Source organism: Monodon monoceros, unplaced genomic scaffold (genome assembly GCF_005190385.1).
Source record: "Monodon monoceros isolate NGI ecotype Baffin Bay Population unplaced genomic scaffold, NGI_Narwhal_1 Super_Scaffold_10, whole genome shotgun sequence".
Taxonomy (NCBI): Eukaryota; Metazoa; Chordata; class Mammalia; order Artiodactyla; family Monodontidae; genus Monodon; species Monodon monoceros.
The window spans coordinates 3,974,609-4,098,192 of NW_021703766.1; the positions used below are offsets into that span (position 1 = coordinate 3,974,609).

Genomic DNA, 123,584 nt, shown 5'->3' on the forward strand with positions numbered 1-123,584 from the left:
TGGGTGGATGGATGGATAGATGGATGGATGGGTGGGTGGATGGGAGGGTGGATGGATGGATGGATGGATGGATGGATGGATGGATGGATGGATGGGTGGATGGATGGGTGGGTGGGTGGGTGGATGGACAGGTGGATGGATGGGTGGGTGGGTGGATGGATGGATGGATGGATGGATGGATAGATGGATGGATGCGTGGATGGATGGGTGGGTGGGTGGGTGGATGGATGGGTGGGTGGGTGGGTGGATGGATGGATGGATGGATGGATGGATGGGTGGATGGTGGATGATGGATGGATGGACAGAGGGATGATGGATGGATGGTCGGATGAACGGATGGGTGGGTAGATGGATGGGTAGATGGGTGGATGGAAGATGATGGAGGATGGAGGGATGGGTGGGTGGCTGTCTTCAGGCTGCAGGCTGGGGAATCCTGCAAGTTATGGAAGGAGGTGGGGAACTAGTCCCTTCTACTCTCCAGTTTCCTGGAACTGACCTGGGGGATTCCTCCTTTTGTCCCCACCTGACTCCAACACAATGAGAGGCAGGCACAGGTGGCCCTTCACAGCACCCTGTACTTATTTAAGCAAAAAAGGGACTTGTTACAAGAACACTGTGGTTCCCACAGAATATCAAGGAGGGCTGGAGGACCAGGCAGGAGGGTTCTGCAGCCAGAAATGACACCCAAAACCACTCCACAGAATGGTCTGGTGGGACCTACCTGTGGGTGGCTGCCATACAGCCCGCTGGGGAGGGAGTCCAGACTCTCGTGTTATCCCATGCCTAGGGTTGCCAGATGAAACAGAGGTGAGCCAGTCCACTTTGAACTGCACAAAAACAATAGTATTTTAGTAAGGGTATGTTCCATACAATATTTTAATATTATTATTATTATTCTACTTTGTCTAAATCTGGCACCCCTGCCTGCTATCCCTGAAGTCCCACTGGTCCCCTGAGAAAAGTCTCTGGACACCACCTTCCTTGCACCAGGGGCTCCCAATTGGAAGTTATAGAAACACGTCCCATGCATGCACCCTAGCTGCAAGGGATTCTGGGAAAGCAAGTGTCTCCAAGTTTCTACAGCACGAGGTGGGCTCAGCCTCCTGGGGTTGGGGAGCCCCTCAGACCACGGCCAGCAGCTGGGTTTAGGCTTCTGCTCTCCTATTATCTGCAGAGGCTGGGCAGGGTGAAGAACCAGATTCTCCCCAAATCTGTTGTGTGGTCCATGAGATGTGGCTTTTGAGATCCGAGCATCCTTTTCCTCAACCTATTTTCTCCACCAGAGAGTTTCACGTATCTATTTAGATACAGTCTCCACCAAAAGGAAGTAGGGCTCCTTGGAGAAATGACTGATTCCAAGACTAGGGGAAGGAAAGAACAAGGCGAGCCAGGAGCACCTTGTGCCAGGAAGCTGAGCCACAACTGATGGGCTGTGTGAAAAGGACACGAGCCAGTTGGAAGGGGTTCCCACCGCTCAAATCTGGGATGATTTGAGCATCAAAAAAAAACCAACAACATTGTAATGCACTGCATAAAATAAGAATTATTCAGTCCACAACAATATATGCCTGTGTGTATATATATTGTATATAACATGTATATTCCAAGTAATACACTTGGAATATACGTTTATAAAATACAATGTGTGTGTGAATAAATAAACGAATACGGGAGAAGGGAAACCTCTTCCTTAGAGGAAAGTGCCAACCGATAAATGTGGAAGGTGTAGCATAATTAGAGCAGTTACCATTTGACAGCCGTCATAAAATACTTGTTTCAGGGAAGAGGCATCACTAGAGGGTAAAACCGGTGAGTGAAGGTTTTCTGGGGATAGGATATTTACATAGCTCCAATATATCTCTCTGCAAGATCATTATCTATTACCAAACAATATAGGAACTTCACAGCGGAAAAATCTGGCAGGCACCACCTTAATCAAGATCTCAAAACTGACATCAGAGCCCACAGCAAATAGACACATGCCCTTGGTATGAGGCACTGAGAAGTTTACAATGTCACTTCTGTGAGATTCCTTCCAAAAACGTGTCATCTGAATCTCATAAGGAAGAAACACAAGACAAACTTGATTTGAGGAACGTTCCACGAAACATCTGGTCAGTAATCTCTTTAAAAATGTCAACATCATAAAAGAAGAACGTAAGTGAGGAGTTGTCCAGATTCAAGGACACGAAAACTGAACGTGATTCATTAGCTGAGAGTTTCTTTTGCGATAACGGACATTCCTGGGACAATCGGCAAAATCTGAATAAGGTCCGTAGATTAGATCCCATAATGCATCCATGTCAACTTCCCTGATGCAGACAATTATACCAGGTGTTGTAAGAAAACATCTCCTTCCTCAGAAGACAGTGTCCTTGCTCTTAGGAAATACTGAAGCATTTAGAGATAAAGTGGGTCTCATGTCTGCAACTCCCTCGTAAATAGAAAAGAAAAAAGGCAAAGAAGATGATCACGGAAATGCAGTAAGTGTTCACATCTGGGGAAGCTGCATGAAGGGCAGAGGGGAATTCTTTGGAGTATTTGTGTGGCTTTTCTGCAAGCCTGAAATGACATTTAAAAAAAAATTTAAAAAACCTGTCTAGTAAATCAAAAGCTAAATAAAATGTACCTCTTTGTTCCTCCTGTTCTGCTGTGGTCTCCCTTCCCTGAGAACAGCAGGGGCTGCTGCCTGAAGGCCCAGGGCAGGGTTTTAGATGGAAAAAAAATGCCAGGAACGCACAACATATCTGTTAAGATAATGGTATCCAACTAACGTGTATACAGCATTTATTATGTACCAGGCTTCCAAATGCTTTAAAAAAACTGTACTAACTTCTTGGAATCTCGTAACAACCATACAAAGTTGCTGCTATTACAGCACTATTCACAATAGCCAAGACACGGAAACAACCTAAACGTAAACAGATGAATGGATACAGGTGCGGTACATGTACACAATGGAATACTACTCAGCCATAAAAAAACATAAGGCCATTTGCGGCAACACGGGTGGACCTAGACGTTATCATATAAGTGAAGTCAGACAGAGAGAGACAAATACCATATGATATCACTTATATGCGGAATCTAAAATATGACCCAAACGAACTGATCTACGAAACAGAAACAGACTCACAGACATAGACGACAGACTCGTGGTTGCCGAGGGGGAGGGGGAGGGGGAGTGGGGGAGGGATGGAGTGGGAGTTTGGGATTAGCAGATGCAAACCGTTATATAGAGAATGCAGAAACAACAAGGTCCTACTGTAGAGCACAGGGAAATATATTCCATATCCTATGATAAACCATAATGGAAAAGAAGATGAAAATATATATATATGTGTGTAACTGAGTCACTTTGCTGTACAGCAGACGTTAACACAACATTGTAAATCAACTAGACTTCAATAAAATAAATTTTAAAAAAAACAAAGTAGCTGCTATTACTGCTCCCATTTTATATATGAGGACACTGATGCACAGAGAGGTTGAGTAACCCGTCCAAGGTTTCACAGAGTATAAGTAGTAGAGCTGGGATTTGAACCCAGGCCCACTGGCTCTAGATTCTTTCCCCACCCCTCAAAAGTGTCATATTGGGGAGATTTAAAGGTTCAAACTATGAGGGGCTGAAAAGGGAAAATGGGACAGGGCACAGACTAGAGACTGGAGCCACATCACTCACTAATTCCCAGAGTGCTGCCCCAACAGTGAACTACAGAGGGGATGAGGCAAAGACCCCAAAGAGTGAATGGTGGCAAATCCAAGTGTCCAGGGAGATAAGCTATCATGTGGACAACCAACTACCACTGCTCAGCCTGCAGGACTGGTGTCTACCTGTTAGATTGGGTTGAACAGTATCCCTCCCAAATTCATGCCTCCCTGGAACCTCAGAACGTGACCTTGTTTTGAATTGGGACCTTTGCAGATGTAGTTAGTTAAGGATCTTGAAATGGCCATGTAAGCTGGGGCAGAGTGATTGGAGCGATGCGGTCATAAGCCAAGGGATGCCTGGGGCCCCCAGAAGCTGGAAGAGGCAGGAGGGACACTCCCCTGAAATCTTCAGAGAGAGCATGGCCCTGCCCACACCTTGATTTCAGACTTCTGGCTTCCAGAACTGTGAGAGAATACATTTCTGTTGTTTAAGTCACGGGACCTGTGGTCACCTGTTACAGCAGCTCTAAGAAACTACACCTGTGGAAGTTCCCAAGTGAGCTGCACCTTGACTACCCAAGGTCCCTTCTCCCATTCTTCTCCATAGGACCCGCTTTACAGTTGGATTTGCAACGTGCTCAGGAAAAAATATGCATCTCTCCCAACTTCCTTGCAGCTAGGAATGGCCGTGGGACCCAATTCTGACCAACAAGTTGTCAGTGGAAATTTACCGGCTGCGACCTCTGGGAAAGCTATGCTTCCGTTGTTTTTCTGGGTGAGTTAGACTTGGGTTCTACTCTCCCAGCGATGGCAGAGTAGCTACAATCAGACCAACCATTCTATACGTGGCAACCATAAACTCCAGACACAATATAAAATACAAGTCTCTGATGGTTATTGGGAGAAGCAAAGGCAGGCAGAAACTGCATGGGAGTCAACACTTGGAGGAAGGGGACTGCGCTGTGTGAGTCTCCAGTGGTTTTCAACTTTTTGCCTGAACACAGCCCTAGTCAGCATCCTATAGGAGTGGCTAAACGTCTAAAAGAAGCCTCAAATCTTGAAGAACCAGGGGATGCAGCAGCTGGAACGTGAGAAGGAAACCTCCAGAAAGGAGAGAGTTGTAGAAGAGGAATGCCAAATTCTGGGTACAAGCTCTGCCCAAGTCTCTGGCTGACCCCTGAACCATGCATGCACACAGCAGACCCCCAGCAGCTCAGCAAAGGCCAACAGAACCCAGAGTGATTTCAGTTACAGGCCACTGCAGTGGAGAAGTGTTGGAGTCCAGACAAGTTAATTCCCTGCTCAAACAAAATGTTAACAATCTAGAATCTCCAGGATGCCTTACTGACAATGTCCAAGATACCATCTAAAATTACTAGACATACAAAGAAATAAACAAACCAAAAAATGTGTCCATCCTCAAGAGAAGAGGTCAGCACACTATGGCCCAAGGGACGGCCGTCTGCTTTTTCTTTCTTTTTTTTTTTTTTTTTTGGTTTACTTTTAAAAATGAAGTTTTACTGGAACACAGTCATGTTCATCCACTTACATATCGCCTATGGCTGCTCTCAGACTACAACCACAAAGTTAAATCGTGACAGAGATGCTACTGCTCACAACCCTAAAATATTTATCAATTGGATCTTTTAAGAAAAAGTATGCCAACCCCCCTGTTCAAGAGAAAAGACAGTGAATGGTGACTGGTCCAGATACACAGATTAGCTGATCTACATCTATGTTGAAGTCATAAAGAAAAATATATTCGAAATAAATGAAAAAATGAGAAATTTCACCAAGAATTAGAAAATTAGGAAAAGAACCAACTGGACATTCTAGAATTGAAAAATACAATATCTGTAATAAAAGGGGGCAAAATCAGCTGCCATATGGCTTCTGCCCTTTGAAATGTCTCTTCCTTTCCGGAATGTCTATGACTTGCTGGAGGTGAACCAGTCATCTTTCTTTTTTTTTTAATTAACTGATTTATTTATTTATTTTTGGCTGCGTTGGGTCTTTGTTGATGCGCGTGGGCTTTCTCTAGTAGTGGCAAGCGGGGGCTACTCTTTGTTGCATGCGTGGCCGCCTCATTGCGGTGGCTTCTCTTGTTGCAGAACACAGGCTCTAGGTGCACCGGCTTCAGGAGTTGTGGCACGCAGGCTCCGTAGTTGTGGCTCATGGGCTTAGTTGCTCTGTGGCATGTGGGATCTTCCTGGGCCAGGGCTAGAACCTGTGTCCCCTGCATTGGCAGGCAGATTCTTAACCACTGCACCACCAGAGAAGTCCAAAGCAGTCATCTTTCAACCACAAGGACACATGCCATGTGCTGTGGCTGGCAGAGCAGTAAGTGGGAAGGAAATGGGAATTTCTCACAGCATCCTCACCCTCCTACCTTCCACTGTGGTTGGGTCTCTGTTACATGCAGCCCAACACATTCCTAGCTGACATTTTGACAAAGAAAATCTAATTAGGATTTGAATTATTACATTTGACAAGTATATTGAATTAGCAAGTTGTTGATGGAGACGTGTGCTTATTAGATGAGACAGCATGTGTCTGGTGCCCATTCAGTCCTGGCACATAGTGGCACTTGGCACAGGTGAGTTCCTTTGCCATCTTCCTGGGTCAGGTAGGGGCGGGGGCAGTGGGCCTGGGCTAGTGACAGCAGGATGGAGAGGAAATATCCTTGGGACCACAGTCATGTTTGGTGTAAGAAGGTGAGAGCAGGTGAGCTGGGAGCCTGCTGCCTGATGAGCCAGCCCATCCCCGTCCAGCGTGGTGGCAGCCAGGTCCCACAGGGAGGCCTTCTGCCCACCTCGGAGGCAGGCCAGGCACTGACAGAAGAATTGGTTTAATGGTCTGTCTCCCTGGTCCTTGGGTGAAGGCTGCTACCAGTTTAGTTGGCCAAGATGAAAGAGTCAAAGGAATGCCATGAGGTTTTCAACACCTGGGCCTTTGGCAACAAATTAATTTTTTTAAGGGGCTAAAAGACTTTTTAAGGCCCAGTGGTCGTCTAGGACAGGTTTTGGTTTGGTGTGAAAAACTGGAAGGAAAATGGATAAAACAAACAAACAAAATCGAACCCAGTAAGATATAACGGCTTCAGGACCACCTACAAAGTTGTAGGGTTTTTGTTTTTCCTTTATAGAATGAAGGGGCCATGGTTGGAGGAGCCAGGATTCCATAGCTCATGTCACCCCTTCCGTGGGTCCCCAGGGCCCTCTGGGCAGGGCGGAGGAGGGAAAGGCAGGTCTCTGCTGGAGCCAGAATCCGGAAAGAGGATTTAAAGTAGATCTAGTCTGAGGATCTTCCAGCTTCTGCTTGTATTCTTCCAAGGATGAGAAGCTCACTCCCTCTTCACAAGGGCCATTTCATCTTTGGAAGTGGCCCTTTGAATCTTCTTTTTTGTATTTGGTAGAAATCTGTCTCCCTGTGGCACGTAGCCACTGGCACTAGTTCCGTGCTGCAAAGCAATGCAGTGATCAAATGTGGCAGCTGTGTGTGCCCACCAGGGGCTGAGCACGTCTCAAGTTCGACCTCATTTAATCCGCATAACCACCCCTTGGAGTAGACACTGTTATTATTTCCCTTTAACGGAGGAGGCCACTGATGCTCAGAGAGGTTGAGCGACTTGCCCGGCATCACACAGCTGGTGAAGAGCTGATGTGGGAGTCAAACTCCAGCATGTCTGCGACCTAGCTCTTAACTCTTACACCGCATGACCCCTTCATGGCCCCCGGTCAGCCTCTCTTTACTCTAAACCTTCCTGTTCTATCCCAATTCCTCGTGATAAACCTAGGAATGGGCACATGACCCATCAGTGATGAAAGGGATTTAGAAACAAGTCTGCTGGGGGATCCCGGGAAAGATCTTCTTCCCTGAGAAAAGAGAGAATGCTGTGAGGAGGACCCACCCCCTCATCCCTTCGTCCCGTCTCAGACTCAGTGTGGGGACAGTTTGCGGCTGGTGGCCGTCCTGACCACAGAGGATGGGGTGAGGTTTGCTGACCAGCTGTCCCGACATCTCTGAGCTGCTGTCCCCGAATCATCTCTCTCCTGACTTCTCACGTAAGATATCCGAACGTTTTTCCGAGCAATGATTCTGCAATTGAACCAGCAGCAGAATCCCCCTGAGGGCTTGTTAACTCCCAGAGGTCTGACTCACTGGGTTTAGGCTGGGGCCTGAGAATCTGTCTTTCTGACAAGTCCTGGGGCTGTTAGATGGGGTCTGTGTTATCTGCAGCCCCAAAGCATGCCAACCAGTACGCAGAGTTGCCATTATTAGTCAAGCACCTTTCAGCCTACAGCTCCCCTGTAACCTCTGCACTGCGGTGAGGATGCTTTGAGAAATTCCCATTTCCGAGATGAGCAGCCTGAGGTCCAAAGAGGCAAGAGTGACTTGTCTGAGGTCCCTCGATTGGTAAGAGGTGGAGCTACCCAGGGACTCCCAAGTCCGTGCTCTGTCCCTGTGTCACCTTGTGCCGGCGCCCCCTCTGTCGGGGGTTCCCAAGCAGCGTCGTGGTGCTGGCATTCAGCCTGCTTACAGCACTCCTGCAGACTTCGCTGTGTCTCAGACGGATTCTGCAAGAAGGGAGGGCCAGCTCCCTCCTCGGCTGCCAGTACATCGTTTGTATGTTGGAGGTTTCGGCCCAGAAGCTTGGGGCCCAGGATTGTGGCATCCTGGAAGGTCAGAAGAACTTCCAGAAACAGGAGAAAGAGGCACACCAAGGAAGGCTGCAGATTCTGCGGGAGGAAAGTGGGAGGAAGGCTCCCAATGCCCTGGGGTTCCTGTCAGTGGGGTTGGGGAGGGCATTTCTACGGCCTTGACAAAACGCATCTGTCAGAAACCAGTATTTCCCAAACATCAGTCACTATTACCCCATCTTCGTGGGTTCTGCGGCCCACCTGCACACCTGCTTATGTGATATTTTAAAATCAACATTTAAAAAGCCTTAGATATACTTAGTAAAAAGGAAAGATGGGAGGGCTTTCCTGGTGGCGCAGTGGTTGAGAGTCCACCTGCCGATGCAGGGGACGCGGGTTCGTGCCCCGGTCTGGGAAGATCCCACATGCCGCGGAGCGGCTGGGCCCGTGAGCCATGGCCGCTGAGCCTGCGCGTCCGGAGCCTGTGCTCCACAGCGGGAGAGGCCACAACAGGGAGAGGCCCGCGTACCGAAAAAAAAAAAAAAAAAAAAAAAAAAAAAAAAAAAGGAAGGCTGGGAATCCCATGGTAGTGTAGCGGTCAGGACTCTGAGCTTCCACTGCAGGGGGCACGGGTTTGATCCCTAGTTGGGGAACTAAGATCCCGCATGCCACATGCGCAGCCAAAGAATTTAAAAAACTTAAAAAAAACAAGGAAAGCTAACCCCGCCATCAATGAAAATGAGAAGCACTTGTTATAAATAGAAGGCCCATGAAAGCAAAGGCGGAGGGTGGATGGCGGGAAGAAAGTCGGCCAGGAGCTCCCAAAGTTGCTCGTAGGTGACAGCGTTTGGAACACGGGGACACACAACTCAACTGGACACAAAGGGGCTGATGCCTGGGAAGATGGTGACTGTTAAGGACTGAATTGGGTTCCCCCCTCCCCAAATGCATACGTTGGAAGCCTTAACGCCTGACATGACCGTATTTGGAGATGGAGCCTTTTAAGGAGATAATTAAAGTTAAATGGAGTCTACAGGATAAGGTCCTGGTCCTATAGGACCCGTGTCCTTATAAGACGAGGAAGAGACACCAGGGATGCTCGAACAAAGAAGAGGACACAGTGAGAAGGTGGCCATCTGCAAGCCAAGGAGAGAGGCCTCAGGAGAAAGCAGCCCTGCGGCCCCTTGATCTTGGACTGCCAGCCTCTGGGAGTGTGGGGAAATAAACCTCTGTGGTGTGAGGTCCCCCGCCTGCGGTGCTTTGTCACGGCAGCCCAAGCTGACTAGGACAGTGCTGGAATGAGGCTAAGCCTGTCATACTCACCACGCAGAGTGTGATTTGGAGGTCAGCAGTCTCAGCGCCACCGGGAGCCCGTGGAAACTGCAGCCCCTCAGGCCCCAGGCCAGACCTGCCGGACCCGGAACCTGCGTTTCGACAAGCCCCGTCCCCCACCCCACGTGATTCACGCATATCTCAGGTGAAAATACTGCAACAATTAGCATCTGGACGCCCCGGGCGGGCGCCACGTTCCTGGGAGGAGCGGTGTAGAAAAAAGTAACGAGCCTGCAAGGAGGTTTTCATCGTTTTATTCTACAGACTGTTGAGATGTGTCCGTAAGAGATACGTCCCAGAGGCGTTTTAGAAATCAAACCAGTTTTATTGAAACGACAGCAACGTGGTCCCTGTTCATGCGAAGCACACACAACATTTACAATAAACTTTTGTACATAGGAAGTAGTAAAATACATCATTTTTCATAGAAAAAAGCACACACGTAAGCTGCGGGCTGAGTGAGCCTACAGACAGTATGAAAAATCAGAACACGATGGGGAACAAATCAGAAGGACACCAAAATTTTTCATTTGGGGGGGCCCAGTAACACCGTTGGCAGGAGTTATCATGTTTTTATGGGTTTAGTGCTGAGGGCATGATGGCCCTTTAAACGCGCTAAATTAGAAGGGGGTCCCTGATTACAAGGTCTTATACTTTGTAGCACTGTGTCCATTTCCGGAAGATAAACGGTTCCAGTTTCACAATGTTTGTGAAGGTGAAAAAGACAGCAAGGTCTGGTTCTGGGCGAGGAGTTTCCAGCCCATTAGACGGCCGGTTAATGAGGCATTCAGGAACTCGGGAATTTTATTTCAAAATGAGAGCAGTCCACTCACATTGGACGTTTCAGATTCTCCCTCCAGCAGGATGCTTCAAAAGCAAACCTACTGAAATTCCCCGGGACCGTCACTGATTCTAAAAACCCAAGCTTGCAGTCTGGACGTGGCCACAGACATAAAGGCCTGGTGACAAGCGAAAGCCCGACAGCATAATACCTAGCATCCGGAGGGTTCCAAGGACTCAGATCTTTGGCAGGAACTAGACGCGGTATCTGACAGTCTGACCAAATTCTTCCGCACTGACATTTGGAGTCGAACAGTCATACTTACGAATTATAACAAGCCCACAATGCACGAAGCAAAAACACAGTCCGCTCATCTCAGCTCTGTCAAGCTAAGAGTTTCATTACTTTTACAAACTCCTTCGGGGTGAGAGTGGGGGGAAGCTATCTACCTTCTGTTTCTTCACTAATTAGGGTTGCCCTGAAACAACACACCAACTTGGTTCCCCAGGTGGAGTTCCTTGTCCAGACTATGTTAGGTTTTGTTTGTTTGTTTGTTCATTTTAAACTTTCTGCTAGTTCTTCTGCCTTTGAAATATTCTGATGGAGACTGAAATCAACTTTGAAGTCAGCATTCACGAAAGTGATCTACTGGCCAGCCTGGTGGAGGAGGGTGGAATTTTACCTTCTGCAAAGAAATGCTATTTACAAAAGGGTATTTTATTTCACTGTGGGTTTGGGGTCTAGGCTGCTGAAGAAGTTTTGTACAGCGACGGCAGCCAGAGAGCACCGCACTCCTCGGAGCCTCAGGAACATTTGGCAAGAACTATTTCACAAAAATAGGAAGAGAAATCCTTCCAGTGTGTTACCATCTCCTGTTGTTATGCCGCAGGACGGTTTCATAACTGCAGGCTGTCCCTCTTCCCAGAGCTGCTAACCTCGGCGAGGAATGTATTGAGGAATGAAGCCATTCCTCTCATGGCTAAAAAAATAGGTCATCCGACGGACGGGAAATCAATTCAGTGCCGTTTTTAAAGGCAGCAACAAAACAGCCCTACTTTGGCTGTTCTTAGACATCTCAGCGGAACCCACAGAGATAAGGAGTTGGAAAGAAAGAAGTGGGCTTCAAACAGAATTGTTTGCCAAGCAAAGACCCTGGCGGGAGACACAAAAACCAGTCTGGGCAGGGCGTGACCCACAGCAGGGAGGGGAACAAGAAAGGGTCCTGGTTCATTAGTCCTCAGTGAGACCAAAGGTCACGGCAGCAAATAGATGGGCCACATGGACGAAGGGAAGGACGAAGACAAGACACATCTCTGGAGTTACAGCTGAACTCGAAGGAAACCAGCACTGCTGTGTATAGAACCAGCCTGCACAGAGCAGGACGGGAAGAGGACAGGTGCCAGGGCAGAGTCCCCTTGTTCCGGCCCATTTGTCTGACCAGCAAACATGAAACCCATTTTTCTCCATTGGTAGGGACGGCCTGTGTTTTTTAACGTTTTAAATAGCTACCTTCTACTCCATCCCTGAAACTCCCCCCTGAGCGTTCTCAGTACGCCCCTTCCCACACCCCTGAATGCCTCGCAGCGTCAGCTCCACACCCTTTGGAATCCTCTCTGCATCCACAAAAGAACACCTCCCAGGGGGAGACCCCCGGGCCTCAGCAGGATGGTCACCGGCTGTCTGCTCAGGACCCCAAGGATGCTCCCCTGTGTGGAGCTGAGACCAAGGCTCGGCGGATGGGACACAACTTCAATCAAAGGAAGTTTCCTGACTCTCCATATCCCCGGCCCACCCCCCAAATGACAAAATAAAAATAAAAAGCAAACCCCCGAAGCCCTCTTGAAGACGCCCCCTTCTCCCCGACCCTGCAAGCTCACTGCCTGACGGCAAAGATCCGGAAGGCCTTTCCGTCTCGAGGGGTCCTCAAGCTGAAAAAGAAGGGAGAGCACATGTTACCGAAAGATCTGCAGGGATGGAGCGGGAACAGGGGGGGATCTGGGTGTCCCCAAGTCCCTGCGGTGGAAGAAACATGGCCGAGGGACAGTTCGCGAAGCCGTTGGGAGCAGAGCATGCCCCAGCCAGGAGGAGCTGGCAAAGCCCTTTGCCTCTGCAGACGCGCCTGGGTCTCAACTGAGGTCAGGGTTGCTAACTTGGAATTTGCTGGCTCCCGTCTGCCTGAACTGAACCCAGCCTCCAAGACTTCTGCCTGGTTTTTGGTACCACCTGTCAACCCAGAGAGTGGCCACCTGCTTGCCCGATGAATAGGACGGCATTATAACAATAATGCACGTGCTCCTGTTACTAGAATGGGCGCACCGATCCGACCGGGCTCAGATATTGTGCAAAGGATTTTCTATACGCCTTTACCTCCTTCCGATGAAGAGCGATTACTGTCCCTATTTTGCAGGCAAAGGAGAAATTAAGTTTCTGCAAGGTCACACAGCCAGTAAAAACCACCCTCTCAAGATAGGAGCTAAATCCTTTAGCTAACTGAACGCCTTTAAAAACCACAAACTTCATTAAGATATAACATGCCATGAAATTCACACTTCTGAAGCGTACAATTCAATGATTTTTAGTGATTTGGGGGGGTGGGGCTTGTGCAATCATCTCCACAATCCAGTTGTGGAGTGACCCCGGCTGCCCTGCTCGTTTCTCGAAAGCTCAGATTCCAGGGCCCTCCTCAGGCCTCTGGGCTACAGGATTTCCCTGGATCCTCTGCCCAAATGACTAGTCTGGGAGAATCACCCGGAGCTATGAGGCACTCAGCTGTTCGACTGTGGTGGGTAAGCCACACTGGGGACCACTGCCAGGCTTTGTGATGCTGACTCACTACCAGCAATTCTACAGACGGGGCAGTGGGTGCCTCCATGCACAGGGCCCCCCGACAACCCAGGGACAAGGGGCCACTCAGGCTGTCGTCCAGGCAGGTACCCTAAGGTTCCTGGAGGTCCTGCCCAGTCCTACCAAGCATTCCCATTGAACAACCAGCCCACCCGGAAGGCACGAGCAGGCCCCGCTGAACCGGGTGTGAATTTCTCAACACAGCACACAGCTGGCCGACTAGGTATCATGTGACACCAGCTGTGGTCCCTTCCACTGCTTCAGGCAAGGGGGGGGGGGTTCCTATTGTTCAAGCTTCAAACATTTACTGAGCTCTAGTTCTCCTAGGAAAGTGGCCAGTTGTGTGCGTCTCATGAAAAACAAGTGTGATCGGATAAATTATAAAATAATCTCCTTTTCTAAATCTTGCCCTCTGACTCTTTTTAGCCTAGATTGTAGCTCCCACAGGTATACGAAAAGGAATGTAAATTGGCACAGCATTTCTGGACAATTTTCACAAGAGGTACTGGATGAATTTTCTAAAAGATATTGAACAATTTTCATAATGGGCATTAAAACTCCTACAAGCACTTCTGAACAAAGAGCTGAACTCAGCGTCTTGTCTGTCATTCAACCAGTGTTTACTGAAGACCTACTATGTACAGGCATCAAGTTGGGTGTCAGGGACACAGGGTTAACCAGACCGATGGGATTCTTGCCTTCATGGAGCTTATACAGTCTGGGGGGTGGGAGATCAGCAGCTAAATATGTGTGAGAAATACAATAATTTCAGACAGTGGTGGGTGCTGGGAGGAAAACAGCACAGGGAGACGGGATCAGATTAGATCGGGGAGGAGGGCTACTGGAGACCCAACAGCAGGAAGACGCTTCCTCGGGCAGGTGGCATTTGAATGTCGGTCTGAACGACATGCGCGGGCCCAGCCATGGGAGGTATAGGAGCTGGGAGGGTCTGGGGTTGGATACCGGCAGGTGCAAAGGCCCTGAGGCGAGATCTTGGTATCCAGGAACAGAGAGAAGGCTAGTGACAGGCACTGCTGTGACGAGGAGGGTGATGCACCAGGAGGGTGGAGAAGCGGGAGGGGTGGTGGTAGGTGTGGACTGCCCGGTAAGGGGCGAGGCTTTTATTCTCAGCCCTAGGGGGCAGGGTACCAACAGGAGACAGGTACACCGTGCATCCCAGAAAGAGGTCGATTTGGTAGCTGTGGCTATGCTGATAAAAGGAAGTTACCTAAGAAAAGTGTGGGGAAAGCACATGGGCTTGTGCAAAGATGTTCTTTGCTGTGTTGTTTACAAGAGCAAAAGAGAAAAAGGAAACAACCCAGATGTCAGTCAGCTGGGTAAAGAAACGATGGTCTGGCCACACAACGGAATAGCGTGGAGCCACAGGAATGACGACGTGGCTATGTCAGGCATTGGAAATGTCGGAAAGACACTCACAACCTGTTGCCGATTGAAAAAAAAAAAAAAATGAACCGAACGATGCAGAGAGTCTGATCCCTTTTTCTTTGTAGAAACAAAAACAAAAAAACAAAACAAACACATAAGAAATAAGCTGTTAGTGTGTAAACAGGAAAATTCTGGAAGGGAACATACCACAATGTTTACAGTGGGTGTTTCTGGCTATGGGGTTTTCCATGATAGTAATTTCTTTTCTCTCTCTCTTTTTTTTTTAATTTAAAAAAATGTTTTGGCCACACCGCGTGGCACGCGGGATCTTAGTTCCCCAACCGGGGATCGAACCCACGCCCCCTGCAGTGGAAGCGTGGAGTCTTAACCACTGGACCGCCAGGGAAGTCCCATGATAGTAATTTCTTAATATTATTTTCGCTATTTCTTGAAGTTTCTCTAATCTTATTATGAAAAGTAGGGGGGGAAAAAGGAAAGAAGGAAGGGAGAAGGAGAGAAAGGAAGAGAAAGAAAGAGAGAGAGAGGAAGAGAGAGGGAGGGAGAGAGGAATGGAGGAAGGAAGGGCGGGATGGATGGAAGGGAGGGAAAACCAGCACAAAAATCCCCTCGCAGAACTGGGAGAGAACCTCAGCTGGACTGAGAAGCTTCTGGGGCATCCCCTTGGGCTGACTTAGTGCCCAAGGGTCGCTGACCTATTGGATGAGCTGGGATGGGTGCTCTGGGAAAGGTCGAGTGTCTGCAGCCTCGGGCGATGTCACCAGCCCAGCTCCGGTGAGTGATTCCAGGCTTCTGACGGCCACTCACCCTGCCCTCGGCTCCAGTGTTCAGCTCTTTGTGCCAGCGGCTGTACCCAGCACACACACCACCATACCCCAGACGCCGCCTCCATCCTTTATGTAATCTTACCCCGTCCGTGCCTCACAGCCCCGCACGAGATCTCTAGGGTTCCTCCCACTTACAGACAGGGAACCAAGGCTCTGAGAGGGGATGTGATTTGCCCCAAATCCAACACCTGTTCCAGGTACAGCCGGGAGGTGGATGCAGGTCTGTCGATGCTCTGGGACCCTTTCCTAACCCTTATCCTAAATGGGTGGGCTGTGGCCACGCCATCCCTGAGGACCACACTGGCCAAGCCCGCATGGCAGTGGGGGGACTCAGAGGCTGGGAGCCCCTCGGAGGCGGGAGGTCGCAGGTCCTCCTGGAGCCGCAAGCATAAGGCTGCGTCCTGGAGGCTCACTCCTGCCGGTGAAAATTACTCAGGCAGGAATTGATCGGCGTGCGGCAGCACGCAACACAGACTGGATTAAAGAGAGAGGACAGCCAGCCATCTGTCCTGGGAGGGACGGAGGGGTCGTCCACCAGTTGGCCGCTGACCCCATGGAGTCATGGAACCCAGCGATAAAAGGATGGCTGAGTACTGCTCTTCTTTTAAATGTGCAATATCTTGTTTATTATTAATATCACTTATATGTGTACACGTACGTATTTATATTTATATATGTGTGTGTGTTATACATATATATACAATTTTTCTTTTGAAGATTCTAACCCTACTCTCCCACAGTCGCACCCTCTACTGATCTTCCACGAAAAATCAAGAGTCAGACACAGTTTCAGATCCTATCTGTCGGACCTTGGGGTGGTCAACCTATTTCTCTGAGTCTCAGTTCCCACATATGTAAACAGGGTCCATAAAAGTACCCCCTCCTCAGGGACCCTGTAGGAAGTGAATGAGCTTATCTAGGGAAAGCATCTGAGTCAGTGCTTCGCATTTAGCAGGCGCTCAAAGCCATGGGCCATGGATACCGTCACGCTGCTAGGTTTAAGCCTCATTCTCCCATCAGGAGTTACGGTGGGTACATGCACGGTGATGAACAAGTTATCCACACGAAAGCCCAATCCCCAAGGAATCATCAAACCTCTTCATCTTATTTCATGAACTATGAAATTTTTTTTTGGGAAAAAAATTTCAGAGCAGGGTGTATACACAATCTCCATTTTCATTTTTATGTGTGTTGCCCGGGGAAAAAAAGGCCTGGAAGAGCTATAAGTAAGCAGTTAACAGAGGTTAATGCGGTGCCTGCGGGAACTCTTTTTTTCTAATCCCTAGACATATTATTTAAATAATACGTATGTATTTCTTTTCTAATAAATATTTTTAGGGTTACAAACAAGTATACCTTAGGACTGTAAGGCTCACCCCAACCCCTTCTGGGAAGGGCCTGTGCCCCAAGGTCAACGACTTGTCTGCAGTGAGTAGTCACATGTGCTGGTTACAAGCATGGGTGCTGGAGCAGGCGTTCTGGGTTCAAGTCCTACTCGCTGGCTGAGTGACCTTGGGCAAGTCGCTTTACCTCTCTGTGCCTCCCTTTCCTTACTGATAAACTGTGGTCCCTGCCTCATGGGGCTGTTGGGAGGACGAGATGAGCTAATGTGTGTACAGATCTTAAGAGCGCTGGGAAGCGGGTACAGGGAGGGAGGGGGACGGCAGAGGAAACCAGCTCAGCCTTGGTCCAGCTGGCCTGGGGGAGAGTGCTAAGCTCATTCGATCTGGAAGTAACAGCTCAATGGTTTCTGCTTCCCAGAGTTTCCGGACATGTCGAGAGATTTTCAGACGTCCAACGTTTGAGACTCGCAGAGCTCACAGTGGCTACCGAGTGCCTGAAATGCAGCTCGCCCAAACTGAGACGTGCTCTGTGTGCAAATCACCCGGTAGGTCTCCCAGCTCTTATGAATAAAGGAGAGCACAAGTTTCTCATCAATACTTATTCTATTCATACGTATTGAGGATAATATTTTTGATACACTGGATTAAATGAAATAATACTCTAAATTCTCCCTTCTGTTTCTTTTTACTGTGATTACTAGAAACTTCAAAATCCCATATGTGACTCACGGTACGCGCCTGGGACATGCCGCAGTAAACAGAGGCCCCTGAGGATGAAGATTTTTGTCTCTTCCGTCCCTGCCATGGCTCCAGCCCCGAGGACAGTGTCCAGCACACAGGAGCTGCCCCATAAATGCTAGTTCAGTGAGGCTACTATTTGGATAAAGGTCCATCCACATACATACCATCAACCTCTGTAAATAGGTTATATCTGTTAAAACCAAGTAACCAAGGAGGTTATCTGTCATTGTGTGGTATATTTCCCAATCTCATTGTAAAATCTGTCTTAAAAAATGGTCCTGGGGGCTTCCCTGGTGGCGCAGTGGTTCAGAGTCCGCCTGCCGATGCAGGGGACGCGGGTTCGTGCCCCGGTCCGGGAGGATCCCACATGCCGCGGAGCGGCTGGGCCCGTAAGCCATGGCCGCTGAGCCTGCGCGTCCGGAGCCTGTGCTCCGCAGTGGGAGAGGCCACAGCAGTGAGAGCCCCGCGTACCGCAAAGAAAAAAAAAAAAAAAAGTGGTCCTGGTCTCAGAAAAAATCCTGAACTGATATCCATCCAGATGTCCAGCTTCTTTCCGAGAACATCTGGACAAAGCCTGGCCCCAACATCTGAAGCTCTTCCACACCCCTCTTCCTTCCCTTCCTTCATGCTCACGTGCGGGAGAGAGAAAGTGCCTGTCCTCTTACATTATCCCAATTCTGCATGGTCATCTTTCAAAACTTTCAGGAAATCCTCTTCTAAAAACAGACAATTGCTAAACCAAAGCCACTCTGAAGCAGAAACAACTTTTGGCCCGTGTCCTGAGAATTCTGTATAGGAGGTTTTGTTTGTTTGATGGATTGAAGGATTCCCTAAATTTAGAACGCAGCTTGCTGCAAACGGGCTGCTATATGTCCAGTGTCCACATCTCCCTTGGGACTGCTGTGACCACTCCACGGTCCCAGCAGACACTGGGGACAGAGCCACCCTCCGGCCCCAGGCTGGGTTCCCAGAGTTCCTAATGGGAACAGGCTCTGGGGAAATTTCTCAGCCCTCGTCTCTACGCAGAGGGCCACCGAGGTCCCATCTAAACAAGGGGAGGATGGGGCATGGCCCTGCCTGGGGCATCCAGATATCTCTGCAGGAGCCACGTCACCAGGGAGGCACCTCCAGATAGTAAGGTGGGGCCCCGCTTGGTGTACTCGGCTCCCTGGTACCTCCCTCCACAGCCATGATGCCTGTGCCCTGCTACAGATGATGTTGTTATTTCTGCATGGTCTGTGCCCCAACTAGATGATAAGCCCCACCAGGGCAGAGGTCCCAGTGCCTGGGACATCGTAAGGGCTCACCACGCATATGCCACCTGATGGGTGAGTGCAGGTGGAAAGGATGGATGCCAGGGCGAGAAAACAATTCCTGTAGGATGCTTTTGTCCTTGTCCAGAAGATAATCCACGCGGGCTATTTCCTACAACCGAGTTACCTGCCCCTACGTGAAAAGAACCATAGCGTCTTGAGGTTTGCAACAGGCCTTAGAGGTTATGTCATAGCAACGAGGCCAGCGGATCCATCAGACACTTACTCAGAGCCACTGGGTGAGTGCTTTGCACACACTGTCTCATTTAATCCTCACAGTAGCCACTGACAGAGGGGGAACCAAGGCGTGGGGAGACTGCCTGCCCAAGGACACCCAGCTGGTGAGCAGTGCGGCGGGGTCGCAAACGCCATCAGACCCTGTGTGCCCTCCTGGCCTGGCCTCTTCCCTCTGTACGTGCAGGGCGGACTCTCTCATGCTGGTGCCCACGGATCCCAGCACCGGTCCAGGCCACCCTGAATACGTAGTAAATCAATGACTCTGCATCACAAACTATCAGAATCATGGACGGTGCCGACTGTGTGCCAGGGACGTGGTCACCCTGGCATCACCCTCACAGTAGCGGCTCTCGCCCTCCAGTGGGCATCAGGACCCCCAGAGGGCAGGTCCACGCAGCCTGCCCAGCCCGTTCCCCGAGGGTGTGTCTGAGGTGGGCCGTAGGACATGCTTTTCTGGCAAAGCCCCCATTGATCTCGATGCGGCTGGTCTGGGGAGCCACTTGGAGACCCACTGTTTTACCACCACCCCAGGGGGCAGGTGCTATCATTTTCCCCTCTAAAGCTTGGGAAACTCACCCAGACATCACCACAGATTTCAGCACGCAGGACCTACTCAGGGGGAAAGGGTTCGAGAAGGAAGGGAAGCAGAATCTCCACTCGCTAAAACTTCTCTGAATAGTGCGGCGGGCATCAGCCACCTCGGGGCCTGGGAAAGGCTGCCTGGAAGAAGATACAGTCGGCCTTCCGTATCCGCAGGCTCTGCAGCCGTGCACCCACGATTCAGTCATCCGCGGCTGCGGAGTCCGTGGGTGTAGACGGCCTCCTGTACTCTGACACTGTATGTAAGGACCTGGGCATCCGCAGACTGGGGTATCTTTGGGGGAACCAAGGCCCCGCGGACACCAAAGGGCCACTATGCTTATAATGACGGTGCAATTTGGGCGGGTCCTTTGGGCAGAGAGAACTACAGGTGGCGGGGGAGTTAACAGTGGGGAAGAAGATACTCTGGGGGAGCCACTCTCAGTCCTAACCCTCCCCAGACACCCACCTGTGTCGCAGCCCTGGGATGGGGGTGGCGGCTGCTGAGGTCTTTTCTCTCTAAGGTGGGGAGAGAAAACAAAGCCCAGCCTACCAGCTTCTCACCAAGACGGTTTCTCCTAAAGGGGCACAAAGAGCTCAGGAGATTGGTGTCCTGGCATTTCTTTCCAGCCTGGCCAGGGAATTCCACCTAACCAGCTGCTTCATTTCCCTGCCATTAAATCAATGGAATTTCCCTTCGTTACGCTTTTCCCAAACACAGGTTGCAAACTTTGAAGGAGAAAATGCAGAAGCTCTTAACTCTAGCTCAGAACCCTGGGATTCTGCGTCACTTGATTCTGCAGGGTCTTCCCATACCTGGGAAGCACCATCCTGGGGCCCAAAGCGCCCCAGGGGGCTGGGAGGGTGGGGACGGCCGAGAAGTTCCCTGGAGCCGTGAAAGCCCAGGCTTCAAGGGACCCGACATATTTTGTATTCTTGATTTTACATTCCTTTTCTAAAGCGCTCCCTCAAATATAAAATCTTCAGCATTCCCCTCTGGTATGGGCTGAATTGTGGCCCCCCCCAAGTTTATCTGGGACTTCAAAGAGGTGATTAAATTAAAATGCGGTCATTAGCGTGGGCCCCAATCCAACGTGACTGGTGTCCTGGCAAGAAGAGCTAGGTGGGGTACTTCCCTGGTGGCGCAGTGGTTAAGAATCCGCCTGCCGATGCAGGGGACACGGGTTCGGGACCCGGTCCGGGAAGATCCCACGTGCCGCGGAGCAACTAAGCCCGTGCATCACAGCTACTGAGCCTGCGCTCTAGAGCCCACGTGCCACAACTACTAAAGCCCACACACCTAGAGCCTGTGTTCCGCAACAAGATAAGCCATAGCAAGGAAGAGTAGCCCCCGCTTGCCGCAACTAGAGAAAGCCTGCGCACAGCAACGAAGACCCAACGCAGCCATGAATAAATAAATAAATAAATAAATAAATTTTTTTTAAAAAAAGCAGAGCTAGGCAACTTTTCCATCAAGGCTCCCAAGAGCCCCCTAAAGTGGAGACTATGGTTATACCCATGTCACAGGCGAGGAAATGGCGGCCCCGGCACCCTGCTCAAGGTCACAAAGCTGGTAAGAAGCAGGGCCTAGGTCTGCCGCACTGCAGACTCGGCTCTTATTTATGTAACGAGATGCAACTACATCCTTACGTAGCTGTTGGTAACCGCTGTGCGGCTACAACTGGATCCCACTGTTGTGTTGGGGATGTGGGCGGGGAGACGCACACACACATATAGAAAAAGGACCCTTTTTTGGGACACGCACCAAAAATCTCAGCAACTCTCCCAGGTGACAGGTAACAGATGGTTGTTTTCCTTTGGGCTTATCTGATGCCTCTAAATTGTCTACAAAACATGTGCTGGTCATAGAGAAAAGATCTTATTGTGGAAAAAAAAAAAAAAGGAAGAGAAAAGAGAAGGACAGGCTTATCCTGGGCATTCTGATATTTTAAAGGGCACTGTCTTTGGCCCTCCTCCAACGCCCCTCACTGGCCTTGGGTGTCAAGGATCCGAGGACGCAGCCGCCCTACCTTTCAGACTGAACTCCATTCCTGAGAGAGCCCACGTAGATCTTCTTTTTATCCACGGGCATCACGTCCACGTAACCCCCGCTCTTGTTTCTGATGACTCCTGCGTGCACGGCGGTCTTACAGATGCTTGAAGTCTGAAAGCCCAGGAAGAGCTGTGATCAGTGTCAAGGGCAGGTGCTCGGGTGAAGAAGCCCTGCTGGGGTCAACCGTTACTTGGCCTCCTGGCTGGTGGCCAAGGAACCCCTAGGAAGTAACCGCGCCTAGGAAGTAACCATGGCTACCTTGATTCCTCAGTGGTCTCTCCAGGGAGACCTGGCCTCATCCATCCATTCATTCATTTGTTCATCTTATCAACAAATATTTTCTGAGCACCTACTATGTGCCGGGCACTGTACTGGATATAGGAGGATTCAGCGGGGAACAAAAAAAAGACTCTGCCTTCATGGAGTCAAGGGAGACGGACAAACAAGGGATCCAGGCTATGAAGAAAACAAAACCAGATCACGAGATAAAATGACTGGTGGAGGGAGCTCTTTTAGAACGGTTAACAAGGAAAGACTGCTCTTGACGTGACATTTGAGCTCAGATCAGAGTGACAACACGGGAACCAGCCACAGCCATGGGAATATCTCTGGGCAGAGCGTCCCAGGCAGAGGGAGCAGCTCGTGCAAAGGCCCTGGGGTGGGAATGAACTTGTCATGTCCAAAGTACAGAAGGAGGGGCAGGGTGGCTGGAATACAGCGAGTCCAGCAGAATGTGGCAGGAGAGGGAGAGAGGTGAGAAGGGGCCAGTCACGTGGGTGTGTGAGGGCCACAGGGTGGGGTCTGGGTTCATTCCAGGTGCCAAATGAGCCCCTGGGTGTCAAGCAAGGGTAGGATGTGTTGTTTTCTAAAGTCATCAAATCATCTAATTCCTGGGTAACAAAATTGTCGAGTTAAACTTTCATTAGGGTCTTAACTTATCCAATAGAAAAATGGTCCTCAGATTGGACTGTCTGAGAGTAACTAATCAACATTTCCCAAAGTTGGGGAAATTCATTCGGGGGGGGATGGCTGGTGCCCGCTAAAGATGCAGGCTCCTGGGCCTCCCCCTGACCTACTGACTCAGAACCTCCTCAGGTGAGGGCCAGGTGATCCTGACACACACTCAAGGTTAAGAACCAGGTAGGTAGCACCCTCCTGCCTCTTCCACGGCCATTGCATCTGGCCTGTGCTGGAACCTAACACTGGCCTTGGCAGTGACTCCCCACCCTCACTGCGGCTCAGAGCCACCTGCAGCATCCTTATGTGAACATGATGCCCAAGTCCCCACCCTTCCCATCCCTCCCACCCCCAGATTCAATTGCTCTGGGGTGAAGCCCGAGACTGAGTACTTTAAACACTTGCTGGGTGATTGTCAGGTGCAGCCGGGGCTGCAGACATGAGTGGAGCTAATCCATCTGTGGGGTGAACAGCCTCCTTCATGGTAAGTGGAGCTATCGTCGACCCTGAGCTTATTAAATACCAGCCTGGGCTGCCTTTTGTTTGTCATCTCATTTAATCTTCCAATGACATGGGTGACTACTGTCATTCCCACTTTACAGGCCAGAAAGCACAGGCTCGGCGAGATTAGATGACGTTGCCAACGCCCTGCAGACAGTTCAGGGTTTGGCAGTGATTCCAAATGAGGTCTGGCGGACAGCAAAGTCTGTGCTTCTATGGTCGGCAGAATAAAGGCCCCCCAAATGCCCATCCTCGTCCCTGGAACCTGTGGATATGTGACCTGACATGGCACAAGGACTTTACATGCAATGGGAGAGGATCCTGGATTACCCAGGTGGGCCCAGTGGAATCTCAGGGGTCCTTACAAGAGGGAGGTGGGAGGGTCAGAGGCAGAGAGAAGCAGCATGAGAAAGACCCAACAGCCTTTCAGACTGTCAGCTCCTGCCACGTCCCTTCCAAATCCAGGTTATTCCAGACAAGTTACTGGTTTTGCAGAAGAAGGAAAAAATGCTCACAGCAGAAGGCCCCGCCCTACCTGCTCCCTGGGAAGTTAATACTGCTGTTAAAAGGTGGAGAGTCTAAAGGCACCCTCATGCTAAAGACGGGAGAACTGGATTTCTTGGTTTCCACCACTAATCGACTTGAGTAACTGAAGGCCAGTTTTTCTAACCCCGCACAAACATGTCTTGTCTTCAGTAAATAAATTAAATGGGTGAGGGCAGGGTTCCTTAGCCTGAAGTGGGCTCTGGGGTGGGGGTGGGGCGGTCTGTGAGGCCCTGAGGCTACAGGCATAACTCTGTGGACCTACAGGGTCAGCAAGAACTTTCGAGGTTTTAGCACCGAGCCCAGGAAACCCCGCATCTCAGGCAAGCTGGGATGGTTGGTCAACCCTGTCGGCACAAGGAAGCCTTTTTATCCCCCTGGAGGAAGGATCCACAGCTTTTCAGTTCTCAGAAGGGTTTGTGCCCCCAGAAGATTAAGAAGCAATAAATCTGCCGCCATCTAAAAGAGAGGCAGGGAGACCTTGGAAATGAAATGATCATTGTAGAATCCTTCGAAGTTCGCCGTGAGTGGGGCTGAGCTGTGGAAGCGAGTGTGGGTGGGGCTTCCCAGCGGCAGGCAGAGCTGGGATTTTTTTCTGTCTCCCTCAGTATTGCTCACCCTCTGAGTTACCAGCCCCAGGGCCTGCCTGGGGAGGCACATCCTCTGATGGTAGCTGCCAGGAGGTGGGCGCTTTGGTGTTGTGGCCTCTGTGACAGTCCTTTGCCCCGTCCCCGGAGGATTTCTGGGCACCAGGGGCACAGAAGTTTCCCATGATAACATCCAGCCGTGGGAATGGAAACCACACACGCACAGCCTGATCCTTCCTGCACGGGCCCAGCGATCACTGCACGCGTCTTCCACCGCTGATGCTGGACAAACCCTTTCCTCCCCTTGCCCCCTACCTCTTCCCACCCCTCTCCTCTCCCTGCTTCTTCCGCAGAGGTACAAGTTATCTGCTTTCTCTCCTCAGGACCCAAGGCAACACCGATATCTGAATACTTATTAACAACCACTATCAACAAAGATCTGGTCTCAGCAACAGTGTCCCCACCACTTGTTGGCTGTGTGGTCTTGGATGACCTATTTTAACCTCCGGAGCCTCTATTTTCTTAGTATAAAGTGAGGATCAGGGGCTTCCCTGGTGGCACAGTGGTTAAGAATCCGCCTGCCAGTGCAGGGGACATGGGTTCGAGCCCTGGTCCGGGAAGATCCCACATGCCGCGGAGCAACTAAGCCCGTGCGCCACAACTACTGAAGCCCGCGCGCCTAGAGCCCGTGCTCCGCCACAAGGGAAGCCACACGCAGTGAGAAGCCCGCGCACCGCAACGAAGAGTAGCCCCCGCTCGCCACAACTAGAGAAAAAGCCCGCGTGCAGCAACGAAGACCCAACGCAGCCAAAAATAAAATGAATGAATGAATGAATGAATGAAGTGAGGATCGTACTGGTAACCCTCTTGAGCATTCATCAGGGTGGGCCCAGTTCTAGGTGTTTCACATGATTGATATGGTCATCTCCCAATAACCTGCAAGGTAGGTGCTTATTATTATTATTGTCATTATTCCCTCTTAACAGGGGTTAGATGACTTGCCCCACATCACTGGGCTAGCAAACAGCAGAGCTGCGACTGCTACCCAGACCAGCAAGCTGCATAGTACTCTTGGGTCAGTACTCAGGGGTCAGGAAGAACCTAAGAGGGCCTATCGAGACGATTAAGTAAGATCAAGGGCTAAATGCAGGCTTGCACACAGTAAGTGCTCAATAGATGTTAGTTAATAAGACAAATATCGCCAAAATCATCACCCTCACCCTCACCATTATCGAAAATTCTCAGGGGACTGTCCTCTCTAACCCAGTGGTCCTCAACGCGTAGTCCCAGACCAGCAACATCAGTGTCACCTGGGAACTCGTTGGAAATGCAGATTCTCCGGCTCTACCTCAGACCCCGTGAGTCGGAAACACGTGGGGTGGGACCCGGAACCGTTTGAACAGCCCTCTGGGGGATTCTGATGTATGCACGAGTGTGAGAATTTATCCAGCCACCGAGGGAGATAGGACAGATAAGAAAACTCAGGTTCAGAGCAGGGAAGAAGGCTTGTCCACCGTCCCGCGACTGGTAAATGTCACAGCTGGGGCTTCAGTCTGCATCTTCTGACCCAGACTTCGTTCGTAGGCTACACCCTGCTGCTTCTCCTGCCTGCAGCTCACCACAAAGTACAGGCTCTGCCAGCTAATGCACTCCGGGGGAGCAGGCAGGAACTGCAGGCACTGTTAGGCCCTTCGAAGGTCTGGAGACAACTCTCCCAAAACAAATCTCTCAGCGAAACAGACATTTTCCAAAAGGCATCATCATTTCCCAGAATACAGAGTGACCTAGAAACCAAGGCCAGAAAAGAACCTCTGAAATGGAGATAGCTTTCTCTTTCTCCCTTTCTTGCTTCCTTCTTTTATTCTCTGAAGAGCTGTTTAAGCACTGACTACTGTAGTATTTTTGCTGATTTATTGTTTCAACAAACACGAATAGAACAATTATTGGGTGCCAAGCCCTGTCATGAGCACAGTGCTTCCAAAAGCTCAAAACCCTAGTGAAGAAGTAAGAGACTGTATACAGGTTTTCACCAACAGCCCTGTTCACACCTGTGTATTTATGAGCGTGGGTGCATTCAAACAAGGCAGATCCTAAGGCAAGATACACCCTCATTTGCATCTCGCCTTTGCCATGTACTCGCTGGGTGATTTGGGGCAGGTTATTCTGAGCCTCACTTACCTTGTCTGTAAGATGGGGATAACAATACCTAGAGATGGTGTTTTTTAATAGCCTAAAATACAGTAAAAAGTAGCCTTGTAATATTACTAAATTTTCATCAAGTTCTTGTATTTCTAAATTTGTTTTCTTTTTCTCTTTTCTTTTTCTTCTTTTTTTCTTTATACGTTTAGCTGCTACACTGTTTGGAGCATACAGATTTGATTTTCATATCTTCATGAATTGTACCTTTCGTGCCACTGCATAACGAACTGTCTTGTCCCATTCGGTATGTTTAACTTTAAATTCCACTTCCTCCGATAGCAATATTGCCGCTCCTGCTTTATCTGTTTCTTTGTATTTGGCTGGAATCATTTTGCTCATCCCTTTACACTTCAAGCACTTGAAAACCGAAGACGCTGTCTTTCAGTAGCAGATTTGGGTTCAAACATTTACTATAACAACTGATATACATTATTTTACTCCTTCATTAAACTTTTAGAACTCAATTTTGAATTAGCAGCTTTCAAGGAGAAAAAAAAAGACTCATTTAATCGGGAAAGAAAAAAAGATGGGGGTGGGGGGCAGGTAGCCACGAAGGTTGCTTTGACTTGGCAGAGCTCAGTGACCTCACATTTACAGGACTCCAGAATAAATGAAGGCAGATGGGGGCGAAGGTGATGGTCGTGGGTGAGGGAGAATGGGAAAAATGAAGGCTGAGTAAAAATGTCAGCTGGGGATGAGCGATGCTGATCTCATCATGGACTTTTAAACCTAGAAGATTTCCTGGACTAGAAAATCCCAGCTCTGGCTCATTCTACGGAGAGATAAGCAACTTGGCAAGAAGATCAAATAGTCTGTTGGGCAGAACTATGACCACAGTCACATCTTCTGGATCACCATGTCCCTAAAGCCTGGACCACCGGAGGGAGCAGACTACTTTTTGTAGGCCTCACTTCAGAAAAATCAGCCTATGCAAACTAAATTATTATATATGGGACGGATCAACAACAAGGTCCCACGGTGTAGCACAGGGAACTATATTCAATATCCTGTGAGAAACCATCATGGAAAAGAAGATGAAACTACATACGCGTAACTGAGTCACTCTGCTATACGGTAGAAATTAACATAACACTGTAAATCAACTATACTTCAATAAAATTTTTAAAAAAGGAAAAGAAAAAGAAAAATCAGGCTAAAGCTTCCTTGCTAAAGTTCGGAGGGAAAAATGGAAGAACAGACTCCAATATAATAAGAGTGGTTATTAACAAGCAGTAAATTGGAGGTAGTCTGTATTTTCTTCCATGTGCTTTTAGCTCTGTGTGTACACAGCCACAAAGAAATGCAGTGAGTGCAGTGGATGAGCAGCTTATAAATGCCTCAGGAGAGCCAGAAGGGTTATTAAATATCTGGGGGAATGAAGTGTGTGATGCATGGGAGCCTTCACATGAAAAACGCATGTCAGTAGAGAAGCAGAATTCAGTTCACCAAACCCTGAAGCCCTCTGTGTAAGAGGAGGTACACCTGTGTCCGTATTCATGAGCACACATCGCTGGAAGTTCAAATATTTCTGTAAATGGAGAAACTAGGGCAATGGTAGCAAAAATGAGTGATCTAAACTTAGCTAGAGGCACAGGGATGGGATCTCAAGTTTCTGATGTCCAGACCTTGGAATGTGGTTTCTGTGGGGTAGCAGCTGAAAAGGCCAGAATACTCACGTCTGCATAGATGTTGGTTCCAAGCACGGGAGCCCAGTAGGATGGCTCATCTTTGCAGTGCGCCGGACAATGTACTCTGGAAAACAAGAAGCATTTAGGTGATGGTTATAATCAGCAGAAAACAAAATTTCTTGAGAAAAGCAGCTGGCCCTCTTTATTTGAACATCAAGATGTAAGTACTTGGGTGAAAGGCAACTACCACACGGTTTACTCTTTAAGAAAAAAATATGCCTCTCCTACCCTAGCAGTGATAAAGATATTCTTCCTTAAAAGTGCATATAGAATTTTAAAACCCCATATGGGGAGGCATAAATTGGGAGACTGGGATTGACATATATACACTACTATATATAAAATAGATAACTAATAAGGACCTACTGTATAGCACAGGGAACTCTACTCAATACTCTGTGATGGCCTATATGGAATAGAATCTAAAAAAGAGTGGAGATAGATACGTGTAACTGGTTCACTTTGCTGTACACCTGAAACTAACACAACACTGTAAATCAACTAGACTCCAATAAAAATTATTTTTAAATAAATAAATGAAAATTTTAAAAGCTGTAACTAAAATGAAAGGAATTAAAGGTTTTTGGGTCATTTGCTGGTTGATTACTTGATTAAAATTGCTGGTATACTCAGTGTACCTTAGTAACGCATGCTTTCTGCTTCTTTTTTCTGACCAGTCGCTTATTAATAAAATGGAATATCTTTATGGAAAAAAAAAAAGCCACACAACAAGACATGTAGAAACAGCAAGGTGAAAGGAAATAAAAATCTAAGAGAGGGGAGTATGGGATTGTAAGGGGCTGTTCCTCCCATTCTTGGATGTTGGCTGGTTCATACTGTTGCTACATTATGGAGATTACAATCAATAGATTTTCAGAAAGGCCACTTCCCTGTGTAGGGGAGGAAAGGGCCTTCACCTCCGTGAGTCACAGAATATTCCAGGCAGGGGGCACTGATAACCCGGGGCAGGAAGGGTTGGCTCACCGCTGCGTCAGTCAGCACATCCCTGCCATAGGGTGAGGAGGGTGCCTCAAACTGGAATCTCTCACACCAGGAAAGAACATGAGCTTTACTTAAACAAAGGTCTTTTGTCTTTATCCGGAACAGGTGCACCATGGGCTGGAGCCCAGGGACCAAGGAACCAAAACGGCAGCCGGAAGCCCTCTGGCTTGTGAGTAGCAAAGGGGAGGATTCAGGAACCCCATCTGGTCCCCTCACTGGCCCCCCTCCCGGGGCTCTTCCCTGCTCACACCTCGGGGTTCTCCACCTGTTAGATTTTTGTTTTGTTTTTGTTTTGGCCATGCCGCACAGCTTGTGGAATCTCAGAGCTACATAACCCAGCTTCTGACAGGATCTAACGGGTCCTTTGGAGATACCCCTTCTTTTGTTCTGATGCACCATCCTCCCAAAACTCAGCCAATTAAGGTTTGGGCAGATGCATGTGAAACCCACTCCTTAGCCAAACAAATTGCGGTACATCCACAGAATGGGACGCCCGCCACTCGGCAACATGAAAGGATAAAACAAATCACCGATTCCCTCCACAACACAGATGAATCGCAAAGCACTGTGCAGAGTGGAAGAAGCCAGATACCCAAGTCTCCGTGCTGTGATGGCTCCATGTATATGAGATTCCAGAAAAGGCACGATTACAGGGACAGAAAGGAGGTCAGTGGTTGGCAGGGATGGGGGTGGGAGTTGGAGGGAGGGGGGCGGACAGCAAGAGAACGTGCTGGGGTGATGAAAATGTTCTCTGCCTGGATGGTGGTGTACATTTGGCAAACCACATCGAACTGTATACTTTTAACAGGCGGATTTTGTTGTGTGTAAATTACACCTCCAAAAAGCTGAGTTTTAACGAGCTAGTTCTAAAGTGACCCACAGAAAGCATAACAGATCAAGTACAAGAATCAAAGGGCTGATTCCAAAGGGACCAGTGGCACCCAGCTTCCAGAGTTCTCGACTGATCTAAGACGCCAAGAATGACAGGTCCCAAGTTCTGTCTGGGGGCTTGGGAAGAGCCTGGTGGCAAATGAAGTCAAATACTCTCTCCTTCAAGTGGAGGTGACATCGAGAAGGGCAAAGCCATCTTTTCAGTTAAGTTCCCAGAGCGGGGCCCTGGAGCCTGGCTACACACGGGGCTCACCCAGAAGCTTCTAAAGATGTGGATGTCCTGCTGGGCCACGCCCGGAGATTGGGACTTGTTCTTTTAATGCCTCTCAGGCAATTCCAATGTGCAGCCAGGGTTGAGAACGAGGGGTCTCAGGGAGAGGTCAAGTGGGTCCTTGACTCGGAGCACAAAGTGACTGACTTCCTGGGTGGACACACACCAGGGCCACGTCTAGAACTCAGCTGTGCGTGGCTCCGGGCAGTGACCCGCCACCCAACCTGTCCCTTCTTCTCTCGGCCCCCATGTTTGCCAATCCAGATGCCAGGGAGCCTTACCTTGGGCAGTGGGTCCCCGGCTTCTCATATGGGCAGAGCTGGGCCACGGTGGTGTAGCAGTCCAGGTCCTGCACTGTGAATAGGAACACGTAGGGGAAGGGTCAGGTCACGGGCAAGCCTGGGCCTCAGGCTACTGGCCTGTGAAACAGGCTGCTGGACAACAGGTCCTAGGGGTTCCTTGGGCCCCCGAACTGGGATGAGAGCTGGGATGAGGCCCCAGCAGGTGCCAGGCCCCAATGCTCCTGGCACCTCCCCCAGGGGCACTCTAGGGATGAGATAAAACCCAAGGCCCAAGCGTTTTTACAGGTCAAAGGTGTCATCACCCTAAACAGTTTTTCTGTGGGGCGAGCAAACTTTTCATTTGCATCGTGCATTTCCACCTTGAAGCCTCTGCCTCTACTTTATCCTGCTGGAGCCTCATGGCGGGTATTATACTAATTATACAGATGGGGAAACTGAGGTCCAGAAAAGCTAAGAGACCTCCTGAGGCTGCACAGGACATGGTTGAGGGTCCAGGTTTCCGACTCACAGCCTCGAGCTCTTTGCTCACACCCTTCCCAAGGGGCAGGTGACTCTTTCCTTCAAGGTCACATGTTGTGTTTTAACAACAGATGTAAGAAAGCGGTTCTAATACTGGCCACCTGTAGTCTCTGACAGCCTGTCCTTGTCCAGTCCAGGGCTCGGCAAACTCTTCCTTAAAGAGCGAGAGAGTAAATATTTCCAGCTCTGTGGGCCCTATGGTCTGTGTTATAACCACTCAGCTCTGCCATCGTAGCAGGAACCAGCCACAGACAATGTGGAAAGGAATGGGTGCGGCCAGGTGCCACTAAAACTGTATTTACAAAACAGTCAGCAGACAGGATTTGGCCTTGAGGGTTGTAGTTTGCCCACTTTTGGTCCAGCCGATCACTTGGATGGGCCAGGGGTCTATGCAGCAATCCAACAAGGGGACTGGTTTACTACACCAAGGGTCTGCTATACAATGGGATGCTGGGGAAATCATTAAAATGAGGTTTAGAAGTCCACTTAAAGGTATAGAAGACTATTCTTGATATATTATTATTTGAAAAAAAAAATCAAAAAATCAGGTTACCAATTCCATTTCAATTTTTAAAAACATATCAATGTATACATTACCAATGTATATACTCTTAATGCTGAGGGAAAAGAAACGCTACAGATATCCAGCAAAATGTTCAGAGCAGTCATCTCTGAATGGTGGAATTTAGGTCTTTTTTTCTTTTTTTCAACAATTCTCTGTATTTTTAAATTATCTGGAATAAACAGGCATTACTTTTGTAACGGGGGAAAAGCTACTATATGTTTTTTTTTTGTTCTTTGCGGTAGGCGGGCCTCTCACTGTTGTGGCCTCTCCCGTTGAGGAGCACAGGCTCTGGACATGCAGGCTCAGCGGCCATGGCTCACGGGCCCAGCCGCTCCGCGGCACGTGGGATCTTCCCGGACCGGGACACGAACCCATGTCCCCTGCATTGGCAGGCGGACTCTCAACCACTGCGCCACCAGGGAAGCCCCAGCTATATGTTTTTATAAAGATATCTAACCAGATATTCTTGTATCCAGGGCAAATGACAAGAATTGGTTTCCCAAAAGAAGAAAGGGTCAGTGGGCAAGGATCAAGGAGAGGGTCCAGGGGAGGGTGCCGCGTGGGGCACCCTGGCATCCCCACCTGCCTGAGACTATTCCAATCAAGTGCCTGGTCCGGGCAACTATAACCCAGACCCCAATTCTGGTTACAGCGTGCTCTCCCGTGGATGCACGCCACCCTGCCAAATGAACATCCCGGAGGCCATACAAAAAGCTGGGCCAGAGACAGCAAGTATGGGCCACGGACTTCCCCACGTTTCCCTCTCTCGTCCATGGCAGACATTACTAATCTATCAAGCTCCGTGCTCTGCTGAGCCCAGCATGAGGCCTCAGAATCCTTCTCAGAAAGACGCTCCAGGTAGCCACTATCACTTACTAGAAATTGACACTCCCTGTGCAACCTATTAGCTACTCCAGACCCAGGCATTAGTACTTCTGTGACAGTCAGCTGGGAACCCATGCCTGGGTTTCAGGTTAGCTATCTAGGTCCATGGCCAAGTTCAGATTTTTTTTTTTCACCGTGCCCCACGGTTTGCGGGATCTTAATTCCCAAACCAGAGATTGAACCTGGGCCACAGCAGTGAAAGCGCCAAGCGCTAACCACTGGACTGCCGGGGAACTCCCCCTAAGTTAAGATACTTTAAAAAATCAGTTAAAGGATCGACCTCCTCAGGAGCCTCTTAAACATCTTTACAATGCTGAGAAGAGCAACATCAGCAGACACGGTAAACATTAAATCAATAACTAAGAGGAATGAAGTTCCAGGGACACCCAAGATAACCTGCGTATTGCAGTCATATGAGAAAAGACTGGCCGGCTTACCTTTTACCTTTGACACCGTGAATGAGCTGGAGGCCTTGTATTTGCTGTAAAAGGAATCACTAGGTAAATGCAAACAGAAACGCGTCTGAAAGTACACGCTTGTTCCTGCACTTATTTTATTTACAGCCTCAACTTTACATTTTTCTACTTGTTTCCCATCAGCCTGAAAGCCCTTGGGACATTCTAGAGCAGGATCTAGAATGAGAAGATTCTAGAGCAGGGCTCGTTAATCTTCTTGGTGCCAAGGATCCCTCTAGCAGCCTGGTACAGCCTACGGACACCTTCTCAGAACAATGGTTTTAAAATGCAATGATAAATTGAAAAGATTAGAAGGAAATCAGGTATTATTAATATCATCGTCAAAGTATTAAGACCAATTTGTGTTAGCGTCACAGCTGTGCATCTTTATTAACGTATTGAAAACAGAACCTAGCGGCAGGTCTTCTAACTACTGTCATTTGGGGATCATGACAGCAGAGACTGTTGCAAGGTGTCTCCATCACATGGATTCCTACCCGTGAGAAAGTCGCTGGCCCTACGAGTGCTACTCAGATTGGGGGCTAACACCCATCAGGGAAGAAAATACCACATTTCAATTAGAGGTGAGTGAAACTAAAGTTTTAATTTGCTTTGCATTCACACACTCTCCGACTCTAATTCTAAGACGTGAAGAACCCCACTCTAGATGTAAAGTTGGCCATTGGAAGGGACCAGAAATGGATTCAGGACAAGGGTCCCAGGCAATGCAGGACCTGAACCCTTGGTCAAGCCCACAGCTCCATCGGTGGTGGGGCGGAGCTTCATCAAGGCTGGGGTTGAGGTCACCCAACCGATCTCTCCATGAATATTTTCTTTGCTTTCGTTTAAACTTCCTTGCTCTTTTTTTGTTTACATAAAATCCCCAGCTAAGACAGAAGAAGGAATATTGCAACACTGCCCGAAGAACCAGGCCTTTCCAAACAGAATGACTCACGTAGTTTTTGAAATGTTCTGAGTGGCCTCACTATTTGGAAGGGACATGGACATGCCACCTTGTAACTATCACAGGAGCGTCTGCTGGGTGCCTTCCTGCTGCAGACCCTGGGATGGGCACTGACACGGGGGACCCTGACATGCTGCCTCGTGGTGGGTTAGCTGGGTGTCAGCCCCGGGTCCAGCCGTGGCCCTCATTTATAAATGAGAGTACTGCCACCCCGACGGGATGAAGAAGCCAGCCCAGGTCACGCAAAGGGAGAAGTCAGAGCCGGGTCTGTTTGACCCTAGAGCCCCCAGTGGGTCCCACCAGCTCCTGGTCACCTTATGCCTCAGATGCCATGGACAGATCAAGACACGGCCTCCCGCGGTTCTTCACGGTGCCCCCACCCCATCAACCCCCAAAAGTCAGAATGGCGAATGTGGTCTGCCCCGTCAGCCATCCACATACCTTGCATGAAAAACACCTTGCAAAAACAAGTAAGTATATTTAAAAAATGAAAAGCCTCGTTCTCAGGGGGAAAAAAAAGTGCCAATCAAGAATTAGCCTACGGGGTGGGATACGGAGGGTGGGAGGGAGGCTCAAGAGGGAGGGGATATGGGGATATCTGTACATGTATAGCTGATTCACTTTGTTATACAGCAGAAACTAACACACCATTGTAAAGCAATTATACTCCAATAAAGGTGTATATAAAAAAAAGAATTAGCCTACAAACTCAGAGATACCATCAGTCATTACTGAAGTGTCTGAAGAGTTCTCAGGGACAAGGAAGGGAGAAAAAGCAGGATTCAGAACTCAGATTGCAAGGCTATGCTTTTGAAGGTCATGTACGTAGGTTATCTCTGGGAAGTGGGAATGAAGAGATTAGTATTTCTTTATTTCCGTTTTTCTGTATCTTCATGGCTATGTGTACATTTCATAATTAAGAGCAGTGTTCATTTTAAATACGCAATAAACTTTCCTGAAACCTACAAAAACAAACAAAGAAGAAACAAAACTCAACCACATTAAACGCACACACCGAAACCCACTGGGATTAAATAGGCTGAACGGCCAATAGGGGCGATTTCTGAGTTATGGGATTAAGGTCATCTTCAGTGTTTTCCTCCTTCTTTATATTGCTCAGTACTTTTCGAAGTTTCAACAGTGCTCTCATAAGCAGAAAAGAAGTCTTCAGGAACCCTGATCACCGAACAGTTACCTCAAAGACTGCACGCCGTTTCTCTCAGACTTGACGAAAAAGGGGACCTTCCCATTCCTGGTGACGTCCACCAGGCCTCCCTTGTCGTCCAAGACCCCGTAGTGAATGGCGGCCCGGCAGATGCTGGACGCCTGCGGGGGACAGGTCAGACTGTAAGTAAATCTGAATTCATCTTTGTTTGCGATCATTTCCCCAAACATCCAGGATGTTTGTCCTCAACCCACAAAAAGTCGGGCCAAGGCTCACCCCACTTCTCACTCTGGCTGCACTCTATAACACGTCTTTGTTCCAGGGGGTGCTTATCTCTAAGAACTCATCTGAGTTGCTTTACAAACCAAGAACAGGGACAAACAGCCCTTTCTCCCCATCCAGTGGAGCATTTAATGCTCGGCCTAAAATGGAGACTGGTCTGCTCGAGGGTCATCTCCAGTTCCCAAAAGTGGCTTCACAAGTTTGTGACCCCAGAAACACACATGGATCAGCTCTACAAAAAGCGGGGTTTGACTAAGGAGCAGAAAGAAAATCTGTTCACCTGAAAACCAGCCACCTGCTTTTAAAACAGAGACAGGAGTCCACACAAGCCATTTAAAGAAATGCTGGCCATACTTACGCTTTCATAAAAGAGAGTCCCAAAGATCTTTGCCCTGTGCTGCAGGCAGCCTGCTGGGCACTGGTACCTGATGGAGAAGAAAGAAGATGATTTTCAGAGGTAAACATGTTCATGAAACCTCATCGTGAATTTATTGGGGTCTTTCCCTTCAACAGCTCTATTATTACATATAGAAAAGCATCAGTGATATAGCATGCATTGTTTTGGAGCAACTCACAATTCACCCAGGCTGAAGTTTCTAGTCACACAGACACAATTAGATTCAACTTGACCTCCTTAAAGACTATTTTCATGTGCTTCAGGTTCAAATTGAATAGATGGACAATTCTATGAACAGATAGACAATTCACAGAATAAAGACAAGTGGCTTCAAAGGCACCAAAAAAAAAAAAAATCCTCAGATATCAGTCACCAAAGATGTGCAGACTGAAAGGAGTTGGCATTTTCCAGGCATCAAGGGTTTTTTAATAGAATAAAACTAAATGATGGTGATCATGTTCACAAACAACAGTTAATCTTTCCAGAAAGCCTTCAAAATTCATCCCTTAAACCATAAACAAAACAAAAAGACAACCTCTGCACTGGGAAAAAGTACTTGCAAATGATGCTACCGACAAGGGATTAATTTCCAAAATATACAAACAGCTCAGACAGCTTAATATTTTTTAAAAAACCACAACCCAATCAAAAAATGGGCAGAAGACCTACATAGACATTTCTCCAAAGAAGACATACAGATGGCCAAGAGGCACATGAAAAGATGCTCAATATTGCTAGTTATTAGAGAAATGCAAATCAAAACTACAATGAGGTATCACCTCACACCAGCCAGAACGGCCATCATTAAAAAGTCTACAAATAACAAATGCTGGAGAGGGTGTGGAGAAAAGGGAACCCTCTTGCCCTGTTGGTGTGAATGTAAATTGATACAGCCACCGTGGAGAACAGTATGGAGGTTCCTCAAAAAACTAAAAATAGAGCTACCATACAACCCAGCCATCCCACCACTGGGCATATACCCTGAGAAAACCATAATTCAAAAAGGGTCATGTACCACAATGTTCACTGCAGCTCTGTTTACAATAGCCAGGACACGGAAGCAACCTAAGTGTCCATCGACAGATGAATGGATAAAGAAGATGTGGTACATATATCCAATGGAATATTACCCAGCCATAAAAAAATAATGTCATTTGCAGCAACGTGGATGGACCTAAAGATTATAATACTAAGTGAAGTAAGTCAGACAGAGACAAGTATATGACGTCACTTATATGTGGAATCTACAAAAATGATACAAATGAACTTCTTTACAAAACAGAAGCAGACTCACAGACATAGAAAACTTAAGGCCACCAAAGGGGAAAGCGGGGCGAGGGATAAATTAGGAGTTTGGGATTAACATATACCCACTACTATATATAAAACAGATAACCAACAAGGACCTACTATATAGCACAGGGAACTATACTCAAAATCTCGTAACAACCTATAATGGAAAAGAATCTGAAAAACAATATATATATATGTATAACTGAATCACTTTGCTGTACACTTGAAACTAACACAACACTGTAAATTAACTATGCTTCCATTAAAAAAAATTCATATCCCTTAATTCTGGAATCTCCCAAGCAAAAAGACAGAAAGTCAGACCTCCATGTTATTCCAACCATTTGTAATAGGGAAAAACTGGAAATAAGTCAGCAGGTGTCAAAGGAAGAGCCAAATATATTTTTGTGTGGCCAAATGTCAGAGTATTAATGCAGCCACTAGAAATGAAGTTTTTAAGGAATAGTTATTGACTTTGGAAAACCTTAAGTGAAACCAGTAACACACAAGATTGCATAACAGTATAGCCTAAGCAGTGCACAGAAACTACATAGAATGGTTACTGACGTTCACGAGATTGTGGGACACTTATTCTTTCCTTTATACTTTTTTTTGGTTGTTGTTTTCCTGAATTACAATGAACAAGAATACCTTTTAAAGTCAGAAAAAAAGTCCAGTAAATATTATTTTTGTAAAAGCACCACGTACAGAAAACTGATGTGCCAGATGGTGGGACAGCTTCCAGGAGCTGCACCGTGAACGTTCTTGTGGTCGCAGGTGGGCTGAGTTCTATATCTTGACTGGAGGCATCTAACAGTCTTCATGTGGACAGACCCCTGCCTTTTCCGTGCTTGGGGAGGGTCCCATCTACCCCCAACCCTGCAACTCTTTTGATGCTAACAACAAATGTTCTCCAGACCTTGTCATTTTTTCCCATTGAATATTCAGGCGTGATGCTCTTGTAACAAGCCTGCGGTTCAGAGAGGCACATCACCACCAAGGGGCAACTCGGGAGCATTCTGGGAATCCCAGACCTGTGAGTTTGCGGAGTGGAGACCCCTTCCGGTGCGAGGGGACAGACGGTTATTCTACCACCCTCATTGCCACGTCTTGCTCATCTCACCAACAAAGTGCCTGGTTCTACTTTCATAGTACTTGCTGGCCCATCGCCAGCTGCTCGTGGGATGACGTATGAGCCCCTTGAACATCTGATCCTGGGCTGCTCTGTCTGTCCCAGGACACTCCTGCCAAAGTCTGAGTGATGCATTGTCCTGGCAAACCAGATCCCCAAGTCCCCGTGGTATAAAATAGGACCCTCTCTTTTAGGTAATACAATATACCTTCTCTTTCAGCATGTGCTTTAAAGAACACGATTCACGGTTTCCCTGGTGGCGCAGTGGTTAAGAATCTGCCTGCTAATGCACGAGACACGGGTTCGAGCCCCGGTCCGGGAAGATCCCACATGCCATGGAGCAACTAAGCCCATGTGCCACGACTACTGAGCCTGCGCTCTAGAGCCCGCGAGTCACAACTACTGAACCCGCGTGCCACAACTACACTACTGCCTGTGCTCCGCAACAAGAGAAGGTACCGCGATGAGAAGCCCGCGCACCGCAACAAAGAGTAGCCCCCGCTCGCTGCAACTAGACAAAGCCCGTGTGCAGCAACGAAGACCCAATGCAGCCAAAAATAAATATAAATAAAATAAATAAATGAAAAAAACATAAAAATGCAATTCAGCTTTAGATGAATGGATGCCAGAATCCATAGGAAGAAGAGTAAGGGCCCCTCCACCGATAACACAGTTTCCTGCCGTGAACCTGAGGACCTATGTAGGGCCGCTACACCTGTCGGCCACTCACTGCCAGAAGGAGCAGCCCAGCAGCTACGGTGCCAAAACCAAGCTTGTTCTTCTTGGCAGATGTTTTTCAACACCTGAAATGGACGATACTAAGTGACTCCATCAGCTACATGAATTTGTTCAACGCTGGGGGACACGCAGGCCGCTCTTTGTCTGGTGGGACCCCTCGGGAAGCAGGCCGGCTTGGATTCCACAGCAGCCGTGCTGGACCCGTCCACGGTCACACCTGCCCTAACGCTGCTGCAGCCCCAGTCGTCCCTGGCACAGAGCTCTGGGCTAGGCTGTGCTAGCTCTGGGTAACCCCTTCATGCAGAGAGATGGGAGGGAGCCCCCAGCCTCACAAAAACATCGGTCAAGATCTCCCTGTCGATAGCACATCTGCTGCTGGTACATCTGGCATTTCTACAGATGTAGATCAGCTGACAGATCACGATGTGACCCATGACCGAGAGCAGGTGCTTCAGAGGGCTGTAGGCAGCGAGACAGGGATGGGCCAGGCCTTACCTGTTGCACGTGGACCCTTTACACTTGTCCTTCATCTTGGTGTCACACCTGACGACTTGGGCTAGGAGAGAAATGCAGAAATACTTGTCAAGGCAGGAAGCGGGAGGATGAGTCTGAGTTAGAAGACCCCATCCCCGCCTCTGAGGAACTCTCTGGAACATTCTGGAATCCATGTCATAATGAAAGCAAGAGCATGGCCCAATGGCTGCAGGCTTAGGGTGAGGTTCAGATCCCAGGTCCTCTTCCTAGCAGCACTGTCACCTTGGACGCCTTCCTTCCCCTCTCTGAGGTTCAAATTCTGCTTACTAACGGGGGTGAGTACAGTATCCACCTCCAACGGTTGCTGTGAGCCTTAAATGAGAAAGTAAATGTAGGCTTGGAAGGGAGCCTGGCACACTAAGTGCCCCATAGCCTCACAGGGCTCTGGAGGGCGAGCCTTGTCCAGCCCGGTTGGCGGGCACCCAGCCATTCTCACCAGGGTCGTCTCCCCGCCCCCAGCCAAGATGACTTTGCCAAGCTTTCCTTTTTGGTGTATTTTATAGGGACATATCAGAATCTTGCAGTAGTGTCACAGTTTGACAAAAAGACATATGACTTTGTAATGTTACATTATTAAAGAAAAAAACAACCGAAGCGTTTGGAATTTCTGGACAGACAAGAACATCAGCGTATTTGCTGGTCAAAGAAAGCCACAGCTGACTAAACAGGCAGGAAGCCCAGGAGAAAGACATCTGAAGGCCCAGAGGATAGAGACTAGTGGGGGCTGAGGGCAGGGCAGGGCAGTTGACAAAATAGCGGAGGATTTTTGAGAAAGATGGGCATTCGCTGGCCTCCTCACTCAGGGCTGAGTCCCGTTTTATGCTGTGTGAGGTCTGGAGGGAAAAGAGAGACACCGGTGGGCAGAGAACCCACACTTGGTGCCGTGTCTGTAAGAAAATGCCCTCCAGAGCCTCAACCCTTCACGAAAGGTGCCGCATACACAGGTGAGCAGCGGAGGGGGTAATCGGAGCCCGGCAGGGGAGGGCAGAAAGAAAGGAGCGAGCCCTAGCAGGCGAAGCGTCTTGGGAGACCAGGCAGAAGAAGGTGCGGCAGAGGTGAGCGCGAGAACACTAGGCATCCGGGGACTTGCAGAAGTCTCTGGGAGGACATCCAACTTCTGGCCTTAAGGGGGGTGTGTCGGAGGCAACTTGGTCGTGAGCTCAAAGCACAGCTGACACTGGGTGGCCCCCGTTTACTGCAAATAATCCCCACAGCAACCTGACAGAGCTGCAACAGCTCTGGTAAGGAGATGTGTGAGAGTAACAGATGAGAACGTTGACATACAGCCCAGGAGGTTTGTCCCAGGTCTAGAATCCATGGCCTCGTTCCCTAGTAATTGCTGCAGTTCTCCTTCGTCAAGAACACAATGCCAGGCTTCCCTGGCGGCGCAGTGTTGAAATCCACCTGCCAGTGCAGGGGACACGGGTTTGATCCCTGCTCCGGGAAGATCCCACAGGCCACGAAGCAACTGAACCCGTGCACCACAACTACCGAGCCTGCGCTCTAGAGCCCGCGAGCCACAACGACTGAGGCTGCGCACCACAGGTACTGAAGCCCACGCGCCTAGAGCCCGTGCTCCGCAGCAAGAGAAGCCACCGCAGTGAGAAGCCCGCGCACCACGACGAACAGTAGCCCCCGCTCACCACAACTAGAGAAAGCCTGCGTGTGGTAACGAAGACCCAACACAGCCAAAAAAAAAAAAAAAAAAAGAACCCAATGCCTCTTGTAAAATATGGACATATGAAATGCACAGGTCCATATCTCACTGATTTAAAAAAATGCTAACAGAGGCATCACTGCTCCCACTTTATGGATGAGCACATCGACTCTCAAAGAGTCGGGTGACTGTCCGAGTCACAGGGCTGGTGCATGATGACCACGGGAGCCGGGCTCCACGCTGCACGTTCATTCTCCCTTTGGGAGCCAGGCACTTCCAACAGGAACCCAATTTTAGCCCAAGTCCTCTTTGAAAGGACAAGAGAAGGTCTAACCTTAAAATACCTGCCAGGGGGGAAAAGGCCACCCAAGCACAGCTCCTATAATGCTTCTTTTGAAATGACTTAAAAATATCATTTTTTAGAAACATCTTCAGGTTGTGCTTTTTGCAAGCTACACCCCACCCAGTTCCCTGCTGTTTGTCGACTTGGAGACCTCTCAACCCACCAGTTTCCCTCCTCTGCCCACCCCAAAGAAAACTGCCCCCTCCAGAGGTGGCTGGCAGAGGGCAGAGCCCCACTCACTCATGTAGTTCACGGCGGGGGCTTTCTTGGGCTTCGTGGGTCTGATCACCCTCGGCGGGACCCAGATGTGCTTCTCTTCAGGAATGGGGGCCACTTCCACCTCGTTCATCTCGTCCGTTTCAGGTTTCTGGTCGTATGTCTCTTAATAGTGAAGGGGGAGAGAAAAGCAACATGCTGGGATTCAACCAAAATGCATTTAGGAAAAAATAAAGAAGCAATTTGGAAACTAAAGTTGTTCGAGGTTTGGCTTCACAAAGGGTCATTTCAGTGGCAAAGAGAAAGTTACATTTCAGGACAGTGCTGGCCAGGTGGAATTCTCCCCGCCAAGGGGCGGTGGATGGCTCTCTGCTCACTGTGTTTGCTTTGGACACAAGAGCGGCTGGGCTGACCAGAGGTTAGAAGGCCCTGGCGCCCACCCCTGGATCATCAGAATGGTTTCTTGTTCCGTCTCTGCCCAAGGAAGCAGCTTCAGGAAGCCACCTCATCCTCTGACCTCAAACCGTAGCTGTCTCCGCTGAGGTGCCTCTGGCCCTAGGTTCTCACTGGAGGAGGGGTCCGCCTCATTTACACGCCGTCATGGCACACGAAGACCCTCGTCAATGGTCTTGGACCCCAATGCCCCTCACCACCAGCGCATTCTGCTTCCCTCCGCACTCCTGCAGGCCAAGATCACTGAACCTTTCTCTGCACTGAAGTTTCGAAGCCCGATAACATTGGAACCATCATCTAGAACGAGCCAAAGACCCAACTCTTGGTTAAAACACTTAGTTCTTCGGGTCCCAATATTTTCCCCACCCAAGTATTATTATTTCTCCAACCATGGCCATGACCTTCATGTTTCAAAACATTCTAATTCACCGAATACATTGCATTTATTAAGCGTCAGTTTATCTTCCAGTTTTCGTCATGAAAGTCAACTATTAACCACCCGCTGTGATGTGTAATCAGGCCAGCTGGACACCAAAGCATAAATTCCAGCCAAAGTAAAGCAAAGTATTGCTGTTTGAGTTTGCTTGAGCACCCTTATCAAAGATGAATCAGTGCGCATCTCTGCTGGGGGACCCCCGCCCCTCCAAGGGTGTCTGTGAACCCGAGGTGGAAACCCCTGCCTTCCAAGCTCCTCCAACGAGAAAACACAACAGATGTGTTTGGGTAAGAACGGTTTCAAGGAGCAGGAATGAAGCGCCCTCGCAGGCCTCTCTGTGTCAACGGATTAAAACTCAAGTCCCATCACGTGTTCACCAATCCCCAGCCTCATCCTTACTTCTTCTGAAGAGCAAAAACTTTTCTCCAAAAAGCAGACCAAGGGTTTGCGTTGATACAAGACGTTCAAGAATATGAAGGGCAAGTGACATCTTCTCTGATGCTTTTCAAGGCTGGGATACTCTGCAGCTGTTTCACTGGCCAATTCATCACGGCACAACCACTACCCTGACTCATAGGAGGATGGACAGGATTTAAGCCGGAGGAGGACAGCAACCCTGAGTCCCAAGTTCATTATCAGAGCTCATGGACCTCCATGTACTGCTCCTGGACGGCGTGCTCACCACCACCCACCTCCTCCACCAGCTGTAAACTCCCTGAGGCCAACAGCCAGCCTGCTTCACACCACACTACACCCAGCTCCCAAAACATAGTAGCTGCTCAAGAAAATTTGCTGAGTGAAGGATGATCAAAATGCCCAACAAATTCTGTCTTTGAATTCTTTTGGGGGAAAAAAAAAAAAGTCCCAGCAAAGCTTAAAGACATTCAGGAAGGGAATTCTGAACACATCATTTGTAGCCAAACGCTATAGGTGGAATCTTTATGAAGACGCTGGGTTTGCAAACACCACTTGGGACCCAGCGGCTGTCTCTTGTCTGTCTTCCTGTCAATGTGGCTATTCAGGTTTGTCCTTCACTGAAAGCCAGAGCTGTCTCTGGAATAAGCTGGGTTTTCTTCCACTGGCCTTTAGGATTTTTATACCTCATAATTGTGGCTTTATTTAGCCAAATATAGTTGGGTGAAGCAGTCTAAAGCATTTGAGGGCTCACTATTTAAGAAAATGGGTAGACGGTCCTCGCCCTCAGACACACACATGAAAAGTGGGATGCTTACCCAGAGGACGGGCTGTATTTGATTGCATCCTAATTAAGATCCCCTGTGTGGACCAGCACAGGCCTGGGGAAATTCTGTGCCCAAGTTCGCTGCAAGGTTACCCCGTGCACCGTCCAGCTCCGGACCAGGGGTCCCAAGGCACACAGCATTGCTCCATCATTCTGCAGACTCCCGCCTGGTTCCATAAGTGGGGATGAAGCTCATAACTAATGTCAAGCTCTCACCTCAACCTCTTGTTGCCCTGGGAGGCATGAGCAGCCCCATTTTACAGACGGGAAAACCGAGGCTCAGAGAGGCTATGTGACCTGCCCAAGCTCACACAGCTGAGAGTCAAATCACCTTTCCCCAAAGTCCACTCCCTTCATCGCCACACAGGGAAGGGCTGGAGGGATGGAATCTTCTCTTACGGTCTATCCTTATCCCTGTTCCATCTCCATTATGGGTCAAGGCCTTGCCAGGCACCTCAATAAATGCTTAGTAAGTAGCTTATGCAGATAAGCTGCTTTAGAAGAGACTTTCTGCATGGTTAGCTAAGAAAATCGGGACGCCCACCAAGTGAAGTTGGGCATTTTCCACCAAAAATAAAGAAACAAGTCCAGGAGGCTTCATTGGGTGGGTTAACCAGCATCTAGGCTATCTTTGTGTGCATTTGTTCTTCGAAAATGACCCTCTGTGGATATCGGGGGTATATTTATTCAGACAACACGCAGAACACACCTGCTACGTGGCCCTGGAGGCCCAGGAGTGAACCAGCAGTTGTAACTACAGGTGAATCAAGTGCAAGGAGAGTCTGGGTGCAGTAAGAGCACGGAGGCAGGTGGGTTGCCTGTCTGTGGACTCAGGGAAGTCTCCCTGGAGGAGGTGTGACACCAGAGCTGTGTTTCCCGAGAAGAGAAGGGGTCTGCCAGGATCCTGAGGTGGATGGGGCCCCCAGGCTGGGAGAGGGCCCCCAGTACCTCCCAGGTGAGGAAGAACCCCATGCCAGGTGATAAGCGCAGTCATACATCCCCACTCCCACCTCTCCAAGGAAGGAATGAGCTGCGTTCATAAAGCACTGACTATGTGCAGGCTGCTGTCCTAGCAACTCACATCCTCCTTGTTGCATCCTCCCAGCAAATCATCTGAGGGAGAACGATGTCATCACTCTTACAGATGGGGAAACCGAGGCTCAAAGAAGGCAAGCAGTGTGCCTGAGCACACACGTCCAGGAACGCAGAGACGCCCCACTCTGCCTGCCCTGCACCCTGACAGCCTGCCTTGTGCGCACACGGAGCCCCCTCCCAATGCGAGAGCCAACGGGGAACCCCAGTGAGCATCCCTCCCTCACGGTCCCCAAATCAGCACGCAGGATCTGATGGGGGGATTTGCCCCTCTGGGTGACTGGACAGCAGCCACAGGACCTGCCTGAATGGGGATCTGCGGCCTGATATGCCTGGAGTGTCAGCCTGCATTCTTCTCAGCCCTCCTACGACCCCCAGGGGCTGACACATCACCCCATTTTCACACAGGAAGACTGAGGCTCAGAGAGATGAAATGCCCTGCCCAGGTGCTCACCGCTGGAACATGTAGGGTTGATATTCCTCAGGCAGGTGTGCCGAACTCTAAAACCCACGCTTGTCCCATGAATCCAGGAATCGGAGTTGGGCTATCTGGGAATACTTCACTAAGGACAGGTGTGGGCACCTCCCTCTCGAAGACAGTGAAGAGGTGTGTTGCCTGAGAGGGGGTGGGAGAGCAGGAGAAACTCCATCTAACAAATGCTTACAGAGCCCCTGCTGCGTGGCAGGCACTGCCGGGACCTGCACATCCCTGTGGGCCCTTCTGCCTCACAGTCTCGTGACCGCGATGCCTCACCTTCCAGGCCTTTGCACATGCTGTTCCACCTGCCAGAAACACCCTTCCCTTCTCTCATTACTAGGCCATGTCCTCTTCCTCAACAGCCGCCTGCTTGGGAAGCCTCCCCTGGCCTGGCTGATGGTGGATACTCCTGCTGTTAAGCCCTGAGGCATCTGTTACGTCCCCTGAAAGATGCGTGTCACCCCTCGGGGCACTGGCCCCGCTGGACCTCATGTTCCCGAGGGCAGGACCGTGACTGTCGGGTCCCCACAGGCATCCCCATCCCTATCACCTGGCAACGTCCTGGCACACAGCAGGCGCTCAGTACACTCGCACCAAATGCACCGACTCTCTCATCTGAGCCCGAGGTACGTCCTGGAAGGCTGGAGTTATCATGCCCATTTTGCTGATGGGTAGGGTGATCAGCTGGCTTGAGCAAACAGCCTCCAATCATGCAGAGCCAGAACCAAAAGCCTAATGTCCAGACTTTGGGTTGAGCCCCCTGAGTTCCCCCTGGAGGCTCAGCCACCCGCGCATAACTCACGACCCAGGGGACCAGCACGGACTGGACTCTCAGATCCTTGCTTCTCCCCGCCTGCAAGATCCCCACGCCCTCCCCGCAGTGGGCAGAATCAGTAGCGAACAGCGGGCCTGGGAGGGTCTGGGAGCCCCACTCTTCACCCCGGAGCCCACTGGACTGATCCTGCGTTTCCCCGCCAATCCCACCTCTCCTGAAAGACCCCTCTCAGCCATTACAAGACCTGTTGATGGAGCCACGGGGAAAAAAAACACATCTCAACCTCAAAAACACGGTCAGCCCCTTGGCGGGCTCTGCTCCTTCCGGGACGGAGCCGGAGGAAACAGTCCCAAATGCGAGGAGCACTTGAGGCACGAAAAATGCGCATTATTCACAGGAGCGGGAACGTGGGAACATTCTGAGCCGCAGGCAATAAGCAAATGCTGGCATCGCCGGAAAACGCGGCCTTTGAGAGCCTGAGAGCTCGGCTTGGCGTGAGCTGTGGGGCAGGGGAAACAGAGCTTTCTGATGAGTAAGGGCCGGACGAGCTGCACACGCGGCTGGGTGGCCTGCGGGGGACAAGGACGGGCAGGAGGGGCTCTGACAAGCCGCGGGGGGCGGCCCCTGCCTGTCCTGCAGCTCGCCCGGACCATCAATCACGTGGCTGTTTTAAATTCCTTGTTTGTTGTCTGTTTTATACCAAACTCTGAGCATCAAGAGAGCAGGGATGCCTCCCACGGGAGACGCGCACTGAGGGGACGTCCCAGGGGTAGCCGTATCCCCGGGGAGCTGGGGCTGAACCCTGAGTCCAGAGGCGGGGAGGCGAGGAGGGGAGGGCCGAGGGGGAGGGCAGGAGGGACCAATTTCCCCCCCAAATTGTCCAACTTCCCCGTTTCACGTCAGCCACTCTGTGACTCAGGGACTGGAGGGGACGCCCATTCCAAAGGGTTTTGAAGTCGTTTCCTACCTCGGTAACACAAGTTGTTCCTGCAGCTGCCTCCATACCTGGGCGGGCACTCGGAGCAGGGCCGGCCAGCTCTGTAGGGGGCTTCTCCGATCCAGTTCCCCCTGAGGACAGACCAGAAACACCGTCAGGGGGCCGCCACGCCAGGGCCCAGGGGGCTTCTCTCTCCTTTCTGGAGCCTCTCGGGACCCCAGACACGGTCAGGGAGGAAGGAAGGTGTGAATGGGGAAGGCACCTGCCCTGAGCCCCTCCTGTGTACAGAGTCTAGAGAATTCCAGAAGAATCCCAGTCGGGAGCTACAAAGCATCCTTCTCCCTGCACCTTTGTCCTGTGGCCTCACGCAACTCTGAATGCTGTCAGCCACCCCCAGTCCCAGCCCCGATGCCTCTGAACTGGAAGCTGCTGGGATCCTCTGAAGCCATTTCTCAAATGAGTAAAGGTCAGCCTGTTCCAGGGAGTGCCTCGTGTTTACCACATACCTACCTGCTCACTCCATCCTTCCAACACCCCAGGAGGGACGTGCTGGAGTTCAATCCTTTTTCAGAAGGGGAAACTGAGGCCCAGAGAGGTTAAGGGATTTGCCCAAGGTCACACAACGAGGGATTGGGAGGGCTGGGATTTGAACCCAGGCCGTGGGGCTCAGAGCCTTTGACCACACTCTGCTCTCGGGGCTGGGACCAAGGTCCCTCTGGGCATTACAGGTGCCATCCGCCACCCTTTGAAGTTCCCAGCGCAGGAAAACCAGAGGCCGGTCAGTGGGATCTCTCCAGGGGCCAGGTTGCAGGTGGTGAGTGGAATTCCCAAGGCCTTCTCCCAGCACCTGGGCCTTTAGCAGCACAAGCCGGAGAGGTGAGTGATTGGGAGCCAGTCTTCGTGATCTGTTCTAGAAACTTCCTTCATGGGTGCCCCGTCACCTGTCTGTCCACTCAGGAAAGAGACTGGCGGCCCCGATCCTGGGCCAAGCATGGCCGAGCAGTGATGAGCGGACTCCCGGGGCTGGCCCTGGCCCTGCCAGCCGGGTGAACCCAGCCAATGCCCCTCGACCCTGAGCCTCTGCCCCCTTCTCTGTAGTGGGGTAACCACGGGGGGTGGTCATGAGATGAAGAGGGCGTCTGTGTGGATGCCTCAGACTGGGGCCAGCCCCTGGTGACGGCAACATGCTCTCTGAGCATTTAATAAATCAACATCCTCATTGGGTGACGTTTCTGACGGCTGTCCAGGGTGGCCAAGGAGGGGTCCTGATAGTGACGGCCGGGAGACAACTGCAGAAAACACACTCTCTGTTTGGCCCCGGACGGCTCAAAATAGCGGAACGGCATCACCCAGGGCCACGCGGGCATCGGGCCTGGGGATGGTGGGAGGGCGGCTGGGGGGTGCTGTTATAATCTGTACCCATGGATGGAAAATGACCCCCACCAGGCCGCAGACCCTGCCTCACTGAGCACCTCTGCCCCATGTGCAGGCTGGCTAGGGGCTCACGGGGGGCTTCGGGATGGCCCTCCCAAATGGACCATCACCCGGCAGACCCAGGGTACCCCAGCACCTGCCCTGTCACCGGGTGGGGCTCAGTAGGTTTCTTCAGACCCTCCGGGCCTCCCAGACAGGCTACTCCCCTCCCCCAGCCAAGTGCACCAGCACAGGTAGGTTCCACATTTCCTCAGCGACAAACCAAGTCTCCCACACAGCTGGAGCAGTAGCTCTCCGGGTTACCGGTCGTGGATGCAGGCTGGGTGCTTGTAGACGGGCAACCTCCCCGCTCCCAACAGCCCCAGGAAGTGAGCACCCTTCCCCCACCCATGAGGCCGTCAAGGTGAAAGACCACCCCACCCCACCCCCTCCCAAAGGGACCTGAGCCCAGACACCACCCCAGGGCCCACCCTCTCAGCCACTGCCCCCTGCATGGCTGGGGGCTCGGACTCTTGAAGAAAGAGGCTGTGGACATCATAGAAAACCACAAAGACATCTGAAAAAAAATGCCCACCGAACACACAACACCACGGACGAATCTCCCAGATACGGTGTTGAAAGGCAGACGGCAGGCACAAGAGGGCATATCTGTCCATTCACAGGAGGGTCCGAACCAGACAGACTGACCGATGGGGAGGGGTGTCAGAATGTCAGCCACTCTGGGGGGCATGAGGGAGCCCCCCGCTTCCAGCCTGGGGCCCTGGAAATACTCCCTCCCTTGACCTGGGTACTAGTTACACAGGTATACGTAATGCATACATAACGCATATACATATGCATGGACTGAACGTGTGTGCCCAGCCCCCCCAATTCGTATGATGAAACCCTAACCCCCCAACGTGGCTGCATTTGGAGATGGGGCCTCGGAGGAGGTGATTAAGGTTAAATGAGGTCACAAGGGTGGGACTCTGATAGGATTAGTGTCCTTATAAGAAGAGACACAGAGAGCTCAATTCCCCCTCCCTCTCCCTCCCCCTCCAACCCCCAGCACACGCTGAGGAAACGCCATGTGGAGACACAGGGAGAATGTGGCCATCCGTGAGCCAGAAAGAGACTCCTCACTAGAAACTGACCCTGCTGGACCCTGATCTGGACTTCCAGCCCCCAGAGCTGTGAGAGATAATGTGTATTGCTCAAGCCACCCGATCTGTGGTATTCTGTTACGGCAGCCTGAGCTGACTAATACATGTCTGTGTGTGTGAAAATTTATCCAGCTGTGCTCTTAGGATTACTGTACTTTACTGTACACAAGTCATTATTTTTTCAAGAAAGCGGTAAAGACTAAATAAGGGAAGAACGGTATTTCTGGTTGGATCTTCCAGTGTATTTTTTAATATAAAGACTTAAATCAAATGATTCCTCATTCCCCACCTGCCACTCTGCAAGGAGTCCCACCATGGGGACCACCTTACTGCTCTTCCATGGGGCTCAGGTCCCTCCCGTGGATGACGTAACCCCCCTGCCCTCATCCCCGTGGGCTGCTTGAGACATCATTACCACAGGCGTGCCAGATGGTTTACGGAGAGTTTCTATTTTCCTCCCAACTTCAGCGATTCCCTCTTCATCCTACCTTCTCACGGCTACTCCTGATCCAACCCAGTAAATGAGGTCATTCCTGTTTCATGCAGTCATGGGGAAAACATGCCTCAAGGGCACACTGCGTGCAGGGCCCAGTGCTAGGATGGCGGCCAGCCCAGTGGCCAGCGTGCAAACCACAGGCTATAACTGGGTGAGCCGGTCTCTGAGAACCAGCACACACTTGTCTGATGAGCAACGGAGGTGAATGAGTAAAGGGATAAGTGACACACTGACGACATCAGGATGCTGTCAAGAGGAAGTGGGACTATGACCTAAAGGTGTGACGAGGTCCCTTCTGGGAGGGGAAATATAAAGATGCAAAAACTAGGGCTAGCATGAATACCTATTTTCTAGAGTGCTATCTGCTGCGTATTTTCAGAGAAAAAGAATCTCTATGACAGACCCCACTGGTTGCCCAGCCAACTACTCCTGCTTCTGACTTATTCAAGTAGCCCCAGGGGGTGACGTGCAAAGCCAACTGGGGCAATTTCATTGGTCAAAGCCAACTGGGGCAATTTCATTGGTCAAAGCCAACTGGGGCACTCTTGTTCTCCCTTGTCCATAAGTGGTCTAGTTCTGGCCAATGACATGAGGAGAAAGTGGGCCAGGGGTGAGAAAAGCCTAAGGAGACAGGCCTTTTCTACCATTCTCTTCCCTTCTGTTTGGGAAGATGTGATGCCTGGTGCTCTACAGCCGTCTTGGGACCATGAGGAGAGGACAATACAGCAAGAAGACAGAAAGTTCTCGTTGACATGCTGAGCTATTAAGCTAACCTAGATGCACCAACCTCTAGATGCCTCGTTATGTGAAATAATAAAGAGATTTTACCACTGAAGCCAGTTTCAGTTGGGTCTTCCATAGCAGGCGAACACACCCCAACCCATAAAACCATGCCACTTGTTCTTACTTTGGAGAGTAATTGCAGACGAGGTAGACCGCATTCTCCCAAACATCTCCCCAGACATTCATCCTCTCGCAGGTGTTCACAGCACAGCCAATCTTGGTGGTTGTGGCCCAAACTATCTGAAAAGATGACATCCATACATCTGAGCTCAAGGGACAAATGACCAGGGTGATATAATCTGGTCTGGATCCATAAGGTGCTGGCACTAAAGGGGTGTGTGGTGAAGAGGTGAAGGACCAGATTCTTCCCCTAACCCATTAAAGATCCACACATTTCTTTAAAACAAAAGCAAACAAAAAAAAGAACAAAAAAACACACAAGGAAAATTCCCCAGCAATGTAAAGCTGCCATAGAAGTTTCTAGCGCTTACTCTCAGTTTCCATATCTGTGAACTGGCCACAAACAGCCTGGTCCACCAGCTATACTTTGAGTAGTGCTGAATTAAAGGAAAAAATTAAGGCAATGATGGAGCAGAGGTTTTCTGACTGGGCAACAGTCCCACAGGGCCAGGTGAGTGACAGTGTTTGGGGGTGCCAGGCTGAGGTCACACCTGATCTTCAGCCTTACCTGTGTGTAGTGGGTGCACATGGCCCCAGAGCACCTCTCTGGACACCAGGGGTTGCACTCGTGGGGGTAGGGGTAGGTGTAGTCCTTCACCTCGTCATACCAGGACTGCACGTGGAAGCCAGGAGAGCGATACCTGCAGGGGCAGATCAGCTTGTTACATGCCAGCCACCAAGCACCCAACGACAGAGACCCCCACTGGCAGCACTGCCACCCATGGAGCAGCTGGAGGGGGTGCTTCTTTGGGCCCACAGCCCCATATCCCACCCAGTATCTGTTAAAAGTGCTTAAAACCCGAATTGGCCTCCTCTGGGTTCCAGGAGTGTCCCTGGGTGACCTACAAGCCACCAGTGTGTGTGGGAAACTTTTACCTGGTGAGTTCTTTTTAATGTTAATAATTATGTATTAATTTTCACGTACGTTTGGGGAATCCCATATTTCACAGACATTACCGCTTAAGAACAAATCCCATATTTCACAGCTATTACCGCTTAAGAACAAATCCCATATCTCACAGATATTACTGCTTAAGACAAAACTGAAGGTGCAAGTCCATTTACAGTCAATGTAGAGAAAAACAGTAAGTAGATAACTGAACAGATCCTGCCCAGATAACTGAACTGTGGCAGGGGAGGGTCTGGAAGTTGGGAAACAGCTGGCTATGGCGGACAGGGCAGACAGGTCCCTGTCACACACACACACACACACACACACACACACACACACACACACACAGAGCCAAACAGCAGCCTAAAGCCTCACGTTTCTGTAATGTCATGACCAGCTTTGCTCCTTGGCTGCATGGGGACCCGAGGACTCAGACTCCAGGAAGAAAACTCATTCAAGGCACAGGAACCCACAGGTGTCCAGAGCCCTGCAGTCAGCTGGGCAAACCCTTGTACCAAGCTCCCCTTTGGGATTTTATCACCTGAGCCCTCCCTTGTCCCCAACCCTGAGGAGCACGCCCCCAGCCACTGTTGGTGGCCACCACCCCCTTGCTTCAGCCCTGCCCGCCAGGTTGGCACCGGGAAAGAAAATAAACCAGATTGGAACCCCCGGTCGCTGTCACCAGCAAGTGTAAACAAAGAGGTTTCAATAAAGAGAACAGATGTGGTGGCGACTGGTGACTTCTGAGGGCACCGTGGGGACCCGGGTGGTTAGAAGTCTTATAACAATTACTGTCAGGACCCAGGGAATGGTGGCGGTCAGTGCCGTGGCTGGAGAAGCAGCCTCCCTTCCTGGAGCCAGCTTGGGGAAAGAGACACACGCAGCAACAGAGCCCTAGGGTCACAGGGAACCCATCACCAGTCTGTCTATTTCCCTGGAACCTCACAGCCAGGCTGGGGTGGTTTTGGAAAGAGAACAGTTGGCTGCAGAGGGGCCTTCAGAAGAGGGCCTCTTTTGTAAGTGAGTTGGCAGTATTCATCCAGAAGGGGGACAGTCTTTGTGCCCTGGGACCCACCAGTCCTACCCCTCAAAGATTTCCTACTGAAATCATTCAAATGAGTCAAGGGGGAAAAGAAAAAAAAAACAAAACCTAGCTACAAGAATGGAATGGCTTGGGCTTCCCTGGTGGCACAGTGGTTAAGAACCCTCCTGCCAATGCAGGGGACACGGGTTCGATCCCTGGCCCGGGAAGATCTCACTTGCCGCGGAGCAACTAAGCCCGTGCACCACAACTACTGAGCCTGTGCTCTAGAGCCCGTGCTCCACAGCAAGAGAAGCCACCGCAATGAGAAGCCCGCGCACGGCAACGAAGAGTAGCCCCCTCTTGCCTCAACTTGAGGAAGTCCACGCATAGCAATGAAGACCCAACACAGCGAAAAAAAAAAACAAATAAATTAATTAATTTTTAAAAAAAAAAGAGGGGCTTCCCTGGTGGAGCAGTGGTTGAGAGTCCGCCCGCCGATGCAGGGGACGCGGGTTCGTGCCCCGGTCTGGGAAGATCACACATGCCGCGGAGCGGCTGGGCCCGTGAGCCATGGCCGCTGAGCTTGCGCGTCCGGAGCCTGTGCTCCGCAACGGGACAGGCCACAGCGGTGAGAGGCCCGCGTACCGCCAAAGAAAAAAAAAAAGAATGGAACGGCTAAATTCCAGTCTGTCAACTTCATGGCCCACAGGCAGCCTTGACGAGGTGATAACCATGGCAACTATGTAACAGAAAATTGTTTGATATCGTATGAGAAGGAAAAAAAAAAGAATTAACAGCTGTCCTGGCCACAGTTACAACTACGTGAAAACATGCCGGCCCACAGCCAGATGCAGCCCAGGAGCCCAGGAACACGCAAATTGCTGAACCAGGGCAGTGGATCGATGGGTTTGGATCCCTTTAGACATTTTCTCTTAATGCTGTCACAAGACTGACTTCATAAAAAGCATAAAAGAATGCTGGGTTGCTGTGGTTCCACGAAGTCACACCTCTGGACACACGGTGAAACCTGCCCAGGTCCTTCCCGGAAGGGCACTAAGGAAAATGCAGCTACTCGTGGCCCCATTACACTCCCCGCTTAAAGAGCTGGAAATAAATAGGCGGCTGAAGGCAAGCAAACCCTGACGTGTACTTTGAGGGGCTGTTTCCAGCCCCGGCCAAATTTTCAATAAGTGCGGCACAACGAAAGCAGACCGTGGGACCCTGGGCCCCCATTCGGAGGACTCGTGTGCACAGCACGTGGTCAGTGAGTCTTAACCGGTCAGAAGGCATTTTGTCCATTTCCTCTAAGGCAACCAGGCCCTAGCCCGGAAGGGGCTGCCAGCTGGCTTGGGTGCTCAGGAATGTGGCCCAGTTGACCTGGGGGAAGGTCCGTGGACGACATTTAACAGACACTGTCAAGGCCTTGGAGGTCTGGCGGCGTGAGTGAGACCCCTGTTCACAAGTAGGGGGTCGCAGCGGCTCTTACCTGCCCCAGTGCACGGCCAAGTTCTGCCCGATGGACACCAGCAGGCTGCTGGGCCCATGCTCCCAGATGCACTCCTGGGCCCAGGCCACCGCCGACTTCTCCAGCTCTTCATCCCAGGTCTGCAGGGGGATGAGAAATGGGCACCAGGAGGTCAGGGTCAGGGGTGGGTGTAAGAACCCAAACTGCACAGACGCCCCCAGCTCAGGCCCTGGGAGACCCCGAGGGCCGGGCTTCGGCTTCCGCGACACTAGACACAGGGACTTCGTGCATGTCTCCGATGGGTTCCTTGCTCGGGAGGTGGGAAGTGGCCGGTCAGCAAAGAACCTAGAGGAGCCCCGATCCTCAGAGCACCTGCTCGGCCACTAACTTGTCGGGGACACTGGCAAGTCCCTTCTCTCAGCCTCAGTCTCCTCATCTGTGAAATGGGAGGATGAATAAATCCTGGAGATGAACGACGGTGATGGCGGTGATGGTTGCACGATGGTGTGAAGGTAGTTAATGCCACTGAATAGTGCATTTAAAAATGGCTGAAATGGTAAGTTATATATTACGTATATTTTACCATTATATATATGTATATATATATTTTTTTAGGTAGCAAGAAATGCCTTCAACTCGCCCAGCCCTGTTACCCTCCAACACAGCCCTCCCTGAGTCAGGGGTCTGGGCCAAAGAATCTGCAGCCCGCTTGCCTCCCAGCTGGCCCAGGGAGCACACATAACTCCTCAAGAAAGAACACGGTGAACAAGGCAAGTAGGGTCACTTCTCTTCTGCGGAGGAACAGATGCCAAGCAGCCCTCCCAGCTGCGAGCCAGCGGCTGTCCCACCCCCTCCCGGAGTCTTGGGGAAGATGCTGCAGCTCATGGGCAGCCAGGGGCTGTCCCTCCCTCTGGGAAGCCCCAGCCCTGGCACACAGTAGCTGCTCACTGAAAGCCTATCGAGGCAGAGACCTGGGACCATCCAGGAACAGGAACAGGAGACTGGTTGAACCAACTGTGGGACCCCTGAATGGAAGCTGCCCACTGCCCTCTCCTCCTCCTGTCTCGCTGTCTTCTGGCCAAGATAACTGCGACTCCTCAACACCCAGGGGCAAGTCCTGCCCCAGGGCAGACGCCTGGGGGGGGAGGCCGGGGTCACACCTCTGGACTCGCCGTCCATTTCAGCTGCAGGGGCCATTCTGGGTTTCTCCCCGACGGTGCCCCACCTTCAGCGCCCACCAAACCCTGTACCACTTCTGCCTCGGATCTTTCTCCAGTGCCCAAGCACAGCCTGAAACAGGGGGTCAACACCCCCGGGGGGCACACTCAGTCAGTGGGACACCGGCCCGTTGATAAGAGCACGCACCTCCCACCTTCAGAGGGCGGGGCAGTGAGGTGCTCTTGTTAGGTGAACCTGGGTACGGTGCCAGGCTCTGCCTCTTGCTGGCTGTGTGACTTCAAGCAAATGGTTTCACCTCTCTGTGCCTTTGTTTCCCTATCTCTAAATGGGCTAATGGTACCTGGAATAGGATTTGGGGGAAGGTTGAATGACAGCAGGCATGGAGCCCCCAGATGAGAAGCAAAGTAGCTCTCAGTCAACGGTACCTGGATACTAAGGAAGTTAACTTTCTCAAGCACCCGCCAGGGCAGTGATCATCTGAACACCTGCCCATTGCAGGTAACATTTGAACCATTTTCTTACTTAACTCCCCCAACAAGCCCTGGAGGTATGTTGTATCTCTCCATTGTTGCAGATAAAATGAACAAACAAACAAAAACCTCTGAGTTTAAGAGAGGTTAAGTAACTTGCCTAAGGTCACCCAGCTAGGAACTTGTTAGAACTTTAACAACCCAGCCTCCAAGGGGGATCTTCCATCTTCCTGCTCTGCGTGCTGCCACCGAGTTCTGGCCCCACTCGGTTACTAAAATAATAGCAACAGTCTAATTCACATTTATTTAGTATCATGCATTATCTTACTGACTCCGCCAAACAACTCTGTGAGAAGGGGACTTTTGTCGTCCCCCGTTGTGCTTGGTGAGGAATTATAAACACAGAGAGGCTAAGTAATCTGCCGAAGCCACACAGCTAGCACGTGGCAGCTACCTAACCCCAGAGCCTGTCCGCTCATAAAACCTCAAAATGGGGTATCTTAATTTCTGGAGTGTTAAAATCCACCTCTCAGTGCTGAGCCTGTTTCAAAGGACTGTGGCTAGAAGCCCCAGCAGGCAGGGCCGAGCAGGAAGCCAAGACTCTGAGACACTTTCTCAAATCAGTGTCACTTGTCTGGGTGGAGACTGGGCCGGGCAGCACTGCACCGAGGATGCCCAGAGGGAGGGGACGGTGCTGAGGCTCAGACTGCCGGCCCCGCCTCGAGGGCCCCTGCGCAGAAGCGGCCTCAACAACACCCCTAAAGGCTCTACTTCCCCCACAGGGGGGCTGTTGAGACCGAAGGAGCCAGATCCCAGCTCCAATCCTGAGACACCATGAAGTAAACAAATAGGAAAACGCCGCAGGCTAGTCACAGGCTGCCCAGGGCCTGTCCCTGCCTGCTGCATACCCAAGCTCCTCTCCGCTGCCCTGAATCTCGCCCACAGGCACCAGACAAGCACAGGGCATGAGGAAAAGACCAGCAGAAACCCAGCCTGCCCCCCACAGGAGGCAGGAAACAGCCAGGACCCTGGCGGGACTGGGGCTCAGTCAAGCTTCAGGCCCAGGAAAATGCTTGCTCCCTGGTAGGCACCACAGAGGGCCTTGGGGTGGGGAGGGGCACAGGATGGAGGGTGACTGATCCAGAAAGAGGTGGAGTGTGTCTTTTCCCCACAGGGACAGAAGCCAAATGACCAGTTGCTGGGAAGGAGCGGGGAGGAGTCCGTGCCCTAAAAAGAAAATCTACCCTGATTCTCTCCGTCCTTAACCCTATAAAGGTCTGCGCAGCTGCCCCAGGCGTTAGGCGCCCCATGTTGAAAGGGCGCCCACTCTGCCTCCTAAAATTATCACAGCCCCTTCGGAATAAATGTCTGGACCATTTTCTTCAGAGAAAAAAGAAATGGTTTCATAACGAGTTCCCAGAGGACTGGGGGCTTGCTCAGGGCTCTGCGCAGACGGGCATCCATTCATCCGTCCCACAGCTGGTGATGGGCCACCTCGCACAAGCCCAGACGAGGACGCCGAGGGACTCACAGGCACGCGGGCAGGTGACCGACGGTGAGGGTGGCCGAGGTCGGAGCACAGGCCACACGGCAGCTGAGAGTCCAGAGGAAGGAGAGGGCCCGGGGCCAGGCCTGCAGGGAGGTGGATACAGGAGTGATGAGGGTGCAACCCTCCTGGGGGGGGCGGGGTGTGTAACACACACAGCACCCGGAGGCCTCTCTGGCCAAAGGCAAGGGAGGGAAACAGGCTATCCAGACAGACAAGGGCTTGTGATAGGAGGCCTCGGATGCCGGGAAGGAAGCGCCGAGGGCCACCGAGGCTCCTGCCTGGGCAAAGGCTGGAAGAGAGTGAGATTTAGAAACTATAACGCGATACCAGGATGCAGAAGGGGCCGGAAGAGGGCAAGATGGGAGGTGAAACAGCCCCTGCCCCCACTCCAGGGCTGAGGCTGCCCCGATAATCAGGGGAGGATGGAAAAGGCTGGTGGGGTGGGGGGGGGGGGGGGAGGGGTTAAACTGAGCGTGGAGAGGGGACAAGAGCACGGGTCCTGGACTCAGCCGGACCCAGGTCATTATTCGCCTCCGCCTCTACAGCTGTGTGACCTCGGGCCTCGGTTTCCCAGTCTATAAAGTGGGGGGATACCACGGCGCCCGTTTCACAGGGCTGGGGGGATGGGACACGGAGACACATGAGTGAGGGCAGAGCTGGGGACGTGCACCGGGGAGCTGGCTGCCCCTTCTGCTCCGAAATGCGGGGCTTCTCCAGACGCACAGGGGACCCTCCATTGTCCCTTCTCTACTCCTCCCTCCCCAGCAGACACTCCATCACTCACGGGCTCGGCCACCCCTCGCTACTCAGACGGAAGGCGCAGCTAAACGGTGGGGTGAAGCTAAGGGTGACACAAGGACGGCAGTAACAGCGCAGCCCCAGCGCTGAGCCTCTGTGCCAGGCAGTCAACACATGTGCCGTCAGATGGTCACGTGGGTTGGGGGCACATGAGGTGGGATTTCCAAAGTAGACGCTGAGGCTCAGACTAGCTAAGGAGACGACAAGGTCACACGGTGAAGACGTAGCAGAGCTGGGGTCGGACTCACCACAGCCTGGCCCTTGACCCTGCCCCTCCCCTCCCCTCCCCTCCCCCCTCCCCCTCCCCCTCCCCCTCCAGGAGGGCCGGGAGCTTGGGCTGAGCTACAGGGAGGTGCAGCCTGTGCTGATCCGGTAAGGCATCCAGAACAGAGGCAGGGGGCCCTCTCTCACCAGGAGTCCCCAGGCCTGCCATCCCCCCCCTCCCCCGCGGATGGGGCCAGCCCCTGTGGTGCCCCAGCGCTCACCAGGTACTCCATGTTGGAGGCCGGTGGTGACACCTGGCCCCGCAGCCTGTTGTGAAGCATGAGGATCTCCTCCTTGTCCGCCCTGGGGATGGCCCTCCGGACCCGGAAGTGGGGTCTGTCCTGCTGGTATTTGCTGAGCAGCTTCTCTAGGTGTGTGACATTGGGCAGGAAAAAGCCTTGGGCTCCACAGACCAGCAGCACCAGCCCCAAGGGCACAATGCCGTTCAGGACACAGCTCATGGCTCCACGCTGGCAGCAAGGGCTGGGATGACAGGGTGGCCTGGGCTCCTGAGGTGCTCGTGTGCTCTGAAAAGAAGCAGAGGGCGGCAGGAGAAGTCGGTCAGTATCAAACCCACGATGGCACTGACCGTACTGGACGTCATTCTCCCCACTTTGCAGATATGGAGACTGAGGCCACAGAAGCTAAACCACCAAGGTCCCGCAGGCAGGAAGTGGTGGAGCTGCGATTCAAGCCAAGGGTCTCCAGCAAGGCAAGCGGCCTGATGCCACACGGGACATCCTGGCTTGGTCTCTCCTGGACTCAACTTCTCATGGTGCCATCTATTCTCACTCGGAGTCAGCATTTGGACTCATTCAGGACTGCGGTGGGTCTACGGCCTGAATTAAGTTCCATCTCCTGCCCCCCAAAGAGATTGCTAAAGTCATTTCACATCACGAAAGGACGTGCCGTGAACCAACGTGAGTGGCAAACTTCCTGGTCCCTGTGAAGTAAGACTCAGTTCCCAAAGCGATTGTCAGGCATCCCCAGACCCATCACCGCATGAGGCCCCACCTATCACGACGGCCCTTCCACCGGGCACCACCTGTGTAACCGTCACACACACTGACACAGTCTCCCAGGACCCAGCCAGGGACCCAGCCATGCACTCTGCCGATTCGCTCCTTGGAGAAAGTGACAGTAGAAAGAGAGAGGACCTCCAGGGGTATCTATGTACCCACTGTCATCCCATCCCTGCCTGGCAAAGCCCCTAACAGTCTGGCGTGCCACCCCCTCAGGCAGCTTCTGTCTGACAATGAGCCCGTTACAGCACTGCCAGGTGTTACCCTGTTGGCTGCTAAGTTAGTGGTTCATATGGGTTATTGGTACGCAACTGCATCAGTAGGGCCGAGGGGACAGAAGATGGTGGCTGGGACTCCCGGTCCTGCAAGGCCCATCTTGGAGCTGCATTTCCCAAGAAGTATTTCTGGAACCCTAACCCTGACACTTGCCGGGCTGGGGGCCGTGGCGCACGGCCTCATGGTCACAGCGGTTGGGATTCACCCCTCTCAGACAGAGACCCCCAGTGCCGACTGCGGTGAGTCCCTCACTTTATGACCCAACAAGGATCTTGATGATCCCTCCTCGCCTTTGGGCTACAGGCCCTTTTCCCAAATAACGCTGCTTACTAACCTTTCTTAGTGTCTTAGGAAAAGCTGCCTTAGTCTCGGAATACACTTAGTAATTTTAAAATTCCACGGTCCGAAGTTAATTTATTAGGTGAATTTCCGCTGTGCCTTGCGTTCCTTCCCAGAACCCTTCCTGAGCACCTCCATGGGCCAGTCGCCTCATTATGCCATTTCCAGTCCTCGCGGCAACCCAGGAGGCCGGCCTGTCGTCGCTCCCATTTTACAGGGAGGAGGTTGAGGCTTGGCGTGCTGGCCCCAAGGCCGCTCTGCTGGGAAGACTCGAACCCAGGTGTGGTGTCTCTGAGGGTCCGGGATTTTCCATCATGCTACCCTGGTTCCACGGGGTCACACTAAAGGTCACAAAGCATGGTCTTCCTCCTGGCTTATTGTCTGATCCAAGAAGACAAGGCGGGGCTTGAATGAGTGTGTTCGTTCACCCTCTCGCCTCTGCTTTACTCCCAAGGAGAGTCAGTCAGTCACCCAATGACCTTTATTAGACACCTATTTTGTGCTGGGCGCTGGGACACGAAGATGAAGAGGGCACTGTCCTGGCCTCAGGGAGCTCCCAGTTGGGCGACAGGCAAGGAAACCCACAGCCCCTACCCAGCGGGACAGGCCTGACAAGACAGCGCAGGGAGCTGGAGGGAGGGGCTCCAGGGCCCCCCTGGACGGGGGGGAGGCAGCCAAGCCTGGACGCTGACCCACCCCAAACCCCGGGTAGCCCATCTGGTCTTCTCCTATACCGGCAACAGCTGCGTTTTCACCGGTCGCGTGGTCTGGGGCTGCAAGCTGGCAGCTGGAGGAGGACATCCTCAAGGGCGCATCCGGGGCATCCCAGGAGGCAGAGCTGCGGCGGAGGAGCTATGGGAATGCAGCAGTTCCCATCTCCAGCCCTGGAAACTCTCCAGGGTCCTGACCGAGCTTATGCTTCAGATAAATATAACCGCCATCTAGGGGGAGGCCTGACTCCTTGGAGTGGGTGAGATGTGGCCTCCCTCCCGAGGAGTTCCCTTTGGGGCAGAGCCTCAGGGACCTGGGTGAGGGCGGGGGACTTCTGAGTGCTCGCTCACCCTGTGGGGATCAAGCCAGAGACGCAGACGCTCTCAGGATCCCTGACGTCTCCCTGCTTAGTCACACCACCATATACGAGCATTTCCCAGCTGCAGAGGCCAGGCTGAAAAGGATGCCAAAACGCACTGACACTGGGTTAAGATTTAGGACAAAGAAGGAGCGGAATCTACGTCACAGAGTGTCCACTCGGGCATCACGGCCACACCCGATTTGCTTTACTCTTCAGCATCCCGAGGGGCAGGGCACCCCAAAAGGCATGAAATAGGAATTGCTTACATGACTCAACTAAACTGGGTTTGGTTTAAATCACCAACGGGCACAACTCAGACGACTCTCAGTAGGGGGATGGGTAAATGAATTGTGAGTCAGTGTGGGTGGAATATTATACAGCAAGTAAAAACGGTGACCTGCAGCTCTGTGAGTGTTGGCATAAACAAAGCTCAAATCTAATGTTGGGCTAAAAAAGCAAGTTGTAGAATACTATGCTAATAGTACTATTTGTGTGCATTTTAAGGCATATAAACCATACCTTGTATAGCTTATAGATATGTGTATATGTACATACATCTATGTATACGTGGGTATTATATACACATGTATTATACATGTATGTACATATATGTATATGGTGTGTGCGCGCGTGTGCCTGCATGTGCTTGTATGGTAAAACCAGGACTGAACAGACCAAGTTCATGGTGGTAGATGATGCCAGGGTGAGGTAAATTGAACCGGGAAGGAGAATATGAGGGAACTCACCTTTATGTCTAACATATTGCTTCTATTAAAAATCTCGGGGCTTCCCTGGTGCTGCAGTGGTTAAGAATCCACCTGCCCATGCAGGGGTTTGAACCCTGGTCCAGGAAGATCCCACATGCCGTGGAGCAACTAAGCCCGTGTGCCACAACTACTGAGCCTGCGCTCTAGAGCCTGTGAGCCACAACTACTGAGCCCGCGTGCCACAACTACTGAAGCCCGCGCACCTAGAGCCTGTGCTCTGCAACAAGAGAAGCCACCGCCATGAGAAGCCTGCGCACCGCAACGAAGAGTAGCCCCCGCTCCCTGTGACTAGAGAAAGCCCGCGCACAGCAACGAAGACCCAACACAGCCATAAATAAATAAATAAATAAGTAAATTTATCGAAAAAACAAATTCTCAAGCAAATATTGCAAAGTGTAAGCTCCGTTCACGCTGAGTGGACAGGCTGAGTTGGCAGGAATGTGATGTAGTCACCAGAGGAGGGTGTCCTCGGGGACCGGACATCGGTGGTGAGCACATACTAGCCTTTGGACTTGTCTACTTTACACTTTTTAAAATATTAATGAATAAAACAAAGCAAAATGCCAAAGCATGAAAGGACAGTGAAACCACTACTGGTTCCAAGTGCATTCTCCCGGCATGTTCTCCTGAACAAGGGTGACCTTACTCTGGAAGACTTGGTCGGCCGCCTTCACTCTGAACATTCAAGGGCCTTGCTTGGTCCATGGGCCGCAGACGGGTCCTTCCCTCCAAGGTTCCGGAGACAACTGATAAAGCCTCAGCTGGAGCTTCAGATTTGGGAGAACCATGGGGTTTGTTTGTTTGTTTGTTTGTTTGTTTATGGCCACACCACGCGGTTTGCGGGATCTGAGTTCCCCAACCAGCGATTGAACCTGGGCCTTCGGCACTCAAAGCACAGAGTCCTAACCACTGGACCGCCAGGGAATTCCCAACCATGGGGTTTAGTCAAACCTTCCCATGGGGAGAAACACAAGTGAAAAGAGGCGTTTCTCCAAGTGGCTTCTCCACCTTGAGACAGTTGCTAGCCTGGACCACACCAACTTGTCTTGGGTTGGGCCATGCGGGACATGGTGCTGGGCGGCACTATTGGGTCTGAAAATGGTCTGGCCTGGCTGCAGCTCAGGGAGGGTTGGTGGGGTCCACGCTGGGGAGGGGGCAACACCTGTACCTTGATGGCTTCCGCTAAGTTTGGGCCATAGGAGAACACTGCAGATTTAAGCAGAATTGTAACAGTAACAGGGCTGGCATCTCACATCGACATTCCAGAGCACAGCACTGGGCTGGCACACAGGGAAAAAAAACCAGAATGCTGGACTGAGCTGTGTGGCCTGCAAATTCCTATGTCGAAGTCCTAACCCCCAGCACCTCAGACTGTGACTGTATTTGGAGAGAGGGTCTTTCAAGAGGTGGTTAAGTTAAAATGAGGTCATATGGGTGAGCCCTGCTCCAGTATGACTGGTGTCCTTATAAGAAGAAGGGATTAGGACACAGACACACACGGAGGGACGAGAGTGTGAGATACAGCAAGGAGACCGCCGTCTACACGCCAAGGAGCAAAGCCTAAAAGAAACCAGCTCCGCCGACACCTTGATCTTGGACTTCCAGACTCCAAAAGTGTGAGAAAATGAACTTGTGTTGTTTAAACCACTCAGTCTGTGGTACTTTATCCTGGCAGCCCTAGCAAGCTAATACAAGCATCAGATAATAAGCGAGGAGAACTGTGTTCTAAGTATCCCACTGGCAGCTGTATGGAAGGGGGTAAGGGAGGAGCAGAGAGGCAAATGGGGAGGCCAAGGGTGGGATCGTGGCTGGAACCTGGGCAGTGGCGCTTGGTGCTGTGTCACAGCACAAGCCCATCAGCCGAGGCGACTTGGCCGGGGCCACGCCAGCCCACCTTGGCCTTCAGCCCCTTGGCATTCAGCTTCCACTGCCGAAACAGCTCGACAAGAGCCTAGGGAAGAAGCACTGCAGCCCCCTTTCCATCTACAATTTAAAAGAAACAAACTCACAGACATAGAGAATAGACTAGTGGTTGCCAAGGGGTAGAGGGGATGGGGGACGTGGAGTGGGAGTCTGCGGTTAGCAGATGCAAACTATTATATAAAGAATGGATAAACAGCGAGGTCCTACTGTAGAGCACAGGGAAGCACATTCAATATCCTGGGATAAACCATAATGAAAAAGAATATGAAAAAGAATATATATTTGTATAACTGAGTCACTTTGCTGCACAGCAGAAATTAACACAACATTATAAGCCAACTATACTTCAATAAAATAAATTTTAAAAAAAAGTTTTCCCAATGAGACACACACTGCCCACCACCACCAGGGGCTTTCCAATGACACGTACAGGCCCCCACCAGGGAGGCCAGCGGGGCTTACATGGAGGGAGACCTACCGCAAGCCCGTTGCTGCACTTCTCACTTCACCCTCCTGATGATTCAGAGGTTTGGGCTCTATTGCTCCCATTTTACAGGTGAGGAGACTGAGGCCCCTGGAGTGTCAGGAACCTGCCCAGGGTCACACAACTGCAAGCAGAAAACCTGGGGCTGGAACGCAGCTCCGTCTGACCTCCAAGCCCCTTCCTCGATGCCACAGTGCCTTCCCAAGGGGCGGGCTTCCTTGGGGATTTCCCGTCACTACCCACACAGGGGAGGGCCGCCCACAAACAACCCAGCACTCACTGCGACCCTCCCTTCCCTTCTCTGCTTCCTGCGTGGATAGTGGGGCTCAGTGGAGACAGGCACCGTGCCCCACCCCAGGTAGTGACTCTGTCGAGAAGGCATCCGTTTGTCGCCCCCAGGGGAATGAAACCTTTACATCATGGTTACATTTCACCAAGATACTCCCCGTCATGGGGCTTGGCACCCACCCAGTCTCTATCTGCTGACGTACCTTTGACTAAAATATGACGCCCGCACCGACGGACCCTCTCTGCCGGGCACCCTCCAGCTGTCCTAACGTTCCCGAGGGGCTCACACTTCAGGGGGTCAACCCGAGCTCCCTTCTGTTCCTGGAGACGGAGGCCCACACTCCCCAGCTCTGCACTTCTGTCCCCACTTTCTCCTAGGGTTGCCAAATGCAAGCTTCATTTCTAGAGAAGCCCTTCTCCACTCTCTGTCCCTGGCCTCCTGCCAAAAGCCCGAAACACCCGCGTGGACGGCCGTACAATTCACAGAAACGCCGTCTGGGAGACATCGTCTCCTTGGCCCCAGTTGCAAAACCCAGCCCGGGAGACCACAAACAAGATAACGGCGCCAGGGTCCCATAAGCACATACCAGGGGGCGGGGAGGGGACCAAGAAAGCTTTCACGCCCCACGGTCAACGTCCAGACCCAGCCTGGGGTCAGATTCCTGCAGCACGGCCTCAGCTTTCAGATGCAGTTGGACCCTGGCTGTTTTCTACCTCATTTTCTGGAAAACAAAACTGAGCCCGGGAGAAGTTATGTGGTATCTGTGAGGTTGCAGGTCTGGTTTGAGGTGGAACCAAGGCTTGCTGCAGCGTCAGCTCCGCCATCACCCCTCTACCCCGGCCAAGGCTCTGGGGACATTTAGGGCATCCACAGCCCCGCATGTGCCCCACCTAGCCAGGGGTCTCCTCGAGGGCTAGCTCCTGGGGGATGCTGACGCCAAATTCAACTCTCAGGAATGAGAGAAAGAAAGAGAACGTGGTTGGAGTTCGATGTCATCCCGCCTGGGCTGCCTTCGCCTGTGTTTAAGAAAACCTGCCAGAAAGATGACTCGTAGGACGGAGCCTGCCAGCCGTCAGCCCCGAGACCGTGCCAAGCTCTCTGCTTCTGCACATGCTGTTCTCGCGGCTCATCTCATGACCCCAGCCTGCCCCTCCCCCGCCCGGGTCCCGCCGATGAACGAAGTCCTGCTCGTGGGTTAAGACACAACTGCAGGGTCGCTGCTTAATCACGGCCCCAGACCTGTCCGCCTTGTTCACCGCTGAACCGCCAGTTTCTGACCTCGTTGGGATGAGGAGATCCGTACATTCACTACGTAAATATTTATTGAACATCGCTGGCGCCTCTGTAGGTGAACAAGACTGACAGGTCTGCAGGTGTGATTCAGCTCCAGGAGGCTTCCAGAAAGCGACGACCCTTCGGCTGAGTCTTCACTGCTGAGCGGGGATGGATCAGCCTGCAGGGGAGGGGGCAGGCCGGGGTCAAGGGACGAGCCGTGGTACGAGGAATGATGGAGATGAGGAACACGAGTGTTACAATATTACAGGGTTCGCTACAAGGTCTATGGCTAATAGTACTGGCTATGACAAGAGTGATGGTGATGCTAAATACTCCACAGATACATTGTTTGGAGGGATTTGGGGAAGCCTGGAATTAATAACGGGGAACACAGTGAAAAGGCTATTCTCTCTTCACCACATTATTTCAAAGCCCCACCTCTGGGCTTCCCTGGTGGCGCAGTGGTTGAGAGTCCGCCTGCCGATGCAGGGGACACGGGTTCGTGCCCGGGTCCGGGAAGATCCCACATGCCGCGGAGCGGCTGGGCCCGTGAGCCATGGCCGCTGAGCCTGCGCGTCCGGAGCCTGTGCTCCGCAACGGGAGAGGCCACGGCAGTGAGAGGCCCACGTACCGCAAAAAGAAAAGGAAAGAAAAGAAAAACAGCCCCACCTCTGCTTTGAGACAAAATCTAATTCTTAAAAATCCAATAAATGCCTATTGCTTGTCGGGGGCGGGGGGAAGCCCACCCCTAAACTTGAAACATGCTTCGGCTCACTGCATGCCTGGGGCCTTGGACACTTTTTCCCAGCTTTCTGGGGAAGTGGGTTCCGAGACGTCACAGACCGGGTCTGTAGCGTGAATGTGACCAACTGGCCGGGACCTGGATTCACAGTGGTGACAGTCAGCCGGTTCACAGGCCAATGCGGTTGCAGTGCTAGGTCCCCTTGCAGGGCTCAGCTCGGCTGAGTTCACCGGCCGTGGGTGTCAAGGGCTCAGCAGCTTGCCTCCTGTCTACTCACACTTGCTGCCTTGCCCGCTAAGACTGGGCGCTTCTTGATGGCTGGAACCACTGCTGTGCTGGTAAATGTTTAACAACTGATGCTCGAAAAACCCCAAAATACCCACCCTGATCTGTAGCGTCTGCCAATTCTCTTGGTGTAAATATTCCCACCACGGCAATTTGAAGCCACCAACGTGGGGTCACTGAGCATGGAGTTTCTGGAAAGAGCCTCATGATAACACAGAATGATGTCGTTTTTCCAGCACATGCACAGAATAGACATCAACCACCCCAAGGGCAGAGAGAATAGTAAAGCGAGGTAAAAAAATTAGGATGCGCTGTTTTGAGTATTTATTACCTTTGTTTTAAATAAGACTTATTTCACTATAAGTTTATATAACATTTAATGTTGGTGGTGTTCACGGGGAATTATACTCAACATTTTGTAATAACCTAGAAGGGAAAAAAAAGTATCTAGAAATACGGGTATATGTACATATATATGTGTATATAACTGAATCACTGTGCTGTACACCTGAAACTTACACGACATTGTACATCAACGATACTTCAATTAAAAAAAACAAAATGATGGTTGGGTTGAACTTTTCAGAAACTTAACCACAACTTTTCTGAATACTTAACCATGGGCTCTCACAAGCCGGGACAAGCCAGCATGACCCAGTCGGCCAGTTCCAGCACAGCACTGGCCAACTGGGTCTTATTCAACTTGAATCCTTAGCGCGTATTAACTGCCCAGCAAACACTTATCCCCAATAACCCAGCCAACACTTGATGAGTGAGGGCGAGGCGGCAGACGTTGTTCTGGGTCCTCTACTCCCAGAATCTCGTATTTCATCCTCTGCACAGACTGATGGGGCCACTGCAATTATGATCCCCATTTTACAGATGAGGAAACTGAGGCTCAACACAGACAAGCAGCTTGCTCACGGTCATACAGAGCCTGCCACACTCTGACCGCCTACCCATCCTGCTCTCCAAAATGTCAGGGCAGTTCTGACCTGTGCCCCGACGTCAGCCGGACTCAGCGAGAGACCTCGAGGCTAACCCCCAAGCCCGGGGTGCCCCAGGCTCCTCTCTTCTTCAGAAGCACAAGGGAGAACTCGAAACGTGAGCGAGGCCAAGGGCAGAGCAGAGTCAGACCCACAAACCACCCAGAAATTCCAGGAATGAAGTGGTGGCTGGGCGGAGGGGGGCGGGACACCCCAGCCTGTCTCAGGCAGATCCCAGGACTGGGTAAGTATCAGACACCCCAGGGGTGGGGATCTCCCTCCTCCATTGGAGCCAGTTTTCCTTAAACCTTTCTCAACAGAATTAGGGCACGACAATGGAGGAAACAGGCCTTCCCTTCCCTTGCCAACTGCTCTGCCCTCAACCCCACAAAGACAGACACTAGGCTTAACAAAAATGCGCCCCCCCCCGCCCCGCTGCAGGCACTTTCTTTCCTCCTGTCCCCTCAGCCAGAGATACATCCTTATGGGATACACAGGGCAATATCTCGGGATGCTTACTTGAACAAATACAATATACAAAACCCATTCAGTTTTTTAAATACTATGCTGAGAATATACACAATTCTGAACAAAAAGAGAACACTCCCTCAACAATCATTTACTTAATCTACTCTGTGTGAAAAAAAAAAGAACTACAAACCAGGTTTGTTCAGTGCAAGCCAAGATAATATATGAGAAGCCACTTTAAAGTGACCGGATAATAAATTAATATGTTCTTAAAATACCCAGTACATAACTCCTGGGGCCCCTTTCTCCCTTCTTGCAGATGTGTGGATGCTTCCTTGGAAACAATGCTCCCAGCAAAGCTTTAGATAAATGACAGGAAACCTCCACCTCCAAGGGACAAGAAATCAAGGACTCCCAGGAGGCAGCGTCGATAAGCGTGGACATTGGGTCAACCCCAGTTCGAATCCTGACTCCACATCATTGAGCTGGGTGCTGCCCAGAGGGTCCCTCAACCTCGTGGAGTCTCCAGTTCCTCATGGGCAAAACGAAGCCCTGAATTTCTCCCAGGGCTGGGGGAGGATTTGCAGAGTATGGAGATGGTGGTTCTAAAGAGCCCAGCAGCAGAGTCCCAGGATCTACCGGTGCTTAATGACTGTTTCTTTCCTTCCTCCTCCTGGGTGAATTCGGGCATCCCAGATCATCCCTGCTGCAGGCTACGAGGCTGACAGCACCTGGACCAGCCTCCCACCTGAAATGCATGATTCACTGGTACTGGGTGGTACCTGCAAGGATGAGTCACAGCCTTGAACCAAGCTCAAGAATTCTATAGCAGCAGGCTATGGAATCTCCACACTGCTTCACAGATGAACATCCCCAGGGCAACCCTCACGTGGCCACGGAGTCCCTGGGATAGGCCAGTGAACAAGCCTCTGTCCCCAGGAATCGGGGGGCGAGGAGGGAGGGAACATCGCAGCAAATAGATGTTACAGAGGCTGGAGGAAGACAGCCCTGGGACACGGGATGGTGAGGCTGGGCAGAGGGAGGGGCAGGGACCACTCTGGCTGGGGTGAACTCCAGGCAGCAGGAACCGCAAGCACAAAGACTCTGAGATGGTCACCATCTTGGCCTGACCAAGGAGGGGCGCAAAGCCAGTGTGGCCGGGGAGAAATGGGGTCACAGAGGCAAGCAGGGCCAAGCAGCCAGGGGCCTTGAGGGCCATGACAAGGGTTTTATTCTAAATGCAAAGAGGCGGAACTTCCCTGGTGGTCCAGTGGTTAAGACTCTGCGCTTCTACTGCAGGGGGTGCAGGTTTGATCCCTGGCTGGGGAACTAAGATCCCGCATGCCATGTGGCATGGCCATAAAATAAAAACAATAAAAAATTTAAAAAATAATTGCAAAGAGGGGTGTGTGTGTGTGTGTGTGTGTGTGTGTGTGTGTGCGCGCGCATGCGTGCGTGTCGGGTGCAGGGCAGATGAAGCCGATGGTGACAGGGTCTGATTTATGCTTTGAGAGCCTGGCAGATGTAGCATTGCAGACGAAGCTCACAGACATAACACTGAACCAAAGCCAGACTCCAGTGATGAAACATGCATGGTTCATTTACGTAAAGTTCAAAACCAGGCAAAACCAACCTATACCGTCAGAAGTCCGGAAATGGTTACTCTCGGAGGTGGGGTTATGGGAGGGTTCCTGGGGGACGGTCAGGCTCTGTAGCTCTGGGGCCATAGCACGGGTACGCGCACTTGGAGAAAATTCATCCCCCGACGCACGAATGCATGTGCATTCTTCTCTAGCATGTTGAACTTTAATAAAAAGTTTAAGAGAACTTTAAAGAAGTTCTGGCTTCTGTTGGAAGAACGGCTCCAGAGAAGCTGGAGAACAGATTATGCAAGAGAAAATCCTCCAGGGCTCCCCCCAGGAGGCTCCGCAATGAGACAAGTCCGGGGCCTGGTCTCCTACAGCCCTTCAAAGTGAACTTGAAGGTGCTGGAGCCCAGATAAAGCTCCGTGCTGCCAGAGCCTCCCACTTGGGCCAGACACCGACTCTCCCAGACAGGGCCCAGTTCATCCCCCGTCTGAAGGGCACTTTGTCCAGCGATGCCAAAGCCGAAAATATCTCAGTCCCCGGGAAGCCCGGCCTTGAAGGTTCCCGGGAATAAACAGTGTTTTTACAGCAGCCCGTGCTTCCCCCATGAGAACAGACTGGCTGTGTTGGGAGCCGGTTTGGGGGCGGGATGGAGAGGTGCAGCGCACACGTGCATACACACAGATGTATTTTAAATGCTGGGAGGGAAACAACCCATTCTTTCACAGGGGCCGCTTAGGGGTTACAAACAGACGGACTTCACAAGCTCCTGGGCACGCGGGGCTCTAAATACAGGCGGAAGGAAAAGGCGGGAATCCTCAGGACACTTGCTCGGGCCCCAGAGCAACGGGTGCCAACAAGCCGAGCGCTCTTCCAGAAGAAAGTCCTAGGCACACGTCAAGAGCCTGTTCTCAGGGGCCTCGGCTCTGGACAGAAGAGGTCATTCTAGCTCCCAAGCCACTGGCTCCATTCTCGCCACGTGACCTGTTTCTGGTCACACCAGGTCCTGTAAACAGAACCTTCTGCCCCCATCAGCCAGCCCCGCCCACCCCATTCTGGGGCCGGGGCCCAGAGCAAGTCTTCCCAGCTTTCCAGGGCAATGGGTCCCACCCTGGAGCCCGCACCAGAAAGTGCTGGAAGCCGCGTGAAAACGCAGATTGCCGCCCCCCCCCCCATAGCTTTAGGAGGCCTGGGGCAGGGCCTGAGAATCGACATTCGGATGAGCTCCTGGGAGCCGCTGCTGGTCCGGGGACCCCACTTTGAGAAACGCTGCTCTAGGTGGTAACAGCCTCTCAAATCTCCTCACGCCGCACCTCAGTCCAGTGTTTCCCGAACTCCAGCCTTTGGCACACCCCCTTCCCCAAGCTTTGCCCACCTTGCTACCATCTCCCTGTTCTAGTTCACACTTCGTATTTTATTGAAGTTGGCTTGCTTTGGGGGTTCAAAGAAATTTACTTTAAAAAGGGAACCTTCTCTCCTCAGCAGGTGCAGAGGACCTGAGGCTAGAGGAAAACGGAACACGAGGAAAACGGAAGAGAGCTGGGGCCAGGGGCTTCACTGTAGAGGTCAGGGTGGGGAGGCATTCGGGGCAGAAGGCACCCCCTGAGACGGTCGCCTTGCTGTGACACAGAGGAGAGAACAGCGCCTGGGTGGGAGGCCTCTGCTGCTGGGTCACTAGACACGCTCAGTCACCTCGGGGACCAGCAGGATGGGCTCCCCACACTTTGGGGGATACTGCTCATCCCACAGTGATCTGTTCTCAAGTACAAAGGCCACCCTGTGGCTCTCCTGTGCCCCGCAGCCCAGAGCAAGAAATCCAAGCTCAGTACAGCTGACCCCACCGCAGGGCAGGCTCCTCCACCCTGCGCCTGACCCTTAGACCCCAGACACCCTGAGCTTGTCATTCTCAGGGTACCAGGACCCTCCCCTCCTCCAGGCCTTTGCACATACCTGGTCCCTCCCCTTGGTGTACCCCCCAACATCTCCCCCCCACAACGTCACCTTTCCTTGCCAGAGAATGCTGCCTCTTTGCTCTAAAAGGACTTCTAGGATCTTAGCAAGTCAGCCTCAGCAGTTGCCAGCTGAATGGCAGTTCCCAGTTCGAGAGAGATCCAGGAGTTTTTCAACACAAAAGAACCTCAGGGCGGGGTCCATTCTGGGACACCTGACTGCAAACAAAATGGAAGCTGGGTTCTTTTCCCTTCTGGGATTTCACCATTCTGTACTCACCGTGGGATGCGATCCAGAAACTTGGACTGAAAATGTGGGATTTCATAATTTATATTTTTAAAAAATGATGGTCCAAAAGTTGCACAATCCTCATTAGGACTTTTCTTTTTCCCCTAAATCTGTGGTTTTTGTCTAAGCTGACACAGCATTTGAGACAATCAGAGAAGATATATCTCCCTCGGGCTGTATCGTGAGAAACTGTCTATCCCCACAGCCTTGAAGAGGGGGTGTCTGTCGGTGAGTACCCACAACTGCACAGCCTGGGGTAGAAAGCTGAGCTCCCCCAGGGCAACATCTCCGACAGGAATCTCTGTCAGTTGCTCTCCTGGTGCAGAGGCAGGGGAACTGTGGACACCTCCCCCCAGACACCCAGACACCAGATTCTCATTCCTGAATGAGATGATCTCAGTTGATGTTTCTTCAAGAGGGAAGTCAAGAAAATGGGACACGTGTTCCTTAATACCATGTGACCCAGCTATTCTGTTCCTAGGGGTAGACCCAAAACAACTGAAAACAGGTGTACAAACAAAACTGTGTACACAGATGTTAACAGCAGCATTATGCACAGTAGCCAAAAGGTGGAAATGGCCCAAACTTCCATCAGTGGAAGAAGGGATAAATGAAAGATGATCTATCCATACACTGGAATAGCATTCAGCCATAAAAAGGGATGTAGCACGGACACAGGCTACATCATGAATGAACCTTGGCAACGTTATGCTCAGTGAGAGAAGCCAGACACAAAAAGCCACATACTGTAGGATTCCATTTATATGAAATGTCCAGTATAAGCAAATCCAGAGAGACAGGAAGCAGTTGAGGAGCTGCCCGGGGCTGGCGAGGACAGATGGGGAGTGATTGCTAATAATGGTTATGGGGTCTCCTGTTGGGATGCTGAAAACGTTCTGGAATTAGACAGTGGTGATGGTTGCAGAACACTGTTAAAGTACTAGATGCCACCAAACTGTGCACTTTAAAATGTAAGTTTTATGTTGATGAGTATTTTACCACAATAAAACCTGTTTTTTCAAGGAAAAAAAGAAAGAAAGGAAAAAGAGCATGGCTGGCCCTACCAACCACGACCCAGATCTGCCTGACCCTCCCTGTTCCAGAACAGAGTGTGCTCCCTTTGGGACTTTATGAGGGGCTCCAGATGCCCTATCCCATGAAGGTCTGAGAAGCTATTCAGTTCAATGAACTGAAGATGAAATGAAATGACGCCTGTGTTATATTTTCCTTTCTTGACAAGCCATGAGCCCCTTTGAGTGATGCTGGGTTTGCACATCTGGGACTGATCAAAAACCAGTGAGTCTGCAAAAAAAGGGGGGGAAAAAAAGCTTCCTAGGTCGGGAGCAAGCAGACACAGAGGCACCTCCCATACGCAGTAAATTACTCTGGTGACAGAGAAAAGAAATGTTCCAGCTCCCACAAGGCCAAAGAGGTCGGCATTTGGGGGTCCTGCCTTTAAAAGCCAGTTTTCAAATGCAACCTACCACAAACCCCAGATATCCAACGTGAGGTCTCTGAGGGAGGGATGCAGTTTGGGGGCTTTTAGAAGCTCGTGCTCTTCTGCTGAGCTCCAGCCCCTCCCCATCAAGCCAGCTCTCCTTTCCAGACGCAGGACTGTGGGAGCAGCTGGCATTGCTCTGGGCTCCCCAGCGGGGCCCTCTGCACGTTGATACAGGTACCTGTCAGCAGAGTGGATCCCAAGCCCCTCTCCAGGCCCACCCGTAACCGGGGCCAGGGATTCAGAACCCACATGGCAGAAGCCTTGTGCAGCAGTGTGCTCCGCGCTGACAGTCCTGTGGCCGGCCACCGGACCGGCATCTTCTTCCAGAATCCCGGGTGGGGTCCAGCCAGGACGGCAGCTCTTCCCCGCTCTGGCCGTGTCACGTGGGGTACATACCGTAGTCACTCTGAGCCTCGACTGCCTCCTTGTAAAAAGCAGGACAGTCCAGCTCATAAGAAAGTCAGCAGGGTAGGTCATCCGTGTAAAACCCCAGGCGCGTCTGGGCCACAGTGTGTGCCAGATAAACGTCAGCTGCTGGGAGGATTACAGATGCTATCATTACTATTTGTACTCCTATTTTTTAAGAGACTGTAAAAATCAAAATCACCCTCTTCATTCTCCTCCCTGGCTGCGTCATCAGGGACGAGGCTGGGGCTCAACTCTGCTGCTATTTCACGTGGAGCCCCTCTCAAACGAAACGGTTCCTTGTTGAAGGTCAGGTTCAGACGTAGAGTCAGCAGTTGGGCAGAGAAGTGCCTTAAAGGAGGCAGGACCCAGCCGCTAAGTGTGTAGGGTAAGTAGACAGAGAGACCTGGGGTGACAACATCACACACAAGCCAGGGGACCCTGGGCAAGCACTTCACCTCTTTGAGCCTCGGTTGCCTCATCTGTAATGAAAACCTAGAGGCCTCGTGCCCAGGTGTGTTGCAGGTAAAGACGACGGCAACGGCCCTCAGAGCCAGCACACCAGCAACACAGCTCCCACACCTTCTGCTCCTTCCCCCACGTGCAGCCAGCCAGGTCAGGGGCAGAAACCGAAAATCAGGTGCACAAGACAAAGAGCCCTGAGAGCTCCCCTCTGGGTCTATCTGGAGAAGGGGGCACGGCCTTCACCTTGACCTTCACATGGTCTCTCATCTGTCAGGCTCCAGACCCTTGGTGTCCCGATCCCACTGCGGAAGGCAGGCTCACCCTATTCTGCCCAGGCAAGGAGACCAAAGGTTCAAGGTAGAAACTCACAAGCCCACTCTTGGTTGGAAGTTGAGCTGGGCGCCTGACAGACTCCCAGCGGCTTCTCCTGATCAGAGGAGTAACTCACCTCTGGCTAAAAGACACCCAGTTCAAATCGGACTGCGATGAGCAGGCGTCAGCTAAGCCCTTCCTGGCTTGTCCACCAGTCCAGCCCTTTCAAGGGAGGTTCTGGGTCTGCACCGCACGAGGGGCTCGCCCTGGCTCTTCCACCTGGGGCTGCAGATCTCCTAGACCCCAGAGCTGAGCCCTCAGCTCCCAGCCGTCCCCCCACAAGAAGTTTACGCAGATATCCACTCTGGTTGAAGAGACCCAGGAACTCTTCCCAGACCTGTAGGAACTCTGATATGCCCCACGCCTGGACGCATCCCCAGCCACATGGAGCTTTGGAGGCAGACAGAACTGGGTCCCAGCCTCTGCTCTGCCTGGACACTTCACCTCTCTGACCCTCAGGAAGACTACCTGGAAGGTTTGTTCCAAACAAAATCATAAAGGGGTGTGGCCCTGTAAACTTGCCGAGCAGAACGCACACGCCCTTAGGATCACCCCGGCCCTCCACACGTGGGCAGGACACATTCGAAGTCCTGCCACATACACACCATCAGCTTTCTATTTATTGACGCCCACTGTGTACACAGGAACGCAACAGATGCTAGCGAACTGCACAGGTGAGGGAGGAGTACACAGCCTCAGGGAGCACGATTCTGCGGTCGGACGGCCTTTGAGTGCTGGCTCCCTAGCTTCCAGCATGTGAGGTCTCAGGCAACTTGCCCTCGCTGAGCCTCAGTTTCTCCATCTGGGGACGGGCATACTGCCGAGCACGGTTCTGAGATGCAGGTGGCGCGCTCAGCTAAGAGCCTGCACACAGTAAGCCCTAAGAGACGGCATCTGCTCCGGCTATTTCAGCTCCTCGGAGATCGCGGGAGCGGATCGTACAGTGCAAAGAGGAGAACCATTTAAGTCACACTTACCTCCCTCCGCAGGGCTCCAGCCACCTCCTCGCCGGCGTCTTCTGAGTGGAGCGGCGGCAGCGTCAGCAGCAGCACAGGCACAGCGGACACAGCGGGCAGGTCGCGGGATATGGGACACTGGTGCCGCCGAGAGATGCAGTGGGTCCGAAGACCCTGCGCGCCGCCTCTTGTAGGCTGCCCGGAGCCCCGGGGCCACGCCCCGCGGCGGTCGGCGGCGCTGATCGCGCCGCGCCGTCGCGGCCCCGCCCTTGTCCTCCCGGCCTCGCCCCGCCAGGTCCTCCCCCACCCCACCGGCCCCGCCCCTCCCGGCCTCGCACCACCCCGGGAGCCCGGAGGACACCCGGAGGCGCGGGCGCCCGGGGTCGGGTGGGGGGCGTCGCAGGGAGCGCGGGATCACCCGCGCCCAAAGAACTCGGCTTGACAAGAGGAGGACGCGCTCAGTTTCTCGTCATGACCATAAAAGTATCGTTTCCATTGACAGCTTAACGATGCACCCAGCGCGATGCCAGGCACTTTCCACCAGGGGTGTGCAAATTTACCAAATTCCACTTCTCTGCGGCTCAAGTGGAAAATGGGAAAAGGGAAGCTATCTCCTGTGGATTGCAGCAAATGAAATCAGGAAGGGCGGGGGCTCCACCAACTATGGTGCAGAATACACACTTGCTAATTTATTTCCATCCTCTACGCGCGGATAGAAAACTTCACTCTTGCCACCCTAACACACACACACACACACACACACACAATTTCCAGGGTGCGAATGAAGACAGGAAGACCTTACTGGATGAAGGCAGTAAAGCTGAGGTCCAGGCTAAGCACTTCACCGTCATTATTCCAGTACAGGTTCACAGGAACCCAGTGAGACGAAAATGATCCCATTTCACAGATTGGGCAACTGAGGCTTGGAGAAGAGAGTGCCCCAAGTCCCCAGAGGACAGTGCAGTTTAACACTCTAATCAATTGAGAGCCAGAAGCAACTGCCTTTGAGGGATGTAAAGCCAAGGCCCTTGTTGACAGGGGAAGAAACCAAGGCTGCAGGAGCTAAAGGACTCCCCCGTGCTCCCCACTCAGTCACATAGTGTGGACCTACTGTGTGCTGGTGGTACCCAAGGGCGAGATGGAGCCTGTCCTCACCACGTTGCTTATTCCTGCATGAAGACACCGAATCAGTTCACTCAGTATCGACTCCCCACACACAAACCCCATCCAGTCACTCTGCACCCGCCCCTGTGCTATGCGGGGCGATCTCAGAGTTTGGGGCACCCGGACAGGTCAGAGCACACGGGGCGGGGAGGGGGTGTGGACAGGGATAAGGCAAAGATAAGGGAAGAACCTCAGTGATTGGTCAGACATGTGTGACACGGATTCAGAAAGCTGGAAGCTCTTGAAGATTTTGGTGCAGCTCAAATGCAGATAAAAAAGTTATCTTTTTAAAACTCATATTATTTTCATTTCTTCTACTTTTCTTCCTTTTCTCAGTTTTTGAAGCATCATTTTCAGCTCAACATCCATTCATCCAGTACTTATTAAGCACCTACTATGTGCCAGACTCTGTCCCAAGTACTGGGGCATTTAGTGGTGAGCAAAAGACTGCTGCAGAACAAGTGTCCTCGGTTTGACAAAGAGCAAATCCAAGGGGAGAAGAGATTTGTATTCTTTTTTTTTTTTTAACTTATTTATTTACTTCGGCTGCATTGGGTCTTCGTTGTTGGGTCTTCGTTGCTACGCGCGGGCTTAATCTAGTTGCGGTGAGCGGGGGCTACTCGTTGTGGTGTGTGGGCTTCTCATTGCGGTGGCTTCTCTTGTTGCAGAGCACAGGCTCTAGGCGCACGGGCTTCAGCAGTTGTGGCACGCGGGTTCGGTAGTTGTGGCTTGCGGGCTCTAGAGCACAGGCTCAGTAGTTTTGGCGCACAGGCTTAGTTGCTCCGCGGCATGTGGGATCTTCCCAGACCAGGGCTTGAACCCGCGTCCCCTGCATTTGCGGGTGGATTCCCAACCACTGCGCCACCAGGGAAGTCACAGATTTGTATTCTTGACGGATGCCTCTCAGGTACCCAGCCTCGTACCCATCACCCTGGCAAACTCCCCACTCCCAGCGGCCTCTGAGGCTGGTGCCGTCATCATCAGGAAACTGGGCACAGAGAGGTAAGTAGCTTTCCCAAGGTCCCACAGCTCCCCAGTGGAGGAACTGGGATTTGTTTTTTTGTTTTTGTACTAGGGGAGAAATTTTATTTCACATTTACAATTTCAATTAAACTTTGGTAGAATAGTGACTGTGCATCTGAATCTTAGGAATACTGAGCAGCTTCTTAAGGCCTCACTCACCTCTCACCTACCAGGCTGGTTCCCTGCTCTCACGCACACTCCCTCCCATCACAAGGAACTGGGATTTCAACTCACGCTCACCCCCACTCAGCTGCCACCACCTTGTGTACCATGAAACCTGGGGTCCGGGGGAGTGGGAGAAAGTGGTCCCTGCCCCAGCAGAGGGGAAGGGAAGCCACACAGAATCAGATTTATCACGGGCCCAACATTTGGGTTGGGGTGGGGGGGGTGTGGTCAGTACCGAAACATCCACAGCTCAGCTTGCTCGGGCCTCCGCCTCCTTTTTGTGGCAACTCTGCAGGCTCCTCACTGGTCCCGGACGGCTCTGGAGACACCTTTCCCAGCTCAGGTGTGCCAGGGGGGCTGTTGGCAGAGCTGCAACCTGAGGGCGCCTCTCTACAATGTCGCCCCCCAGCCGAGCTGCCAACTCCTGCCCAGACTGGCAGCCGCTGCCCCAGCACCCTGCACCAAGGAACTTCCAGACCCCCAATCTCCCGTTTCTCCTTTCCTCTCCCTCTCTGGTCTCCTCTTCATCTGTCTACCTGCTTCTCGTCTGCCGTGCTGAGAGACGGGATCTGACCGTGCCCAGCACTGCCCGCTGACTTCCATCCAGCAAGCACTCACGCCTGTGACCTTGGCCCTGAACCAGGTGGTCTGAGAACAGGGAGAAGGACTGCCCGCAGTGTGAACCCGTTGGGCATTCTGAGCGACTTCATTTCTCTTTAACATCTCAGCGGGGTTAACACTTCTCAGATGGGATGTTATGGCCACTGGTGCTGTGTAACAAAACATCCCAAAATGTAGTGGCTTAAAACAACCATCTTATTTTGCTCGTAGTTATGTAGCTCAGGAATCTGGGATGGGCCCCGCTGGATGGTTCTTCCTTGCTTCATTGTGTGGTTGCAGTCAGAGGTTGGCTGGGCTGCAGACGTCTGAAGGTTCCACTGGGCTGGTCGTCCGAGCTGAGTCACCCACGTGGTAGGAGAGCCACGTGGCCTTCCCAGGAAGGTAGTCTCAGGGTAGCCAGACTTTTTACTTCCCCCAGAGCAAGGCTCCCAAGAGAACCAGGCAGAAGATGCGCACCCTCAGTGGCCTGGCAATGGAAGTCACAGAACATCACGGCTGCCGTACCCTTGGTCAAGACACGGAGCCTGCTTGGAGTCAAGGAGAGAGGGCGCGGACCACACTTTTTAACAGGTAGAGATCAAAGAATCCGCAGGCTTCTTTTAAATCCTCTCCAAGTTTTAAAACGGACACGATAGGGAATTCCCTGGCAGTCCAGTGGTTAGGACTCTGCACTTTTACTGCTATGGGCCTGGGTTCTATTCCTGGTCAGAGAACTAACATCCTGCAAGCTGTGCCGCGCGGCCAAATTCATTAATTAATTAGTTAAATAAATAAATAAAACAGACACAATATGTGGACACACACAGACAGTGCCAAGCACCAAGCAGACACTCAGTGAAAGATAATCCGTCCTTCCCAGGGAGCTAACTAGTTAGTCCAGGGCAAGGAGGGTCTAGATGGATGTTTGAATCCCGACTCCACCAGCTTTGTGTCTTCGCTCAAGTCACCTGGCCTCTCTGAGCTGCAACTGCCTCCCAGGCTGGATCACCCAACGGGCAGGTTGAGTCTGAGTCTGTAGCTTGTGGGTCGTGCCACCTCCTGGAACCAGTAGAGCTGAGTTCAAATCCTGGCTCCTCTACTTCCAAGCCTGGCCTGTGTTCAGCTGCCCATCTGTAGAGTGCGGTGATGATAACAGCATCTTCCTTCTTCAGGGCTGCCATTAAATGGTTAATATATGGAAAACAGAACACGGCCTGGCACTTAGCAAGTATTAGTTAATATTATTGTTATTAGGGGCCAACAAGGTACAGAGAGAGGGGTTTGCTTTCCATCAACTTTTCCATCATTGTGCAATCTTAGACTCTAATTTCCAAAAAATAACATTTGAATTTGAATAAAATGGTGTGTCATGGGCAACATGGGCTCCCGGGAGGTCCCGGATAGGAAAGAACCGAGAGGCACCCAACAGTCCTCCTGAGAAGGGACTGGCCACTTATAACCTTGGAAATCCCAGCAAAGGATCATCCCGTTTGTACCCAGGCAGGAGTTAAGTCATGGAGAGTCTGAGACCAAGGAAAAGGCCCCTCTGGTCATAATGAAGCGCAATCTGGAAAAAGGAACGCTCCGGCCTGGAGAGGTTCCACCCCTCTCTCCACTCGCTCTCTTGGAACCAAGGTGGGCTGATGGGAGGACCACACACGTCTGCGAAACGGTGGGGTTGCGCCAGACGGCATCAAGGTCTTTCTTTCCTATCTCGCGAGGTGGTTGCCATAGAACTAATGGGTCTTGAACTCACGCCAACATCTTCTCACCAGTTGTTTTGATTGGCGCCTCTGATTTGGACACCAAGAGCTAAGGCTGTGGAGTTGCAGCTCCTCGTTTGTTCCTGCCACACCCATTCAGCAGCTGCACTGAGCCTCAATTCGGCATCAAAGACCACTAACAACGTGAGTCAAGGAGACACAGGCGCGCCATTCTGTGATGGGCGTGGCTTAGAAGGAGGAACGAAAAGGGCGGGGAAGAAGATGACACCTCTGTGCTGACAGGTGCCGATCATGCGGTCCTCCGGGATCTCAGTGGGGTGGATTTGCTTGACTTGTCAGAGAGGAAGGGTACAAGTGTGAGCTCCACATCTTATATTGGCAGGCAACTCTTTGGGGGAGGGGGTGTAAATCTAGGGTAAGATCTTGATCAGCTGAAGTTGCAAGTAACAGAAACCCACTCAAGTTAGCTTAAGCACAGAAGGGGGGCTCTTGGTAGGATACTGGGTTATTGTGGAATTCAAGGACTGCCAAGACCCTCAAAGAACTAGCATTAGTCCTGGAAGGGTGTCAAGCACGCTGGCAGTACTATTTCTCACACTCTGAAAGGGGTCCCTCCCTTCTCCCTCTGCAGCCAGGCCTTGCCCATCCCCTGTGGACATGACCATCCCACCAGCATGGGAGTTATCATCTCCCTTGTTCCAGGGACCAGCTCAGGTTGTGCCCAATCATCTCCCAGTTCTAATTCCGTAGAGAGAGAATCTAACTGGCCCTGTTGGGAGCAAATGTCAATCCATGGCCAATCAAATGAGACCAAAGCCCCAAAATGCCTGGGACTTATTTAATGCCCCTGAGGCATCGGCTGACAGAGGCTAACAGGGCTGGGGGTGTAAATACCCCAGATCCTGCGCTCTCGGCTGAGATGATTCAGAGGTGGATGTTTCCCAGAAGGATTCTCTAGCTGATCACACAGTTGTCGGCTTAATGCTGTACACTTTACCACGTTCCTTCCCTTCCCTGTATCTCTTTCCTGTATTCCTTGCATCTCTCAAATAAGCTGCCTGCCCTCAAATTCTCAGTTCAGGGTCTGCTTCTGGGAACCCAAACTAAGACGAGGACCCTGAAGTCTAGGGAAGGAAATCCAGGAGTCTCCCTATTCTCTGAGGATATCTGTGCCTTCATTCTTCTATGCACTGAATATTAATTGAGCACCTACTATATGTCAGACAAAGTGCGGGCAAATATAGGAGAGAAATAGGAAAGAACTGAAAAAGTCTAGCCATATAAAGAGGAAGGCTTTTTACAAGAAGAAACTGGGACGCCAAAGGCTGAGCTGTGGTATTATTTAACTATATAAAAGCTATGACTCACGTAGGAAAAGTGAACACCAAATCCCAGAATATGATGGGCACCCCCTTAAAGCTCGAGAGAGGTAGTTTAGAGCAAATTAAAGGAATTCTTCAGCCAACAGTGGAAAGCAAATTTATCCACCTCAAGTTACCCCACAAGAAGTAATACAGGCAGAAAATGTAAATATATTTTTAAAATAAATGAATGCTGGAGTTCACTTTTTATTCTATTTGATGACATTTACTGAGGACTTCCTTTGGACCGTCCAGGCATTCTGGGAATAAAGAGATGAATAAGGCAGACATGAGACAAGCCTTGTGATGGGGGGGACCCCGGGTGCACAGTCAATGCATCCTCTCTGCTGAGGGCAGTGACAGGGATCTACAGGCTTCCAAGGAGCCCAGAGGGGGCGGGTGTCTGGACCGAGGGGTGAACAGAGGCGTCACGGATAGACGTGATGGGGGGCCAGATGCAGGTTATGGAAACGTAACTAGGACAGACTGAGGAAGACAAAGAGGTGATGTATCGGCTACTATGAGTGGGAGGCCCAGAGGAGAGACAGTTTCAGGTACACCTGGGCCTCAAAGATGATGGTCACATCCCCCTCCCCTCCCCCGCCCCCCCCCCCTCTCTCTGGGCTCTGCCTGGCTCCTGTGGTCACCCCACGAGGCAGAGAAGGTGGCCAGTGGCAGCTATGATTCAACAGGCCACACCTTCCACCTGGCTACAAATTGAGAAGTAAAATCCCAGGGAAAGACACGATTGGCCCGGTTCAGGCCACATGTCCACTTTGGCAGATGCTGTCATGCCCCATCCTAGTCCTTGAACCCTGACGGCTGCAGTGCCTGCCTGCCTGACTTCCAGCTGCCGGCACAGACATTCCTTTGCCTCTGGGCACGATGCCCATGGCAGGCCAAAATTGGCATGGAATCACACCCGCTGGAGCAGCATCAACCAATAATTTTTTTTTTTTATGTTTGGGGTAGGAGTTTATTAATTTATTTATTTTTGCTGTGTTGGGTCTTCGTTTCTGTACGAGGATTTTCTTTAGTTGCGGCAAGTGGGGGCCACTCTTCATCCCGGTGCGCGGGCCTCTCACTATCGCGGCCTCTCTTGTTGCGGAGCACAGGCTCCAGACGCGCAGGCTCAGTAGTTGTGGCTCACGGGCCCGGTTGCTCCGTGGCATGTGGGATCCTCCCAGACCAGGGCTCGAACCCGTGTCCCCTGCAATAGCAGGCAGACTCTCAACCACTGTGCCACCAGGGAAGCCCTCAACCAATAATAAGACCTGGAGTATAGGTACCCCGGCTCCCTCACCGCTCAGGGGATGACACTTGCTCCCAGAGAACCCAAGGGACTACGCTCCAGGTGCCCCAGTGATAGTGGACGTGATGCCCACTCTTCATTCGCTCTTTCTCTTTTCCCCTCCTCCTGGTATTTCCTGGGAACATCTCCCCAATAAACTACTTGCACTCACATCCTGTCTCACAGGCTGTTTGGGGGGGACCCAAACTAATACACCCAGCCATCACCACAAGCCTGTGGCTGGGGGACAGGACCTGGCGCACGTGCTCACCCAGTGGCCAGGGCAGCCAGAGCTGTTGATCCGAGAGGGGGAGGATCCAATGCAGGGGGGCTTGGCAGAGAGCTGGCCCAGACAGATGGGTCTAGAAGGATGAACACGGAACACAGGGAGGCGAGGCTGGGGGTGGGAGCCTGAGCGAGCCTGCTAAGCAATGTAGATGTGAACCTGGGGGGAGAGAATTAGGAGCCCCCAAAAGGCAGACTTCTATCTGGGGAAGATCATGAGGCAGCCATGGGGAGGATGGCCCGGGGCCAGGGGAGCTGGAATGGATGTCTTGGGGGGAGCTCCTGGCACCACAGAGGACAGTCAGTCACAGCCCCCCATACAGCTCCCTTTCTCTCTGGGCACCTGGGTGCTGGGTGAACCCCGAGCCCACAAGAGGGAACTAGGAACCCCAGCTCATCATCTACTGAGTGCTTTACATGAATCCTGTCTCCCATCCTCATGCCGGTACTGTGAGGTGGGATCTGTAGCATCCCCATTAAACTGAAAAGAAAACTGAGGTTCACACGCATAAATAGGTGGCCCAGGATCTCACAACAAGAGATACAAAGGCTGTGAACCCAGTGGACCCCAAAACCTGGGCTTTTAACAAATCTGTGATGTGGTAATTGATCACTAATAGGTCCAATGGGGGGCTCCCTCTCTGTCTTTCTTTCCCTCCCTCCCTCCCTCCCTCTCTTTCTGAATCTATTCAGGTCCCGAGTTCCAACTGTGAGCTTCCAGCTAGCAAGGGATACCTGTTGAAGCAAGGAGGTGGTCATAAGGGAGTAACCTATTGAATTCTTTGGCTAGAAAGTACTGCAACATTCAGGGAGCTTTTCTTTACAGGATTTGGGATGGAAACGCTTTAATGGTTTTGAAGTACAAACAATTATCCTGGAACACTCATGAATCCTTCCTCCTCAACCAAGGAAAAGCTTATGAAAAGTGATAAGGTTGCCAAATCATCAACACCCAGGGTGACACAGTTTGTGGCCATCCTGGGACAATAATGCCAGCTTCCCAATGCTCCATCTCAGTGCTAGATCCCTTTCACCACAAAATTCCCCAGCAGTGACACAGAATGCTCAAGTTGCCTCCAGATAGCTCATCTCTTTTCTTCCTTAAAAATAAGATTCTTGATTTCTAATCGAGTGCACTGTCACTCAGCTAAAAAATGATACTTCTCAGCCAGGCTTGTGCCTTCTCCTTTCTGTAGAACTTCATCTAAGTCAAGGAGGAGTGAGTGGAATAGTTTTGTGTGGCTTCAAGGAAGTCTCCCTAAAGGGAGGGGGAGGTTTGCCCTTCGCGGTTCTCCTTCTTCCTTCCTGCCTAGAATATGGGTATGATGGCTGGAGCGCAGCAGCCACTTTGGACCATGAGGTACCTTGGGAACAGAAGCCATAAATGGTGGCACTTGGGTCCATGACTGATATAGGTCTCTATATCAGTTCTACTACCTACATCAGACTTCTTTTATATAAAAGAGAAATAAACTTCTATCCTTATTTAGGTGGGGAGGAGGGGTGGGGTTTTTGTTCCTCCCTAGTAGCCAATCCTGATAACGTCTTTAGTTTAGAAGTGATAATAAATCTAATGTCAGAACAAGGGAGTCTGTTTTCTGCTGTTATTGTTTCTTTGTCTTCTCTCTTGTTTTTTTGTTTGGTTGGGTTTTTGGGGGTTTTTTTGGGCCGCACTGCGCAGCATGCAGGATCTTAGTTCCCAGACCAGGGATTGAACCTGCGGCCCCTGCAGTGGAAGTGCAGAATCTTAACCACTGGATCTCCAGGGAAGTCCCTGTTTTCTCTCTTTTGAATCATCCGTCCGGAACCTCTTCATTCTTGGAGGCAAACAACAAAATGGAAGTATGATTATATCTTTATGAAAACGGGAAGACTACATTTCACAATTTCATGAGACTCTTTGTCACACTGCTTTGAAATCATTAACCTGAAACACGCCTGGGTTCCCGCCATCACCAGGGTTTCTGCCCCCCTCTCTTCTGTCCAATATCCAAGGAGAAGAGCCAGAGAACACCGATGACTGTGGCTGGGAACGCCTCAGGAAATGCAGCTCTTTTGGCAAACGCTACAACGGTGATTGCTTTCTCCCTGGATGACGATCAGGCTGTTCCAGAGGAGGCTGGGCCCTGGGTTTCACACCCAGGGTGTGGCATTTCTGGAAGATTCTAAACCTTTCTGCCAGCCTGGGGGGAAGCCAAGCATCCCGATGCTGCCTGTTCTCTCACGAACGGCATCCCCCAGTGTGTGTGCTGGGTCCTTACGTGAGCTGGACCCCTGCACACCAGCCGGGTGAGTGACGGATGAACAGAATGAAAACTGGTCTCCCCTCCAGCCCCCAGGAAGGGAATCACAGCACTGCACCCTCCTGCTAGGGAGGGGCCCTGAGCCTCTAGATCTCCTGCTGGACCTTGAATCCAAGCTCTGTCCCTCTTGGCTTGAGACCCTGGGCAAGTGCTTTGACTTCCCCGTCCCTCGATCTCTCCATCTGTGAGATGGGAATAGCAACAGACCCACTTTACAGAGCTGCTGTAGTAACGAGTTAATTGTCGAGAGTTCTAAGTATCATCCCTCTCACCCATGTCCTCTGAGTCGTCAACACTCCTGTTTCTTTTTTTTAAATATATTTATTTATTTATGGCTGTGTTGGGTCTTCGTTGCTGCGCGCAGGCTTCCTCTACTTGTGGCGAGCGGGGGCTACTCTTCGTTGCAGCGTGCAGGCTTCTCATTGTGGTGGCTTCTCTTGCTGTGCAGCACAGGCTCTAGAGGCGCAGGCTCAGTAGTTGTGGCACGCGGGCTCAACAGTTCTGGCTCACGGGCTCTAGGGCGCAGGGTCAGTAGTTGTGGCACATGAGCTTAGTTGCTCTGCGGCATGTGGGATCCTCCCGGACCGGGGCACGAACCCGCATCCCCTGCATCGGCAGGCGGACTCTCAGCCACTGCGCCACCGCGCCACCAGGGAAGCCCTGCATTGGATTCTTAACCACGGAAGTCCTGTCACTCCTGTTTCCATAAATACCGTCCCTCCCAAGCACTATCGCCTATGGGACACCCTCCCTAATCTCCCCCACCCCAGAAAACTATCAAATAAATGGCATCTGTGGTCAGAGTTTGAAAAGCAGGGTAAATGAGCGTATCCGTGTCACAGGTGTGCCAGAACAAATGACCACAAACTGGGTGCCTCAAAACAACAGAAGTTTGTTCTCTCACACTATCCGAGGCCAGAGTCTGAAATCAAGGCGTCGGCAGGGCCAGGCTCCCTCTGGAACCTGGAGGGGACGATCCTTGCTCTCCTCTTCCAGCTTCTGATCTGCCGTGTCCCCTCCTCTCCATATAAGGACACTAGTCACAGTGCATTAGGGCCACACTAGTTCAGTATGACCTCATGGTATTACACCTGCAAAGGCCCTTTTTCCGAACGAGGCCCCATTCTGAGGTTCCAGTGGACATGAGTTTTGCAAGGACACTATTACCTTGACTCTGAACTGTGTGACCAAGAATATGGCAGAAGTAATGCTGTACTAGGCCTTAAGAACCTGGTAGCTTCCACTTCTTCCTCATGGGACGCTTGTACTTGGAAGCCCACCGCCATGCCGTGAGGAAGCCCAAGCTGCCCCGGGGAGGAGAGCCGGCAGCCAGCACCAACGTGCAGTTGCAAGTGCAGGTCCACCAGACGCAGCTGATGCATGAGCAAAACCAATGATTGGTGCTGTCCTGAGGTGGTAAGTTTGGCGGTGGTTTCTTGTACAGCAGCGATAGGTAACAGGGACAGGAAGAGTCAATCCGCTCCTTGCTTTTACAGCACAGGGCCGGGCACACAGAAAGCGGTCATCAAATGTTTGCTGACTGTAACAGAATCATCTCTGACTCCCAAGAAAGCACTCGGCAATGGCAACAACCGAAGTCATTAATACCCCGTGATCTATTGAATAGAACGTGACAGGGCTCTGTCTTCCTTCTTGTCTAAACCAAGATAAATTGAGATTCTTATTTCCAAATGATGGGGCGGCCTCTGTGTTCCTATTAAATACTGGCCCTAATGGAAGACAGACTTCTGGAGTCCCTGGCAGGCTGTGGCGGGGTGTGTCAGTGGATTCGTGCAGATGTACAAGTCCTAGCGGGTCTCCGACCCGGCAACAACTGTGAGAAGGGCCTCTCCCTGCGCACATGTGTTCCCAATCGTCAGTTGAATGACCTGGGTCTGCTGCTCACTGGGGCTTGCTGTCAACCCAAGCCAAACCTGGAATCGTCTCCTCAGGAGAGTCATGACCACGTGGCCAATCGTTAGCATGACAGCTCCCAGTGACCCCCGCCTCCCCATGTCCTCGCCCCGCTGTGGCTCTGCCCCTCAGCTCCTTACCAGGTGGAGTCTATTCTTCGGCCCTTATACCTGGCTTGGCTGTGTGGTTTACTCTGAACAATAGATTACGGTGGAAGTGATGGGGCACCTGCTCTAAGCTTGGGACCCACAGGGTCTGCAGCTTCTGCTGTCACTCCCTCAGCCCCAGCGACAACTGTGCTATAAAGAAGCCCAGTCTAACCCACTGGAGGATGAGACGATGGGGAGTACGGGGGGCTGGGGACGCCAGTACCTGAGCTGAGAGCCAGCCCCAACCGCCAGGCACGTGAGCGAGTGGCCCTGGACCCTGAGCCCTGGCCAAGCTCTCAGTTCCCTGCAGTGACACCACAGGACCACCCCACAGAACCTGACGATGATACACTGCATTGTGTGAAGCCCCTATGATTCGGGATGCTTTGTTACATGGCAAAGGCTGACCAAAACAGACCACGCCATGTAGCCTGGTCAAGGACAGAATGTTCTGAAAGCCATACATTCCCCCTCCAAACAGCCAACTTTCCCAGGGAAGAATCCCAGGGAATATTTTGTATTTCTCTTATAGGCTGAACTGTGTACCCCGCCCCCCAAATCTGCATGTTGAAGTCTGTTAAAAAGAAAACCACAGGGCTTCCCTGGTGGCGCAGTGGTTGAGAGTCCGCCTGCTGATGCAGGGGACATGGGTTCGTGCCCCGGTCCAGGAGGATCCCACATGCCGCGGAGCGGCTGGGCCCATGAGCCATGGCCGCTGAGCCTGCGCGTCTGGAAGCCTGTGCTCCGCAACGGGAGAGGCCACAACAGTGACAGGCCCGCATACCGCAAAACAAACAAACAAACAAAAAACCACGGGCCCGAAATGGCATCACTTGTGCTAAAGCCCATGGTAGCAAACCTAGACTTCATACCTGGGTTAACTGCAGTCTCCAGCAATCCAGCTCCTCCCCAGCATGGAAGTTTCTCCGCACCTCCAAGGCTCTGTGACAGGCTGAATAACGGCCCCCCAAGATGTGCACATCCTGATTCCTGAAGCCCGTCAATGTGATTTATATGATGCGTTAGCCTCCTAGGGCTACTACAAAGGACCCAAAATGGGAAGGCTTAAAACAACAGAAACTTATCCTCTCACGGTTCTGGAGGCCGGAAGTCCAAAATCCAGGTGTCAGCAGGGCCTTGCTCCCTCCGAGGCTCTGGGAGAGGATGGGTTCCACGCCTCTGGTAGCTTCCGCTGGTCACAAGTTGGGGTTCCTAGGCTCTGCATCCCTCCAATCTGACTCCATGGCCACACGGCCATCTTCCCTGTGCGTCTGTGTCCAAATTTCCCTCTTTTTACGAAGACACCGGTGACTGGATGAGGACCCACCCTATTCCAGTGGGAGCCCAACTTGATTACATGTGCAAAGACCCTATTTCCAAATAAGCTCACACTCTACGGGCTGGGTGGAAATGAAACTTGGGGGAACGCTAGTCAACCCACTGCACATGGTAAAAGGGACTTTGTTAATGTGATTAAGGACCTGGAAATGAGGACATTGTCCTGAATTATCCTGGGGGTCCAGCGTGATCACAAGCGTCCTTACAAGAGGGAGGCGGGGTATTATAGGAACAGTGGCGACACGGTGTTCCGGAGCCGGAGTGGGGCGTAAGTAACCTTGCTGCTCTGCTTCCAAGCCGTAGTTGTGAATCAACCTAAATTTTAAACGGAAGGTGAACCTCTGAGAAAGTCAGATATACTTTAAAAGTCAGGATGTGGATTCAAGGAGGACAGCCTTGGCAGCAATGGCCCTTGCATCAGCAACAACGGATGCAGTCACTCCAGCACCAGGAGGATCCCAGCCAGACTGACTGGGCTGCGCTGGCTCAAGCTCGGATTTGCCCAAAGAGTAGCTTCAGGACAGCAAAGCACGGTAGAGCCACCACCAGGAATGATGCCAAATGCACAAGGTACATCTACCATGGAGTCTGGTCCAAACAATCATGGGAATTTCCAAGGGGATTCAAACTTTTGACAGAACGTGGCAACCAGGCTGACAGGGGCTGGGAACACTGGAAACCTCACTGGGCATCTAGGGAAGACAGCATTTGAGGTCTCTCTGTTGCAACCTATGGCCTTTTTAGCAGCAGCCCTGGCAGAGCAAAACATGTCTGGTCTCCAATTAAAGAAAATTTGTGTCACTATGTGACAAATTAGTCTGTCAGAGATACTCTGCCCCTACCATCCACCCATCTTTTCTCTTCCCTTTTTTTTCAGATAGTGAAGATCTTCCATAAGTTTTTATCTGTTTATTTTTTTGTCTGTTTGCTTTTTTTTACTTCATAGTATGATTAGGTTCCTTGATGCTAGTTCAGTTTTCTAGGACTTGTGTTATTATTTTTAACAGTCACTTCAAATTATTTACAGGTGGGCTTCCCTGGTGGCGCAGTGGTTGGGAGTCCACCTGCCGATGCAGGGGACAAGGGTTCGTGCCCCGGTCTGGGAAGATCCCACATGCCGCGGAGCGGCTGGGCCCGTGAGCCATGGCCGCTGAGCCTGCACGTCCGGAGCCTGTGCTCCACAACGGGAGAGGCCACAGCAGTAAGAGGCCCACGTACCGCAAAAAAAAAAAAAAAAAAAAAATTATAGGTGAATCTTATTTTGATTATGCTAATGGTGAAGTCATAGCTCCTTTTCCTTATTAGTACTTATTATTGTTTCTCAGTGTAAGAATGGAAAACTCAGGAAGTAATCCTCTAATATCACTTTTAAAAGAAAAACGAATATTCTAATCTTTAACACTGGGAAGTAGTTCATTTCTAGTTTTCTGGAATCTATGCCAAATGTTCCCACATCTGAAAATGTTTTGGTTCCTAAGTTCAGCAGTGATTCACCCTGGCATTCCCACTTCCCCGACTTTACTCTGCTGGTGTTCTCTGTGTCCCAGGCAAGTGATTTAACCTCTGTGTGACTCAGTTTCCCTTCCTGAAATTGGCAAAAAGAGTACCTGATTTCTCCCTACCTCACAGGGGTGTTGTGAGGATAAATATGTTCACGGAAGAAAGAAATTATATAAAAATCTCAAGGTATTATTTTTATGGTATTGTTACTGAACAGAAATAGAAAAATTCAACAGGAAAAAAAAAGAAAAGGGAGGTGGGGGTCAGAGTCGGGGGAGGAGGAGGTGTGATGCAGAAACAGAGGCTCGAGGGGTGCACTCTGAGGCTGGAGGAGGGGCCACGAGCCAAGGGATGCAGGCGCCTCTAGAAGCAGGAAGAGGCCAGGAAACAGATTCTCTCCTGGAACCTCCAGAGGGAACCAGCCCTGCGACACCCTGACTGTAGTCCAGTGAGACCCATTTTGGTCTTCTGACCTGCAGGCCTGCAAGACCATAGATTTATGTTGATTTATATGCTGTTTTAAGTCTCTAAGGTTTGGTTCACTTATTACAGCAGCCAGAGGACACTAACACTGATCCATGATTCGCTGTGACTGCAAAAGGGTATCCAGGCAGTCATGAAGCTGGGCCACAGGCTCCCGTGCTGCCCCTCAAAGGGGAAACAACTGTGAGTCAGCTGCAACGCAGGGAACGGCTTCCAGGCAGCGCGGCTCGCACAACACAGCACTCGGCTCAGCCCTGAGTCAGCTGGCTCCAGAGGTGCCGCTTTAGAGCCTCTTCACCGGAAATGACCCGGGTTCGCCTGGTTATTTTTCAAGCAATCAAGTAACACTTTCCAGATGCAAAAGTCGGACAGGGGCCAGGCTCAGCCTTCATCCCCGTGGGCAGCAGCCACCCTCCACCATTGGGGGAGCCCCAGGACGCCCACAGAAGCTCGGACCAGACTGGACGTAACCGTGGCTGAGACCGCGGGCAGAAACTCCAGGCATCCTCAGCATCTCCCCTCGCTGTCCTGCTCCTCCGTGCACTTCTCATCCCTGTGGGACAGACAGCTACGCTCACACATGGGCTCAGAGGTATGTCTCTATTTTCTAAAACGGGGTGGTTGGAGGTGATGTGGGAAGTGGTACTCGGACTTGACAATAAGCAGTATCTCAGTTTCTCTCACTTGAGAGCATCTCTGCTCATTCGAAAAGTCTCAGGTCACTAATCTGAGATGCGCCACCCAGAGCCTCTCACGGCTGCTTCTTCCTTGACTCTCTCCTTCCTGTGATGCCTCCTGGGGTGGGAGGAAAGTTTAGGGTCTTTGTGGTTTTCTCGGGGGAGGGGAGGGGAACCCACCCAACCCCCAGATCCTTTTACGAGACACAGGAGCCAAGATTAGTGTCCTGGGGCTGCCAGAACAAATGACCACAGACAGGGGGGCTTAAGACAACAGGAATCCATTTTCTTGCAGTTCTGGAGACCAGAAGTCTAAAATCAAAGTGTGGGCAAAATCCTTCCTGCCCTTTCCAGCTTCTGGGGGCTCAGGCATTCGTTCCTGTGGCTGCATCACCCCAATCTCTGCCTCCGTCCTCACACAGCCTCTCCTCTTCTCAGAGGGACACTGGTCATTGCAGTGAGGGCCCACCTGGGTGATCCAGGATGATCTCATCTTGAGATCTGCTACATGACCACTTGATCACATCTGCAGACTCTTTCTCCAAACAAGGTCACACTCGCCATTCTGGGGGTTGGCACGTGGACACAGCTTTTTAGCAGGCACCTTCAACACACTCCAGCAAGCTTGGGCTCAGCTCTGGCCACTCCCTCCTAGCCAGGTCACTGCAGCAGCCTGGGCCCACGGTGCTGCCCCATGTTGGAGCTCGCCTGGTGCACGGTGGTCTCCCCTCCACGTCGCACTGGGGGTGGCTCTGAGTTCTTCTGCTTTCAGCCTCCCCCTTAATCTCCCTCCCTCCCTCCCTCAGCTCTGGCGGAGGGGGCACCCAGGGGGACATCCCAGGGCACTTCGCCACCCCCGTTTCTTTCTCATTCCCCCCTCACCCGGCTGGAGCTGGGAACGAAGGATTTCTCACCTTCTTGTGTTGCAAGGATGCCCCTTTCACGAAGCCCTGAATTTTACTCCCCTATGGCTGATAATCAGCTTGGAGGCCAAATTCAATGCGTTTTTTTTTTTTAATTGCAGTACAGTTGATTTACAATGTTGTGTTAGTTTCAGGTGTCGAGCAAAGTGATTCAGTTATATATATACTGTTTTTCAGATTCTTTTTCATTATAGGTTATTAAAAAATATTGAGTATAGTTCCCTGTGCTATACAGTAGGTCCTTCTTGTTTATTTTATATATAGTAGCGTGTCTTTGCTAACCCTAAGCTCCTAATTTATCCCTCCCCCCACCCTTTCCCCTTTGGTAACCATAAGTTTGTTTTCTATGCCTGTGAGTCTGTTTCTGTTTTGTAAATAAGTTCATTTGTATCACGTTTATTAGATGCCACGTATAAGTGATATCATATACTATTTGTCTTTGTCTGGCTTACTTCACTTTGTATGATAATCTCTAGATCCATCCATGTTGCAGCAAATGGCATGATTTCATTCTTTTTTATGGCTGAGTAGTATTCCATTGTATATATGTACCACATCTCCTTTATCTATTCATCTGTCGACAGACACTGAAGTTGCTTCCATGTCTTGGCTACTGTAAATAGTGCTGCTATGAACACTGGGGTGCATGTGTCTTTTTTTTTTTTTTAATTTATTTTTGGTTGTGTTGGGTCTTTGCTGCTGCACACAAGCCTTCTCTAGTTGTGGCGAGCGGGGGCTACTCTTCGTTGCGGTGCGCAGGCTTCTCATTGTGGTGGCTTCTCTTGTTGCACAGCAGGGGCTCTAGGCGCACGGGCTTCAGGAGTTGTGGCATGCAGGCTCAGCAGTTGTGGCGCACGGGCTTAGTTGCTCTGCGGCATATGGGATCTTCCCAGACCAGGGCTCGAACCCACGTCCCCTGCATTGGCGGCGGATTCTTAACCACTGAGCCGCCAGGGAAGCCCGCATGTATCTTTTTGAATTAAGAGTTTTCACCTTTTCTGGATATATGCCCAGGAGTGGGATTGCTGGATCATATGGTAGTTCTATTTTCAGTTTTTTAAGGAACCTCCATACTGTTCTCCACAGTGGTTGCACCAACTTAAATTCCCACAAACAGTGTAGGAGGGTTCCTTTTTCTCCACACCCTCACCAGCATTTGTTATTTGTAGAACTTTTGGTGATAACAGGCCTGGCTCTTGATGCATAAGTGGGAGCTAAAGGGATTTAGAAAACCTTTGTCTTTACCGGTGTCCACTTTCAGGCCTCTGATCTCAGTAAGAACTCTAAAAGCTAGACTCCGACTCCTCTCTCATGCTGAGCTCCTGAAGCATCCCTCGTCCCCCAGAGGCAGACAGAAGCCTCAGCTGAGAAGGGGAAAGGCCAGGTACCCCGAAACACAAAAGAGGAAGGGGCATCTGCGTGTTCTCATATGATCCCCTTCCACTGACTAGCGGCGCCCACACTGACCCAAACCCACCAGCAGGGGGCCGCAGAGGCGTTTTAAAATCAAACCTATAGGAGGTCGACTTCAAATAGAGCTCAACCAGTTCCAACAAACGTCTATACCGCACAACCACAATCACAGGTAGAATGTTTCCACCACCTCATGCCCCTCCCCAGTCAGCCCTGGGCCCTCCCTCACCTCCCACCCCCCTCCCACCTCCCCCAGCTTTGCCTGTTCCAGCAGGTCCTGTAAATGGGATCATACAGTGCATTAAGAGATGACCCTTCCCTTCCCCTATAGGTGAGCACATTCAAGCCTCCAGCTCGTCAAGCCTGGCCAGTGAGGAAAGACTTTACAATAAGTTAAAACTCATTGATTTGTATGCTAAAAAAAATAATACAGGGGACTTCCCTGGCAGTCCAGTGGTTAAGACTCTGCGCTTCCAATGCAGGGGGCACAAGTTCCATCCCTGGTCAGGGAAGTAAGATCCCACACGCCGAGCAGAGCAGCCAAAAAATTAAAAATTAAAAACTAACCCCCCCCCAATAATAATAATACAGATGTCATGAGGTTGTTGTGAGGTTTAAACGCAAAGTGCCCAGCACTTCTTTAAAAACCTGTAAACGATAGTCATTATTGCTGTGCCTCCTCTCTTCTCCACTTTGCGGCCAGAACTGTCATCTGAAAGTTCAAGCCTGACTAAGACACTCCAGCTTCGTCCCTGGCTGCCTTCCAGGGTCCTCTCCCGCTACTGCACCCACTTCCCTGCGCCTCCCCTCACACACACAGCCGCCCATGCTTCCGTCTCCTGCCGCTGAGCCCACAGGGCCCTTCTGTGCCCCTGGGCCTTGGCACATGCTCTACCCCCTCCGCCTGGGAAGCTCCCGCCTCGCATGACCCAGCACAAATGCTACCTCCTCGGTGAAGACAGATGGTTGGCAGGTCACAGGTGCTTAGGTCACTGTCTTCCTCAGCGGCACCTTGCGCTTCCGCTTTTCTTGCATTTATCATGCAATTTACTTTACTCACCTGTCAAAACGGATGAAGTAAATGGAATCAACTGAACTACTGATTCGTCACGAGGCCGGAAGACTGTTCTGCGGCCCCATGGCCTGGAGGCTTGCGTGGCTGGTGGGCAGAGATTACGCCCCATCTCTTGGCTTTGAACTTGGCCACGTTTGATCACTTTCTTTGTTCAAAGGGCTTCTATGATGGCCACAAGGAGAAAAGGCCACACTTGGGGGACTGGGCACAGAACAAAGATGTGGGAGCTGGAATGGGATCCAACCTGCCGCCTGGAGGCAAGCCCAGCGGAACCTGGCACAGATCAGGTGATCCCCACCCCCATCCCCAGCTACCTGCAGTTGTGGAAGCCAGGTGACGCCAGCAACAGCAACTCTACGACAAAGACCATGTCTCGTTCCCTCTGTCTGCTCAGCACCAGCACAGGGCTGATTCCTAAGGGGAAGATGTTTCAGAAGGCCCTGTTAAACATTTTATTGTTCATCTCAGCCGTGGGGGAGAATAGACAAAAATGGGAGATCCGAGCACAATGGGCCCTCTCGGGGACAGCTCCAGGCTTCACAGCATGGGTTCTGATGGGTGGACAGCCCAGACGTGAATTCCAGCCTCTGCTGGAAGGGCTGGAGCCTCAGTTTCATCACCCACAAAGTGGGGCTAATGACAGCGGGGACCTCCCAGCACTGCTGGAAGGAGCAGATGAACTGATGTAGACAAAGCTCTGAGTGTGGTGCCTGGTGCGCTGTCACTCACGCCCGTCACCAAAATATGCCCTAAAACCGATGCACTGGAGAGACACGCCAGCCAACCCAAGAGTAATTGCTGGACTTCGCAATTACTGGAAAACACTAGTCAGAGGTATGCTGTGGCCAGGGACATTTTGGAGCATGGAACACGCAGCTCCGCAGAGAGACGCTTAGCACAAGGGAAGGGAGGAAAACCACAGGGAAAAGGGGAGCCGAGGTGAGCTCGTCATTGCTGCGGGCTGGGCTTTTAGCCATCACCTCACTTCTCCCAAATTTCCAGAACTCTCCATCTTGCTCCTTTGATAATTCAAACCATAGACACCACACCTGTGAGCTTGGGGAATAAAAGGCACTTGGCTTCTGGGGTAGGTTTACTCTGTTTCCTACTGGTAACCAGAGGCAAACCCAAATATGCATTTTTATTATTATTGACCTTTTCCTTAACCAATTAATTGTCTCATGACTGGTCTCATTATTTTAGGGAAAATGGCTACTTTCTGTACATCCCTAATGAAACTTCAACTTTCTAAATATCTACAAGTAAATAAAAGAGATAAATTAGAATCAGACAAGCTATGCAATTAATCTAAAAGAAGAGAAAAAAAATGATAAAAAAAGTAACAAAAGATAAGACAAATGGAAAGCAAAGAGCAAGATGGCAGGTTTTAACCCAACGATGTTATTTATTTTAAACATAACTGATCTCAACACTCCAATCAAAAGGCAGAGGTTGTCAGATTGTATAAAAAAGCAAGGTGCTGGGGACTTCCCTGGTGGCGCAGTGGTTAAGAATCCGCCTGCCAGTGCAGGGGACACGGGTTCAAGCCCTGGTCCGGGAAGATCCCACACGCCGCAGAGCAACTAAGCCCATGCACCACAACTACTGAGCCTGCACTCTAGAGCCCACGAGCCACAACTACTGAGACCGCATGCCACAACTACTGAGCCCATGCACCACAACTACTGAAGCCTGCGCACCTAGAGCCCGTGCTCCGCAACAAGAGAAGCCACCGCAATGAGACACGCACCGCAACAAAGAGTAGCCCCCACTCACCGCAACTAGAGAAAGCCCGCATGCAGCAATGAAGACCCAACACAGCCAAAAATAAATTTAAAAAAAATTTTAACAAAAGATGCTGTGTATATATACAATGGAATATTACTCAGCCATAAAAAAGAATGAAATCCTGACATTTGCAACAACATGGATGGATTCAGAGGGTATTATGCTAAGTGAAATAAGTCAGAGAAAAACGAATACCATATGATTTCACTCATATGTGGAATCTAAAAAACAAAGCAAAACTAACAAACAAAAACTCATAGACTGTACACTTAAAATTAACACATTATAAATCAACTATACTTCAATTAAAAAAAAAAAAACTCATAGATACAGAGAACAGAGTAGTGGTTACCAGAGAGGAAAGGGGCTGGAGGGTGGGTGGAAAGGGTGAAGGGGGTCCACTGTATGGTGATGGGTGGTAACTAGACTCATGGTGGTGACGACTCTGTAGTATATACAGATGTTGAACTATAATGCTGTATACCTAATACTTATATAATAACAACAAAAAATAATCACAGCAAGTTATTTTGGGTAGACATTAACAAGCAGATCCTAAAATACACATAGAAACACAAAGAATATAAAATAGTCAAAACAAATTTGAAAAAAGAAAAAAAGTTAGAAGGTTTACATTCCTATTCAAGATGGTTAACATAAAACAGAAAGCAAGACCCACACACATATGGTCAATTTTTTGTCTGGGAAAGTGCAAAGGCAAATTTGATGAGGAAAGGATTTCGAGTACCTTCAACGAAAGGTGCTGGAAGAATTAAATATCTAAATGCAGAAAATTAACTTTGATCTATACCTTGTACCATATACAGAAATGAACTCAATCAAATCAGAGACCTACATGTAAAACCTAAAATCATAAAACTTCTAGAAGAAAACACAGGAGAAACTCTCTGAGACCTTGGGCTAGGAGGTGATTTCTTAGATACAATATCAAAAGCACAATCCATAAAAGAACAAGTTGATAAATGGGATGACAATGAGTTGTTGGTTTACAATGTGTATAGAGATGATATATGTGGCTACAGTAGCATTTAGTATGGGGGAGGGGTACATGAAAAAATACTGTCGCAAGGGTCCTGTATTCTCCTGGAGTAATTCAATATGAACACTAGGTAGGTTGTGATCAGTTAAAGATGCCTATTGAAATCCCTAGAATGACCATTAAAAATAATGGTGTTGGGCTTCCCTGGTGGCACAGTGGTTGAGAGTCCGCCTGCCGATGCAGGGGACACGGGTTCGTGCCCCGGTCCGGGAAGATCCCACGTGCCGCAGAGCGGCTGGGCCCGTGAGCCATGGCCACTAGGCCTGCGCATCTGGAGCCTGTGCTCCGCAATGGGAGAGGCCACAACAGTGAGAGGCCCGCGTACCGCCAAAAAAAATAATAATGGTGTTTTCCATGACAAGAGGGAATGCTTCTAAAACATACTAAGCAAAAACAGAGAAAAAGAGCATCATATAAGGGTACAAGCCTAAAAACATATATATACATACATGTGTGTGTGTGTGTGAGTGTGTGTGAGTGTGTGAATATAAAAAGGCCAAAAAGAAATATTCACACATATGAATGTTGAGATTACAGAGGTTTGGGATTTTTTTCCTTACTGATCAATGACTAACAAACACGTTTCCAGTGAGCATGTATTTATTACCTTAGGGGGAAATGTGCAAAACAGGAAAATGAAAGAAATGTGAGGGAGGGAAGAGAAAGAAAAAAACAAGGAGAGAAGGGAGGTGGGAGGAACAGAGGGCGCAAAGGAACACCTGTTGCCAGGGATCTTGGACAGCAGATGGGGGAGGGCTTCCCCACCCTCTAAGGCACCATCAAGTGTACAACGACCTGCCAGGTACCTGCAAGAGCTGGGCATCCGGTGAACGTGGAGGAGACACGTGCCTGTCAAACAGTTCGCACCTGGAGCCGCCTGGTCTGTCCTCAGTATGGACTGAGGGCAGCTGGAGGCATGGTGCTGCTTTCCTATTAACTGAGAACAGCAAGCAAATCCACTTCCTGCCTCTGTGCGGGCACATGCACAAATGATGGGGATCAAGTGCTTTTGGTGCGTGGATGGGGTCCCAGGGTAGCCCCACTTGCGGCCTGTTTCTGAGATTGATCAAAATAATGAGGAGGGGACTTCCCTGGTGGCGCAGTGGTTGGGATTCCGCCTGCCAATGCAGGGTACGCGGGTTCGCGTCCCGGTCCGGGAGGATCCCACGTGCCGCGGAGCAGCCGTGCCCGTGAGCCATGGCCGCTGGGCCTGCGCGTCCGAAGCCTGTGCTCCGCGATGGGAGAGGCCACGGCAGTGAGAGGCCCGCGTACCGCAAAAAAAAATAATAATAATGAGCAGTCAGGGAAATTCCTACTTCCACCTCTTGGCAAGCCCTAGGGGACGGGTCGGGGTTCGGGCCGCTGAGTCAGTCTTGCTGACCAGGACAGGGATGGGTCAGCGGAAGAGAAGGTTCTAAAGTTCCCGTGAGTGACAGGATCTTGCTGCATCTGCAGAAGGAGCCAACTCTGGCGGGGAAATGGCAGCTCTCTACACAGAAAGGCATCTCTGGCCTCCCAGAATTCTTAATCAAAACAAAACATCATCAACGTACAAACTCTTCAAGGATAACCCTTCTTTTGCCAATATTTCCTGCCAGGAAACAAAACTCATCTGAGAGGTTAACCACTTAGCTATTTACGAGGTCTCTGTGACACAGGGGCTGATCCGCCGGTTATGAATCAGAAAGGTTGTGACCAGCAGAACGCTGAAATTACAAAAGTTTGTCCTTGAAGGATGAGCCAGCCAGCCCGCTGTGTTTACCGGGAAGACGTGTCTTCAGAATTTGATTTTTTAGTTTATCCTGGCTAAGAGGCACCATAAAAATGGGCCTGGGTTTGAATCCCTGCCATAGTGCTTCCCTGCTGTGTGCCCTTGAGAAAATCACTTGCCTTCTCTGGCCCTCACTCCCCTCTGTAAACGAGGATAGTAAGCATGATCTACCTCCAAGAGCCGCTGTGGAGATAAATGAGAGGATTATGAAGTGCATATTGGTCAGGACGCATTAAGCGCTTACTAAGTGATAGCTCTTATAATTAGTATTTAAAATACAGACTCTGTGCCACGTGCGTTTGACCCAAGTGTTCCACTGCCTAGATGCATCGTGCTCTGTTAGTCGAGACCGCAAGCACCCTCCAGTGGTGTCACAGCCTGGGCCTGGGACGCAGAGACCAGGTAGGACCCTCACTCTGTCACACCTGTCCTCTCTGTGGCTTAGTTTCTCCATCTGTAACATGACAGGCCTCAGCCAGCTCCCTAAGAACCCAATCCACTCTGACCTTCTCCACTTTTCCAACGAAAAGCAGAACGAAAGTCAGCTCAACACATACAATCGGGATGGAGATGGACGCACACGCGCCCAGGAGAGTTGAATTCAGGGTGAACCTTACACTATTGTAGAGGAAAAAGGCTTCTAAGCTTAAACCTGATTGACTTCTGGGTCCCTGCGATGCCAGGACGTGCTGAGCTCCTTGACACCCTCAGCTGCCATGGGCTCCCACAGTGATTATCATTATTAAAAATAAAACCATGGAGGTTTGGTGCTGTCAGGATGCACCAGCACTGTCCTTCCTGCCTCTCCCACTGAAATCAACTCAGAAGTAAACAGAGGCAGACAGACTGAGGGAAGAACTAGAACTCAAGGCATCCTGGGGCGGCAGTGAGTTTCCACGCTTCTCCTGGTATCTCCTGGCCTGAGCTCATAGGCGCTGGGAGGGAACCGCGCACCAGGCGGGGCAGAGAGAGCTCCGAGAGAACCCTTCTGTTTCTGCACTGGGCAACAGCAAAGGGAAGAGTTAGAGAGAGTGGGGAGTGCCCTGAGTTATTCTCCCTTTGTTCTGTTTTTCCCCGTTGACTCCTGTCCCGGCCCCCAGGGAGTCTGCGGCAGGGAGGCGGTTGGGCAGGCACCTGGAACTTCAAAATCTGAAAAGCTTCTCTCTAATCAGAAAAACTGTGGTCCCAAGAATGCGGGGGCACCCCCGTAGCTTTTCCCTCACTCTGACCTCTTGCCACTTGGTCCTGGAGGCAGACAGGGGCAGGAAGAGCATGGCAGAGCCAGGAACTAAGGCCCAGGCTCTGTGGCCATGGGAGGGGGAAGGAGAACCGGAGTCTGGGGAGGTGGGAGGAGGAGGGAACTCAAGAAAGCAACCCATGAAGTGGCAGAGGAACTCCTAGGTTCATCTCTGTGCTGCACACACATGGAACTCTCAAGACATATTAGAAAATGTTTTGAACTGAAAATGAAAATACAAAGTATCAAAATTGGTGGGATGCAACTAAAGCCATCTTTAGAGGGAAATTTATAGCATTAGAAAATACTAGGAAAAAAATAATAAAGATCTCAAATCCACCATTTAAGCTCCCACCCGAAGAAACTGGGAAAACAAGAGCAAAATAAACCCAAAGCAAGCAGAAGAAACAAAATAATAAAGACGAAAAGCAAAAATTAATGACACTGAAACCAGTGACAGAAAACCAATGAGAAAATCAATGAAATCAAAAGCTAAAACTTTTAAAAGGCCAGTAAAATTTGACAAATCTCTAACAAGGCTGACAAAAGAGAGGGACAGACAGACACACACAAATGGTCAATATGCGGAATAAAAAGGAGTTAACACCATAGACAGACCACAGAGACACTAACAGGATAATGAGAGAACACCCTGAGCATCTCTTTGCACTTAAACTCAACAACTTAGATGAATTAGAACTATTCCTGAAAAGCCACACCAAAACTCACCCAAGATGAAAGAGATTATCCAGGAGTCCTGTATGCATTAAAGTAATTGAACTTGTAGTTTAAAACTTTCCAAAAAAGAAATCTTTAGGCCCAGATAGTTTTACTAGTGAAAACTACCAAACATTTCAAGTAGAAATAACACCAGTCCTACACAAGGAGGGAACACTTACCAATTCATTTTAAGAGGCCAGTACTATTCTGACACCCAAACCGTACAAAGACAATACAAGAAATGTGCATGGACCAGTGTGCATCACAAACACAGACGCAAAAACCTTCAACAAATATTAGCAAATAGAGTCCAGCAATGTACAAAAAATACACTACACCATGACCAAATGGTGTTTATCCCAGGAATGCAGGCTGGTGGAGTATTAAAAAACCAATCAACACACTCCATCATATTAATAAACTAAAGAAGAAAAAACACAGAATCATATGAATTGGTGTAGAAAAAAACATTTGACAGAATTCAACACCCATGCATGATTAAAAACGCTCAAAAACTCAGAGTAGAAAGGAACTTCCTTAATCTGGTAAAAGACATCTACAATAAGACTAGGGTTGAACTCACATTGCCCAGACAGCCCCTCCTCTGAGCTCTCCCAGCCCCCAACTCCTGTTCTGTGACCAGCACTCACTGCTTTCTCCACCCCACTGCCTAGGTCCTGCTTTCTCCCACTACCTGTGAACCCTTCAAGATGGGAGCTCTCAAACTTCTCGCCTCATTTCATTTATGAGCTGCCTGCAACAAGAAGAAAAACCTAGCACTGAGTCAGTACCAAATAATGGTCTGATGAATGAATTAAATTCACTTAAAATTAACCCAAGATCCGATTCTCATAATAGTTACGAGCATTTCTGGAGGAGGGGGAGGCTGTTTTGTGATGGTGGAGACAGACTGGCCAGAGCTGCCTGATCCCCAGACCCCACTGGCACCAGCATAAATTCTCAGCGCAGAGGTCTCCTTGGCATTTACGGTACTAAGAATGGACAGAGAAAGGCCGCGTAGACAGAGTTATTATCAATTAGGACCGGGTTGGAACTACCTGGGGTTTGGAAAAATGTTCTCAGATTATTTTCCAAGTGTTTGATGAAACCCCAAAGACATTTTCCCAGGCATTATTTCCCCCAGAAGTTGTAAACCCATAAGCATTTACATAAGAGTTTAACCCTCAGATTGAGGATTTGTTTGTGCTGAACTCATCCCAAGAGAACGGCCCGCGGTGCCCAGACAACTTGTGCTCTGTATTTATTCAAACGTGGACTTCGATGCTTGCATTCGAATGCACTCAACTGAATTTCGTATTAATTCTCAAACCCGTGCTTGAATTCCAAGAGGGTACTGGTTTGACAGATGTGTTTCTCTAATTACTGGAATCAAGATAAGCCTCTGGCATTGCAACATGGCCAAACTTCAGAACTTAGAGAACCCCGGACCCTTGGTCTTTGAGAAGTGGGGGATGGGAGGGGGGGCTACAGCAGCTACCTGGTCTGGCAACACAGGCTCGGAGACACAGAGGAGAAAATATTTCTAAACTCAGAAAGTAAAAAATGCCCAGTGTAGAAAAACTGGAATACACAAATAGACTGGGGGCAGGTACCTACAGAGACAAGCACTGGTGATGTTTGGATGAAGGTATTTGCTTTCAGGCTTTCTGGGGAAGGGGGTTGTTCTGTTTTTGTTTTGCACTGGGCTTTCGGAATTGGCTTTGAAGGTGGCAAATGCATGGGTGAGATGAAGGGGCAGGGCTGTGTGATTAACCAGCCGTTGGCCCCTCCACTAAAGCTTGGAGCCACCAAGATGCACTGGTTGCCCTCCTGTGGGCAGCAGGGTGAGCTGGCCCGGGGACCAGAAAGCAGGATCCCGGCACTGTCACTCAGCAAACTTCCTCCAGAGGACAGGGACACTGCTTTCTGACCATCTCTCCAAGGCGCACTGACAGGAGGCGCTCCACGGTGGATGGAACGCAGCGACTGCAAACCACCACTAGCTAAGCTTGTTTCCTCGTTTAACAACGGGACTAGCCGGCCCCCTTCCTAAGATTTTGGCGAGGATTAAGAAGATGCTGTGCGAAAACTCAATGTCGCCTGGTTACCCTGGCATTTGCTTATCAGGTGACCATTCAATCACCAGTAACCAGGAATAAAAGGGTTTTCTATCCGGACTATGAGAGTTTATCATTTTGAGAATCATTTACCAGTGGATACACTGATACTTTAGTAACTGGCACACCCTGCATATATTTCTGCGAGCTTAAATCTGCCCCCCACCCTGGCCCTGGCCGGATTTCAACACAAAGGGATTGTGCTAACGCTGCTACGGGGACGCTACGGGGACGCTTATAACTGCAGATTATCTTGGGTGAAAGAAGGTGCAGAGTACATGGGGTTTTTTTGTTTGTTTTTTTTGGAGCACATGTTTTATGATGCTGTTTCTATGAAGTCCTAAGCGGTCAAATTCGCTATGGCAGTGGTTCTCACCTAGAGGTGATTTGGGTCCCCAGGGGACATTTGGCCATGTCTGGTGATGTTTTTGGTTGTCACAACTGGAGGGGGAGTGCAACTGGTATCCAGTGGGTGAGGCCAGGGTGCTCACATCCCACAACGCACAGGACAGCTGGCCACACGCAGGTGTCCACGGTGCCGAGGGTGAGAAATGATGTATGACGGACGTCAGGTACTGGTGACCCTTAGGGAGCTTGGGGGCCCTGGGGCCCTGGAAATGCTCTACACGTTTACATGGGTAAATAAACATGCAAACGGCTCCTGAGCTGTCCATTTCGACATGAGTGCCTGGCCGCGTGCAAGTCACAGCTCGAGGCCCGGCCCCGCCGGGCCCAGCCTGGGTCCCCTCCAGTGTGATATCACCGCCCTCGCCACAGCCCCCACCTAAGTAGGACAAGGCGTTTTCGTCAACGCATCACTTTTTATTCAAGTGAAATTAAAGGGTTTGGTTGTGGGCGCTTCAAGTCAAACACAAACCTTGCGAACGTGCAGACTCATGGTAGCCACTCGGTTCCTTTCCACAATATTTTCCAAACCACCCAGACGCAGACAGCAGTTCTGTGAAAAGCTGGCAGGGAGGGCCTGGCCCACCCCTTCCTGCTCCACCGGCTGCAAACCTGCTTGGGGTGTCAGCGCTGGGGGCGTGTAAAGACCCGGGGGTCACCTGCTCAGTGGGCCAGGAGGTCAGATCTGAGAGCTCAGCCGCTGGCTGTGCTCACACCATGAGCTGCGATGTCACCCATCCAGCCCAGGGCAAGGACAGGCTGAAGGATGCACTGGCCGGACCCTGTGAGGGTGTCTTGCTGTGGCTGCCGCTGCCCATTCATTCTATTCTTTCTGCAGTGCCTTTTATTTTCCCTTTGAATCGTATTACCTACTGTCACCATTAGGACTAACAGGACAAAAACACTGAAACAGGCTTGGTTTCAAAAGGGAAGCACTCAAAGGTCAGAATAAATGTGGGCTTCAGAGGACAGCCTCAGGCACAGGGACCTAACGGGGTGCCTGAGAAGGCGACACGCCCGCCATGAGCAGTGAACAGGCCAAGTAGGTGGACAGCTCCCTACACCCAAAAGGAAGGTCTAAACGAAGACACTGAGACCTTCAGAGCTCAGAGTAAACTGTTTCCAGAAGAGAAATGATGACCGGCCGTTCCCTGTAGAGACCGGGGCCTAGTGTTAAGTTGAGTTCACTGTCAGCACCGTCTGCACAGGAGGCCCAGGCTGGACCCACGCGCTCCCCTGGGTCTGTGCCCCGCTCCCCGGCACCCTTCCTCCCCCTCTTAACCTCCATCTCCTTTGCCTCCCCCACGGTATCATCCCTTCTGTGCCCTGAACTGGTCACCAGCCAGAATAAAAGCAGATTTCAAGTTTGCTGTGTTTATTAAATGAAGTGTATGTTTTCTTCTTCGTTGTAAACGTGGGTCAGTTGAACTTTTTTTTTTTTTTTTGCTGTACGCAGGCCTCTCACTGTTGTGGCCTCTCCTGTTGCGGAGCACATGCTCCGGATGCACAGGCCCAGCAGCCACGGCTCACGGACCCAGTGGCTCCGCGGCATGTGGGATCCTCCCGGACCGGGGCGCGAACCCGTGTCCCCTGCATCGGCAGGCGGACTCTCAACCACTGCGCCACCAGGGAAGCCCGAGTTGAACTTTTAAACTTTATTTCTTTGAAAACAAACGTTAGGTTGGATGCAAATCTTAGGTTGGACCAGCCTTTGGTTCATTTTTTTCTGTGCACTGATGAATTTTACTTCTTTCTTTAAGAAGTCCCATGGTAGGGCTTCCCTGGTGGCGCAGTGGTTGGGAGTCCACCTGCTGATGCAGGGGACACGGGTTCGTGCCCCGGTCCGGGAAGATCCCACATGCCGCGGAGCGGCTGGGCCCGTGAGCCGTGGCCGCTGAGCCTGCGCGTCCGGAGCCTGTGCTCCGCAACGGGAGAGGCCACAACAGTGAGAGGCCCACGTACCGCAAAAAAAAAAAAAAAAAAGTCCCATGATAGCTGTAAAGAAGAACAGTAACAGAAAACTCCAGGGTGTGTGTGTGCAGCTAGCCCTGGGTGGGCATCTGCATAAAAGAAAGACAGGGAGGAATGAACATTTCTACTGAGCGATTCAGGGGGCACCGGGGTCAGTTGGTGACAGGCCGCCCACTACCCAGACACTCACACTATTTTCTAGTGGAAACTCAGCCAGCGGCAAACATCTCCCTATCCTGGGGGGCCCTGACCAGGCAGGAGACAGTGCCCAGCTGCCTGGCTTCAACAGAAGCATCCAGAACTGACAGGAAAGCAGAACTCAAACGAGGGGACAGGCAAGCAGGGCCAAAGGTCGAGGCAGGAAGAAGATGGAAAATTCAAAAGGTGAATTACCAGAGACGAGGCCCGGCCCCAAGCCCTGTGATGACGCCAGAAGGGACATAGGTGAGCAGGGCTCACTGAGCCCCCAGGCTCTGCTTAGAGATCGCACCTGTTACCTGGCCTAACCCTCTCCCTGACCCCGTGGGGCAGTGCCACCCCCAGCCAGTTCTGACACTGGACCACTGCCCCAAGATCACAGGCTGGTTAGCACAGGGAGAGTTTGGAGCACCGGCTGGGTGCTTCCGCACCCCCGTTTTTAATCATTTCACTACCTTGTTTTGTTTTAATGCCACAGCATTGAGAGTTCATCCAGATTTCCCTTCTGTTTCTCTGCTGTATCACCAGCCTCTCTTGGCCACTCTAGTTTACTCTCGCGTGCCAGGACTGACCTGGGCAGGCCACGGAGATGAGGGGTGGGCGCCTGCACACAGCACAGTGCAGGGGCTCCGAGCAGACTCTGAGCCGATGCCAACTCCCCAGCTGCGCGGTGTAGGCAGAAAGTCCGCCCGGGACTGTCAGAGGGCCAAGTGCCTGGAAAGAGCTCAGAAGTGGGCCTGGGGCTTCCCTGGCGGCTCGGTGGTGAGAATCCGCCTGCCAATGCAGGGGACACGGGTCCGAGCCCTGGTCGGGGACGATCCCCCATGCCGCGGAGCAACTAGGCCCGTGCGCCACAACTACTGAGCCTGCGCTCTAGAGCCTGTGCTCTGCAACAAAAGAAGCCACCGCAATGAAAAGCACCGCAACAAAGAGTAGCCCCTGCTCGCCGCAACTACAGAAACCCCTTGCACAGCAACGAAGACCCAATGCAGCCAAAAGTAAATAAATTAATTTAAAAAAATAAAAAAGTAATTTAAAAGCAGAAGTGGGCCTGGTCTGTAGGAAGCCCCACCTCTTCTTAGCTATCATGAGCACGTTAAGAAAATATGCTGTCCGGAGAGGGGAAGGGAGAGGGGCAAGCAGGAGCGCCCCAAGGGTGACCACAGAGGACGCTGCTGTGAGTCGCTGGTCCCGACACCCCTGGATCTGCTCCAGGTCACGAGCCTCACGTCGGCAGCGCCCCCGGTGGAGGGCTCCACTGGAGTCAGTGGTCTTGCAGTGGGAGGTGTGGTCCCAGTGCAGCAGGGAGGGTTTGCAGCCATAAGAAACAGGAGAAATCTTCCTAGAAAGGGAATGTTACTCACTGCAAAGTTAATTCACACCTTTACGAACACAGAACAAATTTCACATCAGTGCATCACCCCCTTGCTGGCCTCGGATGTGAAGGGTGAGTGTCCTCAAGAAGGTCAGGAGGCACCGACTGATTCTCCACTGAGCACAGAAGTGCTTGGCTTTCAGCTGCAGGTGATAAGATAAGCACAAAGCAAATCCGACCCCACAGGTATCAGAGTCCAGAGCTGGGCCCACTGCTGACAACAGGGGGATAAACGAGGATGAGTCAGTTTTCAGATCTGGCAGGAAATCCACGCTTACGTAAGAGTCCTTCAATCTTTCTTTTTTTTTTTTTTTTTAAGCAGAGGGATTTTTTTCCTTAAATTACGTAGAGAATCCTCAAATGCTCATAAAATGCGTGAAGAGATCTGCTTTTTTTTGGAGGACAGATGAGCTCAAGGTCAGGTTCATCAGACCCAACCCCAGCATCCCAGGGCCACCCCGAACACGGCGCAAGCCTCTCAGAGGGCCCGACAGCTGAAACCAAAAACACTCCGCATGGGTGAAGATGTTTGAAAAACAAAAACCAACTGCAATTTCAAAAAAGGACAAAAAAACCCCACGGAGTTGAGGTTTACCCGATTCCTGAACGTGCCGACAGGGACATGGGGTTTCTCAGGAAGGGATCGGGAACCCTTCAAACGCACACACGCATCTGACTGGATTGCTACCACAGAATGAACAAAGCTATCCTAATATTTACTCGTTAGAAAACCAACAATAAATACTTCCAACACATGATAGATAACATGATAGATAAGACAAAGAGCACGCACTTAAATGGGATCTGGGAGGAAATGGAGTTTATGAAGATGAAAACATCTTGGACGGTATCACTCAATGTGAAGTCCTAGAGTCAAAACACTTCCTAAATCGCACGGCAGCTAGGATCAGGTACATTCCCCTTAACTGAAAGAAAAAAAACACTAATTTTTCAAAATTTACTTTTTATTTTATATTGGGATATAGTTGATTTACAATGTCGTGTCTGTTTCAGATGTACAGCAAAGTGATTCAGGTATACATATACACACATATATCCATTCTTTTTCAGATTCTGTTCCCATATAGGTTATTACAGAATATTGAGTAGAGTTCCCTGTGCTATACGGTAGGTCCTTCTCGATTATCTATTTTATATATAGTAGTGTACGTTAATCTCGAAGTCCTAATTTATTTTTTCCCCCCCCCCCCCCCACCTTCTCCTTTGGTAACCATAAGTTTTCAAAGTCTGTGAGTCTGTTTCTCTTTCGTAAGTAAGTTAATTTGTATCATCTTTTTAGAGTCCACATATAAGTGATATCATATGTTTTTGTCTTTCTCTGCGTGGCTTACTTCACTTAGTACGATCATCTCTGGGTCCATCCATGTTGCTGCAAAGGGCATTATTTCATCCTTTTTATGGCTGAGTAACACTCCATTGTGTGTGCGTGTGTGTGTATACACATAACATCTTCTTTATCCATTCCTCTGTCGATGGACATTTAGAAAACCCCACTAAATTTAAAAGCTTACTTGCCAGCTGTTTCCAACAGAAGACACCTGACAAAATGCTACTGTGCTCAGCAAATCAGGGCTTAGCAAGTCATCCCTAATTATGACCGGACTGTCTGAGCAACAAAAGGGAAGCCCAACTGGCAAACAAATTTACAGTGTAAATCTGCTAAAAGAAGCCCACACTCACTAACTAGGATGATATACCCTTTCTTGTAGGGGTGGGGGGCAGGGGGAGGTTAAGAAAAGAGAGTGAAAGATCAGAAAAGGGACCAAGCATTCGTTCACTGGTTCGTTTATTTACTTCTGAAGAGAAAGAATATCACCACAGGGTGAAGCCAAGCTACAAAATGAATCTCATTTTTCAAACAAATACATTCGTCTCCAAAAGGTATAAGTAAGATGGGAACAGTCAGTCCAAAAGATGAATAATAACAGATTAAAAAAAAAAAATCCTAGGAAGCAAGAGCAAACGTCTGATGAGGAAAAAGCACACCTGCTTGGCAATCTGCTGCGATTGATTTTAAAAAGAAAAAATAGCATTATGTGTAGAGCAGGCTGTTAACACACGGCCTTGTTAGACTTTTCTTAAACTCTTAAGATTTTTTTTCCTAATGTTTTTGAAGCCCACTGATCCTCAGGAAATTGGTGTAATGGGTACTGCCCTCACCGGGCCAGTCGACAAGGCATCGTTCCTTCTTGAGCCAGAGAAGTAACAGAGAAGTCTTTGGTCTCTCTTGATGGACTAAGCACTTCCAAAGAGAAGCTTAACGAACCATGAGTGAAGTGGCCACACTGGCAGGACGCCGACTCCTGCAAAGTGAGCTGAGAGCTGTGCAGCATTGAACTCATAGGTTTACTTGGTTAATCCAAAGCAACTCACTTTGACTGCAATCTTAGCTTTCTAACTAGTTGGCCCGGTCAAGTACAAGCACCCTATGAGAACAATCACCAGAAATTTCCACTAAGGAAAAGACATAAAATGATGCATTTGCTGATTACAAAGTTACTACTAGCGGGACCCACACATTAGACCGTGACTACATGACTGACCACCTGAAAAATTAAAGAAACAGCTTCTCTGAGCCACCGGGCAGCTGAACATGGCTGTACAAACAGGACAATGGAAGGACCGCCATTTTTCATTCTGAATGGAACCCATTTTCCATTCTCTCCTTCTGAAAGAGGCACGTGCACTTTCTTGGCTTGGGACAAACAATACACCAACCAGATAAACCTGATTACATTCTTCGTGTAAGACAACTTCCAAGTCTTGTTAGCAATATTTCACACAGTAAAGAAAAATCTCCCTGTGATGTACTTCTGACGGCACCCTAGCATTCACAGTGGTTTAAAAGCCACTGAGAAAGACATGTCAAATGCTAATGAAGGAAAATCACTAAATTTGTATCCCCAGCACCAAGGTTAAGGGGCCAAGTTCTTAGTGTAAATGACCCTAAAGACAACGAAATAGTCTTGGAATTATAAAAATACTAAAAATTGCAGCAGGAAACACTAAACATTTAGCTCAAAATGTCAAGAACAACATGGATAGGCCCACAATTCACCTGGGACCCTAGAAAGCACTGGATTTGCTAGAATGATCGGGTTTTCTATCCAAGGGCCAATCAATCACTGCAGGGACCAAATGCAGATAATAGTGAACTCCAGGCTAGCATCTCCTTGCTATATATTCGGCCCCTTTATGAGCTTTGCTCTTTGTCTGCAGCTGGGCATGCTGATCCCACTTAAGCACAGGAAAATTGGGAAGCTATTATCTGTCATAAATACAATTGGAGCTGTTAGGGGGTGTGGGATTATGCATGCTCTTTCAGACAACACACTCATGTACAGGGTAACAGAGGAGCCATCTGAGGGCTACCAGACAGCTGAATCTAAAAGTCCGATGTGCCAGAGGGGACAGCAGCCTGAAGAGTGAATGCAGGACTTGCCTGGTGGCGTAGTGGTGAAGAATCCACCTGCCAATGCAGGGGACACGGGTTCGATCTCTGGCCTGGGAAGATCCCACATAACTCGGAGCAACTAAGCTCGTGCGCCACCAACTACTGAGCCGGTGCTCTAGAGCCCGTGAGCCACAACGACTGAGCCCTGTGCCACAACTACTGAAGCCCGCACGCCTAGAGCCCGTGCTCTGCAACAAGAGAAGCCACCGCAATGAGAAGCCCGCGCACCGAAACGAAGAGTAACCCCCGCTCACCACAACTAGAGAAAGCCCACATACAGCAATGAAGACCCAACACAGCCAAAAATAAAATAAATTTTAAAACGTGCAGTACCTCTCCACACGTTACAGGGTCACCCGAGACACTGGATGCCCCACTGCACTTAATTCATCTCTAACCACTTTTGAGAGAGACAAGACCTTCCAAAGGAAGGCCTTAGTATCTCAGTTTCCAACATAGTTTGGGCTTGACAGAATATGTAACTTAGCAATTTAATGATTATGTAGAGACCCTCGAACGACATTTGAGGGAAAATTTCCTCATCTAAATGCACAAGATGTGTTCTAACACTTGGAAGCAGGCTGGTGTACCAACGACGGCACTGTATGTCCGGGCTCTTGTTACAGATCCCTGAGAGAGGCCTTGTTCTGGACAGGGCGTTCACTGACTCACGGGGACACTTTAGCCGACATCGCTTACGGAGGCTGCATACTCAGGACAGATAAGCCACTTGTACAGATCGGACCTGACCTGGCTCACGGATCACAACGCAGAACTCAACGCCGGGCTTCAGAACAGGCTCCTTACTCCACGTGTGGCTGGGTTACTGCTGGTGTGGGTTGCATCCCCCAAAGTTAATTTAGCTTTCGAAGTCCACACGTTCCACAAGAATTGTACATTATTTTAATGAGAGGCTAATGATGACTTCTAAGTAGCTAAGCAAATCAGAGTAGGGTTACAGGAGGGCAGGCGGGCCAAGGGGGCAACGTTAGAACTGCACGTTTTTTTAAATTTTTATACAAATATGTATTTATTGAAGTATGTTGATTTACAGTGTTGTGTTTCAGGTGTACAGCACAGTGATTCAGTTATATATGTGTATATATTCTTTTTCGGATAATTTTCCCTTTAGGTTATTACACAATATTGAGTATAGTTCCCTATGCTATACAGTACTGTGATTTTAAAATTAAGCTCCAAACCTGCAGTGGCACATGGCTACAATTAGGAACAGCGGACGGTAAGAGGAACAGCTTGGGGGAGAGGCTTGGAGCACATAAACCCGCTACTCCGGGGACCCCAGCACACTGCCGCGAGCGGCCTGCACAGGGCCTTCGGAACCAGGGTGCCACGGGCACAAGAGCTGCCGGGAGCGGCCTGACATGTATGACGGCTCTTCTCTTCATCTCTTCCATCTCGAAAGGCTTCCTTTCCACATCTGGAGGTGGCATCTGAGGCGCAGGTAGGATGCCCGGTAGCAGGCAATGACAAGGATGCTCAGCCACGACCCACATCCGTCCCCCCCTTGAACTCAGCAATGCAGGGGACAAAACAATGGAGAGAGAGCTTACCTCCTCTTTTCTGCTATTTGAAGATTTAAAAAAATTCATTTATCCAAATCACTAGAGTTAATAACTTTGGAAATAGTAAACAAGAATCATCTGAGGGCTTGGGTCAGCTTTCACAAACACGTCAGGCTTCCCCAAGGGCTTATTTTAATTCCAGCAGCCCAGTCTTGCCCACTTGAACTCCGGTTACTGGAAAAGGCATTTGCCGTCAAAGAAACACCACACACGCAGCTTTAAACCAACTGTGTGATTTTTATTGATGGGCGACAACTTTATACTCCTAGCTATCACTAACTGTGTACAATTAGAGACGCGGCATCGTAGAAGAGCAGACAGCAGAATTAGACAGCAGACGCAGGGAATTATCAATCTTCATCATTTTGCCCATTTTTCATTATGTGTACACAGAAGCATGAATGCAATTTGAAATCTTTTAATGGCAATAAAGTTACAATCACCCATCTATGTGACTGACATCTTAACTCCAAATATTTGATCTGCAATGTGTACGTAAGCAGCTTCTCATCGCACAATTATTAAAATGTATTTTTCCTATTAGGAACCAGCAACTCATTTTATGTGTTTGTTTATCTTTTAAAGTAAGAACTATTTCTTCTCTGATAACTGGCTCATTTTTATCATTTATCAAAAACTAAAGGGTGAGGGAAGAAAGTGTGATGGATTAAAAAATTTATTTTTTTAAGGAAAGATAAAATTCATTTTCACAAATTTACAAGTGTTGTTGCTGGTGCAGGATTTATTCTACTATGCAGTTAGACTGGGAATCAAATGCAAGTTCCCCTTCTTACTCAGGAATCGGCATTATTTCGGAAATGTGGTTTTTTGTGTATTTGCTTAAATCAAGCGACGGTCTGTCTCAACCAGATGATTTTGATTTGGAAGTTAGAAGTCAACATAAACTACGTTGTGCACAAACCCCAGGCGTCTCCTTTCATTCTAGCCCATTTTTGCAACAGGAAGAAAGAGTTTCTCTCTAAAGAGCCACTAAAGAGAGGAGGGGAGTCGGTGAGAGCCGGTGCTCTACAAGCAGCGTCGGGCACACACAGCGGCGGCTACAGCAGGTCCACGCGGCGGTAATACAGGAGGTAGGCTGTGCGCTCGGCAGCGGGCTTCACCACCTGGTACTGGTTAATCACCTTGACCGTCTGGTCGTCGATGCGCAGCCAGCCATTGAGACCGATCTGGAAGACGTCCGTGGTGTAGTGGCCGCCCGTGGCGCTGCTGCCGTGGTGGTAGACCACTGCAAGAGAGGGCCCGGGCGCCCGTGAGAGCGGCTCCGCACACCAGCGCCTAAGGTGCCCGCCTGCCCCCGCCACAGACCTGCCTGTCCCACGAAAGGCCTGGCACCAAGGCAGGTGGGACAGAGAAGTGGGATTATACAAAGCAATGCTGTTTCAACTCAAAACAGTTCAACAATTTACAATACAAAGTCATACACCTGCATCTTAATAACATATTTAAAATGCTCAATACCTCACAAACTATAAAAGAAATGTCAACTAATGGGGTCGTCCCATCTGTCAGCCCTGTAGGCAGGCTCGTCAGCCGCCTTAAGACTTGATACAGGAGGCAGTCCCCTGGGAAGCAGGACACAGAGACGCTCCCTGCAGAGCCATCAGCCAATGGCCCTCTGGGAACGCACACCGAGGCCCAAACATCAGGCCCTGATCCAGCCAATTCCACTTCTAGACTGTTCTCAACAGAGTATCTGAATGTTGGACAAAGTGAAAACATGGAAAAGCCTATATTCACACTAGAAGGAACGCTGAGTGCATTACATTACAATAAGGTGAATTTTGTCATAGACCAGATTAAAAGTATTTGGCGGTGTAAGAACATGCTTACATTACATGAAAAAAAAAACAAGAATCTGAGGTTTTCTGTGGACTGTCACCCGTGACAAGGACAGCACCGCCCCAGGAGGGTCGCCAGAGCAGTTAGCTGGGCTGAGTGGGCAGTTGTTGAGTCACCCTGCAGACACCAGTCATTGCTCTTTTTTTCTTTTAAAAAAAATGTCCAATTTTTCTACTACCATGTTTTAACAGAAAAAATTACCTGTCATGTACTTGTTCATTAAAATTGTGTAATTCAAACGGGAAGCCTTAGTCAGAGGTGTAAAACAAATATAACTGTCGGAAGATGCTGAAAAGGTATTAAAGACAGTGGAAGGGCACATCCTCCCCCTTCTATGCAGAGAAGGGGCTGGGAGGTGGCCCAGCCAGCAGCAGACCTGACCCTGTGTGAGGGAAACAGCCTCCAGTGACATTCCGGGGAGGGGGGCTGCAGTGTGGCCAGGGTGAGCTGTGCATCACAGTGAGTGGCATGAAGGACAGTCACTTGGAGAGAGGGGCACAATCTGGTACGAAATTTCAGCAATAAATAGGCTGAACGTCAGCGCGCTCCCCCACTCGTAGGGACATCCAAATCCACCCAGAGCCGGGCTCTGCGCAGAGGCCATTCTGCTGGGGCTCAGAGAACACTGAGGCCCTGACCCGCCGGGGACGAACGCGATGGTCACTGAGGGACAGCAAGACTGTTGGGCCATCAAGTGGGAAACCAGCAATGGAACCAGCAGCAGCTCACGGCTGCATCGAGTCCTGCAGGTCACAGAGATGGAGAGGCTGCCGCGGGGCAAGGGAAGCCCCGACACCAGCATGTCCCTCTGACCCCAAATCCAGCTGTGGGGCGTCTGTCCTGGATTTTCACCTCTAAGACCTACCAGACTTGGTTTTGGTTTTTTAAAGTGACCAGGTCAGTAGGATTTAAAGGACCTGTGGGTTTAACTGATTTGCGTTTCCTCTACGACACTTCATTTAAAATATTTAGAAGAGAAGCGCTCTACCCGTATTCAGGTTTCTCAAGCAGCAGACCTGTACCTAACATGGTGATGTGTCACAGACGCCCGGCAAGCCCACGTCACAGAAGCAGAGCTGAGAATGAGAGTTTTCCAAAAGCTCACGCACCATATTAACTGATTTTCTTTGTCCCGCAATCAAAACCATTTTTAAGAGCACCTCTGTACTCACAGTTTACAGAAAACTGCAACCAACCCGGTGACCGTATTTCTGAGATCAGAAGGCTCAGATTCAGGGGTGCAGGCGAGAGCGACTCCAGAAGAAGCCCCGGGCCGGGGCGGGAGGGAGGGGTAGGGGTGCACTCACACCAGAGCCCCCTGACCAGGAGACAACACTTGCTAACCCTGCCCTTGATCATCATCTTGCCCTGACAGGGACCCCAGGGAGGCTGCAGGGAGACTCGGAGAAACACGTCATCACCCTGGGACCTCAGTGCCAAACCCCAGGGAGCCAGGCTGGACCCTGGGGGCCCTCTGGTCTCAGAGGAAGACCACAGAGAGGCCTCCGAGCTGCCAGCCCAAGGCAGGTCAGGGGGAGGGTGGCTACACGCCCGGAGTGTGTTGCCCACCAGGTCCCAGCAGGCTGGGGTAAGGCCGTGATCAGCCACCTCCGGGGAGAAGAGCGAGTCGGAGGGAGCAGGTCCTGGTGGGAAGAAAGGGCCAACCGGGCCCAACACCTTCTAACCTGGCACCCGGCCCACCCAACGCCCAGGGCCCAATCCAACATCCCAAGAGCTCAGGGGTGGACCGAGGGCAGGAGTGTGAAGCTCTGCTCTGCCACTTAAGGGCACAGAGCGGCCAACGTTCCTCCACGAGTTTCAGTTTGTCCTTTTACAAAATGGGGATAGTGCCACATACCTCCCAGGACACTGGAAGGACTAACTGAGATACTACATAAAAAGTATCCAGTGAAAAGGCTCAATGAACTTGTGAGGGCCAATGAACAGCAGTCACTACAGACAGGCTCCGCAAAGGCAACACAAGAGGAGCGGTGGGAGAGCAGCTGGAAAACTCTAAGACAAACGGCCAGGGGCGCAAACACAACTGCTGCGACCAGCAACTCTGCAAAAGACACATAAGGCCTCAAAGGCGCAAAAGACGCGGGCTGTAAAAGAGAAAGGAGGAGGGAAGGACAGGAGGCGGAGAACATGGACGGGCTCCGCGGGGAGCCCTGGGGGGTGGGGGGGCAGGAGGTCGTGGGCGGCTGAGGAGCCCGCGCTCCCCTAGCCTGGCTGGGGCCACGCCTCAGCACCCACTCCTACAGGCACCACGACCGCGGCAGGGAGGGTTCCCAGCCTGGCAACCCCACACCTCTGGCCCCAAGACAGAGACAGTCGTGTTAAACGACGTCTCACGTTGGGCTGAGCTTTAGAGCCAAGAGAATAGTCTGTCAAATTCCAAACACACCAAATTTTAGGTAAAACGCACATTTTCAAATGATTTCCGGACTTACAAAGTCCGCAGGGATACCAATAATCTATTCTCTACGTTAAATGGCATGACAACAAAATTGTGGCAGGGTATAAACCTTTTCATCGCTGCTTTCACAGGAAAATGTCGTACAAATTGACTTACCTGCAAATAGCCTATAGGTTCTGTGGCATTTAAAATTCTTATTTTTAACCCCTGGAGAGAGCAGTTCTGAAAAACAAAATATCAAGAGCTTTAATCTATAAAAGCGCTGACACACAGAGCTCCCAGAACGGGGCAGACAGCAGCCTCCAATCAACTAACCCACCCAGTGGACCAGGGAGACCAAACACAACTCCATCCCCTCATTTGCATAAAAACTGAGCAGCGAGGAAGACCAGCTGCAGGGTAGTAACGGAGGTCACCAGAACCCACCCATCAGAGGACAGGGGCATATACTGAGCCTCTAGCTCATGCTAGAAACCCCTTACAAGCAGATGTTCTAGAAAATGGGAAAGAAAAAAAACAAAAGCAAAGCAGCCCTGGAAAGCCTAAGGTTTAAAATGTTGTACACGTGAGTCAGACCACAAAACTCCAATCAACAGTAAGATGATTTTCGGCTGGCGTTTCTTCCCCTTTCTGGTCCTCAAACGGACCATGAACTGGCACAGGAGGCAAACCTATCAGCCGAAGGTGGCAACTCGTGAGAACAGGGCTGAGAGCCAGAGTCCGAATCTTAGGGGAAAGGAATTGCAACGTGCCTGGGTGCAGGTGAAGCGATGGTGACCCCAGGCCCACTGCCCGGCAGGTCCCAGTGCCGGGCAGCGTGGGCAGGGAGGAGGACGGCAGTTTGCTCCTCCAGGAGACCAGGGACGACGGCCCATGCGCTCTTTTCTGCTCTCCAGGCCCCTGGACACTTTTGAGCATCGCCTCTAGCTCGTTACGCTCCTGATCGAACTTCACTGTTGCACAGAACATTTCTCACAAATTCTGAAGCTTTCCTGGAAAGTTTTCCTTCAAGCTCACTTTTAGCAAGACAACTAAGTGCTTTCACCACGATGTGCCCAAGCTGCCGAGTCCCAGAGACCTGGCGGAGAGACCCGGGGCCGGGCCTGCAGCTCTAAGGCCGGGGTCCCTGCCGCCGGAGGGCAGGGGAAGCCCCGGGGCCCGCGGGAAACACTCCCCACCCGCTAAAAAGCCCAGTTAGACAGGCTGCTCCACACAGCTGTTAACGCCTAGTATGAGGAAGAGTATTTCCTACCACTGACCCATAAACTTTTTATATTCAGTATTTTTCTCACCTAGTAATACGTTCATATGGTTTATTTTTGCCTTTATTTTTAAAAGGCCATTTTAGTGAGAAATTTTAACCTAAAGGTCTATTAACAGTCAAGAAATTTAAAACAAAGAAGTCACAAAAGAGAGCTTCTGAATCCTGACGTGACACAGAAAATACTGAGGCATCAAGAAGCTGGCTGATTCCAGAGGACTGTCATCATAGATGCTCTCGCCTTACAGTCGTTACCTTTACTAATTTCCAAGTCCACAGGATATTCAATATTCTTGATAAGCTTCTGACATCCACCTGTCTTCTCGTAAACAAACCGTTTCAGGTGCAGCACGAGGACAGGAGGGAGCTTTTCCAGAGTCACCCTTCGGCTGATCTCAACCTGAGACACACAAAGCACACGGGAAACGCCATCTTACTCCGAGCGGCAGACGTCACCCCACCTCTCGCTCCAAGACTCAAATGCTCCGGGGCAGTGCTTCTCAAAGCTTCCTGAGTCACAGGGTCTTTGGAGAATCGAATGGGATCTTTTGAGAGGTACTGACCTTCCTCTTAGAAAAGTGCATATACCCCTACAGACACAACTGCAGGGGGTCCCAAAGGTCCCCGAGCCAAGTTAAGAACCTTTGTCCTAGGGCATTAAATTGGCATAAAAATTTAGAAGCTAACTTAGTAATACCTTGAATTACATATGTATTAACTTATTTTTTTAATAACTCTCACAGTACTGATAAAGCTGAAGCCAATGTGTTTCTTGAATTAGACGCTCTAGATAACTCCAAAGCTATTTAGTGTAACCATTGGTTTTATAACAGTTCCGCTTTCATCAATTCAAAATGCCCCTTATGAACTTTCACGGTCTACTGAACGCTGCTTTTTATTAAAATGCATCTTCACAAGCAAACTTAACCCCTTTACGTACTGTTCTCTGTATCTGCAAATGTGTTGATGCTTCCGGTATTTAGACGGAGAATACTTTCGGTAGAAATACTTGTCCACGTAACAATCCGAAAGACAGCGGCATATAATAAACACCCAGAAAGCTTTCAGAGGACTACACGCGTATCTGGCTGAAGGGACCTGAAGCGAGCCTAGCGGTCACTGCCACCTGGTTTATTAGTATTAGGGCTGAAGACCCTTTCAGGCCTGTCTTCCCACCCAGACTGAGGTCCCAGGCATGGAAATGGCCCGATCACCTCGACATTCCCATTGAGTCTCTGCAGTCCAGTGTCTCACATCCAACAAGAATTGTGAATGAAGAAAAGCATGATTCCAGTTCCACAGTCAAAACCAGCGATGACGATGTAAGACTCCAGCTTCCTCACTTGCAAAATGATAGTCAGACTAAAGTACCTCTGGGATGGTTTCTCAGTGCTAGTGACGCACGATTCTGTTCGTTAAGGGGCTAATCTCAAATCCTCAACTGAGTGTTCTGGGTTTCCAGAGAAACTGAGCCACACTTTCTAACACCCAACAAACCCAGACCTTTTTATTTAGCGAGTATTTTGTATAATCATATTTTCCCACAATCTTCCTGTGTTCCCACAGAAAAACAACTTTTGACCTAAAAACCTAATAAAATTCAAGTAGGTACTTTGAAAAGTAAATTTAAAAATCACATTCCAGAAAATGTGTTACTTGCTCTTCACTGACACGCTGTACAAGCTCGTTCCTCAGATACCTGCTTCCACAGCCATGGAGCGAGAACGGCCAGCAGCCTTCTCTGCCGTCTTCAAGGCTCCACCGAGATGCCACTTCTTCCGCGACTCCTTCCTGCAAACCTGCCACCTAGAATCCATCACCTTTCCCTCACCCTCCTCTGACCCCGGGCCAACAACCACAGCCACCGCTGCCTCAGTCATCACGCCCCACCCACCTCTGCCCAAACAGCAGTTCAACTGCAGCAGGGGCAAACGAGGAAAACAGACATATCCCCTGGGAGCGCATGGAAAGGGTGCCCCCCTCCCCAGCAGGATCAGTGGCTCCAGTGGGGAGGGGCCAGGATGGCGAGTCCACCTCTGGAGTCATGGCTGCCCCAGACGAGCAGGTGGACAGTCCCACAGCCAGTACGTGACCCGGCCTCCCGAGAACAAGTACCCACTCTCTCTCTCTCTCTCCCGTTAAGTTCCACCGTTTCTCTAAGGAAAAACTGCCGGGATTCTCTTCCGGCTCCTACCACTTTTACTTTTCGAACAAAATTGTCCAAGAGAAGCAATTAGAAAACATGGGGGAGAACTAGGCCTAACTTCTGCAGATGCCCCGAGAGGTTGGCTTGACCAACCCACAGCAGACGGACGGAAGCTCTCCACACCCCGCCTCTGCTCCTCTTCACGTGGATGGAGCCCGAGCTGCGAGGCAAGGGCAGGGCCCTTGGCCCCACGAGGTGCTGGCAGGTTTCCTACGCTGGGCCGTGCTGGCTCACCCTGTAGCCATCACACACGGCTACTGAAATCAGGCCTCACAGGAACACTCTGAAGTGTTCAGAAAGGCACCGCCCTAGCCAGTCTACATTCATCTCCCCAACACACCTCTATGAATGCACAGCCACGACCTAGAATACAAAACGGAGAAGGCACGCTCTACTGCGGACGAGAAGTCGGGCCTAACTGGCGCATCTGGACGGCCAGCAGCTAACAAGCCCTCAGAGAGCAGAGAATTATCGCCTCTCTCGACGGAGCTGACATGCTTCCTCTCGACTCCTGAACGCTGAAAGACTCAAGACTTTATCTTTTTCTCAGATCAAATCAAAGAGTAACAGGCACCAGAGCAATTACTTTCTGTTTTTCAACGTCCTTGAAGATCTGCAATCAAATGCAAACCAGATTAGAACATCTTTTATATCCTAACTATCTCATGAAACTGTGCTCTATGGTGTCAGGAATGTGAATGAGCTGCCGGCCTTTGTCAGACGTGGTATTCACTCTACAGTGCCATGACTGGATGGCCGGCAGATGAAACGCCGCTCCAAATAAATAGCCCCAAAGATCGCCACCTGCGTTTCATGACTTAGAGCCAAGGGAAGTTGGGAGGATCATCTATTTCAACCATTTCATTCTCAGAATGTGGAAGCTTTCAGTCCAAAAAAAAAGGTAAGCAACCGATTTGAGAGGCAGAGCTGAAACCCACTTCTCCTCATTCCAGAGTCTGTGCTCTTTCGCCCACCCCAGAGGGCCCCTGGATAAAGGTCCAAGACCAACTGTGAACGTACCTCTTGTTTGGTTTTGGTGGTATAACCCTGGACAGACTCTCTTGCCACCAGGCTTTCCAACGCATCCTGGACGGTGCGTATCTTGTCCGACTGGATATCCAGCTGCAGCGTGAAGAATGGCTGCAGGGTGGCAGATTCTTTTGAACTCTGCTGGTAAACCACAGACCTGAAAGTGGAAAACACACCGCATCTAAGAGCTCGCCTTCCCACTCTCCGTGAGGTTATGCAGCAGGACAGGAGGAACAAACACTGCAAGCGAGATTATTCAGTATCACTGCCAGAAGACCAGAGAGAAAAGAAATGCTAAAAACACACCGAAGAATTTTAAAATAATTCCACTCAATACCACCTCGAAAGAATTTCTAGCAACTCAATCCACCAGCTGAAAATTTTCCCAGCTTAACAGCTCTGAAAGAAGACCTATTTCACCTTCCAAATGCCTCCCCTCCACTTTATTTAATGCACAGATTAGCAAAGGAGACAGTCTTCCCAGAGTCAAAATGCTGACACTTTTTATCCTCTCAAGCGTCACAGCCTGTTGTAATAAAAAAGAGGAAAGCCCGAGGTAAACAGAATGATTTGGATAGCATTTCCCCTATGAAAACAACTTTTCAAAGGAAGGGGAGCGGGGTGTGTGCGACAGGAAAGTGGCCACCACCCTCAAGGAGGAGGCTGCCAGCCGAGCCTTGCTTCCTTAGCTGGGTTTTCATCTCACTTTTCTTTGTCCGAGTCTTTCTGAGTAAAAATTTGTGTTGGGCCCACGTCTCACGTAGCCTCAGCAAGGAGATGTTCCAGGAGTTCAACGTAGGATTGTCTCTCTGCAGCCTGAGTGCCCCAGTTTATACACGAATAAAAGGGGTGGACAGGTAGTCAGACTGCTGCGAAGGGCAGGTGAGCGGCTCTCTTGCCAGCTTTCCGTCTCACACACTGCTTTCCCGACACACAGCACAGGAAGCACCTCCAGGCTCCCTGTGAGGAGGAAGCCTTGAGGGGGCGGCCGTTACCTTGGTTCCAGAGAGGAATAGTGGGAAAATAGTAGGAACAGCAGTAATGGGCCTGGACTTTACCAAAAGGGTGGACAAGGTGGAGAAAGGTGCTGGTCTTTCTGGGGTAACTGGAAAAGCACCAAAAGAGCATGAATTTGGGCTTCCCTGGTGGCGCAGTGGTTGAGAGTCCGCCTGCCGATGCAGGCGACGCGGGTTCGTGCCCCGGTCCGGGAAGATCCCACATGCCGCGGAGCGGCTGGGCCCGTGAGCCATGGCCGCTGAGCCTGCGCGTCCGGAGCCTGTGCTCCGCAACGGGAGAGGCCACAGCAGTGAGAGGCCCGCGTACCGCAAAAAAAAAAAAAAATAAATAAATAA

The 123,584-nt window shown here is 50.7% G+C and overlaps 2 protein-coding genes and 1 pseudogene across 3 annotated transcripts in view; 1 reads left to right on the top strand and 2 right to left on the bottom strand.

The window, feature by feature from the left end:
- Positions 1-9,870: 9,870 nt before the first annotated feature.
- Positions 9,871-76,511, bottom strand: CRISPLD2 (cysteine rich secretory protein LCCL domain containing 2). Of its 2 annotated transcripts, none has more exons than XM_029236819.1 (15): positions 76,391-76,511; positions 59,140-59,445; positions 54,680-54,798; positions 51,786-51,918; positions 51,222-51,337; positions 47,273-47,373; positions 41,856-41,996; positions 39,577-39,637; positions 35,880-35,946; positions 35,270-35,400; positions 33,093-33,136; positions 30,666-30,738; positions 28,209-28,284; positions 21,723-21,856; positions 9,871-12,332 (listed from the first exon to the last, which is right to left on the bottom strand). In XM_029236819.1, the coding sequence occupies exons 2-15, from the start codon at positions 59,377-59,379 to the stop codon at positions 12,278-12,280; spliced, it is 1,491 nt and encodes a 496-aa protein (XP_029092652.1). In that variant the 5' UTR covers positions 59,380-59,445; positions 76,391-76,511; the 3' UTR covers positions 9,871-12,277. The 2 variants fall into 2 exon arrangements, with proteins under 2 accessions (XP_029092652.1, XP_029092662.1); XM_029236829.1 differs by lacking the exon at positions 76,391-76,511 and adding an exon at positions 65,677-65,701.
- Positions 76,512-90,059: 13,548 nt separating this feature from the next.
- LOC114903789 lies at positions 90,060-90,343 on the top strand (annotated as a pseudogene).
- Positions 90,344-113,674: 23,331 nt separating this feature from the next.
- Positions 113,675-123,584, bottom strand: part of USP10 (ubiquitin specific peptidase 10) — a 67,706-nt gene continuing 57,796 nt past the window's right edge. Inside the window, exons 11-14 of the mRNA XM_029238482.1 lie at positions 122,224-122,389; positions 119,253-119,397; positions 117,893-117,958; positions 113,675-114,703 (exon numbers count right to left, since the gene is read on the bottom strand). Of these exons, the coding sequence (XP_029094315.1) occupies positions 114,516-114,703; positions 117,893-117,958; positions 119,253-119,397; positions 122,224-122,389 (565 nt within the window). The 3' untranslated portion in view covers positions 113,675-114,515. The remainder of the gene's footprint in view (positions 114,704-117,892; positions 117,959-119,252; positions 119,398-122,223; positions 122,390-123,584) is intronic.

What these genes read in the sequence shown, in the direction of transcription:
- CRISPLD2 (XM_029236819.1), bottom strand. Translation starts at nt 59,379, where the DNA reads ATGAGCTGTGTCCTGAACGGCATTGTGCCCTTGGGGCTGGTGCTGCTG. An exon ending in GAACAACTTGTGTTACCGAG is followed by an intron (nt 41,997 to 47,272) that starts GTAGGAAACGAC and finishes TTCACTATTAAG; the next exon opens with AGACATACGACCAGAAACCT. An exon ending in CCGGGGACCCACTGCCCAAG is followed by an intron (nt 28,285 to 30,665) that starts GTAAGGCTCCCT and finishes CTTGTTTTCCAG; the next exon opens with AGTACATTGTCCGGCGCACT.